Source organism: Schistocerca gregaria, chromosome 1 (assembly GCF_023897955.1).
Source record: "Schistocerca gregaria isolate iqSchGreg1 chromosome 1, iqSchGreg1.2, whole genome shotgun sequence".
In the NCBI taxonomy this organism is placed as follows: Eukaryota; Metazoa; Arthropoda; class Insecta; order Orthoptera; family Acrididae; genus Schistocerca; species Schistocerca gregaria.
The window spans coordinates 518961377-519088714 of NC_064920.1; the positions used below are offsets into that span (position 1 = coordinate 518961377).

The 127338-nt window shown below is 41.0% G+C and overlaps 1 protein-coding gene across 5 annotated transcripts; it reads left to right on the forward strand.

The window, feature by feature from the left end:
• The first annotated feature begins 17794 nt into the window (after positions 1-17794).
• LOC126354656 (inter-alpha-trypsin inhibitor heavy chain H4-like) lies at positions 17795-95888 on the forward strand. Of its 5 annotated transcripts, none has more exons than XM_050004435.1 (18): positions 17827-18058; positions 34689-34855; positions 34972-35082; positions 36952-37090; positions 40636-40747; positions 41286-41446; positions 44956-45159; positions 50970-51120; positions 53953-54308; positions 61045-61317; positions 67055-67148; positions 71796-71834; positions 78990-79025; positions 83091-83144; positions 87083-87160; positions 89220-89338; positions 93990-94126; positions 95678-95888. In XM_050004435.1, exons 1-18 carry the CDS (start codon positions 17939-17941, stop codon positions 95730-95732), a joined length of 2406 nt encoding a protein of 801 aa, XP_049860392.1. In that variant the 5' UTR covers positions 17827-17938; the 3' UTR covers positions 95733-95888. The 5 variants fall into 5 exon arrangements, with proteins under 5 accessions (XP_049860420.1, XP_049860392.1, XP_049860402.1 ...); XM_050004445.1 differs by having other exon boundaries at positions 17959-18058; positions 83094-83144; XM_050004463.1 differs by lacking the exon at positions 83091-83144 and having other exon boundaries at positions 17795-18058.
• The last annotated feature ends 31450 nt before the right edge of the window (positions 95889-127338 follow it).

Sequence of the window (127338 nt, forward strand, 5' to 3'; positions counted from 1 at the left end):
ATTCTCTTCTAGCTTACATATCGCAGGCAGCGCGTGAGCAATCCATCGAAATTACATCTGCTCGACTGCACTAGCAACAAATTCTTTAATCATGGACCTCTTGCAACGTCAAATAATACTTGTACCAGGTGGTCTACCAATCAAAGACCTGTCAATAAAGCCATACAATTATTTTATTTTTGTTTCCTGGATTCGGTGTTATCCTATTTGTGATTTCTTCTGTGTGGGTAAGAAGGAAAAAAAAACTATAGTTGGCAAATCCCTTGCCTATGGGAGGAAAGGATCTGATATCGAATCCTGGTGCCGTATGGAGTTTTAATCCGCTAGGAAGTTTCGCTGAATTCCCTAACACTAAGTGAAATTTACTGCAGGACGCAATCAGCCTTTCTTTTTTCTCATTCCTAGAACCAAATCCACATTCACCCGTAACTCTTTTCTTCTGAACCTTCCCCTACTACAGCGTTCCAGTCTTCCATGCTTATTAGATTTTTCATAATTTTCGTCTCCCATTGCATACAGTGGTAGCTGTTCAGTGTCCTCTGTGTTTCCATCTGCTGCTTGTGATGTCGGCATATATACTTCAAGCACTGTCATTGGCGCTGGTTTTCTAATTCTAATAAGATTGAAATGGCTCTGAGCACTATGGGACTTAACATCTATGGTCATCAGTCCCCTAGAACTTAGAACTACTTAAATCTAACTAACCTAAGGACAGCACACAACAATTCTAATAAGAATAATCCTGTCACTGAACTGTTTTTACTAACAACTCATTCTACGCCCTTTCTTCCCGTTCTTGACGAATCTGATTCCCATTATACCACTTGATGCTGTTGATACGACTCAATACTCGTCTGACCAGAATCGTTTATCCTCTTTTCATTTCACTGCACTTCACTGACAGACCTTATCATCAGTTCTCAGGTCTCTACTACGAGACGTTGTTATAGCTTATTTGAAAATGTTGCATTGTTTTATAGTGGTTACTATTCCTAAAGGCGAGGGGGGTTTAAATAAATCATGTTACGTACTTACTCACTGGTCATATCGGGCTCGAGAATCCATTACCGCAGCAACGTATTTTCGCCATCTGTCCCTGTCTTGGGCTATTTTCTTCCATTCACCTTCAATACCTAGGCTCCTTTAATCAGCCTTCGCATTGTCCTCCCATCTACGCCTCGGTCATGACAGGCTGAGGTATACATCTGTTGCTGCAGAATGGCAAGCTTAACTCTTTCCTCATTTTTGACATGGAAGTGGGGCGTATTCCTTGTATACATTCAACAGTCTATTATTAATTTTTATCTTTACAAGATATAGGGTGGTTGTGAAGTATTAAAATAAAGGTGTTAATGAAACTGAAAGGAAGATCTATTACGCAATATACCGAGTTCCAACGGACAACTAACCTCCTTGTGAGGACGGAAAAGCTTTGGAAAACCTGTATTATATGTGAATGCTAAAATTCGGATTTAGTCAAAACTAAATTAAAAGTTATTAAAATCATCACTAACTAAAATTTTGAATACAGAGATAAATGTTTCATATAAACGCTGCTTGGTATTAACTTGGCTTTTAATTCCCATTTGGCGACGTTAAAGGCAACTACATTTAGAATTCTCCATAACTAACATGCCTTAAGGATAATTAAGTCCTTGCACTGAATATAGTATTTGTGCCTAACATACAAGAGTCGCAGATTCGCTTCCCGCTGGAGACATGAATTTCGGTTGCGGGTGATGGTAAATCATTTCCTTCTTTACGCTCTAGCCAGTAGGGAAGTATAAGTTGGAAAATCCACATATTCTGGTATGCAGTGTTTAGTGGACGTTATACTTTACAGATTCGGCTTCAGAATATTTATATGAACACGTACTTCTAAACGGACTCGAAACCTTAGCAGAAGTTTTAGCCGCGCGGAGCGGCCGCGCAGTTTGAGGCGCCATGTCACGGACTGCGGGGCCCCTCCCGCAGGAGGTTCGAGTCCTCCCTCGGGCATCGGTGTCTAAGTGTTGTTCTTAGCATAAGTCAGTTTAATTTAGTTCAAGTAGTGTGTAAGTCTAGGGACCGATGAGCTCAGCAGTTTGGTCCCTTAGGAATTCAACACACCGAAGTTTTAAGCGTTTCCTACATGACCACCACCGATAGCGACACTTTCCTACCAGTGATTCAAGAACATACGACGGTACACCTTAAAATACCTAAGACCAACCATTTCGTAACGATGTTTTTCAGATATTACGCAGCTGTCATCTTGCTGCGTTTACCGTGCAAATATGTATACGGATCTCTCTATAGCAAAAACCAATAGTGTCAGTATTTGATGAACGTGGAGAACGACAACAAATACTGAAGCTCCACACATGTGAATATACGAAGTAAGGATGCAAATTTTGCACAGGGCAGTTTTTGTATTCTACGAGTTGGAGAGTGCGATTTTAAATCTCTTAATCGAGAATGTAGGCTAGATAATTTAAAAGGGGAAATGGAAAAGTTGAAGTTAAATATAGTGGGAATTAGGGAAGTGCGATGGCAGGAGGAACAGAGCTTTCGGTCAGTATAAATACAAAATCAAATAGGGGTAATACATGAGTAGGTCTTATAATGAATAATCAAATAGGAACGTGGGTAATCCTCTATAAACGGTATAGTGAACACATTATCATAGTCAAGATAGACACAATGCCAACACCGACCACACAAGGACAAGTTTATATGTCAACTAACTCCGCAGACAAAGAAGAAACTGAAAGAACTCGTGATGAGATAAATGAATTTAACTGTGGTGGACTGAAATTCAGCAGCTGGAACGGAAGGGAATGGAAAAGAGTAGGAGAACATGGCCTGGGGGATATGAATGACAGAGAAAGATACTTGATAGAATTTTGCACAGTTCATAATGTAGTCATCGCTAAAACTAGGTTTAAAACTCATGAAAGAAAGTTACTTAACTGGAAGAGAGCTGGAGACAAAAGAAAGTTTAACATAGATTACATAATGATAAGACAGAGATTTCGATACCAGATTTTAAACAGTAAAACTTTTCAAGGGGCACGTGCATAGTCTGATAATAAACTATTGGTTATGAACTGCAGATTAAAACTGAATAAGTTACGAAGAGGTAGGAAACTTAGGAGATGGGACCTGGACAAATTTGAAGAACCAGAGTAGTTGAGATTTTCAGAAGGAGCGTTAGACAACAATTGCCTGAAACGAGGTAAGGGAAATCAATAGAAAACGAATGCCTAGCCTTAAAAAAATGAAATACTGAAGGCAACAGAGGATCCAACAACCAGAAACATCATGCGCAATAGAAATCCTTGGATAACCCCCACCCTCGAGATGCTGAATCTAGCCAAACAAAGGAGAAATTATAAAAATTCAGCAGATGGAGCAGACAAAAGAAAATACATATGTCTACAGAATGAGATTGTAGAAAAGTGCAAAATGACAAAGCAGGCAGGGGTACACGCGATATGTAAGGATGTAGAAGCATGCATAACTAGGAGAAAGACAGACGCCATGTACAAGAAAGCTAAACAAACCTTTGGGGAACAGAGAAGTAGCTGTACGTCAGATCGCAAACCAGAAAGAACTGAAAACTGAAAGGCAGAAGGAATGTATGGAAGGAATTGAAATTTATTACAATACATTAGAAAGAGAGGGCGTAGTATATGATGAAGAATTTAGAGAGCGAAGAAAGACCTATTTCGAAACAAGACACCTGGAGTAGCAGGCTTTCCCTCATTATTATTGAGCTCCTTGAGAGAGCCAGCCATGACAAAACGATTCCACATGGTGTGCAACGTAAATGAGAGAGGCGAAATAACCTCGAACTTCAAGAAGACTGTAATATTACAGAAATATCAATTTAATAAGACCTGCTTGCAGACTAATGACACGAATTATTTACAGAAGAATGTAAAAGTTGCGAGACGCCGACCTTGGGGAAAATCAGTTCGGGTTCCGGGTAAATTCACGAGTCGTTACTTACCCTACGACTTATTTTTGGAAGATAATGGCAAAAAGAATAATGGCAAAGTTACGTTTACATCTTTTGTACACTTGCAAGGCCAATGATCTCCACAGTATACGACACCCCACGTATTTTCTATCATACAAGCACATTACTGTCTTTTAATGGCAGTAGATGGCGGGACTGAACGTATCCAATGATGAGCACAACGAGTAACTGAAATGCGTAGGCGACGAGTAACAACAGTTCTATAGTGCTAGTGGTTTTGATACAAAACAGAGCAATAGCGAAGATAATCAGAGAAAATATTGCATTATATCTACAACAACAGTTAATATAGTTGATATTTCATCATAAAAGAACCCAAGGAATTTCGCAGAGTGAGAAAGAAATGGTAGATGAAATATTAGCGTTTCTGCAAGATGAGTCAGTGGAATAAGTAGTGTCGTATGCACTCAACTGTACAGACACTGTACTTGAGGTGTACAGTGATGACGATACGTGATTGAATGTGAAAGTGTCATGAAAACAGGTGATGGGTTTTCCAGTTCATCATCCTTGTCGGACAGCGAGCTACAACTCCTGTCTCCAGTGAAATGTGGTGAATGAAAATTGACGTTCGTGAAACGGGCTCTAAACATAATTACGTAAATTGAAGATAATCGGCAGCATAGTAAAAAAACCGTTATGAACAGATTTCGAATAAGTCCGCAGCAATATGACCATGTTGTGCATAATAAGAACTATGGATGTTCAAGGAGGACAAGGCACACTTGTTACAAAGCCGGCTACGGTGGCCGAGCGGTTCTAGGCGCTTCAGTCTGGAACCGCGCGACCGCTACCGTCGCAGGTTCGAATCCTGCCTCGGGCATGGATGTGTGTGACGTCCTCAGGATAGTTAAGTTTAAGTAGTTCTAAGTTCTAGGGGACTGATGACCTCAGATGTTAAGTCCAATAGCGCTCAGAGCCATTTGAACCATTTGTTACAAAAACTAGTGTTCGTACGTTTCAACGATGCTTCATACAACTTACAGGATGTGCATGACAGTGAGCTAGTACTTCATGCACGTCAAACTGCGCGCGACGTAGTTTACAGTGATTTCAAGGAAAGAATTGGATGCTTGCATAACTTCAAAGAGTGCTACGGAACTCGAAGACATAAAATAGCGAAATTTCAAACAAAGCGTGAGCTACATGCTGCACAGCAAAATGCGGAATCGGGCCGAAAATTTGTAGATGAGATAAACAAACTTAGCCCATCATTCAGTAAGGAATTGGTTTTCAACTCTGACCAAGCGGAATTTGGAGAGGAAACGTATGATTAGAGCTACTAAGAGAGTTCTATCGAGATCAACTGACATCAATGCCTTAACTCATTCGCATACAATTACGCCAACTGTTAACGACGACGGTAAATTGGCTGTAAAATTACCTATTACACTGCGAAAAGTTGAAGGTGCTCCGCACCCTACGACTGTTTCTCGTTTGCGTGATCTAGCAAGGGCAGTAGGAAATCCTTACGTCATAGCAGGCAAGAGCGGGAAACTGGGCGTAAGACAACTATAGATATTGTATGAGCACTGCTTCTGGCCAAAAGCTGTTCGAAACAACTTGCCTTTGACTGATTTCTGAACTGTGTATACAAAATAACTCCCTTAGAGCAAACTATCCCTCTTGAAAAGTGTATGACATAGCATTAATATCACCTGAAGTCATCAGTCAAATTAAACCTCTGGCTATTTGTTTTTTTCCGTGCCTGTAAAAAATATTATCGCACTATCCACAGCTACACCTTAAAGGATAGCCAGTTTCCGATAAGCTCCACGATGGACCATTTCGCATTCGGTTGCATGACATCATGTTCCATCAGTTTTTATCACGTCGTTAAGATTCACTGTTTGTAATTCCCAAGGAGCTCACCTTCGATCTTGATGGTGTGAACCTTTATCAAGTGCTTTTTACCCTATCACAATTGTTAACACTTTCAAATTGGCCTTACTAAAGATTGAACCTGGATCCTCGTACTCAAGGGATTTCTTGTTACAGAAAGCTTTAAACAACGTTGACTCGAATACACTCCATGAAATTCCAAAGATATCAAGTGTAAAACAGAGGAAGCGAAAGGCTGTGCAGAAACCAGACGGCAGTTACAACAGCAGAAGAGCCTGTATGGGAAGCAGTGGTTGAGGAGGGACTGAGACAGATTCGTAGCCTCTCCCCGATCTTATTTAATCTTTACCCTGAGCAAGCAGTAAAAGAAACTATGGAAACGTTAGAAGAGGGAGTTGATGGAGAAGAAATAAAAGTGTAAGTCTAATAATGACATTTTGGTTTTGTCACAGACAGCAGAGGACTTCCAAAAGTGGTTGAACCTATAGATAACGCATTGAAAAGAAGTGATGAACATCGACAAAAGTAAAACTAGGGAAATGTTATGTAGCCGAATTAAAACAGACGATGCTGAATAAATTAGATGAGGAAATGAGACACCAAAAATAGTAAACGAGTTTCGTTATTTGCGCAGAATAATAGCTGACGATGGCTGAAGTGGAGGGAATATAAAATGCACACTTACAATAGCGCAAAGCGAATAATTGAAAAGGAGGAATTCGTTAGCTCCTAATACAAATTTAAGTTTTAGGAACAATTTTATGGAGGTATTTTTATGAAATGTAATATCCTACAGAAGTCTAATTGAACTATAAGCACTTCAGAGAGCGTGAGAACAGAAGCTTTTGAAATGTGCTGCTGTAGAAGGATACTGGAGAGATCTAGTAAGTAATGTAGATGTATTGAATCAAATTGGAGAAAATATATTTACGCCACAACTTAACAAAAACCTTGGGTTGATTGGTAAGGCACATCCTGAAGCACGAAGAATTCGTCACTTCGGAACTCGACGGAGGTGAGGGGGACAAAAATTGTAGAGCAGGGGACTAAGTGTTGAATATAGTAAGCACATTCAAATGGATGTAGGCTGCAGTAGTTATTCGTAGATGAACAAGCTCGCATAGGATAGTATAGAGTGCAAGGCTGCATGGAACCAGTCTTCGGACTTCAGACTACAATAACAATAACTCTGTATCAAGCGCTAGGGCTAGCTTTCCATATACTTGTACGGAAAACGTTGACTGATATTTCGATTTCTATTCTTTTGCCAGTATTGTTAAAGAAATTCTGGATTGAATTTATGGAAGCAGACATAACGACAGTGTCATTGTCCACTGGTGGAGTTTTGCCTATTTTAAATAGACTATTCAGATTGACTATAGTTAGCTGGTCTGACAGCTTGAAGGTCTGATTGTGTATGTTGTTGTTGGTGGTGGTCTTCAGTCCTGGGACTGGTTTCATGCAGCTCTCCATGCTACTCAATCCTGTGCAAGCTTCATCTCCCAGTACCTACTGCAACCTACATCCTTCTGAATCTGCTTAGTCTATTCATCTCTTGGTCTCCCTCTACGATTTTTATCCTCCACGTTACCCTCCAGTACTAAATTGGGTGATACCATGATGCCTCAGAACATATCCTACCAACCAATCCCTTTTTCTAGTCAAGTTGTTCCACAAATTTCTCTTCTCCCCAATTCTATACAATACCTCCTCACTAGTTATGTGATCTACCCATCTACTCTTCAGCATTCTTCTGTAGCATCACATTTCGAAAGCTTCTATTCTCATCTAGTCCATACTATTTATCGTCCATGTTTCACTTCCATACATGTTACACTCTATACAAATACTTTCAGAAACGACTTCCTGACACTTAAATCTGTACTCGATGTTAACAAATTTCTCTTCTTCAGAAACACTTTCCTTGCCATTGCCAGTCTACATTTTATATCCCCTCTACTTCCACCATCATCAGTTATTTTGCTCCCCAAATAGCAAAACTCTTTTACTACTTCAAGTGTCTCATTTCCTAATCTAATTCCCTTAGCATCACCCGACTTAATTCGACTACATTCCATTATCCTCGTTTTGCTTTTTTTGATGTTCATCTCATGTCCTCCTTTCAAGACACTGTCCATTCCGTTCAACTGCTCTTCCAAGTCCTTTGTTGTCTCTAACATAATTACAATGTAATCGGCGAACCTCAATGTTTTTATTTCTTCTCCATAGATTTTAATACCTACTCCGAATTTGTCTTGTGCTTCCTTTACTGCTTGCTCAATATACAGATTGAATAACGTCGGGGATAGGCTACAACCCTGTCTCACTCCCTTCCCAACCAATGCTTCCCTTCATTCCCCTCGACTCTTATAACTGCCTTCTGGTTTCTGTACAAATTGTAAATAGCCTTTCGCTCCCTGTATTTTACCCCTGACACCTTCAGAATTTGAAAGAGAGTGTTCCAGTCAACATTGTAAAAAGCTTTCTCTAATTCAACAAGTGCTACTAACGTAGGTTTGCCTTTCCTTAATCTATTTTCTAAAATAAGTCGTAGGGACAGTATTGCCTCACGTGTTCCAACATTTCAACGGAATCCAAGCTGATCTTCCCCGGGGTCGGCTTCTACCAGTTTTTCCATTCGTCTGTAAAGAATTCGTGTTATTATTTTGAAGCCGTGACTTATTAAACTGATAGTTCGGTATTTTTCACATCTGTCAACACCCGCTTTCTTTGGGATTGGAAGTATTATATTCTTCTTCAAGTCTGAGGGTATTTCGCCTGTCTCATATATCTTGCTCAGCAGATGGTAGAGTTTTGTAAGGGCTGGCTCTCCCAATGCTGTCAGTAGTTCTAATGGAATGTTGTCTAATCCCGGGGCCTTGTTTCGATTCAGGTCTTTCAGTGCTCTGTCAAACTCTTCACGCAGTATCATATCTCCCATTTCATCTTTATCTACCTCCTCTTCCATTTCGATAATATTGTCCGCAAGAACATCGTCCCTGTATAGACCAGTTATATACTCCTTCCACATTTCTGCTTTCCGTTCTTTGCTTAGAACTGGGTTTCCATCTGAGCTCTTGATATTCATAAAAGTCGTTCACTTTTCTCCAAATGTCTCCTTAATTTTCCTGTAGGCAGTATCTGTCTTACCCCTAGTGAGATACGCCTCTGCATTCTTACATTTGTCCTCTAGCCATCCCTGCTTAGCCATTTTACACTTCCCGTCGATCTCATTTTTGAGATGTTTGCATTCCTTTTTGCCTGCTTCATTTACTGCATTTTTATGTTTTCTTATTTCATCAGATAAATTCAATATTTCCTCTGTTACACAAAGGATTTCTACTAGCCTTCGTCTTTTTACCTACTTGATCCTCTGTTGCCTTCACTACTTCATCCCTCAAAGCTACCCATTCTCCTTCTACTGTATTTATTTCCCCCATTCCTGTCAATTGTTCGCTTATGCTCTCTTTGAAACTCTGTACAACCTCTGGTTTAGTCAGTTTGTCCAGGCCTCATCTACTTAAATTCCCACCTTTTTGCAGGTTCTTCCGTTTTAATCTACAGTTCATAATCAATAGTGTGGTCAGAGTGCACATCTGCCCCTGGAAATGTCTTACAATTTAAAACCTGGTTCCTGAACCTCTGTCTTACCGTTATATAATCAATCTGATACCTTTTAGCATCTCCAGGCTTCTTTCATGTATACAACCTTCTTTCATGATTCTTGAAGCAAGTGTTAGTTATTATTCATTTACGCTCTGTGCAAAATTCTACCAGGCGGCTTCCTCTTTCATTTCTTCCCCCCAATCCATATTCACCTACTACATTTCCTTCTCTTCCTTTTCCTACTATCGAATTAGAGCCACCAATGACTATTAAATTTTCGTCTCCCTTCACTATCTCAATAATTTCTTTTATCTCATCATACATTTCATCAATTTCTTCGTCATCTGCAGAGCTAGTTGGCATATAAACTTGTACTGCTGTAGTAGGCGTGGGATTCGTGTGTATCTTGGCCACAATAAGGCGTTCACCATGCTGTTTGTAGTAGCTTACACGCACTCTTATTTTTTTATTCATTATTAAAACTACTCCTGCATTACCCCTATTTGATTTTGTGTTTATAACCCTGTAGCCACTTGACCAAAAGTCTTGTTCCTCCTGCCACCGAACTTCACTAATTCCCAATAATTAACTTTAACCTATCCATTCCGCGTTTTAAATTTTCTAACCTACCTGCCCGATTAAGGGATCTGACATTCCAAGCTCCGATCCGTAGAACGCCATTTTTCTTTCTCCTGATAACGACGTCCTCTTGAGTAGTCCCCACCCGCAGATCCGAATGGGGGAATATTTTACTTCCGGAGGATTTTACCCAAGAGAACGCCTTCATCATTTAACCATACAGTAAAGCTAGACACCCTCGGGAAAAATTACGGCTGTAGTTTTCCCTTGCTTTCATCCGTTCGCAGTACCAGCACAGCAATGCCCTTCTGGTTAGTGTTACAAGGCTAGATCAGTCAATCATCCAGACTCTTGCCCCTGCAACTACAGAAAAGGATGCTGCCCCTCTTCAGGAACCACACGTTTGTCTGACCTCTCAACAGATACTCCTCCGTTGTGGTTGCACCTACGGTACGGCTATTTGTATCGCTGAGGCAAGCAAGCCTCCCCACCGATGTCAAGGTCCATGGTTCATGGAGGGGGGATTGTATATATGCTGTCAATATTATTGTATCGTAGACGAGGAAGGAAGGAAGGAAATAAAGTACGTACCGTCAACATCGAGGTCACTAGAGACGGATCACAAGCTCGGATTGGGTCACGGGTGGCAAGAACATCGGTCGTGCCCTTTCAAAGGAACCATGGCATTTTCCTGGAGCGATCGTTCTCCCGGATGCGAGTACAGTATGCTAACCACTACGCTACCCCGCTCTGCTGCCACTTAACAACTGACTGGCAGTACTCACCTTAGTCTGCGAGGCAGTTACTTCTGCATAAACACCTGGAAGTACAAATCCTAATTATTGTGTGACATTAGATTAAGAGGTTCACGCTTTGTAGATATATATGATCCTATAACGGAAGTTTCAGGTGACAATGCTTGAAAGTACAGGAACCGACTTTGAGCCACATTACGTACGTGATCCTAATCCAGCGAATGTGCTATAAAATGGTCTTGACTTCTGACACATTTACGAGCGTATTTTATGTCTGTAAGTAGGGTATCTCGGAAACGGATAAAAATATTAAGAAAATTATCAAGATTCTTCGTGATCGCGATCTTAAAAATACGTCGTAAATATTTCAGCCATTTTCAGTGCATACCTGTCTTGCAATCTACAGTGTTGTTGTGATACAATGGAACCATATTTTTGAGGTGTTTCTTGAAAAGCGGATGCAGATAAATGAACACTGGCAGATATCTCTTCTGGATGAATGTCAAGATTCTATACTGTTAAAATTCGAGCAGTTTATGCTGAAGAGCCACAGAAACTGATACTCCTGCCTAATATCGTGTAAAGTCCCCACGAGCAAGCAGAAGTGCCTCAACACGATGTGCATGGACTAATGTCTTTAGAAGTACTGGAGGGAACAGAGACCACGAATCCATAAATCAGTAAGAGTGCGAGAGGGTGGAGATTTCTTCTGGACAACACCTTGCAAGGCATCCCAGATGTATTCAATAATTTTCATGTCTGGGGAGTCTGGTGGCCAGCGGAAGTGTTTAAACTCGGAATAGTGTTCCTGGAACCATTCTGTACCAATTCTGGGCGTGTGGGGTGTCACATTGTCCTCTTAGAATTGCCCAGTCCGTCGGGATGCACAATGGACACATCAGGGTCCCATATCACTCCAACTGCAAGCGCCTCACACCATTACGGAGCCTCCACCAGCTTCAACAGTCCCCTGCTTACATGGAGGGTCTAAGGATTTATGACCTTGTCTCCATATCCACACATGGCCATCCGTTCGATACAACTTGAAACGAGACTCGTCCGGTCTGGCAACATGTTTCCAGTCATCAACTGTCCAAAGTTGGTTTGACGCACCCAGGCAAGACGTAAAGCTTTGTGTCGTGCGGCCGTCGATGGTACACGAGTGTGCCTTTGGCTGCGAAAGCCCATATCGATTATGTCTCCTTGAATTATTCGCACGTTGGCACTTGTTGATGGCGCATTATTGATATCTGGAGCAATTTGCGGAAGGGTTGTACTTCTGTCACGTTCAACGATTCTCTCCAGTCGTCTTTGGTCCCGTTATTGCAGCATCTTTCATCGGCAGCAGCGATGTCGGAGAGTTGATGTTTTATGTTTTACCGGATTCCTGATGGTCACCGTACACTCGTGGAATGGTCTTACGGGAAAATTCCCTCTTTATTGCTATGTCGAAGATGCTGCGTCCCAGGCGGGGTCAGAGATTTTTTTTATTTTTTTTTATTTTTTATTTATTTATTTTTTTTTTTTTTGCGTCCCATCGCTCGTGCGCCGACTATAACTAAGCCTTAATAACTTGCCATTGTAGCAGCAGTAGCTGCGCCAGACACTTGTTGTCTTATATAGGCGTTGTCGGCCATAGCACCGTATTCCGCCTGTTTACATATTTCCTTATTTGAATACACGTGCCTATACTAGTTTCTTTGACACTTCAGTGTAGATTTCCGCTGCTGAAGGCGAAAAAAGGTGAAAAACGCTTTTTTCGGGTTTTCTCAAAAACCGCCTGTGAGTCAAATAGTCTCCATAAGTCCCTTCAGGCGCACCGTGAATCACATCTAACCTAAAAATGGCGAATGGATTTGTTCTATTTCCTTAAGCTGGAGGAAGGAGACTTACAGCTTGTGCTGTAGGATAGTTACAGTAACACGGTCGTCCTGCTGGTTATACAAATGGTCCTTAGTCCAAGGTCTACCCGAAACACTGGACCCTATCTTTCTATCCCCAATAGACCACGAGATATGAGTCCCGCAGAGATCCCGTTTTTAGGCGCAGAGTTTTGGAACGTAGTGAGAGCGCCTGCCGTCACGGGCGTAGCGATACCTTTTGAAAGTTCTTCGCACATTTTTACTCTTTGGTTAACACCTTTACATTTCCTTCTCCAAATTTACGAATAATCTTTCAGTATATTCTGTCGACTTTCTTTGCAGTCATATCTTTCCTGATATCTCTGTCCCTCTGATGTAACCTTTTTGCACTAAATATTAATTATCTTAATAGTCATATCTTTTCATTTTTCTTATAAGCTCGAGTATTTATTGCTAAAACCTGTACTCCTTGTATATTCTCAAATTTCAACCTGCTGTTCATCTTTACCTGGTTACGGTCCGTGTGCGACCTAAAGTACATAAAATACCACGCTGTTAAATAGTGTTTCCGCATTGCTGTAGTTAGAAGAGGGAAATCTGTCGTCGCTTCTATTTAGACGTGTTACCCCGTGACTTGCGAAGATGATGAGTACTTGGTAGCTACAAACTGACTCCTCACTGACGCAACAAATAGAGAGGTCACAGAGAAATTCAAGGAAGAGTTGATTGATGTGCAGAAATAGGCGGCCTTGTGGCCGTGCCGTACCAACCTACCACCGGCGCCCGCGCCTCTGTCAGAATACCAGTTACCGCGCACACTCGAGCTGCACCAGGAAGATCCTGTTTCTCTGCTGCGCGTATGCCTTCAAGCAAATTGTCGCTGCTATTAGGGACAATCTCTTTCTTCTCAATAACGTCAGAGCGGTTCAATCGTGCACGTCATTTCTTGCGATTTCGATGTTACGAATAGAAATTCTAAGCGTACACTTGACGCAGGTGTATAAGATGAGTGAACTTTTCATAGAGACACTATATCGGGTTCTTTGATATGGATATGCTGTCAGAGATGTTGGATATAGCCAGTACTGAGAACTTGAGAAATCGTCCAGCACTATATATATATTTGAAACTCATTCTGGAAACTATATATATTTATTTGTTAATTACTTACAGTTTTCACTACTACAGTTCGTACAATACAAAAGTATGAAACATTAATAACTTGAAATAACATTAGTCGTGATGTAAAGGTTAAAATTACTCTGAAGTAATAAGAAAGGTACAATCTCGGCACCTAGCTACAGATTTTATTTAATTTACTTTTTAGTTTAAGTAAAGTTCATATACCTATTTAATTAATAGTATTTAGCATTAAATATGACTTAAGCGATGCCGAAATTACGGTGAACCAAAAAACATTTATTATCTGGTTTAAGAATTGCATAAAAAGTTATTAGACAAAGATATAAGAATAAGTATTTTACCTTGACATAATTAATTACCAACTGCACCACGTGCTTCGAAACGATAACTAAATGTGGTTACAGTCTGAAACTCAAACAATAAATGGACAAATAAAAGATAAATACTTTTCCGGATTTCTCCTTTACTTCTTGGTATATCAGTTGAATAACAAGTATACTGTTTTTGTTCTACTAATTTTTCATTTCGAACTAGTTTGCAGCTCACTGTGCCATCTTCAGGAAACAACTGACTAGCGTCTGGAAAGAACACTACTTTTTACGTAACTAAACATTTTGTCTGTAATATTGCATAGTTCAATTATTTATTGTGCTTAATTTTGTCCATTGGCTAAAGCGTAATTTTAATTTTAAGAAACAACTTCGATGCGAGTGGTTTGTAAATTTGCTTATAGTGTTTGGTTACCCAAGAGCTAGTGTTACTTCCAGAGGCTAGTCAGTTGTTTTCTGAAAATCGCTACATAAGCCGAAAAATCGTTTGATGTATACAAAAATCAGTAAATCAAAGACAGACTACTTGTTATTCAACCTTAAGAAGGTAAATAATCAGTATACACCTAGAACGCTGCTTTCTGCCGAATGCTGTGTGGTTTTAGCTCGTTAAAGACATGCATGTTTCAAGGTTGTCAAGTAAAGCGTACACAGTCATCAGTTTCATCCAATGAAAAGCATTTGCACTCCCGGTTACGCTTAGGATTCCCCCTTCTACATGTCTTCCGTATGTAGATAAATGTAGAAAGAGATTATAGATCCAAGTACCAAAACAGCAAAAAAAAAAAAAAAAAAAAAAAAGCCGCCTTGAGTAAAAGGAAACTATTCCGATTCTCAGTGCACATGAATAGTTTCAATGACAGACGCTATACCAGTTAAAAGTAATAGTTGTTTATTTTACCATGAAGGAGGGAACTGGTTTAAAAAGTTAGTCCAACATTTCAGTTAAGTATTTCAAGTAAATTATTAACACCTCAAGGCTGGCAGGAAAATTATTCTTAATGGTGATTCCGTCGTAACGAATCTATATTAAAACAATGTTGCTTGTGAAGGAACAACACCCAGCAAGAATTTATGGAACACCAGACACTTAAAACAAACCGAGTTCTCTTTATTGAACTCATTAATCACACCTACGAAGCTACAAAAAGAAATTATTTTGGTAGAGGACATAGAAAAGCCCTACAACGGATAAGATTGCATTCAGTGCACTGCATGAAGAAATAAAAGAGACTGGAAACACTTCTTTTAAGAAATAGTTGAAACATATGCGAATATAAATAGATCTTCGAGAACTAAAATGATCTATGCACAACCTAAACAGACAAACACAGTTACAAGACGATGTAAGAGACCTGGTTCGGAAACACTAGAGTCGGAAGTAAGCGAAATGCGTTCTGATATCTCTGACAGTGGAACAGATCTAACGCTGCTGTTGTTACTAAGACTGTAGGGTACGCAACTTTTCAGAGGTGGTATTATGGACCAAAACAAGAACAAATGCCTCCTACCCTGGGCTCTAAAATGTTTCCCTTAAGAGCTAAGAGCGCTTGTTTCTTTCGATACTGTGAAAGAAATATATTCTACTGAATAAGTTCCCTTAGCACTTAAGGTGTGCATTTTAGACTTTATATTTACTGACATTTTTTTCTTGTTTTGGTCCATAGTATATTTCCAAAAATATTAAAACCAAAGAGCTTACAGTAGAAGAGTTGTGTTTCACCGTATCGAAGATGAACAATTTCTCATAGCTTTTATGGTATGCATTTTAGAGTCCATGTTAGAAGACCTTTTTTTCTTGTTTTGTTCCATTCTACTACCTGTCAATGTTGCGTAACCTACAGTGTTAGCTGCATCACTGTCAGAAGTATCAGAAAGCTTTTCGCTTATAACTTTCAACTCGGCCGTTTCCAGACCAGCGGCCCTTACCTCAGTTTGATACAGTTACAGTCTACATCATCCCAGAAAATTTGTAGCACCATCACGGAATCACCCTGTATAATTGTTCCTGTAGTGAGTACTGTTTGCCCACGATAAGTTGACGATTCGCGCTGTGGCTGCTGGAAGCAGTAGGTGGCGAGTCTTACCTCCGCATTAGGACTGCCGGTGGGAGAGGAGTACTGAGAGGAAGATAGCACAGGCTCCTTGCCGCAGTGCTGGCACCATTAACAAATACTGCGCTTATACAAAACCAGGTGTGATACACGCCGATACATTGGCAGCGCTCGTATTGAAGTGGATGTCTTGCAATTAACGTCGATTGTCTCCATTTCTGGCGACACCAGTAAAAATGGTCAACTAATCGTAGCCAAACTGTACCATTTAGTTTAATTACTTGCAATGTGACTCGTAACACACTACGGTTAAAAGTTCTTCTTCTTCTCCTCAGAGATCACAGGCCCTGTAGACCACGCGCGGCATCAACCGCCTTCTACATCTCGCAGTCTCTCTCCACCCTGTGGAAATTCCTAATGCTGGGATGTCCTTCTCTACGTCATCTTTCCACCTTGTACGAGGTCGGCCCAATGGTCTTGTTGCCTGGAGAGATCCTTGAAATGGTTTTTTGGTGAGTCTGTTGTTTTCCATTCTAGCCACATGTCCAGCCCATTGCATTCTCCTACTTTTTAATTTCTGGATGATAGTGGGTTGCTTCATTAGCTGATAAATTTCATTGTTCTTTCGAATTCCCCATACTCCATTCTCTAACACAGGTCCCCAGATTTTTCTCATTACTTTTCTTTCGAAAACATTCAGTTTTTCTCTTTCATTGTTTGTAAAAGTCCAGATTTCTGAACCGTACAGTACTATGGGGCAGATGATAGTGTCATCTTTGTGGTGACTGACAAAGCTTTACTTTTGAGTGGGTTGCCTAGAGTACAGACATCTTGACCCTGAGGCTATTCTTTCGTTTATATCCATTCTTATGATGTTTTTACTGTTGAAACGTGATCCAAGGTATTTAAACTAAAGAACGTTTCTGAATTTAGAATGTTGGTCAATTTCAAAATAAGGATATGGGTTTATGACTCGACCTATTTCCATATGTTCTGTTTACTCTTGGTTAATTAAAAGCCCCAGTTTGCTGGCACTGTGCCTGAGAGATCTGTACATGTCTTTCAGTTCTTCTTCAGTTTCATTCAGCAACACTATATCATCTGCATAAGCCAGGAGTTTTACTTCACTATGTTCGAATCGGAGACCATTGTATAGATGTAAATATCCCTCCCGAAACACTTTCTCTAATGCAAGATTGAAGAGGTGACTTGAAAGAGCGTCTCCCTGTCGTAAAACTGTTTTAATTGGAAAGGTGGGGGATAAATAACAATAATCATTAGTAACATCATCTACTTCATACAAATGATGCCCATTTCCGAAGCATACTTTTATGACGTCTCATTTCTTGTCGAATGAGTCAGTCTGAACTTAAATCTCGTTTCCTCGTACGTGTCAAACTTGTTGATAAAACGTGGATGTGATGTAAAACAGACCCAGTACAGTAACAGCAACATATCTAATTAGCTCACTGTGGAGGTATTTTGAAATCATATTTTTTTGGCAGTTGCCGCAATGACGTTTCGTCTTCTCCGAGAACTATAGACACGATGCATCTTCCAGCACAGGAAAGCACGTTGCTGAGAGGTGACATTTCGCTAGGTGGTCGAGCGAGGTGTGTACAACTTGCGCCCATTGAGGATGGAGGAAGCTGCAACGGCGCTCAGGTGCTTCCAGGGATCGGCGTCTTGAGACGTCATTTTCTGCGAAAGCAGATGCAGAAATTGGCCGCTGCTGTTGTTTTATATGGAGGCGGCGGCGCGTCTTCGGCCAGTCGCAAACAGCATGCGCACCTGGGAGGCAGTTGTTGCCGCGGCGCTCGTGACGGTGTTCGCAATGACCTTGGCCGCTGCTGAGGACTCGCCGGTGAGTAGACGACTCATTCTGTTGTAAGAATGGATTCCCTGCCTCCACGTACACTGACTTCTTTACTCCTGCTGTATGACACTTGTGTCGCAAACGTATCTGTTGAATGTAGGTGGCTGTAATGGATGTGTATGACGTCTTGTTTACTCGTACACTGTAAGAAATGTTCACCAATACCTCTATCCTCATTGCTAGCCAACCACTAGTGGTGAAATTTTCTTCCAACAACAAGATTCGAATGAAAACCTATGTCTCCGAGTAGGAAACCACAGCGCACTCATAACTTCTCAACGATTTTGCCCTCTAGGTTTCTGTAATGTAACTGTCTATCGCCCTACACAGCAAGATAAATTCATTTAATTCTTTCGTATTTACTTGTTACGTTATACATATTTTTTTTGGCAAAGGGCGTTTCAAAACTCAACATAACCCGAGGCGGTTTTTAAAACAACAGCCTCCACTTTGTGTGCCATCGATACATTGTCCTATATCGATACTCTCTTAACGAACTGGACCGATACCCGTAAGAAGGAGTCAGATCCCCATACGGCCATTACCATCCTTCCAAAATACGACCTTGTCTTCCTCCCTTCCTTCTTTTGGTCTTCGAAGTCAGGGCCCCCAGCTTAAGACGAAGCAGCCATGCTACTCATCATTTTCGGCAGAGGGACGGTCAATGTGTTAGCGTCATGTGATCACTCTCCTTGAGACTGTAAGGTTTGATGTGGCAACAATCTTACGGCAATGACGCAGTGTGCCGACGAGTAACTTTAGGGTAACCGTTGTTCTTTCTCTGCTGACCAAATAACAAATACTGGAGACGTAAATTACTTCAGCTATCGAGGTTCTAACTGGTTACTTCAGAATTCAACACCAACGCAGTAGCGGCATCATTAACCTCACACAGATACTTTAACTTTTACTACAAATAATTCAAGATATCGAAACTTGATTTGCGCCAGCAGAATCCGTCGAGGGATGTGCTGATTCAATCATTTATTTGTTTATCAAGTTCCGTGGGACCATGCGAGCCAGAGCTACATGCCCATAGAACGAGTCACTGCACTGATTAAAGCATGCTGACTGGAAGGTTTATAAATAAATAATTAAATAATTAGTAAAACGTGCAAAGAGAGAGTAATGGAATAATAGCACACAACAAAGAAAAGTTCTCAACTACTGCGAAGAACTCATGTGCAGAATAGAAAGTTTATGCCTCAAGGAAACCTTTAAACTTCGATTTGAATACTTCGGTTTTATCATTTTCATTTCTACTGAGGTTTATTCAGAGTTAAATTTTCTGAATATTACATGCTGCTTTTGTACAGTGCTTAAGGAAATATTATCCAGGGGGTTGCAATTTCTTCTGAAAGAATCATAATTGTCAACAACATACATCATGATGATGGAATTCATGTATGAGACTGGCAGAGTTACAATCCTGAGATACGTGAACAACGGCCTATACGAAGTCAGCGAAATGACGCTGCAGATATGAGTGACCAATCGTTTCTGGACGAAGGATATTTTTGTTGAGAGTACAGAACTCTCTCAAAATGTAACATCATAGGAGGTACAGAGTCAAAGAAAGCAGACTAGACAGGCTTTCACGTTTCAGTGTCAGAGACAGTGAAGATCATACTTACAGTGAAGATAGCAGCATTTACTTCCTGCACAAGATCTACAACGTTGTACTTGCAAGAAAGCCTTCCATCTTCCCTCCGCACTAACAATTTAAAATGATCGATTTCACTGACTGTTGTGTGAGCTTAGGACAATAAAATGTTCCTTTTACAAAAGACCTACCTACTGCGTTTTGTTACATTTAAGAGTTAATCTCTTCTCTGAAAGCCACCTGCTGATGTTACTGGTTACCTTGTAAGCTATATAATTTATATACGTTCCATGTCTCTTAAATAATACTCGTGTCATTTGAAAAGCGAGTAATTTTTGTGTTACATGTCATGTTTAGTGGCGGTCAGTGATGTATATAAAGAAAAGCGATGGACTCAAACCACATCCTTTTAGCAGTTCCCACATTACAAGACTCCTGTAACATCTAAACCTTTCCCATCATTGCACACAGTGGAGGACAACATTGTGCTTCCTACTTTGCAGACATGAACTAAATCACTGACAAACATTTCCCCCAAACTTACACTGTTACAATTTATGAAAAATTATTGTGTGGTCCACACAATCAAATGACTTTTTCGGAATCAAAGAAAAGTCTTGCTGTACTCAACCTATCATATGGCCCTACCACTGCCTCATAAATAAGTAAAAAAATGGCAATTTCTGCGGATAACCCGTTCCTAAAACTGAACTGAGACTCTGATAGGAAATTGTGTCTACTGAATCGTGCCAATACTCTCCTATAAACGGCTTTTCCAAAAACGTTTGAAAGCACTGGTAGGAATTAAATTGACGGTGATTATTTACGTTATCTGTTTCACACATTTCATGTTGTAGTTTCACTTTTTATAAAGTGATTTCACCAACGAGTATTTCAAACCGTCAGGAAACTGACCACTGCTGAAAGATTGATTGTACAGGTGACTAAGAACAAAACCAATGTATGGTGCGCTGGTCTTCTTAGACCTACTTGAAATTTCATTATACCCGCAGGCAATTTTACTCTTTAGTAATGGAATAACTGATTTCAGTTTCGTCTTTCCTTGATTTCTGTAGCTACATATGATATTATTGTCTCGGAATGTCAGCTTTCAGGAGTTCTTCATGTTTATCTGCACCAATAAAATACTGATTTAGCTTGTCGACTATTCCTAAGAAGTGATATTAAATATTTTACGTAACTCTGGGGGATAACAAACAGTTTCATTCTCACGAAACAGAGATGTAATACGTCGAGCACACGTATATTCTGCCGTGATACTTCTTTCACAATTAACCATAAAGTTTTAATTCTGTTCCAAGAGGTTTCTATTCCGTTGGAGCAATAAATTGTTCAAGAGTGCCTGGTAACAAATCCCTTGCTCCCTTGCTCTTTGCAGTATTCCCTACAGCAAATTTTTGTTACTGGGCTCTGAGTGTCCTTTACATGATGATACAGCTCCATTTTCCTCTTACATGATATCACTTATTAAAATCAGTCACTTATTAATGGTTCACATGTGCCTGCACCCTCGTAATCGGAAAGATTGTAGGCTTCTTTCCACTTCAGCCATTAGACACCGATTTGAAACGTGTGCATTGCAAGAGGAGTCGTATCTCAAAATCTTTGTTTACTACTTCAGGATATGATTCTGCTTCGATTATTTTCTGTATTACAGCTGACTTTGCGAGCGGTGGTTGACTGACTTCTACCCTCTCATTTGCCGAGACGATAGTTAGCATAGCCTTCAGCTAAGTTATTTGCTACGACCTAGCAAGGCGCTAGTATTCGTACTATTGATATTGTGAATCATGTGTCGGTTGGTCAGTCAGTCAGTGTGCTCCCTGCCGCCGTTGGATAAGCAGCTGCTGCAGCAAGTCGTATAACCCTAGCTTACTTATTTGTTAGATAGTTTAATTAATTTCTTTGCGTGTTTTTGGGTACTTGCATTGTTTAATTCATATATTTCGGGCGTATTATAGTATTTGAGGGTTGTAGCATCGCGCCTTAGTACCTGAATAGTGTAAATTCGCGTAGTCGTCTGTCTTCTGTTTTTGTTTTGAACGGCCAGTGTCGGTTGGTCAGTCAGTCAGTGTGCTCCCTGCCGCCGTTGGATAAGCAGCTGCTGCAGCAAGTCGTATAACCCTAGCTTACTTATTTGTTAGATAGTTTAATTAATTTCTTTGCGTGTTTTTGGGTACATGCATTGTTTAATTCATATATTTCGGGCGTATTATAGTATTTGACAGTTGTAGCATCGCGCTTTAGTGTTTACTTCGTAGATTCTTATTTAAATTGCGTGTGAGTTTCGTATAGGAGGTGCAATTTCGAGTTTTAGTTACTGTAATCGTAAATAAAGCAGATTGTAGCGCAGTCGTTAGGCATTTGTACAGGTTAGTTGATACATTCTTTGTGTATTCCGCTTGCGTTATCTAGGCACGGACTCGTGTTTCAATAACTGTTGTTAAACATCAATTAGAATGGACAGGGACTGCGATTGCTGTGTTCGGATGAGGGCTGACTTGGCATCCCTTCGCTCACAGCTGCAATCGGCGCTGACTTCGGTCGCGCAGCTTGAGGCTGTTGCCAATGGGCACCACTGTGGGGAACCGGACTCGGGTATCACGGGGATGTCAACCTCATCCCGTCTGTCCCCAGATCGGTCTGCCGCTGTGGTTGCCCCGCTTGCTGCCCGCAGTGGGGCTGAGCCCTCGCCTGTGGTTGATTGGGAGGTCGTTCCAAGGCGTGGCAGACAGCGAAAGGCGTCCCCGGAGGCTGATCAGAAAGCCTCCCCGGTGCGTCTGACAAACCGGTTTCAGGCACTGTCTCTGGCTGAGCCAGATGCAGCTGCCTGCCCTGTTTCAGAGGATCATTCTCAGCCTTCAAGGTCTGGGCAATCGCAGAGGGTGGGCTTATTGGTAGTTGGGAGCTCCAATGTTAGGCGCGTAATGGGGCCCCTTAGGGATATGGCGGCTAAGGAGGGGAAGAAATCCAGTGTGCACTCCGTGTGCATTCCGGGAGGAGTCATTCCTGATGTGGAAAGGGTCCTTCCGGATGCCATGAAGAGCACAGGGTGCAGCCAGCTGCAGGTGGTGGCACATGTCGGCACTAATGACGTGTGTCTCTTTGGATCTGAGGAAATTCTCTCTGGATTCCAGCGGCTATCTGATTTGGTGAAGGCTGCCGGTCTTGCTTACGAGATGAAGGCAGAGCTCACCAACTGCAGCATCGTTGACAGAACCGACTGCGGACCTTTGGTGCAGAGCCGGGTGGAGGGTCTGAATCAGAGGCTCAGACGGTTTTGCGACCGTATTGGCTGCAGATTCCTTGACTTGCACCATAGGGTGGTGGGGTTTCGGGTTCCGCTGAATAGGTCAGGAGTTCACTACACTCAGCTGGCGGCTACACGGGTAGCGGAGGCTGTGTGGCATGGACTGGGCGGTTTTTTAGGTTAGAAGGCCTCGGGAAAGTGCGGGATGGGCTGCAATGTCAAAGGGTGCTTGGCAATTACAGGACCTGCTTGGATCAAGGAACAGTCGGAATTATAGTTGTAAACTGTTGTGGTTGCGCTGGAAAAGTCCCTGAGCTTCAAGCGCTAATAGAAAGCACAGAAGCTGATATCGTTATAGGTACAGAAAGCTGGCTAAAGCCTGAAATAAGTTCTGCAGAAATTTTTACGAAGTCTCAGACGGTGTTCAGGAAAGATAGATTAGGCAGAATTGGTGGTGGAGTGTTGGTGTCTGTCAGTAGTGGTTTATCTTGTAGTGAAGTCGAAGTAGATACTCCGTGCGAATTGGTGTGGGTGGAGGTTATACTTAACAGCCGAATTAAGTTAATAATTGGCTCCTTCTACCGACCCCCAGACTCCGATGATACAGTTGCGGAACAGTTCAGAGAAAGTTTGAGTCTCGTAACAAATAAATACCCCACTCATACGGTTATAGTTGGTGGGGACTTCAACCTACCCTCGGTATGTTGGCATAAATACTTGTTCAAAACCGGTGGTAGGCAGAAAACGTCTTTCGAGATTGTCCTAAATGCATTCTCCGAAAATTATTTCGAGCAGTTAGTCCACGAACCCACGCGAATTGTAAATGGTTGCGAAAACACACTTGACCTCTTGGCCACAAACAATCCAGAGCTGATAGAGAGCATCATGACTGATACCGGGATTAGTGATCACAAGGTCATTGTAGCTAGGCTCAATACCATTTCTTCCAAATCCATCAGAAACAAACGCAAAATAATTTTATTTAAAAAAGCGGATAAAGTGCCACTAGAAGGCTTCCTAAAAGACAATTTCCATTCCTTCCGAACTGACTATGCGAATGTAGACGAGATGTGGCTCAAATTCAAAGATATAGTAGCAACAGCAATTGAGATATTCATACCTCATAAATTGGTAAGAGATGGAACGGATCCCCCGTGGTACACAAAAAAGGTCCGAACGCTGTTGCAGAGGCAACGGAAAAAGCATGCGAAGTTCAGAAGAACGCGAAATCCTGAAGATGGGCTAAAATTTACAGACGCGCGAAATTTGGCACGTACTTCGATGCGAGATGCCTTTAATAGGTTCCACAACGAAACATTGTCTCGAAATTTGGTAGAAAATCCGAAGAAATTCTGGCCGTATGTAAAGTACACAAGCGGCAAGACGCAGTCAATACCTTCGCTGCGCAGTGCCGATGGTACTGTTATCGACGACTGTGCCGCTAAAGCGGAGTTATTGAACGCAGTTTTCCGAAATTCCTTCACCAGTGAAGACGAATGGAATATTCCAGAATTTGAAACACGAACATCTGCTAGCATGAGTTTCTTAGAAGTAGATACCTTAGGGGTTGCGAAGCAACTCAAATCGCTTGATACGGGCAAGTCTTCAGGTCCAGATTGTATACCGATTAGGTTCCTTTCAGATTACGCTGATACTATAGCTCCCTACTTAGCACTCATATTCAACCGCTCGCTCACCGATAGATCTGTACCTACAGATTGGAAAATTGCGCAGGTCGCACCAGTGTTCAAGAAGGGTAGTAGGAGTAATCCATTTAACTACAGACCTATATCATTGACGTCGGTTTGCAGTAGGGTTTTGGAGCATATACTGTATTCAAACATTATGAATCACCTCGAAGGGAACGATCTATTGAAAGCATCGCTCTTGTGCAACGCAGCTAGCTCTTTATTCGCACGAAGTAATGGCCGCTATCGACAGGGGATCTCAAGTTGATTCCGTATTTCTAGATTTCCGGAAAGCTTTTGACACCGTTCCTCACAAGCGACTTCTAATCAAGCTGCGGAGCTATGGGGCATCGTCTCAGTTGTGCGACTGGATTCGTGATTTCCTGTTAGGAAGGTCGCAGTTCGTAGTAATAGACGGCAAATCATCGAGTAAAACTGAAGTGATATGTGTTCCCCAGGGAAGCGTCCTGGGACCTCTACTGTTCCTGATCTATATAAATGACCTGGGTGACAATCTGAGCAGTTCTCTTAGGTTGTTCGCAGATGATGCTGTAATTTACCGTCTAGTAAGGTCATCCGAAGACCAGTATCAGCTGCAAAGCGATTTAGAAAAGATTGCTGTATGGTGTGTCAGGTGGCAGTTGACGCTAAATAACGAAAAGTGTGAGATGATCCACATGAGTTCGAAAAGAAATCCGTTGGAATTCGATTACTCGATAAATAGTACAATTCTCAAGGCTGTCAATTCAACTAAGTACCTGGGTGTTAAAATTACGAACAACTTCAGTTGGAAGGACCACATAGATAATATTGTCGGGAAGGCGAGCCAAAGGTTGCGTTTCATTGGCAGGACACTTAGAAGATGCAACAAGTCCACTAAAGAGACAGCTTACACTACACTCGTTCGTCCTCTGTTAGAATATTGCTGCGCGGTGTGGGATCCTTACCAGGTGGGATTGACGGAGGACATCGAGAGGGTGCAAAGAAGGGCAGCTCGTTTTGTATTATCGCGTAATAGGGGAGAGAGTGTGGCAGATATGATACACGAGTTGGGATGGAAGTCATTACAGCATAGACGTTTTTCGTCGCGGCGAGAGCTTTTTACGAAATTTCAGTCACCAACTTTCTCTTCCGAATGCGAAAATATTTTGTTGAGCCCAACCTACATAGGTAGGAATGATCATCAAAATAAAATAAGAGAAATCAGAGCTCGAACAGAAAGGTTTAGGTGTTCGTTTTTCCCGCTCGCTGTTCGGGAGTGGAATAGTAGAGAGATAGTATGATTGTGGTTCGATGAACCCTCTGCCAAGCACTTAAATGTGAATTGCAGAGTAGTCATGTAGATGTAGATGTAGATGTAGACATGTACCATAAAGAGCAACGTTCTCCATGAATGGATTAAAGTTAAGTATTCCACCGGCTACGTCCGTTTTTCTCACTTCTAATTCCCTTGTCATGTTCCAGACGTCACGCCAGCCTGCGTGAGCTAAAACGCGTGCATATTGGCCTCCTTTAACCATACGGTTGGCTCTCCTGCCAACCACAACAGTTATAATTAGACATTATGAAAGAGACAGATTTTAGATAGAAGTGCTAAGAGCAGGGAGTATGAGGGAGACTGATGGTGAAGGGAGGAGAAGAATAGAGTCATGATGTAACATAATTAAGGAAAAATAAAGGGAACGAAGATTGTATGGTTAATAGAGATACATGAAGAGGAAGAAGAAAAAGGAGCAAGACAGGAGACGCTGGCTTTGCTATTTGACAGATTAGAGGATTGGCCTTGTACATTAATTTTGTGGAAAACACTATGAGGATGATAGTAGTAAATGCTTCAACTTCTTCTTAAAAACCGCAGGGGATTGATTTTGCGCAAGGTAAAGGGCAGTTTGTTCCAGAGGCGGACAGCGGCAACTTAGATGGAGCTTGCAAAAGTTTTTGTTTTGTGAGTGGGCACAGTTAGGATACCAAATAAGAGTGACCTCGTGTTTCGATTATAATGGCATGAAAGGTGTTTAAAGCAAGATACTGGGGTCGGTGAAGTAGACATAGAGTGTGGTAGTCACGCAATTTGTCCGGTCGCAGCCACCCTAGCTGGGAGTATGAAGCACTAACATGATCAGATCCGCGAATGTTGCAGGTTTAACGCACACAGGCATTCATAGTTAGTTCTAGCCGTCGGTTGTTTTCACTACTCATGCCGTGTTCAATTACATCACAATAGTGGAGGTTCAGTAGAACGAGTGCTTGCACGAGCTGGCGTTTCAGGTCCTGTGGAAACACGTTCCGAAACTTTATGAGAGCATAGAGACAAGCGGACGTCTTCTGGCACACTGCGACTGTTTCTCCGCCCATTTGAGATGCTCATCCAAAGTTAAACTCAAGTTCTTAACTGTTTTCTGATATGGTATTGGAATACCGTCAAGCAGAATAGGAGGCAGCCGTTGCAGAAATCTGAAATTATTAATTTCTGATGCCCTATTAAGATTACTTGTGTCTTTTTTGCATTTAGTTTAAGCCCCAGGTTTTTCGCCCATGTCACTACTGAAGACAGGTCATCATTCATCTGAGCGATTGCAATGTTTATGTCTTCGGGTCTGATGCTTAGGTAGAGCTGGAGGTCGTCGGCATAGAAATCATATTTACAGGAGGACAGAACCCCCGAAATATCGTTGACATATAAAGAAAACAGATGTGGCCCTAACACTGATGTAAATGCAAGTTGCGATAAAAGAAAATATTAATGACGTGGCGAAAAGTGTTCTATTCTCCTGGATTATTGATGCAGCCACCACCAAAAGGTTTATATTGCGAATAACTGATGATTCTTAGATTAGTTAATGCCCACGTCGCTGGAGACCTCCAATAAAGAGTAGTACGCTAATATAACACAGTTTTGATGTTAACAAAGATACACTCCTGGAAATGGAAAAAAGAACACATTGGCACCGGTGTGTCAGACCCACCATACTTGCTCCGGACACTGCGAGAGGGATGTACAAGCAATGATCACACGCACGGCACAGCGGACACACTAGGAACCGCGGTGTTGGCCATCGAATGGCGCTAGCTGCGCAGCATTTGTTAACCGCCGCCGTCAGTGTCAGCCAGTTTGCCGTGGCATACGGAGCTCCATCGCAGTCTTTAACACTGGTAGGATGCCGCGACAGCGTGGACGTGAACCGTATGTGCAGTTGACGGACTTTGAGCGAGGGCGTATAGTGGGCATGCGGGAGGCCGGGTGGACGTACCGCCGAATTGCGTGAGGTCTCCACAGTACATCGATGTTGTCGCCAGTGGTCGGCGGAAGGTGCACGTGCCCGTCGACCTGGGACCGGACCGCAGCGACGCACGGATGCACACCAAGTCCGTAGGATCCTACGCAGTGCCGTAGGGGACCGCACCGCCACTTCCCAGCAAATTAGGGACACTGTTGCTCCTGGGGTATCGGCGAGGACCATTCGCAACCGTCTCCATGAAGCTGGGCTACGGTCCCGTACACCGTTAGGCCGTCTTCCGCTCACGCCCCAACATCGTGCAGCCCGGCTCCAGTGGTGTCGCGACAGGCGTGAATGGAGGGACGAATGGAGACGTGTCGTCTTCAGCGATGAGAGTCGCTTCTGCCTTGGTGCCAATGATGGTCGTATGCGTGTTTGGCGCCGTGCAGGTGAGCGCCACAATCAGGACTGCATACGACCGAGGCACACAGGACCAACACCCGGCATCATGGTGTGGGGAGCGATCTCCTACACTGGCCGTACACATCTGGTGATCGTCGAGGGGACACTGAATAGTGCACGGTACATCCAAACCGTCATCGAACCCATCGTTCTACCATTCCTAGACCGGCACGGGAACTTGCTGTTCAAACAGGACAATGCACGTCCACATGTATCCCGTGCCACCCAACGTGCTCTAGAAGGTGTAAGTCAACTACCCTGGCCAGCAAGATCTCCGGATCTGTCCCCCATTGAGCATGTTTGGGACTGGATGAAGAGTCGTCTCACGCGGTCTGCACGTCCAGCACGAACGCTGGTCCAACTGAGGCGCCAGGTGGAAATGGCATGGCAAGCCGTTCCACAGGACTACATCCAGCATCTCTACGATCGTCTCCATGGGAGAATAGCAGCCTGCATTGCTGCGAAAGGTGGATATACACTGTACTAGTGCCGACATTGTGCATGCTCTGTTGCCTGTGTCTATGTGCCTGTGGTTCTGTCAGTGTGATCATGTGATGTATCTGACCCCAGGAATGTGTCAATAAAGTTTTCCCTTCCTGGGACAATGAATTCACGGTGTTCTTATTTCAATTTCCAGGAGTGTAGTTTTCCCTAAAATGCGAGACCGGGGAAAAACTTAAAAATGATATCGAGGTCTTACGTGTCAATAAAATCGAGACTGCGCTATTCTGGCATTCTCATCCTTTATGAAAATGGTGTCTGTGGTGTCACTGCCAGACACCACACTTGCTAGGTCGTAGCCCTTAAATCGGCCGCGGTCCGGTAGTATACGTCGGACCCGCGTGTCGCCACTATCAGTGATTGCAGACCGAGCGCCGCCACACGGCAGGTCTAGAGAGAGTTCCTAGCACTCGCTTCAGTTGTACAGCCGACTTTGCTAGCGATGGTTCACTGCATACTTATGTTCTCAATTGCCGAGAAGATAGTTTAGCGTAGCCTTCAGCTACGTCATTTGCTACGACCTAGCAAGGCGCCATTATCAGTTACTATTGATATTGTGAATCATGTACCGTCAAGAGCGACGTTCGTCATTAATGGATTAAAGTTAAGTATTCCACCAGCTACGTCCGTTTTCCTAAATTCTAATTTCCTTGTCCTGTTACAGACCTCACGCCAGCCTGGGTGAGCTAAAACGCGTACATTTCGGCCTCCTCTAGTAACACGGTGTTGACTCTCTTGCCAACCACAACAGTGTCACCTCGTTATTTCTACAAAAACTGTCATTGTTAATGTTACGGATGTTATGCCATTGCACCAGACAGAAACTCTCGAATGCCAATAGGAGGCATTAAAAATAACGCAGTATCTCATTGGTTACAAAAATACGAGTATTACCTGTAAGGCGAATTACTCACCCCTGTGCACTTGTCAAAGATTGTTACGCTACCAAGTACCGTTTATGAAATGAAATAGATCAACATGTCATAAAATTATAATCCTATTTCCTCATTACTTGCATTATCGTGCACAGAATGGACAAAAAGTTTTCTTTCGCAACTGTCACATTTAAGAGGCTGAACTTTCGTGTTGTTGTTGTTGTTGTCTTCAGTTCTGAGACTGGTTTGATGCAGCTCTCCATGCTACTCTATCCTGTGCAAGCTTCTTCATCTCCCAGTACGTACTGCAACCTACATCCTTCTGAATCTGCTTAGTCTATTCATCTCTTGGTCTCCCTCTACGATTTTTACCCACCACGCTGCCCTCCAATGCTAAATTTGTGATCCCTTGATGCCTCAAAACATGTCCTACCAACCGATCCCTTCTTCTAGTCAAGTTGGGCCACAAACTTCTCTTCTTCCCAATCCTATTCAATACCTCCTCATTGGTTACGTGATCTACCCACCTTATCTTCAGCATTCTTCTGTAGTACCACATTTCGAAAGCTTCTATTCTCTTCTTGTCCAAATTAGTTATCGTCCATGTTTCACGTCCATACATGGCTACACTCCAAACAAATACTTTCAGAAACGACTTCCTGATACATAAATCTGTACTTGATGTTCACAAATTTCTCTTCTTCAGAAACGCTTTCCTTGCCATTGCCAGTCTACATCTTATGTCCTCTCTACTTCGACCATCATCAGTTATTTTACTTCCTAAATAGCAAAACTCCTTTGCTACTTTAAGTGTCTCATTTCCTAATCTAATTCCCTCAGCATCACTCGATTTAATTTGACTACATTCCATTATCCTCGTTTTGCTTTTGTTGATGTTCATCTTATATCCTCCTTTTAGGACACTGTCCATTCCGTTCAACTGCTCTTCCAGGTCCTTTGCTGTCTCTGACAGAATTACAATGTCATCGGCGAACCTCAAAGTTTTTACTTCTTCTCCATGAATTTTAATACCTACTCCGAATTTTTCTTTTGTTTCCTTTACTGCTTGCTCAATATACAGATTGAATAACATCGGGGAGAGGCTACAACCCTGTCTCACTCCTTTCCCAACCACTGCTTCCCTTTCATCCCCCTCGACTCTTGTAACTGCCATCTGGTTTCTGTACAAATTGTTAATAGCCTTTCGCTCCCTGTATTTTACCCCTGCCACCTTTAGAATTTGAAAGACAGTATTTCAGTCAACATTGTCAAAAGCTTTATCTAAGTCTACAAATGCTAGAAACGTAGGCTTGCCTTTTCTTAATCTTTCTTCTAAGATAAGTCGTAAGTTCAGTTTTGCCTCACGTGTTCCAACATTTCTACGGAATCCAAACTCATCTTGAAACTTCCTGGCAGATTAAAACTGTGTGCCCGACCGAGACTCGAGCTCGGGACCTTTGCCTTTCGCGGGCAAGTGCTCTACCAACTGTGCTACCGAAGCACGACTCAGGTCCGGTACTCACAGCTTTACTTCTGCCAGTATCCGTCTCCTACCTTCCAAACTTTACAGAAGCTCTTCTGTGAACCTTGCAGAACTAGCACTCCTCAAAGAAAGGATACTGCGGAGACATGGCTTAGCCACAGCCTGGGGGATGTATCCAGAATATTTTCACTGTGCAGCGGAGTGTGCGCAGATATGAAACTTGCTGGCAGATTAAAACTGTGTGCCCAACCGAGACTCGAACTCGGGACCTTTGCCTTTCGCAGGCAAGTGCTCTACCAACTGAGCTACCTAAGCACGACTTACGTCCGGTACTCACAGCTTTCGCAGAAGAGCTTCTGTAAAGTTTGGAAGGTAGGAGACAGATACTGGCAGAAGTAAAGCTGTGAGTACCGTACGTGAGTCGTGCTTCGGTAGCTCAGTTGGTAGAGCACTTGCCCGCAAAAGGCAAAGGTACCGAGTTCCAGACTCGCTCGGGCACACTGTTTTAATCTGCCAGGAAGTTTCATATCAGCAGCGCACACTCCGCTGCAGAGTGAAAATCTCGTTCTGCAAGCTCATCCTCACCGAGGTCCGTATCTACCAGTTTTTCCATTCGTCTGTAAAGAACTCGCGTTAGTATATTGCAGCTGTGACCTATTAAACTGATAGTTCGGTAATTTTCACATGTATCAGCACCTGATTTCTTTGGGATTGGAATTATTATATTTTTCTTGAAGTCTGAGGGTATTTCGCCTGTCTCATACATCTTGCTCACCAGCTGGTAGAGTTTTGTAATGACTGGCTCTCCCAAGGCCGTCAGTAGCTCTAATGGAATGTTGTCTACTCCGGGGGCCTTGTTTCGACTCAGGTCTTTCAGTGCTCTGTCAAACTCTTCACGCAGTATCTTACCTCCCATTTCGTCTTCATCTATATCTTCTTTCATTTCCATAATATTGTCCTCAAGTACATCGCCCTTGTATAAACTTTCTATATACTCCTTCCACCTTTCTGCCTTCCCTTCTTTGCTTAGAACTGGGTTGCCATCTGAGCTCTTGATATTCATACACGTGGTTCTCTTCTCTCCAAAGGTCTCTTTAATTTTCCTGTAGGCAGTATCTATCTTACCCCTAGTGAGATAAGCTTCTACATCCTTACATTTGTCCTCTAGCCATCCCTGCTTAGCCATTTTGCACTTCCCGTCGATCTCTTTTTGGAGACGATTGTATTCCTTTTTGTCTGCTTCATTTACTGCATTTTTATATTTTCTCCTTTCATCAATTAAATTCAATATTTCTTCTGTTACCCAAGGATTTCTAGCAGCTCTCGTATTTTTACCTACTTGATCCTCTGCTGCCTTCACTACTTCATCCCTCAGAGCTACCCATTCTTCTTCTGCTGTGTTTCTTTCCCCCATTCCTGTCAATTGTTCCCTTATGCTCTCCTTGAAACTCTGTACAACCTTTGTTTCTCTCAGGTTATCCAGATCCCATGTCCTTAAATTCCCACCTTTTTGCAGTTCCTTCAGTTTTAACCTACAGGCCATAACCAATAGATTGTGGTCAGAGTCCACATCTGCCCCTGGAAATGTTTTCCAATTTAAAACTTTCGTATGTGCAGCTAATTTCACAAAATATATACGCAGTCAGTTTTCAGGATAGCAGCAAGGCCTCAGTACGGCAGGTATGAGCTGTGATATCTTCTTCTTTCTCTGATTCCCTGGGCAGCATAAACTTGATACCACAAATAGTCTACCATTACGCAACACAGACACCAACATTAAATCCTGGAGCCCAATATACGTTCACTTTTGAGGAAAGGTGATAATGAGAATGAAGATGGGAAACATTAGTACTAGTAGTTCCTTAGTTGAACCAACCCCTTGGTATCCATCAGCATCGGATTAAATTGCTGAAACCTACGCTATGTGGTGACCGACACGTTATTATTACAAAATAAATGTGAAGTTGAGAAATTCATCTACCGGACATATTAAATTTCATTTAATATGTAAAACAGAATTCAATAGATATATTAACAGGCAAAAATCAAAACCATAATTTAAATATTACTTCGTGATACTCTCACGAGGACGAAGTACACCAGAGCGTCCTACGATTTATTCGTTGATTTCTTACCGTTAGTGACGAGATTAATAAAGGAAAAGGATAATTTTAGTTAGAATGGAAATACGATATTTAATTCTTACTGACGATCGCAAACTTACCTGCAACTCTGTCAGCCTTTCCTGCAGTTTTACAGACAAATTATGGTTTATCTGCAAATACTACCAGTGCCCTTGACCGTTAGAATCAGAGTTTGCTGCCTGCAGCAGATGTTTCAATAGTGGATTGTTTGAGCCTCGTAAGCACAGGTAGAAGCGTTACGGAGGAATTTCAGAGCTGTTGTAATTGAATATAAAATCCGTATTTTAGCTTCAGACGCAAAGGGGATGGTGAGGCAGCCTTCGCAATCTAGGAACGGCCATGATACACATTTATGGATTATTATCGACACAAATAAGTTATCCGCAAAGAAAAGAATACTTAAAACACAAGGAAAAAAAAAACAAAAGCTCGTTTCAGTCCTTAGGGAAAATTACTAGATGTACCGAGAGAATGAACTAATCGGAAGGAAATACACAGGCAGTTACTGAGCCACGTGGCTGGTAGTGGCGAGAACGAGGGGCTCGGACGCATGAGCGCCTTGCCAACCACAGAAGCACCTCTCAGCTGGCGGTGGGCTTGTTGCAGAACTCGACGCGAGCACGTGTTGTTACTGCAAAATAGCACGTCTTCTGGAGGTGCAACCGAATTCGTGCCATGAGTTTCCCATGCACGCGTAACGTCAAAGTAATTAAGTTAAACATATGGACGACAAATGTGGCAGCAAATTCACAGGCTAACCTTCACTATGTACCGAAACCAACAAATGTCTAGGAAACAGTGTTTCCGAGTGGACTTGGGAGCGTATGATCCTTGGTGACTCCACCAATAAAAAGTCCTAATTTTTGGCAACACATCGATAGGTTTGGAATAGCAGGAAAAATACTTTTGTGGGGGAAATACTACTACCAAATTTACGCCTCATTAATTATCTACACTGTGAACCCCTTGTTGGCGACTGTTTGATTCGTAATCTCTTCTATAGCTCGAACCTCTTCCTGTACTTAACATCAATGAAAGGTGTCTTAATTCTTTATAGGAAGTTCTAGGTGCTAGAAAAGTCACTTGTTGACATCTGAGATGGCAATATGGTCAAGTGGCCAACTGCCAACAAAGAATCAATCAGTGCATTAATTAATTAAGTATCGCAGTCAATAAGATTACAGATCCACTAGAGATGTATAGCGCGCAATTTTTTTTCGTTTCTATAAAAAGTGAGTGAGTGCGGAGTAATTGAAGGTGAAAGTGGGGGAAATGAGGGAGAAGAATGGGACAAAAAATGAAAAAAAAATAAAGAGGACAGGAGGAAGGAATGAGAAAGCTTGCTACAGTACTGAAGCTGAGCCTTGTTTCAGGGGTATCCACCGCCGAACGTGTACAGCCTCCACGTGGTGAGCCACGTGCGGAACCGGTACGCCAAGACTGTGGTCACCAGCAGGGTGGCCAACACCGCCAACGTGTCCAGAGAAATCAGCTTCGACGCCGTCCTGCCGGAGACAGCCTTCATATCGGGATTCGTCATGTGAGTTGCAGACCCGCTAGCAGCCTGCTGTCAGTGACACTTCTCTTACGTGTGGTGTCACGAGTAACGCCAGTGACAGGGTGTGCACTGTGAGGTGTCGTGTTGTGCTGTTGCAGAGAGATGGACGGCAAGGCGTACGAGGCGTACGTGAAGGGGAAGGAGGAGGCGCGCCAGGAGTACCGGCAGGCCGTGGAGGGCGGGCAGGGCGCCGCGCACGTGCAGCTCAGGTAGCGGCGGCTGCTCTCTCTCTCTCTTTTATTTTTTATTTTTTAGATCTTATGGGACGTAACTGATAAAGTTATCAGTCCCTAACCTCACACACTACTTAACCTAAATTATCCTAAGGACAAACACACACACCCATGCCCGAGGGAGCACTCGAATCTCCGCCGGGACCAGACGCGCAGCCCATGACTGCAGCGGCCGAGACCGCTCGGCTTATCTCGCGCGGCTCGGGTTCTCTCACAGCGCTTAGTGTACTGCGTGGGCTCGCTCGCGCGTGTGGAAAGCTGAAATCTTGCCCTAAGGTAGATCAGCCTTAGCGCATGGTTTGAGACTTCCAAAAATTCGCCGGCACAAAGGTAAAAAATGGAAATGGCAACTAGAAAATATAGTAATAAACACCATTTTAGCAACAACGATGGTCTACGTGGCAGGTGTAAGGGGTTATTTGTTTTTCAAACCGTTTGTGGCCATTTTCCCAAAGCACACCATGATAACGAATTATTCAGATATCAACAATCTGGAGATATAAAACAACATGTTAAGAATTGCCCATTTCACTTAAAGTGAAACCATAATTGATGTTAGCTTAGCGAACTACATTGTGAAGACAATAACACACATATGAACCACATCGACCATATGCAGTCTTCGCAGTTCTTATTACAGGGTTCTAGGGGCTGTAGGCCACATTTTGCGCGAGCGCTTGTGTGTGTGTGTGTGTGTGTGTGTGTGTGTGTGTGTGTGTGTGTGTGTGCGCGCGCGCATAAAAGGGAGAGACACAGACAGAGAAATGATTGGAAACAAAAACCGGATTAGAATAAAATCTCGAGTTTTCAACGATTATCTTGATCGTCCTCATCAGGAGCACCGGATTGTCGTTAACTGCCTGTGAGAGGGGCTTCTCTACATACTCTCATAATAACGTGAGCCCCATCTAGTGCATCAGTTACATTTTAGCTGCTGTTCCAATTCTGATCTGTATGGATTCTTTCGTGGCAGACACGGTAGGTTGCTGGGAAGACATCTTTGTCTCACCAAACACAATTTGGTATTAATTTATGGGGCTGTATTGAGCAACTGTGTATTCAGTGAACTGAAATTTTTAATGTATCATTCGTGTTCTGGAAAACATTCAGTATCTGATATTGCTGCCACGTTGCCAAAGGATGTTCAGAATTCTACAGACCCTGCAACCAAATTAACTTTTGAAGCTGTATTGGAACTTCAGCGATCTTAGACAGCATAGCAAAACCATTCCGTATCCATAGCCACTAATATTTATATATTATGGAGCAGTTGTTACCGAATAACTTTTGGTATCTACAGCAGTGTTATGTACCAGCTCCACATGTCACCACGGAGGTAGTGGCCTGAAGATAATTATTTTATTGAATCCGGTTACCAGAATAAATAAATATTAGGTGCTATATAGACTAACTGTTCTCGTTATATCTGAGACCAAGACTGCCCTCAACACGGTACACGGTAAAGGACTTCACCAAAGGACTCTACTCTTTACAACTGAGACATTATAGGCGATATGCAGTGATTTTAGTTACATTTGAATCTCGAGTCTCTTCGAACCAGAGAGTACTCTTCAACATGATTTTCAATCTGTCGCAATGCCTTGCAGTTATTTACAATGATTGCTCCACTTGTTCTATCCATGTGCCTATTTATTTCGTTATGCGCAGTTTTAACTTTATGTTGCTACTGTGATTTGCCAAAAAATCATATGCAGTTTGGGCACCGGCAGTGTTATAACCTTGGTGGATGCACTCAAACCATCTAAAATTTGGTATTAAAGACTCTGCTTCAAGGTTCCTATTTTGATCGAGAACATATAAAAATTTGACTCATTTTTATTTTAGTGCAAGAGATTCGAACGTGGTGTCCGTGTCGGTGAACGTGGAGGCTCAGAAGAAGGTGACCTTCAACCTGACGTACGAGGAGCTGCTGCAGAGGGAGCTGGGCGCCTACCACCTGCGCATCAACCTCAATCCCGGACAGGTACGTCTGCTCTCAGTAGGTACACGCGAACTAAGGACCGAGAATACTCAGAGTTACTATCTAGATGCGACTGCAAAACAGCGTGTGGAAACATGGGTGTTGAGCCGTGATTTTTGGGTTCTTCTCCAGTACCTAGCATTAGTTCTGATAGTGCTAAAAATCCTCTAGTTTCTTCTAAGCTGTCTACGAACGCTTCCATATACAATGGGAACTTGAAGAAAGTAACTTTCAATAAAATTGTTGAAGTTCTGTGAAGAGAAAGAAATCTATAAGGAGTCTTCAAAAAAGAAAATAAATGCAAAGACAAAATCGAAAGAGCTACGAACGTCTGTAACTAGAGTTGTATGAAGGCTGTTCAACCCAGTTGATGCCTCATGATAAATGGTATAACATAGACGTGTCGTTCATTACAACTACTGCTTAACTTATAAAATCAGGATGTGGTTGCAGAAATGAAAGTTCGGAACAAGAGCAAGAATAACTGGGAAATGTGCTAACTCGTATTTTCTCCGAATAAGTTACCTTTGTGCATGAAAATAGAGTCTATTCAGAAAAAAATCACAAGAACGAAAGGAGTACGAAATGAGGAGTCAGGCTGCTTGTACGACAATCTGACTGGAAAGTCTGTTAGACTATAGATTAGGGAAGTGACTACACCCGTGCAGGGACTATCAATTTGGCAGCCTGGGCCTTATCTGCAGTATTTGCACGATAGGGACAGATTAATGACACCATTGGTTGTAATGGTTATCGAGAGATAAATAAATAATAGATAAAATTAAAATAAAAGCGGTATCAAGATTGTAGATACAAACGTCTTGAACCTCAAGACTCCAAATTTGTTACGGAGATTAGCATCGCTCTGATTCTTTTTGTGTGGTCTTCAGACCTCAGACAGGTTGGTCTGACGCAGATCTGCATGCTGTTCCGTCCTCTGCAAGCCCCTTCTTCTCTGCCAACCAGTCTAATCTGCATCGACGTGAACCTTCTTACTGTCGTCTAGCCACAGTCTCCCTCTCCACTTTTATTCCCCCACTGCCCTCAGTTAACGAACTGAATATTCCCGGACGTCTATCGTGCCTTACCATCCAACTTTTTCTTGATGAAGCTGTCATATTTTCCTTCTTTTTACGATCCGATTCAGCAGCTGCTCAGAAGTATCCAATCCACCCATCCAACCTTCAGCATTTTCATATGGTACAAGGTTTCGAATACTTCTGATCTCTTCTTTATGTGAGCTATTTATCGTCCACAATTGAGTTCCGGACAAGACTACCTACTAATATCTTCAAAAAAGCCTAAATGTTAAATTTATATTCGATGCTCGCAAATTTATGAGTATCGCATTGCGTTATGTGAAAAGCAATACCAAAAAAAGCAAGGTTCCGGGGTCTAGGCAAAGAACACCACCTCTGTAACCGTAGCCGAAACGTTACTTTGTCTAATATTGTTTTTTACACTGTGGCGCGGTACGATATTCAGAAAAATTCTGTGTTAACAGACTGACTCCAAAGCCTACGCAGTTATTAAGTTGGTGCTTATGTTTGAAGCGTTTCTGTTTGGCACGTTGAAATTCCGGTTGTTATGGGTTTATTTATCGATTGTCATTTTTCATTTATAGTTCATTGTTCCTATTTGGGTTTCTATTTTGTTATTTTGTCATATGGAGATAGTGTGTGGGGCTGTGAGAGCTATAAAACGGAATGCCAAATGGAGTAATTGGAACATTTCCGACGTATTCTTCTGTTTGAGTTCGATAGAGGGATGTCGCTAGCTGTGCCAGCAGGAAACTTTTTCACCATGTGTGGGGATAGCGACAATGGGCAGAGCACTGTAAGAAAACGGTTTTCTTCTTCTAAGCAGTATCTATTTGGCATTGATGATCTCTACGTTCAGGTAGACCCTCGGGATTTGAGGAAGACCTTTTAACACGCATTAATTCACAATCACGGTTTACTCAAGAACTGGAAAATTTGACGAACTGTTATCATTCGTCCATTGTAAGACATTGCGGAAGGTTCAAACGTCGGATGTATGGGTACCACGAGCTCTAATTCAAAACAAAAAATTAAAAAAAAAATCTGCGGGTGGCCGTATGTGCGTCTTTGTTTGCTTGTCAGCTGCTCGCTCATGAACAGCACCGTCCCCTGTTTTAGTGTTACTGGTGACAAGAAATGGTGTCTTTATTCTAACATAAGGAAATGAAGGAAGTGGTTGAGCCCAAACAAAGCAGGAACATTCTGTACAAAGATGTACGCATACCCATAAAAGACGGTGTGGTGTACTACGAATTGCTTCCTCGAGGTGTAACCATAACAACTGACATTTATCGTCAACCACTGAGACGTCTTGCAGACGCACTTCAAGAAGAACGACAACGAGGAGTGTGTGAAGTGATGTGATCCAAGCATTCTACTAGATTCCCAGAAACATTATACAGGAATTGGATCGGGAAGTCATTCCACACCGACCTGATTCAACTGATATTTCGCTCTCGGGTTTTCTTCTCTCCCTCTCTTTACCGAACAACCTTCAAAGAACCTCCTTGCTCGTTGTAAATGCACTTCGAACATGGCTCGATGCGTTCTCCGCCTAAAAACCACGTTATTTCTACAGCTGGGGAATCGAAAAGTTACCTCAGCGTTGGCAGACTTGTAAATAGTGAAAAAACGTATATTATTGATGACTGAAGTCTCTGGTATGTGTATTTGTTGTTTTTATTAAACTTACGGGAAAACGCTACGATCTATGCACTAAGCCAACAATAACGAATTCGTCTTCTTCAGAAAATTTGTTTTTGCTGTTGTCAGTCTACAGCTTTTCACTTTGCTGTCCAGGTATCAAATCTCATCTACAGCTTTCAGTGTCTCATTTCATAACGTAATTCCCTCAGCATCATCTGGCTCAATTCGACTACATTCCATTACCCTTGCTTAGTTCCTGATAACATTCATCTTACAGTGTTTCGACGTCTTCCTACTCGTCGTCTTCGTCTCTTCGACTGAAGATAACTAGTGGGAAACTTGTCGAAACGTTGCCACAACACGACACGACTCATATGATACCCCGAGAAGATTTCTTCAATGAAATCCGTGGAGAAAGCTTGTAATCCTGTAGCTATCTTATTACCGTTTCTTAAGGACCTATACATTCCGCTCAAATGGCCTTTAAGTACTGTGTCGCCCCTAAGAAAATTACAGTATCGTCGGCAAAACTGAAAGTTATTGTTTATTCTCCGTAATCTTTAAAGGCGTTTCCTTCACTCATTTGTCAATGTTCGAGTACTGACTAATTAACATCAAAGAAGGCAACAACACCGTCATCTCCGTTATCAACTTCAGTGACCCTTTCATGCCCTTCGACTCTGGTTTTTGTACAAGTTGAATGTCAACTTTCCTTTCACCTATGTTAACCCTGCTACCTACAGACTTTCAAATAGTGCTTTCCAGTAAACGTTGTGAAAAGATACCTGTAAACATATAAATGATATAAATGTAAGTTTGCCTTTATTCAGTTTACTTTATAATTTTCTTTCTTCACCACAGATCGTTAACGATTTATCGGTGGAGGTTTACATCAACGAGACGAGTGACATCACCCTTCTTGAAGTCCCCAGTCTGCAGCAGAGCAACGAAATCTCAGACGAAGAGAACTCTAGTGAGTACACTGCTGGTCTCAGGTTGAACACGCCACTAACGTACTTGCTACAATTATGGAAGTTTTATCCATAAACACAGGATCTGCTCTTCCTTTGCTCTGAATATAGAGTATCTTCATCTTACTATTTGTCTTAGCATTTCAAATGTACCATCGTTTTGAGAACAAGGACTGATCAGTTGCTTCTCTACACATCCAGGCAAATTGAGAGTACAGAATCTTAAAATTTTATCAGTGGAATGAGCATTTCGTGAGGTCTGGGGATTACAGCTGTGTGGCATCGACATCTCGCCATTTCGGCTGGCAGACAGTCTTCCATTTTCAGTTCAGTTTTACAGTGGTAAGTTCACCTGAAGATAATTGCCTGTTTGCCAGCCGAAATATCGTGGTCAGATGTTGAAGACGTCCAACCTAAATTCCGAAATCTCGTGAGAATTCAGGCATTTTAAATTCTTGTACTCGAAAAAATTAAGTTCTTAAGTCTAATGAGACACTGGCATACGTGTAAATCACTAAAAGTAGTAATGTCTACATACAGCTAACCCTCTGGCGCACACCGAGAGGCCTTCGCCCACGACAGCCGTGGTGCGGTGGTCCCCCAGCAGGGAGGAGCAGGCGGCGCTGAGGGCGGAGGGCGTGCAGGGGCAGCTGCTGGTGCGATACGACGTCGATCACGCCGACAACAACAACCAGATACTCGTGAGTCACCCCTCTGCTCACTTCCTCCGCAGTGTAGTGGCTAATCTTGTTCTAAGTGATATACTATGGTTTCAGGCACTTCTAAATGCACTAACTCACAAATGAGTACTAAATGATATGATAACCTTATATTCTCATTTCGACAGACTGATGCCTTTCCACAACTATTTTTTCCCTTCTTCAGTCTACTAATTACGACTGCATTCCACAAATAAATAACCAAAACCCTTGTATTATATCCTGTATCTTCAGTATTAAATGAAATAATCGCCAATGCTTTAGGAATTAACAGCGCTAGAGAGATCTTTCTTGCTGTAAGGGCTTTATGTACACTCTGATTAATACCTCTTTTATTTCATATTTTGCCCATATAACCGATATGCACTGTTCTCTTGTACACATCAGCCTCCGTATTCTTCACAGTACCCATATAAATAAACTGTCTTGTTCATATTTGATTCGCACTGACGCAATTGGTTTCAAGGATGCATCTAAGAATGTTATATTTAATCCCTGTTGAATGTTAATATCAGCTGGTGTCTTCCTCTGAATAAGGTTTTTTGCCTCTAATCGTCTTTTGTGTTTCTTAATATCGCTTAATATCAAGCAATTTTGGTTACTTCATCTTGTATTTACAACTTCTTTTTACTTCAACTATCTCCTCCTGACTGCTTGTTCGTATTTTTTTTTTCTTTTGCGTTTCTTCCTCGTGTTTCTTCGTTATAGAATGTCAACTACGTCCGTAAAGCATAGCGGGAAATGCTTGTAATGTTACACTTGTACTACATATTTTCTGTTCCCTCATGGTTTCTGCAGAATATTAATGAGAGAAGAAGAGCAAAAGATTGGAATCACGTTATTCCCCTCTAAAAGACGGGACAATCATTGTTGCCTGAACTACAATTATGTTGTTACCACTGTACTTTCTTCAGGTAGCAGAAGTTATTTGGCTGTGTTTGTTGTTCACTTCTGATTTCGTCGAGGTTTCAGTTTTTATATCCAATTTCTCACTGTGAAGTCTTTCACAACTTTCATTAATACCATTCACATATCTGCTTTTTTTTTTTACAAAATGTATTCTTGTTAATTTATTACTTTCGTAGTCTCCATTTTTTAAAGCTCTTCCAATGCTTCTGTGGCGGCTTTTAACTTTTTCTCTCGTTTCTGTTAATTTTCTTTTCTTTTTAGAGTTTCCATATTTGTTTGCTAGTGCTCGATACAAAGAGTAGATATACATTTTTTCTAGAAATATAAAAGTAAATGTGTATTCTGCTGGAAAGAATCGCACAGCACTAAGAAGGGTTCGTCACAATAGGTACCAATTCATGCTACAAATTACAATTACTGATACAAATTCTCGATCATTGTTTGGTACAAATGCAACAACATTACTCTCACAAAAACAGGTTGTTATTAGGCCATCCCATATTGAAATAATCCCTCCACTCAGTGGACAAGTCCCACAAATTAGCCATATACGCAAGGTAGGATGGAAACTATATGGACTACGTGTAGCTAAAATCAAAATGTAAAAGAGCGTGGTTATGTTGAAATGTACGTGCTGAACAATGAATATGCTACTATATCATATAATTTCTCACATGTGGATATTGTTGACGAGATCACTTGCGACTCATAGTGGGCAAAATTATCTGTGATATCCGAAACAAGTGAAGGTTCTCGATCAATCTAACTACTGTTGATCTTAACGCCAGTGAATTTACCCACACATTCTTTATGACGTATGTTGTCAGTGACTGGAAACCCGGAACTGGTGACAAAGCATATGTTCTGGAGCGTACTTTTGAAATTGCAGAGGGTTTGAGGCAAGGAACTACCAGAGAAGTTTGATGGTGATCATTACAACCTAGCGCTTTGTGTACCTATTGTCTCAAAATTAGATAAAAAGCCAACGCTATAGTGTTAATATGACATTCCAACATAACAATGCTCCAGCGATCAGGACCAGAATATGCATATCTTCCCTGCGTCACTGAAATGCTTCTTTCTTTCACTGCCCAATACAATGCAGGTTCTTGTGTGCCCATGATGGACCTATGATGTTTAGGAATCTCACACTTCCTCATCACATGCTGCTGTCACTTCATCTCGGAGCAGTAATATAAGATAATGATACTTAAATTATTTATTTATGCTGATAGTCTATCAAGTCTTGTAATACATTAAGTTCAAACAAGTACTGAACAAGTTTCACCCTGATTTTTGTATCACATATTCAAATATGAAACCTTGAAAACGCAAACTGACCTGTAAAATTTAGATAATGGAGTGGTAGTGCGTTTTCAAGCTCAGTCGGGCTGTTTTCTATAAAGCATTTCTAACTAGCGCAGACGGAATTCATTATGGGTGCTCGTTGTCTAAACAAATACCAAACGTGTTATGTATCTTGTCTTGTAGACTACATGCTCAACATCAATTTTACATATCAGTTCAGCAATTACCAAAGTGTACGGTGTTGTGGCTATGCATATTATCAAACAACTACCTCAGTCTGCTTATCAGGAAAGAACATAATAGTGTGGGGATATGGGTCGACAAAGGAAAGTTCTTTACTGGTATAAACATGTGTGTGAAAAAGCAGACAAACTGACTATTGCAATTTGCTAAAGCAAATAGTACAGAAATGATAGTCTCACATGGACAGTATAGATCATCAGTATAATTCACACACAAGTTCGTAGATCACGTAATCGCTACATAACAGTCACAACGAAACCTTGGTTTGTCTTTTATGAGAGAGAGGGAGATATTGTAAGCTCTTTGTTGTCACAAATGAAAACGTGATGGATGTATATCGTCAACCATGCATGCATCTGGATTGTAATAGGCTACGAAGGAACAGTAAAGTCCCCTAGCAAACTGCTAAATGCGTAGTACAAGGAGTTACTTTGAATGATAATTATTTGAAAGTACATTTGAAACACGGAAACTGTGAATGGATCATGAATGAATAGCATGGCTAGCATTCGCAACAAGCAGCAGTCATACTCCGTTGCACAATGTGACATGTTTAAACACCAAAATACCACTATCTTCCTCCAAAACTTCTAAACTACACAGAAACAGGACACAGATGCAATAGTGTGGCTTCCTCATTCCAGAGCGAGTCATTAAAACTGAATTTTGGCATAGTCATTGGTCCGCTCTGGCTGAAGTTCTTTAGCTGAAGTAGATACGATACGCGTTTTGGGCAGAGATATTTTGCTGCTGGCCTGCGACTCACAAGGCATGCGATCCTTGGCAGTCAAGTCACTCACACAGGGTCACTTACGTGGAGTATACAAAGTTATGGAACAGACCACAATGCATGATTCCCTCATCCTTCAATACCAACACGAATGATTTTCTGTGTCTTTGCAGCTAATGATTTCTTCTTAACCTGAAACATTTTGTAATCCACCATTGTAACACTGTTGAACGGTGCTATGTTGATTAGTCTGTTTTCATGATGACTTCACTGACAATGATGAAGCATTTCTTCTGGTCAGGTGACTGATGATGGATACTTCGTGCATTTCTACTCGCCACCAGACCTGCCACCGCTGGAAAAGTACATCGTGTTCGTGCTGGACGTTAGTGGCTCCATGAGCGGTCACAAGATAGAGCAGCTCAGGCAGGCCATGGTCTCCATCCTTGATGAGCTGGGTCCACGTGACAACTTTACGCTCATCACATTCTCATATGGATCACAGGTAAGGAGCAGGTGCTCTCTTTTGTTTACATCATGGTATTATGGACCATTTCGATTAACAGTCACAAGTAACTGAAGACTCGGAAATAGAAAAGAGAGTTTCTTTTATGAAAAGGAAAGAGGTAGCACAGAGAAGGTTGAGTATGGTTCAAAATCCCACATATTGTGCTGTGCAGACACTGTCAATAAGCTTGTAACGTAAGTAGGTGTTGCTGTGTTTAAGTCCTTTGACATCAGAAAAGCTGCAGTCTCCACCAAAGAGTCAATATGAAATTCCTAGTAGATTGTAACCCAAACAAATTGATAAAATTTATAAAGAACGCTATCAGAGTGAGTGGAAAACCATTGAGAGCTACAGCATATCCACTACAGAGCATGGGAACATTATAAAAAGAAAGACTACATCAGATATTTTTACTTAATAGTTACCTGTTCAGAAATACCCGTCACCCGCCTCCAGGACTTGTAGAGAGGAGTGCGTACATAATGTTTTGAACAGCAACTCATGTCTGGAAACGTCATCCAACGACGGTACAGAGCGTCAAAGGTAGAGACTCTGACACACACACACACACACACACACACACACACATTTCTGCGATGATGTTAAAAACTTACAAGGTCAATGGAATGGGTAAATGTATCAATTTTGGGTAAAGGTCCCTGGTTTGGAAACGATCGAGTTGCAGGTTACAACCAAAAATCATTCTGATACCTCTGACATGGGAGTATATGTATCAGCATGTTTCCAGAATGAGATTTTCACTCTGCAGCGGAGTGTGCGCTGATATGAAACTTCCTGGCAGATTAAAACTGTATGCCGGACCGAGACTCGAACTCGGGACCTTTGCCTTTCGCGGGCATGTGCTCTACCAACTGAGCTACCCAAGCACGATTCACGCCCCGTCCTCACGGCTTTTCTTCTGCCAGTATCTCGTCTCCTACCTTCCAAGGCACACAGTTTTAATCTGCCAGGAAGTTTCAAATCAGCATGTTGTTGATAAGAATGTAGGATATGTAAGTTTTAGTGGTGGTAATATTGATCAAAACAGGAAAAAATGTACCGTAAGAGTGGGCTCTAAAATGCATACCAGAAGATCTATAAGCAATTGTTCATGTTCGCTTATGTGAAACGCATCTCTATTGAATAAGTGCTCATAGCTCTTAACTTATGCAGTTTAGAGCTCATGGTTACTCGATTTTTTCTTTTTCTTGTTTTGCTCCTTACTACCACCTCTGAAAGTTGCGTCTTCTGCAATCTTAGTAACAACAGTACCGGTACATGTATTCTACTGTGAGAGCCATCAGAATGACTTTCCCTGTAATTTTCTGCTCATTTGTTTCCAAACAAGAGACCCTTACCTCAAATAGATACATCATCCTCAAAAGTTTGTGACGTCATTATGGAGTCATCCTAAATAAACATGCATCTACAGGCGCCATCGCGTATACGTTTGACGCTCGCTAGCATCCTTTGATGACGTTTCCAGACATAGTACCCTATTCAAAATATTATACAGGGTGGTCCATTGATCGTGACCGGGCCAAATATCTCACGAAATAAGCGTCAAACGAAAAAACTACAAAGAACGAAGCTTGTCTAGCTTGAAGGGGGAAACCAGATGACGCTATGGTTGGCCCGCTAGAAGGCACTGCCATCGAGCAAACGGATATCAACTGCGTTTCTTTAAAAAGGAAACCCCCATTTTTTATTACATATTCGTGTCGTACGTAAAGAAATATGAATGTTTTAGTTGGATCACTTCTTTCTCTTTGTGGTAGATGGCGCTGTAATAGTCTCAAACATATGGCTCACAATTTTAGACGAACACTTGGTAAACATGTAGGTTTTTTAATAGGTACGTTTGAATATTTTATTTCGGTAGTTCCAATGTGATACATGTACCTTTGTGAACTTATCATTTCTGAGAACGCATGCTGTTACATCGTGATTACCTGTAAATACCACATAAATGCAATAAATGCTCAAAATGATGTCCGTCAACCTCAATGCATTTGGCAATACGTGTAACGACATTCCTCTCAACAGCGAGTAGTTCGCCGTCCGTAATGTTTGCACATGCATTGACAATGCGCTAGCGCATGTTGTCAGGCGTTGTCGCAGGGACCACGATAGCAAATATCCTTCAACTTTTCCCACAGAAAGAAATCTGGGGACGTCAGATCCGGTGAACGTGCGGGCCATGGTATGGTGCTTCGACGACCAATGCACCTGTCATGAAATATACTATTCCATACCGCTTCAACCGCACGCGAGCTATGTGCCGAACATCCATCATGTTGGAAGTACATCGGCATTCTGTCATGCAGTGAAACATCTTGTAGTAACATCGGTAGAACATTACATACGAAATCAGCATATATTGCACCATTTAGATTGCCATCGGTAAAATGGGGGCCAATTATCCTACCTCCTACAATGCCGCACCATACATTAACCCGCCAAGGTCGCTGATGTTCCACTTGTCGTAGCCATCGTGGATTTTCCGTTGCCCAATAGTATGTATTATGCCGGTTTACTTTACCGCTGTAGGTGAATGACGCTTCGTCGCTAAATAGAACGCGTGCAAAAAGTGTCATCGTCCCGTAATTTCTCTTGTGCCCAGTGGCAGAACTGTACCCGACGTTCAAAGTCGTCGCCATGCAATTCTCGGTGCATAGAAATGTGGTACGGGTGTAATCGATGTTGATGTAGTATTCTCAACACCGACGTTTTTGAGATTCCCGATTCTCGCGCAATTTATCTGCTACTGATGTGCTGATTAGCCGCGACAGCAGGTAAAACACCCACTTGGGCATCATCATTTGTTGCAGGTCGTGGTTGACGTTCCACTTACTGTTTCCTTATATCCGGCGAACGGTTCGGACACTTTGATGATGTCGTCCAGGATACCGTGCAGCATACGTAGCACACGCCCGTTGGGCATTTTGATCACAATAGCCATAAATCAACATGATATCAACCTTTTCCGCAATTGGTAAAGGGTCCATTTTAACATGGGTAATGTATCACGGAGCAAATACCGTGCGCACTGGCCGAATGTTACGTGATAGCACGTAATTATAAGTTTGTGACTATTACAGCGCCATCTATCACAAAGCGGAAAAAGTGGTCCAACTAAAACATTCATATTTCTTTACGTATTACACGAATATGTAATAATTAATGGGGGTTCCTATTTAAAAAAACGCAGTTGATATCTGTTTGACCTATGGCAGCGCCATCTAGCGGGCCAACCATAGCGCAATCTGGTTTCCCCCATCAAGCTAGACGAGTTTCGTTCTTTGTAGTTTTTTCGTTTGATGGTTATTTCGTGAGATATTTGGCCCGGTCACTATCAATGGACCACCCTGTATACTCACTCCACTCTACAAGTCGTACAAGTTTTTATCGGGAATTTCCAAACACTTTGTATATTCAAATAAAATAAAAGTATGCCCATTATTAGAAAAGAAAAGTGTCATGAGTGGTTACCAGACTTTTAATCGCGTTGGCTAAGAGGCTAACGGAATCGGCTGACGGGCTTTCTTGGTACTGCTGTGGAGAATGCCATTTACTGGGCGGTGGTCGATGTACTGGCGGCGTGGCTGAAAACGTACTGGAGGCGTGTTGCAACATATTCCGGTAACAGCATGGATACAGCAAGTGGTGTGTGCATTTTGATAGCAGCCAGAGATGGATGCCCAGTGTTAGCGGCAGCCATGACCAGAAAAAAAACTCAACCATAATCGACGTCGCTTCTTTCACCTCTCCAAGCGAAGTCTCTCCAGCCAAGTCTCATTGGGAGTGTCTCCTTTGCAAGTCTCCCACAACATATGGTCTCTGCCCTAGCGTTCTACAAGGAGCCCTTCGTGGGCGAGGCCATTCACCTGACTGGCCGTGTCGATGTTCCTTTCTGGACAATCATATTATTTTGAAACGTCTTCATTGGTTATTGACCACTGCCCACGATTCTCATAGTAGGAGCAACGCACATTCACAAGAACGTTGTTCCTGGAAGGCATTTCTTTGATTGGAAAACTGTTTTTCGACCATTAAGTGTTGACGACCCGTGACCTCTGGAACTGTCCATTTGTCATATCTGCCTACGTACAGCACCTTTACACTACAAATGCTAACACCAGTGAGACAGTACAGGTATGGATCGACCAGTGGTCCGATGTATGTTCAGCCATACAACAGACACTATGTGAATATCCTGTGACGTCCCTCGGCTTATGACTCCAAACTTCACTGGTGTTTGTGACTGCGTTGCCAAGTGGCTGTAGCAAATGAGAGGCTAATCGCCTCATCTGACCGTAATATTACAATGTGCAAGAAAAAAGAAAAAGTACTGCAGCTCAATAAATAAGTTATTGCTAGACACCTTTGTAAGATGGTCAAGAGCAAAATGTCAGTGACGCTTAATGAACCTTTCTACTAGTATATTTTAGAATACAAATTAGATTTATACCACACTACAATGTTTGTCCAATCACAATTGCGCCTCAGAAGATCAATTATATTCACGAAGTTATTTATACATTTACTGTTCTCAAACAAAATATTTTGAAACACCAATTATCCATAGCTTGGATCAGGAATAGGTAGTTTTATTATAGTGAGTGATGGTGAGTAACTAAGCTTCTGTAAGAGCAGTAACTTCAGTTGCCTTCACGTGCATGGTAATTATATGTACCTGCTTTACAAATGAGAAATATTACATCAAAACACTTGTTCTGAAAATAATCTATAGAAAATGTCAGTGTGGGAAAGACTGGCTGGTAGTCACAGTGGGGGTTATGGAACGGGGGAATTGGCCTTGGGAGAATAACAGGTGGAATTAGTAGCCGTGGAGAGCTGGCCAGTCACGCAGTGTGGGATACTGTAAAGGCATATTACAAGACTTCGGGTAATTTTGTTGAAACTCAATGCTCCTTCCGTTGGGAGTTTAACTTACCTCCACAGGCTCGTGGAGCATCTCCCTATGCCATCAAGTCTGGAGAGAGCCGGGTTGGCCGAGCGGTTCTAGGCGCTACAGTCTGGAACCGAGCGACCGCTACGGTCGCAGGTTCGAATCCTCCTCGGGCATGGATGTGTATGGTGTCCTATAGGGGACTTATGACCTCAGAAGTTAAGTCCCATAGTGTTCAGAACAATTTGAACCATTTTTTGAAACCACTGGCAGCACTAGAGAGGAAAGAGGGGGTAGTGTAAAAACAAACTATATCTAAGAGAATAGTGATCGGCAGCAGTTCCTCTGTCTGAACTCGATCCCTATGATCCAGATGAGGAAACACGCTTTCAGCAGGATGGTGCACACAAGCAATACTCCTAAAATGCCACTGAGATTGTAATATTCTGTAGCACCCCCATCCTGCATATTTCTATTGTCTTTGTGGTTACCTCGAGTCTGAAGTTTTAATGGAAAACCGTTCATGGATCGGACATGGTTTGAGACAGCGGATTCGCCAAGGAACGAATATTGCGTTGGATCTACTACACAATGTTATGGGCAAAATCACTCTCTGCCTCCAACAATGTGTACTAAACCAAGGACGTCATCTGAATTATAATATAATCAGAAAACTGTAACTTTGAAGGTACACTATTAATTTCTTCTCTTGTACACTCATTTCATGTCAAAAAATAGAACTTTATAAATCTTCTGTTCGTTTCAGTCTTCCCATTTGTCTGCTTCACCCGGTATTATGTTGGACACATCTTGATTGTCTTTGTAGAGGCATAATGAACTTCATATGAACGCATTTTCTATCTGGAGATAAATATAATATATCATTTAACCGTAGGTGTGGTGGCCAGGTGGCGAGAACAAGACCTATACATCCCGGTACGATTGGCCCAAAGGACCAGAAAATGATGCTGATGCTGTCGTGCCTGCAACTCCAGAAAATGTTGCTAGCGCCAAAAATTTCGTGAGAGATCTCCATGCAGGAGGAGGTGAGTTCAACATCCTAGGTAGTGGTGACGCTCACCACAAAATTAGCAGCAGAAGATAAACGTATTATTGGAATTGTAGAGATTTGACAGAACAGACGATAACAGTGCAGCAAACTGCTCATATCCTGTGCCAGATACTTTATCTAAAAGGTAAGAAGCTACAAATTGTCCAAGAAACTTTTGAAGCACTGTGAATATCACGGTATAGTTTAGTAACAGTAGCGTCAATAGGGAAAGTAAATGATTTTATATTTTCACGTTTTGGCTGAGTGTCATTAAGATATTCTTTTCTTTGATCTGGTGGTCGTGCAATTCAACACTGGTTTCAATATTAGCGACAGCACATGAAACTGAGTACATCAATCTAATTCCATGTAAATGCTCTTTTATAAATTTTCACAAACTTTCATTGTTAATTATAACAGTGAACACCAAAGAAGATATAAAAATAGGTTTGAAATAATGTAATATCTTCAAACGTTCTTGTGAAGATTCCACATTCCCCCATTATTACATGACCAGTATTTTTAAAAGGAACTACATAGTTAAACGTTAACTTCTAGATGTAATATTAGACTAGTGTGGTTTCATACTTTCTCATGGCTTGCCTGGCAAACTGCGCACATCAAAATTGGTACTTACTGCTGGAGAAGAAAAATCGTAGGAACTCTCGAATTTAAATATACGAGTTATGAGACAAATAAACAGACCAAATATAAAATAATCCATATTGCTCTTTCACTAAGCTGCAGACATTTTCAGCTCCAAGTTGTTGTAGAGCGTCATAATAAAATGTTACGCTACATGTTTGTTGAATGAATGTTAAGAGAATGCTCTTTACAGCTTCCATGCAGAAGCAGTTAATACTGAGAATATCGGTTGTGAGTATCTGCTGACAACAGTCCACGGAACCCATGGTCATAATAATTGTTTCTCTAGCACCATACAAGAAAGCATGCGCTGAAACATTATTCTCAACCGTACACAAGAGTGTGTAGGTGATTAGGTACTTAACTTTGGGTCAGTCTACAGTCGCTCAAACTGATGTGTGTTTTTTAGTACAGTTGCCACACATGATCCTTCCTGTACAAAATGTATCCTGTAAGGACCGCTTAGGGTAAATTTATGCATAAATATGTCACATACGTAACGCCCGATTATATTAGAAAGGAGATTTTATCACATACTGTGGAAAGTATACTACACAACTGGCCATTACAACTGCTACATCAGAAAGATGAAGTGCTACAGACGCGAAATTTAACCGACAGGAAGAAGATGCTGTGATATGCAAATGATAAACTTTTCAGAGCATTCACACAAGGTTGGCGGCGTTGGCGATACCTACAACGTGCTGACATGAGGAAAGTTTCCAACCGATTTCTCATAAACAAACAGCAGTTCACCGGCGTTGCCTGGTGAAAAGTGTTGTCATGTCTCGTGTAAGGAGGAGAAATGCGTACCATCACGTTTCCGACTTTGATAAAGGTCGGGTTGTAGCCTATCGCGATTGCGGTTTATCGTATCGCGACACTGCTGCTGGTGTTGGTCGAGATCCAATGACTGTTAGCAGAATATGGAATTGGGTTCAGGAGGTTAATACCGTACGCAGTCCTGGATCCCAACGGCCTCGTATCACTAGCAGTCGAGATGACAGGCATCTTTTCCTCATGGCTGTAACGTATCGTGCAGCCACGTCTCGATCCCTTGAGCAACAAATGGGGACGTTTGCAAGACAACAACCATCTGCACGAACAGTTCGACGTTTGCCGCAGCATGGACTATCAGCTCGGAGACCATGGCTGCGATTACCCTTGACGCTGCATCACAGACAGGAGCACCTGCGATGGTGTACTCAACAACGCATCTGGGTCCACGAATGGCAAAACGTCGCTTTTTCGGATGAATCCAAGTTCTGTTTACAGCATCATGATGGTCGCATCCGTGTTTGGCGACATCGCGGTGAACGCACAATGGAAGCGTGTATTCGTCATCGCCCTACTGGCGTATCACCCGGCGTAATGGTATGGGGTGCATTGGTGACACGTCTCGGTCACCTCTTGTTCGCATTGACGGCACTTTGAACAGTGGACATTACATTTAAGATGTGTTACGACCCGTCGCTCTACTCTTCATTCGATCCCTGCAAAACTCCACATTTCAGCAGGTTAATGCATGAACGCATTTGCAGTTCCTGTACGGCCTTTCTGGATACAGAAAATGATCGACTGCTGCCCTGGCCAGCACGTTCTCCAGATTTCTCCCCAATTGAAAACGTCTGGTCAATGGTGGCCGAGCAACTGACTCGTCACAATACGCCAGCCACTACTCTTGATGAACTGTGGTATCGTGTTGAAGCTGCATGAGCAGCTGTACCTGCCCTTACACGCCATCCAAGCTCTGTTTGACTTAATGCTCAATGCCGTTATTACGGCCAGAGGTGGTGGTTCTGGGTACTGATTTCTCAGGATCTATGCACTCAAATTGCGTGAAAATGTAATTACATGCCAGTTCTAGTGTAATATATTTGTCCAATGAATACCCATTTATCATCTGCGTTTCTTCTTGGTACAGCAATTTTAATGGCCAGTAGTGTAGCTGACATTGTCAACAAGTACTCAGGGCTACAGGTAGGGACTTTCTTGAGGCATGTAGTTAAATCTGCTGTGGGAGTCGTTGGTATGTCTCAGCTCATTTGAGTAAAGCGATCGTTACAGGGTAAACACTAAAGAAAATAATATGGCGCGGTCAATGTTTTCATGTAAATGAAGACGTGAGACCTCACAGAGTGCATAAATAAGTCTCATGACAAGTCGGACCTGCTTGCTACAGGGACGGCAATGCACGACGCTCTGGACACAGCACTGCGAGTATCCAAGGCAGGTTTTCCACGTCCGGATGCGCCACTTGTGATGGTTCTGCTGACGGATGGACTGCCCAATGGAGACCCAGAAACCATCTTGCAGGACTACACCGCCGCCAACTTGGAGCGGGGAGCAGCACTGTTTACGCTGGCGTTCGGTGAAGATGCAGACTTCGGATTTCTGAGGAAGCTGGCCCTGCGCAACGGCGGCTTCGGCAGGCGCATCTACGAGGCGGCGGATGCGCACCTGCAGCTGCGCAACTTCTACCGGCAGGTCGCGTCGCCGCTCCTCTCCAGCGTCAACTTCACGTACGGGGATGGACAGGTGAGCTCGAGAGCCCGGCACTACAAGTACAAGAGATGAAGAGGTCACCCTTTACAAGTGACATATGTTACTTTGAAATGGGCAACAGTCACTTTTTCTATTCCCCTACTCAGTCGCAGACAACAGCTAAGACTCTATATAATTGGATACCAAATTATTATTATTATTATTTTGTTGAGTCGTGAGTCTTATAACTACTATGATGCAGCCTATACAAATTCCTCAGAGAAGCAATTCCAACCTATGTCCTCAGGTCTTTGTTCGATGCTTTCAAATCTCTATCTTCCTCAATAGTTTTTATCTATACAGCGCCCTCTAATAGCACGGTAATTGCACCCTAATTTTCTAAAATATGTCCTACCGTCATGTCCCTTCTTCTTGTCAGTGTTTTCTATTTATTCCTTTCCACGCCGATTCTGTGGGAAACCTCCTCATTGTTTACCTTACTGGTCCACCTAATTTTCAACATTCCTCTATAGTACCACATCTCAAATGCCTCGATCATCCGCTGTTCTGGTTTTCCCATTGTCCATCTTTCACTACCACACAATGCTATTCTCGAAAGGTACATTCTCCGGAATTTCTTCCTCAAATTAAGGCATAAGTTTGATACTAGTAGATTTCACTTGGCAAGAGATGCCATTTTTGCCAGTGATAGTCTTTATGTTATCCTTGCTTTGTCCATCATGGGTTACTGAGCTGCCTAGATAGCAGAATTTCTTATCATATACTTCGTGATGGTCGATCTTGATGTTAAGCTGCTCGCTGTTCTCGTTTCGGATAGATCTCATTACTTTCATGTGTCTTTGATTTACTCTCAATCCGTATTCTGTACTCATTAAAATGTACTCATTAGACAGTTCATTCCGTTCGGCACATCCTGTAATTCTTCTTCACTTTCAGCAATATCTTCGGCGACTCTTTTGATATCCTTCTTGCTAGAAATTTGGTTTCACTCTTTAACATTTTCTTTAGTACTGTCATTGCGTCTTTGGAGTATGGACTGAACACTAGCGGCGAAATATTACATCTGTCTTACATAATTTTTAGTATGAGCTCTTCGTTTTTAGTCTTCCACTCTTATTGTTGCCTCTTGGATCTTGTATATATTCTGTATAGCCCCTCTTTCCCTATATCTTACCTAGATTTTTCTCAGAATTTCGAACACCTTTTACAATTTTATAGCATTGAACACTTTTTTCCAGGTCGACAGATCCTTTTGAACATGTCCTGACTTTACTCCACTCTTGCTACCATTATCAACATCAGAAATACGTTTACCTCTCCTAAGGTTAAGTGATCGTCATGTAATAGCTTCTCAATTTTATTTTACACTCTTCTGTATATTATTATTGTCAGCAACTTGGGCCGCGCAGGGTAGCCGCTCGGTATCGAGTGCCTTGCCACTGTTCGCGTGGCTCCCACTTTCGGAAGTTCGAGTTCTTCCTCGGGAATGGGTGTGTGTCTTGTCCTTAGCGTAAGTTAGTTTAAGTTGGATTAAGTAGTGTGTAAATCTAGGAATCAAGGTCCTCAGCAGTTTAGTCCAATGGGAACTTACGGCAATTATAAAAAATTTCAGCAACTGGGATGCTTGAGCTGATAAGCTGATTTTGCGATAGTTCTCGCATTTGTCAACTCCTTTAATCTTCAGAATTGTGTCGATGACATTTTTCAGAAAGTCAGATGGTGTAATCCCAGACTCATACATTCTAAGTACTAACATGAATAGTCGTTTGGTTGCCACATTCATCAATGATTTTGGAAATTCTGATGGAATGTTATCTATCCCTTTTGCCTTATTTGATCTTAAGCCTTCCAAAATGGTTTTAAATTCTGATCCTAATATTGGATATATTATCTCTTCTATATCGACTCCTGCTTCTTCTATCACGTCATGCGGCAAGTCTTCTCCTCATAGACCCCATCAGCGTATTCTCACCTCTTAGCCGCTCTCTCCTCAGCATTTAACAGTGGAATTCCCATTGCACTCTTAATGTCACCACCCTTTGTTTTTAATTTCAGCGAAGATTATTTTGATGCTTCCACTTGCTGGGTCAGTCCTTCCGATAATCATTTCCTTTTCGATTACTCACAGGTTTCATTCAAGCGTTTTGGATTAACTCCCTGCGCTTCCTGTTTCTTTCATTCCTGAGTGACTCGTGTACCTATATTCCTGAATTTCCCTGAATGTTTTTGTGCTATCTTCTTCTTCTGCTTCCTGATACTGAAGTATTTCTTTTGTTACCCATGGTTTCTTCGCAGGTACCTTCTTGGTACTCAAGTTTTTCTTACGAGCTTCTGTGACTGCCCTTTTTAGAGATGTCCATTCCAATTCAACTGAACTGCATACTGAGATATTCCTTATGGCAGTAGTTATAGATTCAGAGAACTTCAGTTGTATGTGTTCAGTGCTTAGTACTTCCATATTCTACTTCTTTGTGCATTGATTCTTCCTGACTAGCCCCTTAAACTTCAGCCTACCATTCATCACTACTAAATTGGGGTCTGAATCTAATCTTTACGTATCTCCAGGCATTTTTTCATGTATGCCTCTTCCTCTTGTCAATCTTGAACAGAATATTCGCTGTTACTAGCTGGACTTTATTAGGGAACTCAATTAGTCTTTCTCCTCTCTCTTTTCTACCACCAAGCCTGTCTTCTCTCATAACCCCTTGTTCTACTCCTTCCCCTGCAGCTTCATTCTATGACTATTAAATTTTCATCTCCCTTAACTTTCTGAATTATCCGTTCAGTATTCTTATATAATTTCTCTATTTCTTCATCTTCAGCTTGCGACGTCAGCCTGTATCTCTGACAGATAGTTGTCGCTGTTTGTTTGCTGTCAGTTCTGATGAGAACACCTCTATCACTGAACTGTTCACAGTAACTCACTCTCTGTTCTTCCTTCCTATTCATAAGGAATCCTAGTTCCATGCTCCTGTTCTTGCTTTTACCCTATAGTCATCTGACAAAAAATCCATGTCTTCTTTCCATTGCAATTTACTGATAATCTTGCGTTTCCCTTTCCCATGTTCAAACGTCTGACATTCCATACCTAACTAGTGGAACGTTATCCTTTCTTTGGTTTTTCAATCTTTTTCTCATAATAATCTCATACTTGGCAGTCCCCTCCCAGAGAGCCGAATAGGGGAGTAGTCAGGAATCTTTTTCCAATGGAAAGATCATCATAACACTTTTTCAATTACAGGCCACATGTCCTGTGGATACATATTGTGTGTCTTTAATGTGATGGTTTCCACTGCCTTCTGCATGCTCGCCCGTTGATTATTGCCAATTCTTCCACCTTTAGGGACAGTTTCTCACTCCAAGGGCCAGAGAATGGCCGCGCTGGGCAGCCGCGCTGTCTAGGGCGTATTTCCTCGGTCTGGGCGGCTCCCCCCGTCGGAGGTTCGAGTCCTCCCTCGGCCCTGGATGTGTGTGTTGTCCTTACCGTAAGTTTGTTTAATTAAGGAGTAGGGACCGATGACCTCAGCTGTTTTGTCCCATAGGAACCGACCACAAATTTCCAAAAATATTGCCAGAGAATGCACTGAAGCTCTGTATTCTCCTTGTCAAGGCCATTTGCTGATGATGGTGGTGACTTATTAAAACCGGAAATCTCCAGCCGGCAATGTGAATGATTTTCGTTGAAAATTTAAGAGGTGGGAAGTTTGAACCTGGGGGCAAGGACGTTTTACTTATTCCTCTTAAAACTGTTAAATATCTACAACTTGTAACAAGGAACCCCAAATATCTACATCCCAATCGCCAAAACCAGATTTATGTGATAAAGACTGTAATACCTGAATTTTAGGTCATGGGATATGAAACAACTGGTTCTTTGAGGGTCTGGTAGAAAAATATCAATGAGGAATGGAAACAAAATGAAAAAAGAAATATATTTCTTGCAGGAAACTGTTGTAAGAATATCCATAGAAGCTCTCAGAGCTGCTGGGGAAGAATATTTAACGACATTCAAGACATATTAGTGTACCATCTACGTTAGCACATGGAGATATAAAACAATAACATGTGGCTAGGATAAGACACTGTATCATGTGAAACTTCTCAAAAATAATCTCCGTGCGAACAGAACTCAGGTGGTCTAATGGTACCGACCGACGGTCGTGAATATGGAGGGGCATGTGGTCAGCGCACTGCTGTCCAGGCCACTGTTAGTTTTCGTGACCGAGGCCGTTACCTTTCAATCAAGCAGCTCCTCCATTCACTTCACAAGGGCTGGGTGCGCCCTGCTTACGAACAGTGGTCACTGCCTGAATTCCAAGGTCAGGTGCACCTAAATAAGAGGATGGGCAGGGCGTGTGGCTGGAAATACTACACAGAAAATAAACATGTACACCAATTCCAGAAAATTATTATTAACGATTATGAAGCAGCCAACCATGTGGTATTATGGGGGCGAGTGGGTGATCATTGTTCAGGGACAGAGAAAAAAATACTGGGAGAGGAATGTCTTCGGCAGGAAAGGAACAGCTGATGAATATGTGTTTGTGTGTGTGTGTGTTTGTGTGTGTGTGTGTGTGTGTGTGTGTGTGTGTGCGTGTATGGCAAGAGAATGGAGACTTTGGAGAAATGAGGAACGAGGCTGGGGGAGAGCAGCCATCTCATCACTAAAGACAAAGGTAAAATACTAAAGAATATCATCTTTATTAGACAAGTGTGGTTGGGTATCAAATACTGATGAACTCTAGAATAATGAGGATTTAGTAACAGAGAGCAGCCTTTCCCGTCACTGACTGATAAATATGCGGTACAGCATAAGTATCTTAGCAGTACTGGGAATGTATCCATAAATGTGACTTTAAGTTAACATTTTGTTAAGGAGACACACAATCAGATGGCGTTGAGTCAAATATTTTATGCCTTGTTTTAGGTACCTCTCTGTCGTTTCAGTTGCCTAAAGTAATTATATGTTTCACTGTCGCTAAGCTTGTCCAATTGATAATATTCCTGTATTTACCGATTTAACAAAGGAGTCGCTCATCGTTGAGGCTGAAGTGATTGAAGAACGTAGGAAAAGAAACTACATTGACAAGGTTTGTCTTTTTGGATGGAAAGCGAGGCAGGTCACAATAATACACAATCTATCACCAAAGGAGCAAGTGAAAGAACTATAGAACCGTTTGCTTGTTTCGTGAGGTTCGTAAGTGGTGTTTCAAGAAAAAGTGGAATGTATTCTTCGCAAAAAAAGAAAAAAACACGTAAAGTACAGTCAAGTTGCAAGACCTATAGGCATTGTGAAGTGGGTGGATCATTGTACTTAATGTCTTGTTCTTATTTTACCCCTTTCCCCACTCGGTTATGTCAAAACAGCTGGGTTTTCATTCTTATGAAATTGGAAAAAGCTTTTCAGATTCTATAGTGTCAACAACTAATTTCTTCCTCAAACTATATACTGAAACTGGACAGCAGCTTACCCAGCTGTAGTTCTTCTAAGAATCTTTGTCTCCACCATCTCCCCCTCCCAACACCGCTCCCACAAGGCACAATCAAGTAATCATTTCAACCAACACTCTTTATCGAAAATAAGCACTTAGCTGTTATGAAGCCCGTGCTGCTTAGCAGTTGCTTTAATTTGATGATGATATAATCACAACTGAGTCACCTCTTTGGTTATAAGATTTCTGCTACCACAGTCATTGTCCAGATTTATTAAGAGTCCTTAACGAACCACATTCTTAAAATTTTTACTACTTTTATATCACTCTCCAAAATCTCAATGATAAACTTGTAAAAACACTCAAAAATGAATCTGAAGGTTTCTTAATGTTATTGATCATAAAAAGTTTTAACACACTTGTCTCTAGCTGGGTATGTAGCTTTCCAGTTTTGTAATCAAAAGCCTGCTGGTTTGTTTCTCAGTACGTTTTTTTGTTTTTATTGGAATTTTATATTTATTGTGAAGCTGAAGTGCTAATTAACTAGTACTTCACATAATTTTCTAATGTTGTTGTTGTTACAGCAACAACAACAACATCATTATGTATAAATTATGTATAAAGGTGACATTTGATTTTTAATTATTAATTGCATTAAAGTGTGATATTATATTTCAATGTGGTACAAGATTGTGAAACATCAGAACAGAAAAAATTTTCTTTGTTTCTTAATATTGTGATTAAATTTAAAGATAAGATAGTAGTAATAGCATATATAATTTTTAATTAATAAGACACTTTGATTTTTGACAAATTTCAATTTGTTAAAGGTTCCCATACTTTCGTATGATTGGTAATTAAGAATGCAAATTATTATCAGAATTCTCAAATAACCATTAAAATCTTTGTGTCTAATGAGAATTTATCCACCAACCACTTGACTACAAGGCTTGATTGCTGTGCATAATCCTTTGTAAAGCTTTTTTAAAAACACCAATAATTTTTTATGGATTAGACCTCTTAGAATTACTAAAGTAATTTTTTCCACGTGTTTTAAGAGGTGTATCGATTTTCTTTAGGAAATTAATGCCATGGCACTGGCTTTAATATACTAAAGGCATGAAGAAAATCAAAGAAGATAATCTTCATCTCCTTGAAAGATTCAACACACTAGACCTCTGTTCAGGTATATCTGCTCACTTCCATCATTCTCTAACAACATGTGTGTCTCCAATAGAAGTTGAAGAAAGAGGCTACTGCAGAATCCTAAGTTTGTCATTTTTCAACTGTCTGACTTCAAATGAAATTTCCGTTTAGTAAAGAATTTGTGCCTGCAGGTGGAGGAGGAAACACTGACACAGACCAAGTTCCCAACGTTTTTCCGCGGCAGCGAGCTGGTGGTGTCTGGCAGGCTGCGGCCTGCGGCGCTCCTGCTGGAGCCCGTGGTGGTGGGGGAGGGCCGCCAGCGCTACAGGTCACCTGCCAGGCTGGAGAAGGCCGCCTCTGGGGAGCGCCTCTGGGCCTTCCTCACTGTGCGACAGCTGCTGGACATGGACGCCGCCACACCCAACCAGACGCTCAAGGACAGGGCCAAGGACATCGCTCTCAAGGTGAGAGTGCTGCAGAAGGTCTGCAAATGATCGTCACATATTAAAGTGGAGCTGTGATCAACACGAAATTTGAAACTTCCTGGAAGATTAAAACAGTGTGCCGGACCGAGACTCGAACTCGGAACCTATGCGTTTCGCGGGCAAGATACCTTCCAAACTTTACAGAAGCTCTCCTGCGAACCTTGCAGAACTAGTACTCCTGAAAGAAAGGATACTGCAGAGACATGGCTTAGCCACAGCCTGGGGGGTGTTTCCAGAATGAGATTTTCATTCTGCAGCGGAATGTGCTCTGATATGAAACTTCCTGGCAGATTAAAACTGTGTGCCTGACCGTGACTCGAACTTGGGACTTTTGGTTGTCCGGGCAAGTCCCGAGTTCGAGTCTCGGTCCGGCACACAGTTTTAATCTTCCAGGAAGTTTCATATCAGCGCACACTCCGCTTCAGAGTGAAAATTTCATTCTGGAAACACGAAATTTGCTTTGAACATCACAGTGTATTCCAGCACATTGTCCTCCTGCTCAGCCACTCAGTTTAACGTGGATTCCAAACGATGGTACAACTAGGCATTTTTCATATTAATCAACATGGCCAGAAGGAAACAACAGCCCAGTATTCTCCAACTTCCGCCGGCCGGTATGGCCAAGCGGTTCTAGGCGCAATAGTCTGGAACCGCGAGACCGCTACGGTCGCAGGTTCGAATCCTGCCTCGGGCATGAATGTGTGTGATGTCCTTAGGTTAGTTAGGTTTAAGTAGCTCTAAGTTCTAGGGGACTGATGACCTCAGAAGTTAAGTCCCATAGTGCTCCAACTTCCTGGGATGGAATCACGTAAGTTGATAGAATTGTCTAAGGATAGAATTGCAGAGGCAGATCAACATTTGATTATAAAATGCAGCTTTTTTAAGCTGAAGTGTGTAGCAATTACTGTGAAATGGGTGACTGCCAGGCAACAGGACTGGAGAAACTGTTTGAATCAAATTGCTTTTCTTTTACAAAGTTTAAAAATATTTCATTAAAGCTGTCGGTAGGTAAGTCTGCATCTTTTATTTAAACGAGAATTTCAACAAAACTCACTGGAAAAGCATCATATACACAGCCTGACAAAAGAATGTGAAGCTTCCAGAAGATATGCTCATATGTCAATATAACTTCACATACGTACACACTACCAGTGGGTGAGTAAATTATCACAGTTGCAGTTCTCTGTGACAGGCAGAATGGGCACCTGAGCGCTTTAGTGTTGTTCATGTTTAATGTTGTTACGAGGACTGGGAGGGTATATAACGCTATGAACAGAAGTTGAGTGTCCACTATGAAGGACATAGAGATGCAATGTACTACTGTGATAAAGCATAATCGGCACCTGACAGAGCTTCAATGGGCCTCACTGTGGCACTATATTTCTTTGGCCGGTCGAATCGTGCCACATCCACATTTGTAGAGCATTTGGATGTGACAGTGGTGAACGTTGAACTGGGAATGTGAGGGCAGACATTCGCAGCATCAAGGTTCCAGTCAATCCCGTCTTTTCATCACATGGGAGGATTGCATTATTGTGCTCCAAGCACTTATAACCACCTAATATTGCCGAGCGAGGTGGCGAAGTGACTAGCATACTGGACTCGCATTCGGAAGGACGATGGTTCAAACCAGCGTCCGGCCATCCTGATTTAGGTTTTCCGTGGTTTCCCTAAATCACTTCAGGCAAATGCCGGGATGGTTCCTTTGACAGGGCACAGCCGACTTCCTTCCCCATCCTTTCCTAATTCGATGGTACCGATGACCTCGCTCGCTGTTTGGTCCCCTTCCCCAAATCAACTAACCAACCAACTAATATCCTGACATACATAAACCAATAACAAACTCCCTGCAACATCCTCTGTAGCAAGATACCTTTGGCTGGAGATGAGCAATAATCGGACTAGGGAAGTACCATCCTATGCACAGGCTACCACTAGTATCATAATAAAAACTGCTGTAATAGGGATGATGTCGTGGCTGAGAAGCATGGACTGCAGATGAATAGCATCACATTGTGTTAAGTGATGAATCGCGATTATGCACCAATCCTGTCAACCATTTTCAGCGGATATGATTTGGAGAGGCACAGCAGTGTTACTCCTGGCGTCGTGATGTAGGCTGCCATTGTTTATGACTTCGTCAGGTCTTGCAGTGACTGCGGGAACTTTGTGGCACAAAGGTATGTCAGGGGCATACTGAATCCTCATATGTTATTTCCTGTGTGATTGTGCTGTTGTGCCATTTCTCATAGGAAAATGGTCGTACACACGTGGAATGTGTCTCTATGAGCTGTCTGTGTGATGTTGACGTACTTCTATAGCCAACAAAGTCCACAGATGAATCCTCAGTAGAATGCATGTGAGACGAGCTCAGAAGTCAACTCCGTCTCGATGGCAATGTCTGGGATATCAAGGACTAATTACAGCACCTGCAGCACAGCGTATCTCGTGGGAGGATACAATGTTTTTATGATAGCCTTCCCATGGCATCTGTCTGTGCATCCAGGCCACAGAGAGCGAAATATCATACTGATAAATGTGCATCTACTGCCAAGTTCTTTGTAAATTTGACTCGATTTTGTAATCACAGAAATATCACGCACCCTTGCACTTTGTTTCCCTAACCCCTTCCAGCTCACTGTTCTTGTCAGACAGCATAATTAACAGGTATCGGTTTTGCTCTACAAATAATTCGCTTCAACCTTCTGCATATTTTGACGTTCCACGAATCAGCATCACATCCCGGAAGCTTGTACTCATTTCGTCGTGAGTGTGTCCGACGTCTTCGTGTTGCAGATGGTACTGTGTGATTAGCATGCAGTAGTAAGAGATACAACAAAACCTTTTACATTGATAAATAACTAAAAGTTGATCTTCAGTGTCTCAGTATTGACATGATCGACTTCAGATCAAAATATCTTGATTTCGAATACGGTTAATCCTATGATTTTTATCCGTCGCTGGTCACTTCCTTCACTTCTGGCTACGTTTCTTAATGTGAGAAATACTGAATAGCACCAGGTTTCGGAATCCATGATAAACTGCGGGTTCCCCAATAAATGACTGGGTGAGGCAGTTCTGTACAAACAATCATAATATACAATTCCTTGTCACCTTTTATAGTTTTCATCTTGCATTCTATAACTGCCTGTATAAGCAACAAGTACCTCAAAAAGAAGGGAAAATGTAATATTAATTCAAAAGTAAAAGTGTACACAGTGAGGAGATAGCTATATCAGTAGATCATAGATTGGTACTTCGACATAAGGGATATTGCACTTTACGGGCGAGTTTATTCCGCTGATGGTTCGAGAACAGGACGTGCAAGGACAAGATATTACATAATCGTACAGCCCAGGCACCACTGTTTTCTTGTAGTCCATGACATTGTCCTTACATCAAACATTACTTCTCTTTTGTTTAGGGCGTCTTGCAGAAATTTCTTTGATGTGTTTGAGATCATTCTGCTTATTAATACGAGTCTCACTACTCTTCTTTTGCACCTGCTGCCATCTGTTGCCCTTACGGCGTCCTCCGAAAAACATATCTGCCCCATCGTAACCAGTGGATTTTAGTTGTAATCCTACAACAAGCAACATACAGATGTAACCAGCACGTTATATTCACTCTTGTCTCACACCACTGCAGATGAACTCCTCAATTCTCCTTTTATTTTCCTTGTCGACAATTCCGTAGACTTTTCCATCTGTAGAAAACCAACGTAATACTGCAGAAGAAAGACGTGACATGTTATTGTTAGGTACTTGGTATAATCCGTCGAGCAGACAGGTTGCTCTGTGTCATTTAAAACGTAATTCACAACACTTTGCCGCTGTCGCATACTAAATAAATAAAAGGAAACAGTCTTGTTTGTGCCAGAGTAAGCAAAACGTTTTATACTTTCTCATCAAATTCATTTATCAAGATAAGCAGTTGTTAATCGTAATAACTTCCTGATCGTGAAAGCTTTACGTAACATTTCAACGTTTTCGTACAATCTCGTTATTTGCTGTGGACATATATTTCCTCCTAATATACGTGACATTATGGTAGCCCAGAAATGAGCTCAACGTAACCTAATGCGTTTTAACCGTGTTTCTTGACGCTAAGCGTAAAACTCATGCATCACTTCCCTGAATCAGTTTCACAGAATAAGACAGAAAAATTAATCTTCCATTGCATAAGTTTTCGCAACCTGGTATCAGATACTCTGCCAGTGATTCATTTCGCTTCTCCTGTCTGTTAATCCCTCGCTTAACCATGCGATACATCTGTGTCTTAGGGCACCTTTCAGGAAGAAAGGTTGACACAGTTTCTTCAGAACAGCATGCAACCAATTAACTTCCATGATCTGTCATTATAATTTATTCGAAGATTGCTTGTCTTGCTCGAGGCATGTGTCGAATAATTTTTCCAAAACTGATACTTTCAGGAGAAGGGCCGTCGATAGTCCACACGAAACGAAATTTCTTAAGAGCTTCAGTGACATTGGTTGCAGATGCGCAAAATCTGAGAACAAATAATTACGCGAGTTGTCTTAAATAATTAATGGTATATTTTGCGGTTCAGGTTATTACATTTGTGTGTTTACTTGTGTTTATAGCCGTGGCAGACGCAGTATAAAGCGACGCACATCGCTAGTCTTTACGTTACGAGAAATGCCTTACAACAGTGTGCTCTCATGAATCGAATGACAAGTATCCTTTGCCTATGTTCTGGCTCGTACTTCTCATATTTTTTCTTGTAGGTGGGGAAAATATTTAAATATTTTGGTCGTACCAGATTTCTTGATCTGATGAGTGGATTACTTATTTGAGAATCAGTTCAAAAAATGTTCAAATGTGTGTGAAATCTTATGGGACTTGACTGCTAAGGTCATCAGTCCCGAAGCTGACACACTACTTAACCTAAATTATCCTAAGGACAAACACACACCCATGCCCGAGGGAGGACTCGAACCTCCATCCGGGACCAGCCGCACACTCAATGACTGCAGCGCTTGAGACCGCTCGGCTAATCCCGCGCGGCTGAGTATTTTATCCATACCTTTCACTTCTCGGTTTTCGAGTTCTAATGGCATCGTTAATGGTGTCAGAAGAGAATGGGCAGTTCCTCTGATAAGCTAAGCGCAGTGAAAGGGCAGTGCCTTCCCATGATAAACCGATACTACAGTTTCAAGCCAAGCTTCAGGAAAACTACAAAAGTCGTAGGCAGGCGATCCACACGACATAGGCCAACAACAGCCCTCCGAGCTGCTGTATTATTTTCTCAGATCCTCACCCTCGAAGTTCTCTTTTCGACTTTCTATAACTACAGCTAAAAAGTGAACCGATGTTTAATAGGGCTGGAGTGGATATGCAGACAAGCAACAACTTTAGATAAATAATGCCAATACCGTTTCTCGATCACGCACGTACTTCTGAAAAGTCTATTACTTTTGCTGACCACCAAACGGTACTGTATTGTTGTGTTGCTAATTATTTTACAGAGATTCCATTGTGTTGCGCTTGAATGAAATGGACATTTGTAACTTCCTTCCACATCCAAATGGTCCTCCTCGCGGAGCCTATGGAATAAGACCGATGTAACATAATGTAGTGTAGTTATAGCAAGATCGTACTCACTATTGTCTTTCACGAGGTAAACATGTTGATAAACAACCATATGAGTTACCATCTATCAAGACCTGAAGCGGTTACGCTATAATGTGTTTCAGTACTCCTTCGTGACTCCCGTGACGTCATTGGTGGTAGTGAAACCTAACGACACATCTGCCGTGGACCTCCAACGCGCTGGTGGAAACAGAAGAGGTAAAAATTGTCAATGAATAACATTTATTCAGTTAAAACAAGCTAATTCAAGCTTTCAAGTACAGTAATAACTACTATTCCTTTTATTTCAACTACGATGTAGCTCTATATACCTGGGAAAAGTTTTGTTTCTATGTCAAAGGCTTTCGTATTATTTCCCTTATTAGCGCATTCTGTTTAGATAACTTCTTAAATTGAAATACGGTTTTATCCTGCCTTTACTGTGTTCCTTTTACGTCACAGTTTTGTATGATCCCTCGCGCCATTTTACAAACTTCAAATCCCCAATGCTGAACACGAGGATGCATCTTGCGGGGTATAGGTTCGTAGCCTTGCTTGTTAATGATGACATTTCAATAAGTTCGTAGCCTTGCTTGTTAATGATGACATTTCAGACTGCGACTAGGGCATTCGTTCTCGGTATGTGTGCTCTTAAGGGCGCCACACTCGAGCGATAAACTGCTGTCGGTATTTCCTGCAGTCGATCGTTCACTTCGACCCAGACACACACGACAGATTTTACAAGCGATTTCCACCAGTATTTGTAACGCCGCTATGTCGTGACGTTCTACTGTGGAGTATGAACTGCTACATCACAGTATCTACTGACGTCTGTATCCCGACGAATGCTGCAAGAAAATAACTGAACAGGAATTGCAATTTATTAAATTTGTTTTGGAACTCATTTCTTGGGAGCAGAAATTACTTTACAGAATACTTATGATTGGTCGTTCAGGTCAAGTGGGTTATGTGCATCTTTCCAGTTTTTATAATGCAAATAAATCTTAAGGTCCTCGATTTTTTTTCGTTTATTAAGCTTTTGGTTTAACTTAGAGTGTGTACACAACGCCTTTGAAATTGCGATGTGTCTATTTAGAGCGAATGACAAAAAAGGTAATGTACCCAGAAGACATGCTTGGATGTCAGAGGAACTTCGTGCACGTCGGGTATGTAAATGATCTGAGTTGCAATTCCCTGTAATTCTTAGAACGGCCAAGAGACTGCTTTGTGTTATACGTGTGTAGCGTTGTTACTAAGACTTGTATGGTATATAATGGAGGTGATCTGCGTCAGATGTTGAGGATCGCTGCAAAGAACATGGAGGTAACTGCATCTGGATTGGTACTCTGAACGGAGAGCATGGACTGCTATTCCATGGAATTGCATTGTGTGCAGCGATGTATCAAGTTTCTTCACCATGACGAATCACCCTGGCAGCGATCAGCCGAGATGTCACAGTCTTCTAATGTTTTAGGGAGGCACTGGTGATGCTCCTAACGTCATGGTGTGGTCAGCCACCGGGTATGACTATGGGTCAAGGTTGGTCGTGACTGAGGGAACACTGACGACAGATCACTACGTCACAGATATCCTGCGTTCCTGTGTTACCTCTCATGTGCAGTATCGTGGTGCCATTTTCCAATAGGGCAATGTTGATTCTTACATGGCACGTTTCTGTCTACGTGATACTGGAGAACTTCCACGGCCAGTAGGATCTATAGATGTTTCTCCGAGAGAACGTGTGTGGGACCAACTAGGATGTTATATCCATCAGAGTGCTAGCATGCACGATGTGAAGGGTTAGCTAATTGTGGTCCTGCTTGCCTCAGGGTAGTATACAACGGCTTTATGACACTATTCCCAACGAAATCAGTGCATGCGTCCAGACCAAAGGGGGCGCAATGCTCACTCTGCCGAATTATTTAGAAATGTGACTCGATCTACTCACTGACATAGCACCATGTACACACTCGACCCGTGAAGGTTCATTTAGTTTCTTTATCTCCTTGTAGGTGCTCCCTTTTTTTTCAGCAAGTTTAAATGTTATCGGTTGCATGCCTTCTGCTTTCTATGGCTCTTGCTGTACATGAAATGGAAACGACATTAGATGAGAGGGTAATTACGTATGGCTGTAGAATGGGTATGCCAATAATTTTAATTATCTCTTTCTATTTAAAAATTAAAGTGTCCAGTTATTTCAAAATCACCAGCAGGTTCCCAGTAAATTTTGACTATTACTATGAACTTCTCTTGAAGTTCTGTAATATATTCTTCCAAATGCTCACTTCAAGCTCTAAGGTTATTAACGTTTTTAGATTTGTATTCGTTCATGACACAAATGGCAACTTTCCTTTTCAGAGAGGTTCGTGCTCTCTGATTAACCGTAAATCTTGATGTAAAGTCCTTACTCTACGTGAGCACAGCAAAAATAAAGAACACATAAATCTCAGCCTGCTAGCCGTGGTGCTAAAAATGTCCGATTCTTTGTTTCGTAATTATCAGATCGCTTGGGAATTACGAACGATCAACGACTGATCTCTGCGATCTGCGGTTTTCCTGCAGACATGCTACCTACGGACAGGTCGCACGACCTGGCGATGGGTTGTTGCGCTGTGTCGATCGTATGTGGGGCACCTGGGAGACTGTCGGTTACATGGCTGATGGGAGTGGGTGAATCGACACAAATCGAAATACGTTCACAGGTACTGACATGCAGTTGCTGCCGTTGTTAACCTGCAGGCAATGCTGTCCACAGCGTGCATGCCATCAACCAAAGCAGAAGCGACATGTGGAGATACTGATCAGTGAAATATGTATAAATTCGAAGTCACCTCATTTATTACATGTCGGAAACAGTACACTAGATAAGGTTGACAGTGACGGGAAAGCATCCAGAGAACTGACCCTGCTCTATCACGAATAAATTGGATGGTACTCATTTTCAACGCTTTGGTATAAATTTATGGAATACACATTTTTCTCCACTGCATTTGCGACTTTGGAGTTTCGCCGCCGCACTGAGTAACGCAATTTGAGGAAATAATTCCCAAGAATAATGTCGAAATGCTATCCTCCTACGTAAGTTGTGTTTTCCTTCTCTGCTCTCTGCTCTCCGCCTCGACGCGGCAAGTCCTCAATAGATTAACAGTTTTTGTATCCAGTCCACGGATGAGACCCTTTGCAGGCTTTATTGTCTACTTATCGCCATGAGCTAAAAGTAATCGCTCATCTGAGCATCCATGCCTACGAAATTTCTTACTGATTTTCTCTTTACATTGCCTTTTACAGTCACGATTACCACCACAGTTAACCCTCGAAAACTGACAGAATTGACAGAATGTAATGGGAGCTTGGGACGGCAGTTACAGCGGCTCCTCACCATTTCCCGATCCATGTCTTGTGTTACAACCTCGATCGTAACATCTCTCACAAACATTTCAGAAAGTGTTGTCTTGCCGGCTCTTACAAGGGCTGCTTCTGCGGTAAGGTCTGAGCACTAGCAAGTATGCTGTTCTTCTGTGGCTTGCAGAGGTGGAAGTTAGAAGCACTAGCTTTCTTTTGGTCGTGGGAAACATCAGGACTGCCTCGAATAACTAACTTATATGTTTACGTCCCATACTGAGTGACTTCATCGAACTTCAAGAAATGTTGGAGCTCAATTATTTATTTTTCATTGCCTTAACTTCCCCAGCGACCCACTACAAACAGCCATGGTAGCGCATTTAGTTAATCGCCACTGAGCAGCCACATGAGTTGGGAAGCTAATGCTGTGATTATCAGCCGATATCAATTCCACATAGTTATCAGTCACTCGAATATCTGCTCTTTCAGTGTGTTCCAGACGGAACATTCCGCAAAGCTGAATCTGTTTTACGACGTGATCCATACCTGTCACCACAATGAACTTACAGAGTTATTTAAGCTTGCCTTGTGGCCCAACTTAGAAATTCATTCAGACAATAACTCTCTCATGATAACCAAATTTAACGAACATTAATGTAATTTTACTGTATTAGATTTCGTATAAATTTACTGCTGTTCCAGGTACTTCTTAAGTTACAGTATATGTACGTTATTCATTGTGTCGTTTAAGGGGCGATTAAAAGGTTTCGATTTGAGAGCGTTGCTGTGGCGTATACGCAATACAGCGCGATTCCGATGCAAGTATATAAGCGCCGACATGTAAGCAAAGGACTAGCTTGGCATTCGTATCTTTCCGACTTGCGCACAGTAAATGTAGTATCGTGAGATACGGCTACGTTATTACCAAATGCCCCTCAAACAGGACCAGAGAGCTGATGATCTTTTTTTTTGGCTGCAGAAGACCAAACATTGGTAGACATTATCGGAGAACGTTGAATGTTTATGGGGCAGCAGGTCTGCGGAAGCCGCCGTTGCAGAATGGTTCTCCTAGTTCTGAGCGTCAAGGGGTGCTGCTGCTGCGTGACAACGAACGTCGCCATATCGCAAACCTCGTAATGCAGAAGTTACGCCAGCTCAAGTGGGAGCCATTCGTGTACCCTCCCTACAGTCCTGATCTTACTCCAGGCTATTATCACGATATTAGTTCCTTACAAAAGCCTTGGACGGTCGACGATTCCAGTCGGAAGAAGACGCGCAGCATGCAGTTACGGATTTCTTCACGCAGCAGGAGACTTGTTTTACCAAACAGGTATCTTCAACATGGTGCATCATTGGAATGATTGTCATCATGCTCACGACGATTATGGATAATTGGCATACCGATTTCGGACTGTACGGCTTTCTAACAGAAACCTTTTGATCGCCCCCTTGTGTGATATTGTATTTGTATGTTACCAACAGAGAAATGACGGGATATGATTTTGTTTCTCGGATGTTTTGCAGGCTACTTCGCGAATGGAGTGCCGGCCTCATTGGGCGGAGGTGAGTGATGGCACCGTTTCATTGTTTTCCACAGCACTCTCCCTCAGAAATTAATGAACTACTACTAGTCTTGTCAACTACGGTGTATGCAGATGAAATTCCTATTGACTGTCAAGGGTTTATCGGCGGAGGAGGAATATACTTAGTCTGACTCGTATCCTCAAGTTGCAACAGGCAAACGCTCATACTGTTCTCTTTAGTAATTTTCCGTGTTTGTCAAAGACTTTTTTATAGTGGTAACAGAGAGGTTCCTTCGACAGGCTACTTTGCTTCCTTCCCCAGTCCTCGTTCAGATGAATATTCGGTCAGTCCCTAATGATCTAGACGTCGACGAGAAGTTAGCTCTAGCCTCCCTTCCTTGTGCTAAAATTCACCGGAAATGATTAAAGGTTGACGTTGGTTCTGTTGTTCTAGACTTCAGGGTCTCTATTGCTCATTTGTAGTAGCTCCAGTGGGAAATTGGCCGTCGCCATTTGAGAGAACGGAAATTTCAAGGATCTGTTAGTTGAAATGACAAGAAGCTTTCTTACTTTATGTATACTTATCCTCACAGTGCTGCAGTATTTTAAAGATGACATTTACTACCTTTACTTAATAAAATGTATTTATGTAAGATCGCGTTTTCGACTGGAGTGCCATTCTGAAGTAACAGCTTTACTAATATAAACTGCGAAAAGCCAATTCAGTCTTAGAGATACATACTGCCTTCGTTTATAGTGAAGTGCCACATCCATTTATACACTTGAGAAGCAACCCTATTCTTTTGTACGTATGAAATACGAAAACATGGTTGACATGACGGCAATGCCGTCTTAAGAGGAATGAATATGAATTGACCCACTTCATGGCGAGGTAGGAAGTTGTACATTAAAAAAAAAATGGCTTTTTAGAAAACGTAATGTACTCAGGAGTAGTCTCACATTTAAGTAGAAATAATTTATTTAGCATATCACAGTTTGCATTTTCGTTGCTCGACTGAGAATGCTATTTACTTATTCACCCACCAAATATTACAAGCCTTAAATAATAAAAAATCGCCAGGTGTTATTTTTGTGAACATTAGAAGGTCTTTGATTATGCAGATCATGTTACATTCTTAGAAAATCTTATGTTTTATGGAGTGGATGGCTTTACAAACAGAATTTAAGAAAGTGTGCTGAATATTTCAAGTACTGTTGCACAGGTTGAAAATTTTAGTGACTGGGGATTCATCGCAAAGGGAGACCCACAGGGTTCAATCTTGAGTCCACTTCTATTGCCTGTATATGTGAATGACCTTCCACTTAACATTCAACAAGCAGAATTGGTACTTTTTGCAGACGATACTAGTACTATAATAATCCCCATTAGAAAGAAACCAGTAGAGGAGATGGTTAATTGTATTTTTGAAAGAATTTTCAAGTAATTTTCTGAAACTGTATTCTCCCTTAATTTTGAGAAAGCACACTGTTGATTTCTGTAGAATAAATGGTGTCATATCAACAATTTATGCAGTGCTTGAACAGAAGCCAACAAATATGGAAGAACGCTCCAAATCTGTAGGTGTACTTACTGGAAGAAGCATGTTAGTGAGCTTTTCAAACAATTAAGTTCAGCTACTTTTGCTCTTAATAGCTATAATTGCTAGTCTCGGAAACAAATGAATCAACCTTCTGACATATTTTGCGTACATCCACTCAATAATGTGTTATGGAATAATTTTCTGGGTAACTCGTCATTTAGATTGAACTGATTGCACAACAGCGAGCACGAAGAGTACTACTTGTAGTTCACTCTCCGGTCGTTATGTATAAATCTCTTCAAAGAGTTAGGAATTTTAGTTGTGCCATCACGATACATATATTCGGCAATGAAATTCGACGTAATTAATCCATCACAATTTGATAATAACTGTGATGTTCACACTTACAACACTGGCGGAAAAAAAATCTTCCTCGCGAATTATTAAAGCTGTTAGTGACAAAGAAATGACTTCGATATGCAACAACAAAATTTATCATTTGCGCTATAACACATAATATCTGACAGATACCAAAGCAAGTTTTAAATCTAATCTGAAGTCATTTCTCTTGGGAAATTGCTTATAATACCTGGAAGAATTTCTACTTAAGAACTAGCAGCAACACAGTTAAAAAAATTTATTTTTAAGTGTAGTTGCATGAGTAGGACTAGAAAACAATGTGTTAGTTAATGTTATCACTAAATATGAATTCAATTCCAGTAAACTGACTTCTTCCACTCCACTTTGGGAAAATAATTGTTGAAATGGTCTATGGAACACGTAACTTACAAGTTTTTGTAGACAGACCGCATCCATAAAACTTAATTTTTGTTTTAGGAGTTTACCTTGTTACAGTTTGTAGTCTTCCAGTTTCGTGTGCTAATGATCTATTGTTTCCGAGGTCACGTCTCCGCTTGGATGTTCAGGTAATCCTTACGGAGATTTGCCTTTACGGCACGAGAGGTCTCTTGGTGACAGACGACGCACGGTGAGCGACAGTGCAGCACAAAACTCTGTATTATTTCAGCAGTCAATTCCTTTCATCAGCGTAGTTCAGTGTTGACGAACAGATTATATATAAAGTCCAAACACGTTCAATAATTCGCTCTGTAGATAGAATATAAATAAATATTCCCATAATTTTACAGTTCTTTGCATAACTCTTTGCATTACTGTTCGTGTAAATTTCATGGACAGCGCGTGCACATCTCGGACCCGCTACAGCCTACCGCTCGCAGTGACTTGTGGCCAGATGTGGGCGGGCCAGGTCATGAAACAGATAAAGACATTTTCTTCTGTAGTAACTTACACAGTACTCAACAGTATCAACACAAATAAACAAGATGGACTGTACATTTAGTCGGCTACGCTGATAAGCTGGTGTCCGCTACTGGGACACTACAAGCTATACGTGACAATGGCACTCCACATCAAATCGTGATTTTAAATTTAGTGACAGTCGGAGCGGCAAAAGTAGTTTCTAAAAAAGTGATTTCCACCTCTATACTAACGCCAATTCGTCTTACTGGTAGGCCAACAAGACAAAATTCTTTACGGAATGAGAAACTCTTGCTAAAAACATGGATTTTGCCAATTACTATTTGACATGATATCGATACATACTTGATAATCGCTGTTTAGAGGATGTTATGCCTATAGAACGCCTCCCATAAGAATACGACTTTAGGTTCTTTGTCACTGTGTCTGTACACTGAAGTACAAATCTTAAACTTTAAAAAAAAATTCCTCGCTGTATCTTCATATTTTTAAGAAATTTATAACTGATTTCTCTCTCCTTTCTGAAAATGTCAGATATAGCTAGGAAAATATTATTTTCCGTTAAGCATCTGTCTCATATTCCATTTGCAATACGACAGTCAAAACATAAAAAGATAATTAATGTTGCTACATGTGACTACGAAGGCTTTCTCGGCGTAATAATTGATAATACTCTTCTCGGGTATGCAGCCGGATCATAACGTCTTCATGACACAATATTTCCGCGGTCCAACTGGCCGCCATCTTCAGGTGAGAGTGCTGGTGCACGATCTCGCCGGAACTAACTTCCCAGCGCAAGCGGCGGCCCCTATATAGGCCGCAGAAGACCCACAACGCGTGCGCGAGAAGGTGCCGTAACTGCCCTCTAGCGCAGTAGACATATCCCGCCGCCAGTGACGGAAACAGGCAAAATCGAGATATCGCTGTCAAAAATTAAAAAAAATAAATAAAAATAAAAAATAAAAATTTATTCCGACGATAGAACCACAGACCGTTGTTTTTTAATGTCAGATAACACTGGGTCCCAAGTCTTACTTAAAAGATAACCCTTGTCTCTATTAATAAGATTGTCAGATAACCGAATCTCTATGGATTCTTTTAAAACACAGTCCCAATAGCGAGATGCATGGGCAACTATTTGTGTCTCGTTATATAGTATTCTGTGTCCCTCGGTGAGACAGTGTTCCACCACTGCAGATTTCTCAGGTTGAAGCAGCCGTGTGTGCCTCTGATGCTCAACACATCGGTCCTGAATGGTCCGGATTGTCTGACCAATATAAGCCTTTCCACAGTGGCAAGGGATCTTGTAAACACCGGGCTTCCTCAAACCCAAGTCATCCTTAACAGAGCCAAGAAGTGCTCTAATCTTGGCTGGTGGACGAAAAATACTCTTGATGTGATATCTTTTCAGAATCTTTCCTATCTTCGAAGAAATGCTCCCAGCAAAAGGCAGAAAAGCTACCGATTGGCAGGTATCTGCGCACTCGAACAAGCCGTCCGGTCCATTAGAGAAGACGAAGATCTGATAGTTCTACCAGCGGACAAAGGCAACGCAACTGTTCTTCTGTCACGTGATGACTATCTGGGAAAGATGGATCTCTTAATTGAAGACTCAGCATACAGAACGTTGCAGGACGACCCAACTGAACGGATAAAACGGAAGACGCTTTCACAGTTGAAGGGTTCTTTACCTGTCGACGTTCTCAAAAAACTTCGTCCTGGTGCTGCCGTGCCACCGAGATTATACGGTCTACCCAAGGTTCGTAAGAAAGGGGTCCCGCTCCGTCCGATCGAGAGTAATCTGTTCTTGGCCCTCACGTCGGTAAATGCGAACATTGCATTTCCAATTCTATGGTGTTTATTCAGAGATTGAAGTCCTTGTCTCTTAGTCCCTGGGATTTGCTTGTGAGCTTTGATGTCGTGTCGCTTTTTATACGGGTTCCTCTGGAAGAATCCTTGCAATTAATTTGTGAGAAACTAGATGAGGAAACAACCAGGCTTTGTCGCCACGTGTTAACGTCGACGTACTTTTTATTCGATGACAAATATTTTGAACAGACTGACTGAGTGGCTATGGGGAGCCCTTTGTCCCCAATAGTCGCCAATCTTTTTATGGAAGATTTTGAGGACATGGCGCTGAAGACGGCGTCCTTAAAACCAACCTGTTTTTGGAGGTACGTTGACGATACGTTTATGGTGTGGCCTCATGGGAGAGACGCTCTGGACCGCCTCCTAGATCATTTCAATTCGCTGCATCCTAGCATCAAATTTACCATGGAGGTGGAAAATGATGGAAAGCTTCCGTTTCTGGATGTTCTGGTGTACAGAAAGGATGATGGGACACTGGGACACAGCGTTTATCGAAAGCCTACGCACACGGACCGTTACTTATATGCTTCTAGCTGTCATGCATCGTTCCAGCGTACGGGGGTCCTGCGGACGTTGGCGAGAAGAGCTTATGCCATTTCAGTTGGAGAAAGCTTGACACAAGAATTGGACTATCTTGTGTTCAAGCAGAATGGCTATACAGATAAACAGATCCGTCGTGCTTTCCAGTTTGGACCTTCGCCTGAACCACCAGAAGATACCTGCAAATCGGTAGCTTTTCTGCCTTTTGCTGGGAGCATTTCTTCGAAGATAGGAAAGATTCTGAAAAGATATCACATCAAGAGTATTTTTCGTCCACCAGCCAAGATTAGAGCACTTCTTGGCTCTGTTAAGGATGACGTGGGTTTGAGGAAGCCCGATGTGTACAAGTTCCCTTGCCACTGTGGAAAGGCTTATATTGGTCAGACAATCCGGACCATCCAGGACCGATGTGTTGAGCATCAGCGGCACACACGACTGCTTCAACCTGAGAAATCTGCAGTGGCGGAATACTATATAACGAGACACAAATGGTTGCCCCTGCATCTCGCTATTGGGACTGTGTTTTAAAAGAATCCATAGAGATTCGGTTATCTGACAATCTTATTAATAGAGACAAGGATTATCTTTTAAGTAAGACTTGGGACCCAGTATTATCTGACATTAAAAAACAACGGTCTGTGGTTCTATCGTCGGAATAAATTTTTATTTTTTATTTTTATTTACTTTTTAAAATTTTTGACAGCGATATCTCGATTTCGCCTGTTTCCATCACTGGCGGCGGGGTATGTCTACTGCGCTAGAGGGCAGTTACGGCACCTTCTCGCGCACGCTTTGTGGGTCTTCTGCGGCCTATATAGGGGCCGCCGCTTGCGCTGGGAAGTCAGTTCCGGCGAGATCGTGCACCAGCACTCACCTGAAGATGGCGGCCAGTTGGACCGCGGAAATATTGTGTCATGAAGACGTTATGATCCGGCTGCATACCCGAGAAGAATATTATCAATGTTGCTACAGTTAATTATTGGTTCTCCTTGTAAGTAAAACGCAGCTTTCTGATGACGAACAAAATGTTCCAAATTTTGTAACGTCAAGGAACAATAAAATGATCCGGAAATAAGTCTTTGGCTTAGTTGTTCCTAGCTGTCTTTAAACGTATCTAAACTGAGACTTTTTTCACATAAAAATACGTTGTTGTAGCGTCTGGTACATTGATGCTTGATACTAATCTCCATAGAAAGTTATTGTGAACTTAATGTGTACATGATTCAGTGACACTACATTGCAGTTGCTTCCAGCGTACTCTTTTGCGGATTTCCCATGGGTCAAATTCAACTTCAGTATACTACTGTGCTTCGTAGTGGTCCTCAACTCTACTTGAACGTTTGATACCCTTAGAACTAGTTGGTTAAATAAAGGATGTAGAGATGGCCAATAGAGATTAAAAATAACTGTTCCGTCTGTAATGACGAAAGAAACAGAAAAAAATCGGAGGATTCTTATATGTAACGTAGAGAAGTTAATAATAAATATTCCGGTATTTGTTGAACATTTTATTGTACTGTTGCGTCCATTGTCTCTCTAATGTACATTTTACGAACACAACTTTCCTTCGGGCAGGGTTGTACTATTAAATTAAAAAAGAATCATTTTATTCCTTTGTCAAGATACACCTTTCACTCAAGGAACAGTACCAAACCAAAACTAATCGTTCGGAGAAAAATTGAGTTATAGCCTACACAGGAGAAAGCGTTTTCCAGAAGAAATTCGTTTCAGCTGTGGACCCACGAGGACAATGTACACACTATGTGGTACTTCATCCGAAATTCTGTCGAAAGCCTCAAATCATGACAAATGGAATATTCATTCAAGTTAAAAATCTGACTTTTTGTACGGTTTCAGTAGTTTAAACGATTTGTTCTGATGTTTTAGTAATGAACTGATGAGAAATTTACCGACACATGCTTTTTGTTATTCACTGTGTATATATAGATTTATGTTTTTCTTTACAGCATTTGCAACTTCTGGCTTCAGCCCTAACATCTTAGGTAAGTACTTCCAGGTACATGTTATCTTTATGTGTTCCTATTCCACATACATAAGCTATAATTTTAAGTTCTGTGCATTGTATCAATTATACGCGAAGCTTATAGTATTAGAGCTGGTATTTGCGTGTTTTCTTTTCTTCTGACTTATATTGCATAGCAGTTTTCCTCTATTATGCATGCATTGAACTTAGTTGTCGTACTAAGGGGTTTATAACCTTCAGCTTCGATTTTGTATATTCATAACTTTAATACTGTATTCGTATACATCACAGCAGCGCTTTTTGCAGCATGGTCCTCTGGGTTAAGATGGAGGACACGTGAGCACAAAGTCTTGTAATTTTGAAGAAATGTGTCTGCAGTTTGTGAATACGAGTGCACATCAGCTGTTCAGGTGGTTAGTGATTCATGAAAATTGGTGCCGGACGATGATTCGAAACCGGATTTCCCACTTATAGCAAACTATCACCTTAATCACTTCGACTATCACTCTACGCCTCGCCGAACGACTCAATCTTCCGTAAGGCAGTTTCCATGTCCTATGTTCGCACACATTTTCATGTGATTCCCTCACAGCGATGGAGATTTTATCCCCGCCGTATTCGCCTTTCGGGGGATATAATACAGGTTTGCACTGTCTGTATTTCTTGGTTTCTGTAAAATACCAAATAATGGTTTGAGTCCCGGTCCGGCACAAATTTCCTTGAATCACTCACTAATCATTTGTACAGCTGATGTATATTGGTATTCGAAAATTGCGTATACGCTTCTTCTGTTTAATATGCGTACGGATCGTCGGCAGTGCCAGTTGCGTTGGGTACGCATGCATGTCCGAAGGGCGTCGTATGGTACTATACAGGCACTGCAAAACACAGACGCTGTAAACTTTTCTTATAATTTTTCCTCTCTTGACTGTTAACATAGTTTACTCTTTACAAGCTCGTGAGCATTTTATAGTTTAGACCATTTCATTACCGTGATGATAATCAATTGACAACTAATCGTTCTATGAATTTTTTCTTCGAAACAAAAAGAACGAAGTAAGAATGTTTTCTTAGTACAGCCCCAACATTCTCTTTCCTCGCTTGATTAGATAGTCTGTCATAAATTCTTGCATTAAATGCTGCCTTCATAGAATATAGAGGGTATAACACGTATTATTCCAGATTTTTTTACTTGCTGTACCTTAATACACATGTACAAACATCAGTGTGTTGGTTGTTTTTTCACTGCGTCACACAGTCTTCCCACACACACGTCACAAACTTTACAACCTGATTTTTTCTGCATGGTCGCGTGTCAGTGTAGATTACGTGTTGTGTGTCCATGCCTCCACACACTGACACCTGACCTGCTGCCCAGCGGAAAATAAGCATTAATGGCTTGTTCTTGTTACTTGTAGTTGGAGGTACTAACCAATTTAAAACATACTTCTCTTGATAGCTATAACTATTAGTACGCAGATGATGTAAATATTGATGGAGTGTTGTTCACTGCACCGTTCTCAGCTACCAGTATCAATATCCCCATTTATACCCATTACATCCTCTATTTTTATGTTATTTTTATGTGGAAACATTATTATCCTTGCCTTAACACATGGAAAATTCTAGACAGAGCCATAATACGTCACTTACCGTAGCACAATTTCCGTTTACATAATGGACATACACGCCTAGCCAGTGCCTGCATTGTAAAAAAGTACAGCAGTCTTGTGGCCCGAGTACATCGATTGTAATTCTCAGATTACTTTGCTGTTTATTAAAGTATTTCAGACATTCTCTGTACTGGTCGTCAACAGATTCGCCATTATTCGTACAAAGGGTTCCCTCTTCTCTCTCCTATCACAATATCGAAAACACACACACACACACATACAAAGAGGCGAGTATGTGAGGTAAATATTACATTGAAACTATGTCTCACACAAAAGTATTTTATTCTGTCAACATATAACCAATGTGAAGTTTTACCTAGGTGGTAAATAAGCACTGATAAGCCGAGCCATTACGATCACTGCCCACCGCGACATTGAATACCAGCTGATGGCGTTGCAGGCATGTGAGGCCGTAAAGGACCTAACTAGTGCAGCAGAGGCGATTGAGGAATCATTCTATCAATGATACGGGCCGCAAATGGAGAAATACCCTGTTATAGACCTGTTTGGCCGTGGGCAGATTGTCTGGAATCAAGCATCTCGTAAATGGCGTAGCTGGTCGGCTGGCCGCATGCTACTGTCGTGAGCATCTGTGGGTAGTTGTTGGTGGACGGCGAAACCGTGAGTACCTGACGAGGTGTTGGACGTCCACACCACGTCACATCTCGGGCAGTTCGGACGCTTGCCCACTCTGTAAATCAGGGTAGACGGCGATCTGTAGCATATTTAACGACAGAGTGCACTGCTGGTGCAGATAAAAGTGTTCGGAGCACACCACTCATCGTACGTTACTGAACAGCAGACGAGCCCCAAATGTTTCCATGTTGACTCTACGGTTCAGGGAATTAGGATTGCAATGGCCGCAGAATCATCTAGACTGAAGCGTAAAACAGTGCAAACGTATTGCCTGGCCGGATGACCAAATTTTATTCTTACACTACATCGGTAGCAGCGTGCGGATGCGCTGTCATCGAAGCGAACAGCAGGTCGAAACATGTTCCGTCACACACCCGCAAGCAGATAGCGGCAGTATCATGCTATGGCAGACGTCCACCTGCTTGAACCATGGGACCTGTTGTAATAGTGGGAGGCACTTCGATAACTGTGGACTACTTCAAGACTATTGCGGACCACCTGCATCCCTTGATGGTTGAGGTCTTCACAAAATGCGATGGCATCTTCCAGAAGGATAATGATCCACATCACAAGGCCAAAATATTGCTATAGTTGTTTGATAAGTATGATAGTGAACTCATTTTAGTGCCAACGGCAACAATTTCGCCTGACCCGGGACCCATTTGTGACGCTCCTAGCCGCTATCTGCAAGTCCACAAACCTCCGGGCAGTAATGTAGCAGTATTTCGAGACCAGAGGCAAGCCAACACGCTGTTAAGCATGTGGTTATAATCTGTGGGCTCAAAAGTGTATGTCCTCACGTTCTGAGGTCATCCAGACGATGATATAGCTGTAGCATGTCGTCTTCACGCAAATGGAAATTTGGAGCGAATTTATCTTGTTGATGTCCTGTGCGATGATACGAGAGGGAAAGGTTGATCGCGCTACTGAATATCTCGGCGGAATCAACTCCGTGTAAAATGATGGCTTAAACAATTTGGGTGATCTCAGACCTGTGGCGAGGAGCGTCGTCCTGCAATTAAATTACGGTGCGAAAGACTTGAATCCGTACCGTTTCAAATAATTTAACATGTCCTGATCTTTGATGCCTATCACTTTTGACTACTGAAAGAAATATAAAATTGTCTGGGAATCCGCACCGTCGGAACCATCTCGTTCCATTGTGTGACCACAGCGGCGTGCAGCCTTACATGTCTTACGACGTGTTAAGAGGCTTGTTCCTCAAACAGGCGAGGTTGTTCCATTAGTCAAAGAGTTCCCCCTGAAAAATGGGTACCCTGCGACCAAGAGTATCTAAAGCCACTGTTGGCAAAATTTTTGCAGGAAACAGCATTTATGCGTTTCTGAAAAATTTATCGTAGCAATGCACGTGCCATGCCGAGCTGTTAGTTGGTAATATCTATAGCTATTTTGAGTCTCATTCCAAACACCTCATCGTCAAATTTTAAATAGGCAGCATACTGCCAAGATGAACTTCACGCAACCGGTACCCCTCACATTACCTTGTATGGACACGACGCATCTCATTTTGCTGTTTACTTGCAGGGACCTGGAGCCGCTTACGTTCTTTTGTGTATACTTCTCCTGTCAATACTTTGGCATATATTCGAGCAGCGTAAATATCTTTGGCACTCAGTCGGAATTTCCTAGTACTGAGGGATTGCATTAATTATGTTACTAACGGCCTTGGAAAAATTCTTAGTTTCTACAGGTATTAACGAGTTTTGAAGCTTGTGTTTACATTCACATGAATGCCGTCTGCTTTTGTTTTACAGCAGGACCGATTCCTATGCGACTAGCAGTACCTTTCTGCTGTTCTCCTGCTCTGGGTAAGTTAAATATTTATTTATTTGAGCCAAATGAAATATAAAAACCAAAGTGGTTTTTTTCTTAATCGTTGTTTTTGCGAGACCAGACACAGAACAACTTAGCCGAGACCGTAATCTTCATCAAATATTTATGTACCAACGAAAGATAAAATAATCATGGTCTTACCTGCATCTGATTCTACATCAGTACTCTGCAAAGCAACGCACGGTGCGGCGATGCACCAGAATCAAGATATGTCTTCCTAGTCCATTCGAAAGCCAGTGGCGGGAAGTATGGTTTTTGAAATACACTACTGGCCATTAAAATTGCTACACCACGAAGATGCGTGCTACAGACGCGAAATTTAATATACAGGAAGAAGATGCTGTGATATGCAAATGATAAGCTTTTCAGAGCATTCACACAAGTTTGGCGCCGGTGGCGACACCTACAACGTGCTGACACGAGGAAAGTTTCCAACCGAGTTCTCGTACACAAACAGCAGTTGACCGACGTTGCCTGGTGAAACGTTGTTGTGATGCCTCGTGTAAGGAGGAGAAATGCGTACCATCATGTTTCCGACTTTGATAAAGGTCGGATTGTAGCCTATCGCGGTTGCGGTTTTTCGTATCACGACATTGCTCCTCGTTTTGGTCGAGATCCAATGACTGTTAGCAGAATATGGAATCAGTGGGTTCAGGAGGGTAATACGGAACGCCGTGCTGGATCCCAACGCCTCGTATCATGAGCAGTCGAGATGACAAGCATCTTATCCGCATGGCTGTAACGGATCGTGCAGCCACGTCTCGATCCCTGAGTCAACAGATGGGGACGTTTGCAAGACAACAACCATCTGCACGAACAGTTCGACGACGTTTGCAGCAGCACGGACTGTCAGATCAGAGACCATGGCTGCGGTTACCATTGACGCTGCATCACAGACAGGAGCGCCTGAGATGGTGTACGCAACGACGAACCTGGGTGCACGAATGGCAAAACTTCTTTTTTCCGGGGTGAATCCAGGATATGTTTACAGCATCATGATGATCATATTCGTGTTTGGCGACATCACGGTGAACGCACATTGGAAGCATGTATTCGTCATCGCCATACTGGCGTATCAACCGGTGTGATGGTACGGGTGCCATTGGTTACACGTTTTGGTCACCTCTTGTTCACATTGACGGCAATTTGGGCAGTGGAAGTTACATTTCAGATGTGTTACGACCCGTGGCTCTATCCTTCATTCGATCCCTGCGAAACCCTACATTTCAGCAGGATAATGCACAACCGTATGTTGCAGGTCCTGTATGGGCCTTTGTGGATACAGAAAATGTTGGACTGTTGCCCTGGCCAGCACATTCTCCAGATCTCTCACCAATTGAAAACGTCTGGTCAATGGTGGCCGAGCAACTGGCTCGTCACAATACACCAGTCACTACTCTTGATGAACTGTGTTATCGTGTTGAAGCTGCATGGGCAGCTGTACACGCCATCCAAGCTCTGTTTGACTCAATGCCCAGGCGTATCAAGGCCGTTATTACGGCCAGAGTTTGTTGTTCTGGGTACTGATTTCTCAGGATGTATGCACCCAAATTGCGTGAAAATGTAATCACATGTCAGTTCTAGTATAACATATTTGTCGGATGAATACCCGTTAATCATCTGCATATCTTCTTGGAATAGCAATTTTAATGGTCAGTAGTGTACTTCCAGATAAATTCCTTTCACCGTCGTTATCATGAGATACCTATGGCAGGAAACAACATATTTTTGATTCATTTCTGAACTTAAGCTCTCGCATTTATGAAAATGAGCTTTCGTGTGGTGCACAACTTCTTTCTTCTAGTATCTTCCACTAAACAAGGTTAAAAGTTATTTAGATCCGCTGTCACTATAAACCCGTTAAAAATACGAGGCTCCACTTTCAGGTTCCTTCATCTCCTTCATTAATTAAAGTTGACACGTTTCCTACACAGATAAAGTCGGCAATAATTATGTCTTGTGTTTTCTGCCCGATCTCCTTCCAACATGGGTTATTCCTCCCTATTATTCCTCCACAAATTCCAAGTCTGGCTTTCTTCGGCTTCACAACTAGATCCAAGGAGTCGTTCGATATCAGATCACTTCCTGTGGATTTCAATGCCTATTTGACTTTTGTGACTGATTCTAATGTTTACTCGATTATTATGTAATAACAGAATACAGAATATCTGGTTTCTTCAGGTGACACGGTACTCAGTGCAAAGGAAAAGTCTCTGGTTGGAACACATTTCTACGATGCTTGGAAAAGTATGAAGCGTTGTTATTGATAATTATTATTAGCTACTGAAAGCCGAAATTAATGGAGAGTTTTGTACGGTATTTAGTTACAACTTTTCTGGTGACTGTGTTCTTAAAATCAGTTTCTCTGCCCTCAGTCTCTCACCCCCCCCCCTCTCTCTCTCTCTCTCTCTCTCTCTCTCTCTCTCTCTCTCTCTCTCTATCCCAGCTGATGTTTCTATGTCTAAGATACACGTCTCCCCTATTAGCCTTGATGAATTGCATAACGAGTTTGATCAACCATGGTAAAAGATTTTAAATATCGTTTGTTTTTAATTCGACAACGGACTCTGGTGAAAGTAACAGCTCAGGTGTCAACATGTAAGTTGTTATTTAGCTCCTCTTGACGATTCATATAGTTTTATGTCTGTGCTATAAGGTGTTAGGCATTGGAAACCGGTTCCCTCAATACTGTTACTATGTTTTCACATACATATCCGTGAGAGAGTGTTACTAATTTGATAACCGTGTTGGGATGGTAATCACCAAAGTAAAGGCTAGATATTGTCAAGAACTTTCAATCAATAACTTTCAATTCCTATTTGATTTGGTAGGAATGACCATCGAGATAAATAAGAGACGTGGTACTGGAACATGCTTTCCATCGCTCTATTTGGGAGTGAAACGGTAGAGATGTGGATTGAAAGTGGCGTCTTGTACCCTGCAATTCTAAAATTTTACTGCAGAGGAATCATATAGATGTAGATTTACTCAAAACTTTTCGTTGAATGTCTGTTAGTGCAGATATTTCAGTACACGTTAGACACTCTCTCTCAAATGCAAGAACTAGTGAATTTCTGTGGAGCACTTCCTTTTGTAGCCTTGATTCCCAAGTTGGATATTTTCTATAATTCGGTCCTGGCAAACCGGCCCAGTTCTCCAGGAAAAGTCAAATAAATCATTTATAAATAGTCCTTTTCATAGTCACGGAGGAGCTCCTTTTTTGTATGAAAGAATTGAAATCTGCTATTTGTATTCACGACTGAAGTAATGAGTTTGTATATGAAGTCCAAAAACTTTTGTTTTTGTGTTACGTTATAGGAACTATATCCCAAGGATTCCAGACACAAATATCTATTATGTGAATAAAGGTCAAATATGAACATTCCATGCAAGTTTAACGTTATAGAATAAAATAGATCCATGTTATCTCGTGGACATGAATTAAATTATGGTGTCTCAAATTCATTTTAAGAGACTTTTGAAACATTTCTTCAATTCAGTCGAAGTGTTGATCAGTGTAATTTAATTCCGGGAGGTTGTTGAATGCGTGGGGAACCATGTATGTGATTCACTCAAATTCCAAAATCTCGGTACATTTTCAAGATTAATCTAATTCCCGGAGGTATCTGTCGCATTAGAACAGAAACGGAGTATGTCCAGTTGCTGTAATATTCCTGGATCATCACAACATGCATTCTTTGCACACACCGCAAACATGACGATTTTACTGTAACTCTTGAGCAGTGTAAATATTAGTGCCTCTCTGTTGAAATTTCTTGTTATAGTGGATACGTAAAGCTTTTGCTGGGAAAAACCCGAAAATATTTCTAGGTTGTAAAGGTACAAACAAATGTTGATGTATGTTATTTATAAGTTGTGATTTCAATGAATGACATATGCTTTTACTTTGCAGTGCTTCCTGAGGCAGCAAAAGTTTCTTCTGGTCCATATGTAACTACAACTTTACACCCTGGTGTTGTGGCTTTTGTTGGTGAGTTGCGTGTTAAAAGTTCTAATTTCACTGAAATAAAAGACACTGCCCAAACTACGTGGACCGAAGATGTTAGAACACATCCCTGCTACTTTCCGCTAGTCTTAACAACACCAGTTCTTGGAGAAATCTGTGAAGTTGACTCTTTATCGGAATATGTATCACTGAACGATGTAACCTGTCTGTTGGCGCAGATTTTTCGATACTTAGCGGAAACTTTCGTCAACCTACAAGTTGTGAAATCCTTACCAGCTCTTCTCTTTAGGCATACTCATTGATTTTATATTGTCGATAATCACTGTTCAGAGCAATGCCCTAAAAGCCGTACAATTATAAATGATATTTTTCGCAGATAAAAAGGATATTTCCAATACATCACCAATCAGTCGAAGTCGTCCACATATTTCCCTCACAGAAAACAAGTGAATAATGAAAAAAAAACTATCCGTTGTCGCAACTTCATTACTAACTAAGGTACAGGCATCACTTCCTTTTTCCTTAATGGAACGGTGCTATTTTTTCCGCCAAAATAGTTGATCTCGATCACAGAAACCCAATGATGCAAAACCTTTTCCTAATCTAACAAGAAATCACGGGATAAAAGTAACTGAATTTATGGGTCTCTTGTGCTGAAAGGTACAAGATATTTTACATCCTAGTTTCCCAGACAAAGAAATCTAACGCCATCATTTAGACTATCGTACTGAATAACTCTGAATAGGACTGTCACTTCCTACCCACCGGTTTGGAAAGAGGTTGTTGAAAGTACCTCTTTCTGCTGAAGAATTATGAACAGGTCATCTATCATGATGGAAAAGCAAGATTTAACGCGATCTCAAACGCATATTTTCTAATAACGAAGGTGCATTATTCATTAAGAAATGTGTGTGATTTCCCCCTTTCAGTGTACTGTAAATGAAACAAGTGCTTAACATAAGCTGTACGGTTACTCCACACCTATTCAGGAAGGAATACAGTCTCCGGAATATTTATTATCTTACTGCCGAACCCAGTTACAGTATTCAAAACGAAGTTAAAAATCACTATCATGTAACGCTTAATGTAGCAAAATAAAGAAATACTGATATTTTTGCCTACGAAGAGTACGCAGAACGCTTCTTTGGCTGATACCAGCTACTCCTTGTATTTGACAAGAAGTGACCTACGGATCTACTGCAGTACCAGAGAAACGGTACTTGCGCAGGTTCGTTGATAGCAGTCTTGGTTTGAATAAATTTTCTTGGGCAAAACTTCCAGCCTCGCGCTATTCATTGTTTCTGCGAAGGTAGGCGTCTACCTGGGAACCGTTCCGCATACAGTACTGCTGCTCTTCATGTCGACCAATCCTTCATAATTAAATGGCGTTGTGAACCTGAAAATATGTTATGTACTATTAAAGATTCGACTATGTGGCTTTTTTATATGCAGCACACTGTAAATGAATTGCGGCATTTCTCATAACTCCTCCGTAGACCAACATACAACTAACGACGTATCTCATATTTCGACGACACAGTTTTCCATCGACAGTGGCGTAAACATCTCACACCTCAATGTAGGCGGCGCAGGTTTCCTTGGAGAGGAGTTAAACTTACAGATGGTGGTCCATACAGTGGCTGCATCAACAGCACAAAACTTACTATGTTCAGTGTATTCTTACGCCGTAATTTCGTCTTAAATCTGCAAAAGAGTTCTATGTGGGAATTTCATCTCATCTAGATCCGCTAATCAGTCATAAAAAAAACCAATAATAATAATAATAATAATTTGATTCTTGTATCGCGGTTATTAATTGAGCTGGGAGGAGACATTGCTCTTGTTTCATGAATCCCTGGTCTCCGTTCATCTACGTGTGAACAGTTTAGAAGTGTCCGTATCGGTTGACAATCAATTTTAGATCAATGATTTAGCCACCTCACGCTGTATATTAGTGTGACATGGCTAAATTCCGTTGCTACTCATTAATTATCGGTAGAGCTTAAACCAGAAACTGAAAGTAGTTTTATTTTTTCTGTCGCTTGTTATACACAGGAGACCATTGCTGTTGATTGTGTTACAGGACAACCGCAGACCCTGAACATATCGGAGATCACGTGGCTAGGTGACGTCTCGAACTCCTCACACGTTACACTAGAAGTGAATGGCACGGCGGAGACCTACGACCTGGCTTTCAACAAGGTAAGGAAGTAGTTCAAAGTATGTAGAACTAACACGGCCCCATATCGTTTTAGTTATGTGACGGTAGATCTTTTAGATGCGTTTATTAAGGGTAATAATAGCAGTTGGTTTCTGTTCAGATCGTGTTGCCTATAGTTATGCGAAAGTGTCATCTGTAGAAGTCAATTGTCTAACGTTCAAAGTAGTGAAAGTAGCTTTCCAGAGTGAGGATGGAATATGAACTATTATTAAAATTTTGATGGACATATGACGACGGCTCAGCACTGTAAATTCTGGCCATTTTTTGACAATTACTTATTTCGTACCCAAAAAAATCATCTACCTCATAGTTTTACTGTTGGTCCTCAAGACCTGCGCATACAGGTTTCTACCATATGGACCACTATATTGATGAGTCTCCGGTCATCTTGTTGAATATATTTTCTGTAACGTGAAGATAAGCGCAAAATGTGAAAACACAACCTGGAGGTTTTATAATCGGGTTGCCTTTCAGAATGGGTCCACTGTGAAAATTAGCGTGTTAATTCACGGCGTTACTGTAGGTTCCGTAAGTCAGGGGATTCCGTCAAACTGATTTTCTTAGATCTTACAACCACTGTTCTAAAGCGTATTTCACGATCTAGTCAGCAAATTTTTTTGACCTGTTGCAAAGGATTTTCGTTTCAAATTAGTAAGCTGCCCAAAGAAACTTCGCACTATCCTTGTAACATGAATATTTCGTATTGTTTTTTTCTTTTTAACCGAAATTGTGGCCCTGGATACTCTTCTGATCACCAAAAATTTCCAAGTACAGCCAAGTGTGTGATGGAGGTCAAAGTAAATCCGCTTTTTCAGTGCATATGAATAAATCGCGGAATCTCCAAGCGTGCAGTGGAAATTGCGTTTTGTGTCGACTGCCCTCTCGTATTGGTCGCAGGCAGTCGACAGCACCTGCTCATGATCTGAAAATTATGGCTCGTAAGTATCCCGAGGAGGCCTGGCCCGCTAGCCGCGGGGTCCAACTCGCTGCTACCCAAGCGGGCAGGCATGCCGGTCCCCTGCACAAACCCGCCTGGCGTATTAGTGTCGAGGTCTGGTGTGCTGGCCAGCCTGTGGATGGTTTTTAAGGCGGTTTTCCATCTACCTCGGCGAATGCGGGCTGGTTCCCCTTATTTCGCCTCAGTTACACTATGTCGGTGACTGCTGCGCAAACACTGTCTCCACGTACGTGTGCACCATAATTGTTCTGCCACGCTAATATTTGGGATTACACTCCTCTGGTGCGAGACGTTCCCAGGAGGGTCCACTGGGGACCGAGCAGCGGATTAACTGCTGTGGCCTGTTGTGGGGTTCTGAACTACTGAGGGCTACGGCGGGACGAAGCCTTTCAATAGTTTCTAGATCCCCGGTTTGATACACAGTACACACAATACACTCCGCCGAGGCTGCAGCAGAATTGGACGGTGTCTTGTTGGAGAAAACTGGGAGGGCTCTGAAGGCCAAAAGAGTATCTGTCTCCACTCGGCCATTACGATCTCTAGGCATTCAAACAACATTACGAACGCCTTAACGCCTTGATACACGAAAACACAATAAGGGAACATCTGGAAATGAATCTCAGACATGTTGTCGGGTTCTCTTCGCCAACGAATACAGAGTTGTCTGACGTCAGGTCATCGCGGTAGAAAACTTCCGAGGCAACCATGCACCACTGCACTTCTCAGACGTAAAGTCCCAGGTGTGTAGCATAGAGAAGGATTTAAGCTTTACACAGGGATCGTGTATGCATGTCAGACACCTCGGGGAAAAAACCTCCAACATATGGTTCCTTTCTGCATATCAAATTTAGGCGATACTCAAGGTGATAATGCAGGAGAACGAAGTGACGACATCGTGAACACCTTCCTCCAGCAAGCAGAAATCAACTGAATGAACAAGTCTACAGTATCTGCTGACATGTAGTTGACTTACCGTCCTTGCTTTCAGTTGAAAATTGCACTGCGTCATCGCAGAAACGCTCCTCTTACACTGGATGACCTCCAGAAGCTGTACAGCAAATAGTCACACAAATGTTTAGCAACGTTCTGTAGATAGTGGAGAATGCTCGAAATTTTTGTGTCTACATACTGATGAGAACTTGAACTGGAAGAAGTATATTACCGAACATCTCAAACAATTATGTTCAGCTACTTTTGCTCTAGTGCAAGTGGTAATCCTTCAGACAAAAGTATCAAACTCCTCACGTATTTTACATATTTAAACTCAGTTATTTCTTATGGGATATTTTTATGGGGTGACTTATTACCTATTGCACAAAATCGAGCAGTAAGAATAACATGTGGCGTTAACCAACGGCCGTCACCTCTTCAAGGAACTAGGAATTTTAACTACGCCGTCACAACATATATATTCGCTAATGAAATTCGTCATAAGCAGTCCACCACAATTTGAGAAAAACAGTGATGCACATACCTATAACACTATAGGGAAAAATGACCTGTATTACCCATTGTCACAGCTGTCACTGTCTCAGAAATAAGTTCAATATACAGCAACAACTGTTTTTTTTACAATTTACGCAATGATACAAAATGTCTGATAGGTAACTAAGTAAGTTTTAAATCTAGATGAAAATCAATTTTCCTGGTCAGCTCTATTTATTCCAGCGTCAAATTTTATTTAAAACTGTTACTCAGAAGAAAAGAAAATTAACTGTAGTTACATGAGTAGGACTAAAAATGGTAACGTATTAACTAATGTTAACACTAATATGTATACATGTCCTGTAAACTTACTCGTTCCACATCATTTCGATAAAAACATCGTTCAGATAATCAAGGAAAATGTGAGTAACTAACGAACAGGTTTGAGCAGCACCACGACGACGACAAAGATACTGTTAGATCGTCTTACAATGCGCGGATTTGAGGAACACAGTTTTGAATTTTACCCGACAGCAGATTTTGTTTCCACAGATGTACCAATATGAGCACTTTCTAACAGATTCCCACCAATTTGTCGGCATAAGCATTCACAACCCGAGTCTATGTCAGTAAGACGGTTCCTTTTTTTAGTGTGTGTGAATTTTTAAGGGACCGAACTACTGAGGTCATCGGCCCCTAGACTTACACACTACGTAAAATAACTTAAACTAACTTACACTAAGAACAACAAACACACCCATGCCAGGGGGAGGACTCGGATCTCCGGCGGGAGGAACCGCGCAATCGGTGCACGACGCGTCAAACCGTTCGGTCCCTCCTCGCGGCTCAGTAAGACCGTTCATTGTGTGTGACAGTACTATATAAAACGACACAGTACGGCATTTTTGCACGCAGCGTCGTTTATCACCGTAGCGAGGACTGTCTGAGATAATCATTCTCACTCTGCTGGTCTTGGTGATTTTCGCTTGTGAGCTCCAAAAGTACAATAAATCTGATGGTCCATACGTGAGGTACCGCGCATTTAAAATGAAAAATGGTGAATAATCAAAAAGAGAATGTCAAGGAGTATGAGATGGGAGAGGGGGTAAGACCTATGACGGTATCGGAAGCCGCTATCTTGGGTGCAAACAGAAGTCCATATGACATTTCAGATAGACATACAATTACACGAGAAAACAATTGTGCCACAACATTTCGACTCAGTCTCCGGGTATTTGATTTTTCTTTTCTGGATCGACTCTTTGCTTCTGGGTTTCATGGGTTGACGTTTTGTTTGAGCTCAAGTTTCATCTGAAGCTATGATCATGTGGAGAAAAGGTTCACCTTAAGTCTCGTAACGCAACGATATTTCCTGGCAAATGTCAAGCCTGATACCCCTCATTTGAGAAAGGAGCAGATGCCTCTGAGAAGCCGGCCACAGTGGCCGAGCGGTTCTAGGCCCTTCAGTCTGCAACCACGCGACCGCTACGGTCGCAGGTTCGAATCCTGCCTCGGGCATGGATGTGTGTGATGTCCTTAGGTTAGCTAGGTTTAAGCAGTTCTAAGTTCTTGGGGACTGATGACCTCAGATGTTAAGTCCCATAGTGCTCAGAGCCATTTGAACTATTTAAGCCTCTGAGAATACGTCTCCGGCTACTAATACAGTGTGATAATGAGAGAAACACGCTCTTTCGAAATTCAAGTTATGCCAACAATTTCGAATTGAATTATGCTGCAGTGTGCATAAAATAAATTTTTACAATTAAAACGAAAAAACAGATGAGTTTGCAAAAGAGCACTGTAAATATTGACGAATTTTCGTATTAAATGTTGCTGAACGTGAATAGTGTTTTTAGGAAATACATGTGAAATTTTTGAGGTAACAGAGTAAGAAATTGGCACCTCGATGCATTATCTGATCAAAAGCATATAGACGGATATGCAGTTCGGAGCTGACCACTGGATATAACTAGGGGTACTCGTTTGCGTAACGATATAGTTGCGCAAACACATTAATGTGGGCCACAGGAAACCAAACTACGAACACGTTTAGCGACACCGTCTTTTATGGATCACTCGAATTTCTGCGCCCAATAGCTTGGCGGGCAAACTTCAGCGATAATTAGCTCTGAAATAAACAACGTGTCGAGGAGATCATTTCGGGGAGAGTGCTGTCTTAGAGCAGATGTAACTTTTGAAGTAAGCGTACTAGCCAGTTCAAACTGAAAGGCTTTATCTTTCCTCCTCAGACGGAGTCGCAGCTGGGGGAGTGCGCCATCCCTGACGGAGGTCCCGGGCTGTGCCGCCACCTGGCCAACTGCGTGCTGCCCAACTTCACTGACAGCCTCGATGACTTCCTGCCCTACCTCTGTGTGGTCGACGGCAGGTCAGTCGCTGTTTATAATACAGAATTATTCTGAAGAACGTTGAGGTGTCATTTGTGCAGAATGGGAGCCCTCGTGTCTTATCTGTCCATTGTATTTCTACAGGTACCTTAGTCACTGAATCACAATAGGCTGACGCTGTTTTTAAGGAATCTCTGTAAATACAGACTGCGGACAACCTTTCAACCGAAAAGAGGTCTCCGATCTCGATAATTCATGGGAAACACTCATTTCTCGTCGTCGCTCTGAGAGGAACTGATCCTCTTCGCTTCCTGTCCTTCCTTAGCCTGCCATCCATTTTAATAACCAACCATATAATATGTAAGCACTGAGGATTTGCTGACTCGACTTTTCCTACATTTTTATCTTACATGCATAAGTATTTTTCTAAGAATGGTGCTATTTTTCTACGAAACTTGATTACTCCACAGTACATCTCGGTGTGTCATGTGTTTAGAATTTTAGCACAGAAACAGTGACACTCAGTCAGAATTATGTCAACGGCTCGCCTTGAGGGAGGCTGAATTACCAAAATATCGAAAGATAAAAAAAATTTGTTTCTTATGTATGCCGGGAGGACTGTGGAAAGTGTTTCTGATTAAATCTTATGATAATGTCCTGCCAAGAACCAAAAAAAAAAAAAAAATAGTTTTACTTGATCTGACGTAGTCCGATGTCCGAAGAAAATATTTCAGGATAAATTAAAATGCCAATGACAATATGATCCTGAATCATATGCTTAACCGTAAATCCTGATTCGTACTGTACGGTGTCTCAGCTATCACAGGCAGTAAGTGATCAAAAGAATCCGAAAATTGTCCCCTAACTGAACATGTTATTTCACTGAAAACAAACTACAATAAGAGAGAAACCAATTTTTCAGTGTAGAGCAACTCGATTTCAATTACTAACGACAGCTTTAGATACAGCAACAAACTCCTTTCACACACTATGTAAACAGAGAAGTTAGAATGGTAGGAAGAAACCTTGCCGTATATACAACGCTGCTTTCGTAGTTTCCTTAATCTTGCCTGCGTCTTGGGTTTTAAATGCTGAGGCCACAGCCACATGAGTTTCTTATTAACGTCTGTTTTGTGGGTCTTTGTATACCACCAGAAAGATTTTATTGTTACCACCGGAAAGAACAGTGAATTATCGATTCAGAATGACGTTTTCACTTTACATAGAGCTTAGTAGAAAACACTATTTGAGTAGCATACCTGTACAAAAAATCTGCAGCAGTCTGTCAATGACGCCTTCGCTTGTCCGTAGTTGTATTCCTGCTATCTGAGTATGAACTGCCTCAACAACAGAACCGCTCATTTTGAATGGAAAGATCATATATCAGTTTCACAACTGCTTAGTGGTTGTAGTTCTTTTACATATTCCTTAACGTAGAAATGTTGCGTGTTCGTCATAGGTTTCACAATCAGAGAAATTACTGAAGAGGAGAGATGCGGAGAAGTGAGAACAACTCAGACACATTTCCCTGTTCTAGTAAATGAATGGACTACGCGCTCGGTTTTTAAACAACTTTTGTGTTTCTGTTCCAGTTACGTCGGAGCTTGTTGTCCGGACAACACAGTTCCCTCCACGATCATTGGATGAGCCGTATGCCGACTTCCGAGACCTCTAATCTAAGCAGAGGTTTGTTCCAGATATTGCCTTACAGAGCTGTGAAGAACAATACAGGAATTGTTGAATCATTTGTATTGTTACCTCTCGGTTATTATTCAAAGAAATTAAATATTGTCACAACAGAAACGTAGTTTCACTTTATTTGCATAATATTGGTTTCCTTCCCTGAATGTTCCCTTTTCGCTTCAGCTCTTTACTATAACAGTACTCATAACGACACAAAGCCGAGTTTTACTTGCTTATGCAATATTACAGACGCGAAACAAAGTCCTAAAACATTCTTCATTACTGTATGGGCAAGCTGTTAGTGAAAGGGTGAATGGCCTTTCAGACCATGATGCACAAATTTTTACACTAAAGGGCTTTTGAATTGAAACAAACGTCACATATAATTACAGACTATGTAGGAAAGTTAATCCAACGGCAACAGAGAGTATTTTAAACCTCGTCAAGGAACCTAAGAGTGGCGTGCCGATAACATAGATGACAAATGTAATGCTTTCTCATGCTCTTTGAGAGTAGCTTTCCATAAACGGGATACTGGCAGTAAAAGGCAGCCTATGTGGATGACGAGTGGGATAGGGATATCATGTACAACAAAGCAGGAATTATATCAAAGTGTTAGAAGTAGTCACAATAAATCTACAGTCGCCCATTACAGACAGTACCGTAAGGTGCTTAAAATTTTATTAAAAAGGCAAAGAGTATGTGGTACGCAAATAGAATAGCTAATTCAAAGAATAAAATTAAAACCATATGGTCAGTTGGTTTAATTTTTATTTTCGTTGAGATATAAAACTTAAAAAACTTCTCTCACACCGGCCTGATTTAGCTTCACTGATTAGGATAGTAAAAACATGAGTATATTAATGGAATTTTCATTCACAAAACAGCCTTATCACATTCGCACAGTTGAATACTGTTCTATCCTGATTAAATTGAGCTTAACTTAAATTCCATAAGGTAGTGAAGCAATTTCGAAGTCTCGGTGCGACGAGAACTGTCAGTAGATCTCCTGAAAACATTTGTAATAATTATTAAGTTTCGGTGATCACACGGGGAAGACCGGAGATCTGCTGGTAGGACCGTGTTAGCCTAATTTTTTGAAGTAATAAACTGCATGTCATGAGCATACAAAACGGCAGGTTCGTCCAGTGTAAATCAGACGTTCCCCACTGATCCCGTGCAACACAGTGTAATTAACAGACACTGTCAATAATAATCAGTTAAATAATACGCGAACACACTTACTTTAGTTTAGTTCCTTCTCATACAGCACCTCATCAAGATGGCGACTCGCTCAACAACACATACATATATATCTTCCTTCTTTCACGGATAATCGGCAAGATCTCCTTCATTATTTTCGTAAGAGAAAACTTAGATAGCAGAGAAGCTATTCCATGGAGTAAATGGACGCTCCAAGGAATAATAGGGCTTGAAACTACTTTGCGTTGATAATCATCTTATATTAAAGTTTAGGTATCCGTAAGATAAGAAGAGATATTTCGAGATATGTACTGAGTTATATAATTTATAAAATTTCTGAAAATATCGCGGAGATACCGCTGCAAGACACATTACATCACCCCTCGCAGCGAGCAAAGTTGATATGTATCAAATTTGGGAGCTAACTACTGGTTTAGCTAACTCGTTAGAATTTGTAGAACATACGTTCCTATAAATTTTAAGAAGTTAGTAAGATTTTTTGATTACAAGAAGTGAAAGAGATTTGGTATAGGTAACACCGATTTTCGTTACCTAGATACCATTGTTGCTTTCACGTGTGCTGGGGCATACCCACATCCCACGTACACAACCAGGGAAGATGGACTTACATAGTTGTTAGTCAGGTATACCTATTCAGGAACTGGCCTTCACATGGAAACCCTGGAAAACCTGGAGGCTTAGACCCCAAGTAGGTATCGTAGATGATAGGAAAGACAGAATAATTTAGAAATTTGGGAGATATTCTAGAATTCATAGGAAAGATAAAATCTGCCTCATAGCCAAAAAACAATCTTTACACATGCAAATTTTTACAATCTTCTGAAAAATTTTCTTCATCGATGTCTTGCTGAACTGCGGTGAAACTGATTGAGCAGGAACATGGGAAACGACACGGAGGCAGGAGTCGCATTGGCGTACTGGACAGGAGACGTAACGGATTTGAGAGACCAGAAGGAACCTCAGGAACAGGTACTCAGGATTGTGGCATGAAACAATCGAAATTCGTCTAAGGAATGGCCAACTCAGATTAATTTTGAACTCAAATATGGACCTGGTCCATCCAGTCTTCCATCTGAGGACTGGGTGTCTTAATCGATACAGTAGCTGCACAATATCACAACTCCAGATCGGAAAACAATTTTTGAAAACGTGGATAATTTCATCCATCTTCTTGAGTAAGCCGAAAAGTTCTAATCCTGGTTTAATTTTTTTTTGTTTCGTTGGCTTTTCCAGGTGGAAGTAGATATGAATCTTTCATAATTTGGTTTCAAGTACAAATGTGGAGAGCATGTCAAAATATTAAAAACTTTATTATTTGAGACACTTTAAAAAAAGTTATATCTCATTCATACATGATTAAAATGAAATTTTGCTGAAAGAGAACGTTTAATTAAGTCTTACTGAATGACCTCTCCAGCTGAAATTAATCTTTCTTAGTAGTGATTGACGATACAATATTTCTCTTTTATACTCTGATTGCCGCATTTTCTCATGAACGTATATGAATGCAATATAACAGTAAACAAATCCAACTGGAAAATGACACATTATTATAAATTCAATGAAGAACTTGCTTATTAACTCTATTTTTATAAACACACACTAAGCTAGATAATTAAATTCTCTTGAGTAGAATTTAGCTCGCTCCAAAAAAAATCAGTGAGTCTTTATGTCAGTGGACAGTTACAATAGATTCTAATTTTCTAACGCAGGTCATTTGTTCTCCTGTGAACTGTTAGTTTACAAACACAAGCGCTGTATTTGATCAAATAGTTTCAGTAAACTTGTTATAACTGGAGATTAACACTCACTGAATGTATATTATTTCACACGCACAAGCTTCTCTGGTGATCATCGCGTGGACAGATAACCCGTAAGTCTTCATATCAGCAATAGCTACAGTTCCACTTACTTTCCTAAATATTTTTATGCTATCACAGAAGCAATCGCTTACTGTTCATTAAACTATCACAGATGCTTGGCATGCTGTCATTTAACCTATCACAGTAGCTAAGGCATACTGTCCTTCGCACTTCAATTTTTTTTAACACCCAAATACTTCACACAAACTTTCCAATTAATTTGAAACACTGTCCTTAAAAGTACCTCTTTAGGTCTACATGGGGAAGTAATACTTTTATTCTTCCAGAATCCGGATATGCTAATAAATACACACCAGGATTCGGTATATCAACTATTGTATATGGACCTGTATAAATTAGATTCCATTTTCTGATGGTCTTCTTCAACCTTGATGACTTTATGTGTCTTCTTAAAAGAATTTTCTGCCTGATACTGAAAGTCTCAATCCGTTTGATGTGTCCATCATGGATTTCCTATCTCTGTTTTGCTTTCTCCGTAATATTAATGAGACAATTTCGAATTTTTTCTTCCCATGACATTATGGTGTCCTCGAGTTTAGGCAAGTTATCTACCCAAAAGTTTCTTTCGTTATCTCTGAACGTCAGTTCATTCGGGGTAAAGTTTGTAGAACTATATGGTAAATAAATCTGCTCAAACTCGATCAAATAGTTTATCCAGGTAGTTTGTTTATCATGACAGTACGTTCTCGTGAATCTGTTTAGTTCTCGAAAAACCGGTTCAATTAAATTCCCTTGTGGATGATAGCAAGATGTAAATAACTGTTTTATTCTAGTTGTGATACTAATTGTTTCAATAAATATCCAGTAAATATCTTCGCATTGTCAGAGATTATAGATTTTGGAATCCCTGCATGAGGAATGTAGTCATTTACAAACTTTACTGCGGCAGCTCTTGCAGTTGCTGATTTTATAGGATATAGTTTAACATATTTTGTAAACACATCACAGGATCAGATAATATACTTAAAACCACATCAGCCCCTAGGAAGTGATTAAAAAAAAAATCACATGATATAAGTGATCTAGGAGCTTCAGGTATTATTGAGTGAAGCGCAATTTTATTTCCCTTGTTGTCCTGTTTAGCCTTTTGACAGAGAACACATTTCTGTATGACTTTGTGCACTTTTCGCCTTATATTTGGGAAGTAAAAATAATATCTAATCTTATTAGCACACTTTACAACACCAACATGACCCCAGGTCAAATGTGTAAACCAAATTTTCGTTCTTCATATTCTTCGAGTACGCAGACACACCACTTTGGATTCTCAGTCTTCCCAGATTTAAAAAATAAAATATTATTCACAAGCCGGTAGTATTCCAAATTGACCATAGGATTTTGTTGATTGAATTGTCGTATTATAGCATTCCATCGCCGATCCTTCTTCTGAAGCTGAGCCATTGTCTTACATAAATGAATATAATTTTCTTGAAGAAGAAGCGCTGGAAATTCTGCCTTATTATTTACATACATTTCAGGTGTTATTCCTTCCGGAGAGCTTGACAACGCGTTAGCTATAATATTTTCTTTTCCGGTCACATGAATAATTTCAAACTGATATTCTTGCAGCGACAGCATCCACCTTGACAAGCGAGGATGCAGCAACTTACAAGTTTGTAAAAAAACTAGTGATTGGTGGTCACAATAAACGGTTATCCTTGAGCCATATACATAATAACTAAACCTTTTCAGAGACCAAATAACTGCTAAAGCTTCCAATTCCGTAGTGGTATATGCTCTTTCACAGGTGGATAAAACTCTGCTGGCAAATGCAATTGCACAAAAGGTTTTTACACCATCGATGTACCTAATTTGAGATAAACAAGATCCTAGTCCTACATCTGATGAATCAGTGGCTAAACAGAATCCGACATTCATATCAGGGTGGTATAATAACGGAGCATTTATCAGTTGATCCTTAATTTCACAGTCTTTTCACAATCATTAGACCATTGCCATGGTACATCTTTCCTCAGGAGCCGGTTTAGTACTTTAGAGTTCATTGCTTGAGTTTTAATAAATCGACGAAAAAATGAAGCCAAGCCTATAAAGCCTTTCAGTTGTCTTCTGTTTCTTGGGGTTGGAAAATTTTTTACCACACAAATCTTCGCATTTTTTTTAAGAATTGTCTTTTGCATTAATCATATGTCCTAAGAATTTAATTCTATGTAGAGAAAATTGGGATTTTTTTGGTTTGCAGTTATACCAGTTTGTCTGAACACATCAAAAATCCTCATAATAAGTTGTACATGTTCCTCCCAAGTTTTAGAGGCAATTAACAGATCGTCCACAAAATAGTTATTCGACTACGCAGTTCTGGTCCGAAGGGCATAGTCCAATGCAGAAATAAAAACTCGAGAGCTGATATTGAGACCAAATGGAACGACCTTGAACTGATAGCTTCTCCTTCCATATACAGAAGCAGTATATTTTCTTGAGTCCTTGTGTAACTTGACTTGCCAGAAGGTACTTCTCAAATCAATACTGCTTAAATAGGATACATCTTGAAATTTCTGTATTAACTCATCGATGTTCTCTGGATGTGTGCGCACAGGTACTATACTTTTGTTAATTTTCCTTGCATCTAATAGCAATCGAACTTTTCCTCCTGGCTTTGGTACAACAAGCAACGGAGAACAATATGGGCTGTTCGACGGTTCAATAACATTCCAGTTTAACATTTTTTGTATCTCCTCCTGAACTGGTTGATTTAATCGCCAGTGAATGGGATAATGTGTGCGGTAAAATGTCTTATGGGGCTTAATCTGTAATGTACAAATATATCCTCTAATAATTCCAGGCTTTTTATCGAAAATTGACTCATATTCTGCTAATTGTTCCCTCTGACTATTTGTTAGGCAATCTGACTCAGCATTTCTGTTCGACTGTTTGTCTGAAATCCTCTACTTGAATTGACTTGATCGGTAGTCGGTACATATTATCATTTTCAGCACAAATCAACTGCACAGCAGCACCACGGAAATATCACTCATACACTGCCTCGTTTCTCAGTAAGATCAGTGTAACAAATTGATCTTCGATTTTAAAATGCACCTTTCCATCTACCAAGTCCGACTTGCAATTGCAGGCTTGCAAAGTTCCAATGCGAAGAATATAATCTACTAACAACTTTCCCACTACAAGGAATGTGCATTGTTTAGCTACATTTGCCAATTTGATCTCTATAATCGTTTGTATCTTGACGTTCCGGGATTTTGCTCCCACTGCACCTATAATTCGGCAATTTTGTACTGGAAGAGCAGGGATTTTCTTAATTTTACTTATTCTGCGAAATAAAGTTCCGGATACTACCTCTGTAGATATAGCTGTGTACAATACAACATGGGTTAAAATTCCTCCCACTTTTTTGATGATCTCAGACACAAGAACGCTTTTATCTTCGACTACACAGACCTCTAAGTCTCTCGACAATTCATCTGTCATTAATTCGCCTTCATTATATCTCAACAGTGCCATGGAATTAATTTCGTTTAAAACATGTTTGCCCCTTTTGTATTTCCCAGACGACTTTACGGAGCATAAAGCAGCCCTCTTCAGTGTAAATGTCGATTATTATTTTCTTTTGGATCATCTACTACTTCTGTTATGATCGGTTGTTGTTGATGACTGGTTGTGTTATTTGCTTCAAACCGAGGGTCAGGATTTCTTTACGCATTATTATTGTTCGAAAACTGCTGCTTCTGCTAATCTCTTGCATTTCCAAACATTGTGTTGTATCTGCGACCGGTTAGATTGTCCCTGAATCTGCCCCTCGCAATACTGTTACTGAAATTTCCATTTCCGTTGCAATTGTTTCCATTGAATCTCCAAGTATAATAATTATTAAATCCGTTTCCGTTCCGGGTTATGTTTGGCGCCTCAATCGCTCTCCTCTGCATAACCGGTGTCTTGGCCGATGTTCATCTTCCTCCATCATGTCTTTAGTGTCAAGCGTAGTCATGAAAGAGTCAAGGTCATGCTCATTAATATACAGCATTCTGTTTTTGATGCTGGCCGGAAGTCGAGTTTTTAATATGCCAATCACGTCTTGTAGAGGCATAGGCTTATGCCAATACCGCGATTTGTTTATATATGTTTCAAAGTATTTCTTTAAAGACCCACGTGAAAAGGAAAAAGGTTCCGGGTATAATACCTCCTGCCTTAAACGTTCTTGTACTCCTTCGGACCAGTATTTGGATAAAAATGCTCGTTCAAAATCTTCAAGTGTCCCAAGGTGATATCATATCAGATGCCCATATAGCTCCTGACCCCGGTCACGAAACTAACCTTTTGCCACTCACTCCAATTTTTTGGCAATACTGCCCTAAAACTTCTTATAAACACTACGAGATGAACATTTTTCTTGTGTGGGCTGTAGATCTGGAATTGACGTTGTTTCAGCATTTTCTCCTCAGCATTGCTTTTACAATTACAATCATTATGACTACCCTCATAGTGTTGTGATTGATGTTGATTGCAAAAACGATCGTGTGCATTAATGTCTCTTTCTGTGCTTGATCGGTTAAATAATGTATCTTCTTTGATACATTTTGTTGTGGGTTCATTTCCTTGCGTGGAACACAAATCGTCTCGAGATAGATTTAAAGATCTTTCAAATTTTCTTTCCATTAGGTAGATTTTAAGATCTTTTAATGTTTTCTTTCCGTTGTTGTTCTCTGGTTTCCCACAAGCCTTCACTAAATAAATTTTCTTTATAATTCTCAGTTATAGATTGAATGACTGTTTGTTCAATATTGTCTGATGAAATGCTTTGACTTCCCACACTTAACTGCGAGAATTTTGTTGCGAGAATGTTTACCTTATGATCAACTTCGTCTTGTCTCTCCTTTATGTTATTTATGGATCAATCCAAATTTTGGGTGTCCGGAATCTTGTCTTGTGATTGTCTCAAATCTTGCATATCTACTGACATCTCATTTACTTGAGGCTTTAATTCATCTTGAACTTCAACTAATACCGGAAGTACCACCATAGAACATTGTATCTGTTCTAGTGCTTGAACTATCCGTGGGATTGACTCGACCTGCTCTTTAATAGTATCAAGCTCCAAGGAATAATAGGGCTTGAAACTACTTTGCATTGATAATCATCGTATATTACAGTTTGGGAATCGGTAAGATAAGAAGAGATATTTCGATATATGTACTGAGTTATATAATTTATAAAATTTCTTAAAATATCGCCGAGAGACCGTTGCAAGAGACATTACATTGCGAAGAAAGTGTCTGGTCAGCAGCACAAGGTCGACCATCTAAAGTCAGTTGGAAGTAAAAATATTTCCGTTACTGATAAGTCAGATATATGTACAGTATTTAACCATCATTTTCTGAGCATTGCTGAACAGTTAAATAAAAATTTATTTTCTACAAGGAATCATTTAACCTTTTCAGTCTCAAAGAAAACTTTTCTATTTTTTCAAATATCTTATTATAAGAACAATGCATATCAGTATCATGAATGAGCATGTTGTTGTTGTGGTCTTCAGTCCTGAGACTAGTTTGAAGCAGCTCTACATGCTACTCTATCCTGTGCAAGCTTCTTCATCTCCCAGTGCCTACTGCAGCCTACATCCATCTGAATCTGCTTACTGTATTCATCTCTTGGTCTTCCTCTACGATTTTTACCCTCCACGCTGCCCTCTAATACTATTTTGGTGATCCCTTGATGCCTCAGAACATGTCCTACCAACCGATCCCTCCTTCTGGACAAGTTGAGCCACAAAGGTCTTTTCTCTACAATCCTGTTCAATACCTCCTCGTTAGTTATATGATCTATCCATCTAACCTTCAGCATTCTTCTGTAGCACCACATTTCGAAAGCTTCTATTCTCTTCTTGTCCAAACTAGTTATTGTCCATGGCTACACTCTATACAAACACTTTCAGCAACGACTTCCTGACACTTAAATCTATACTCGATGGTAGCAAATTTTTCTTCAGAAACGCTTTCCTTGCCATTGCCAGTCTGCATTTGATATCCTCTCTACTTCGACCATCATCAGTTATTTTGCCCCGTAAATAGCAAAACTCCTTTACTACTTTCAGTGTCTCCTTTCCTAATCTAATTTCCTCAGCATCTCCCGACTTAATTCGACTACATTCCATTATCCTTGTTTTGCTTTTGTTGATGTTCATCTTATACCCTCATTTCATGACACTGTCCATTTCGTTCAACTGATGATCCAAGTCCTTTGCTGTCTCTGACAGAATTACAATGTCATCGGCGAACCTCAAAGTTTTTATTTCTTCTCCATGGATTTTAATACCTACTCCGAATTTTACTTTTGTTTCTTTCACTGCTTGCTCATTATACAGATTGAATAACATCGGGACTAGCTACAACCCTGTCTCACTCCCTTCCCAACCACTGCTTCCCTTTCATGCCCCTAGACTCTTATAACTGCCATCTGGTTTCTGTACAAATTGTAAATAGCCTTTCGCTCCCTGTATTTTACCCCTGCCATCTTCAGAATTTCAAAGAGAGTATTCCAGTCAACATTGTCAAAAGCTTTCTCTAAGTCTACAAATGATAGAAACATAAGTTTGCCTTTCCTTAATCTAGCTTTAAGATAAGTTCTAGGGTCAGTATTGCCTCACGGGTCCAATATTTCTACGAAATCCAAACTGATTTCCTCTGAAGTCAGCTTCTACCAGTTTTTACTTTCCTCTGTAAAGAATTCGCGTCAGTATTTTGCATCTGTGACTTATTAAAATGATTGTTCGGTAATTTTCACATCTGTCATCACCTGCTTTCTTTGGGATTGGAATTATTATATTCTTCTTGAAGTTTGAGGGTATTTCGCCTGTCTCATACCTCTTGCTCAGCAGATGGTAGAGTTTTGTCACGACTATCTCTCCCAAGGCCGTCAGTAGTTCTAATGGAATGTTGCCTACTCCTGGAACCTTGTTCCGACTCAGGTCTTTCAGTGCTCTGTCAAACTCTTCACGCAGTATCGTATCTCCTATTTCATCTTCACCTGCATCCTCTTCCATTTCCATAATATTGTCCTCAATACATTGCCGTTGTATAGACCTTCTATATAGTCCTTCCACCTTTCTGCTTTCCCTTCTTTGCTTAGAACTTGGTTTCCATCTAAGCTCTTGATATTCATACAAGTGGTTCTCTTTACTCCAAAAGTCTTTTTAATTGTCCTGAAGGCAGTATCTATCTCAGCCCTAGTGAGATAAGCCTCTACATCCTTACATTTGTCCTCTAGCCATCCCTGCTTAGCCACTTTGCACTTCCAGTCGATCTCATTTTTGAGACGTTTGTGTTCCTTTTTGCCTGCTTCTCTTACTGCATTCTTATGTTTTCCCCTTTCATCAATTAAATTCAATATTTCTTCTGTTACATTTCTACTATCCCTGATCTTTTTACATACTTGATCCTGTGCTGCCTTCACTATTTCATCCCTCAAAGCTACCCATTCTTCTTCTACTGTATTTATTTCCCCCATTCCTGTCAATTGTTCCCTTATGCTCTCCATGAAACTCTGTACAACCTCTGGTTTAGTCAGTTTATCCAGGTCCCATCTCGTTAAATTCCCACCTTTTTGCAGTTTCTTCAGTTTTAATCTAGAATTCATAACCAATAGATTGTGGTCAGAGCACACATCTACCCTTGGAAATGTCTTACAATTTAATACCTGGTTGCTAATCTCTGTCTTACCATTATATAATGTATCTGAAACCTTCGAGTCTCTCCAGGCCTCTTCCATATATACAACCTTCTTTTATGATTCTTGAACCAAGTGTTAGCTATGATTAAGTTGTGCTCTATGCAAAATTCTATCAGGCGACTTCCTCTTTAATTTCTTAGCCCCAATCCATATACACCTTCTACGTTTCCTTCTCTCCTTTTTCCTACTACCGAATTCCAGTCACCCACGAGTATTAAATTTTCGTCACCCTTCACTATCTGAATAATTTCTTTTATCTCATCATACATTTCTTCAATATCTTTGTCATCTGCAGAGCTAGTTGGCATATAAACTGTGGTAGGCGTAGGCTTCTTGTCTATATTATCCACAATAATGCGTTCACTGTGCTGTTTGAAGTAGCTTACCCGCACTCATATTTTTTTATTAATTATTAAACCGACTCCTGCATTACCCCTATTTGATTTTGTATTTATAACCCTGTATTTGCCTGACTAAAAGTCTTGTTCCTCCTGCCAGCGAACTTCATTAATTTCTACTATACCTAACTTTAACCTATCCATTTCCCTTTTTAAATTTTCTAACCTTTCTGCTCGTTTAAGCTATCTGACATTCCACACTCCCATCCGTAGAACGCCAGTTTTCTTTCTCCTGATAACGGTGTCCTCTTGAGTTGTCCCCGTCCGGAGTTCTGAATGGGGGACTTTTTTACCTCCGGAATATTTTACCCAAGAGGACGCTATCATCATTTAACCATACAGTAAAGCTGCATGCCCTTGTGAAATATTACAGCTGTAGTTTCCTCTAGCTTTCAGCCTTTCGCAGTACCAGTAAGGCAAGGCCGTTTTGGTTATTGTTACAAGAAAAGTATAAGTTTTATATTATTTATTTATCATTAAGAAACATTACTTACAGGTTATTACAAAATTATGACAAGAAAAAGAGTTTTGTCACACATACACTCCTGGAAATGGAAAAAAGAAAACATTGACACTGGTGTGTCAGACCCACCATACTTGCTCCGGACACTGCGAGAGGGCTGTACAAGCAATGATCACACGCACGGCACAGCGGACACACCAAGAACCGCGGTGTTGGCCGTCGAATGGCGCTAGCTGCGCAGCATTTGTGCACCGCCGACGTCAGTGTCAGCCAGTTTGCCGTGGTATACGGAGCTCCATCGCAGTCTTTAACACTGGTAGCATGCCGTGACAGCGTGGACGTGAACCGTATGTGCAGTTGACGGACTTTGAGCGAGGGCGTATAGTGGGCATGCTGGAGGCCGGGTGGATGTACCGCTGAATTGCTCAACACTTGGGGCGTGAGGTCTCCACAGTACATCGATGTTGTCGCCAGTGGTCGGCGGAAGGTGCACGTGCCCGTCGACCTGGGACTGGACCGCAGCGACGCACGGATGCACGCCAAGACCGTAGGATCCTACGCAGTGCCGTAGGGGACCACACCGCTACTTCCCAGCAAATTAGGGACACTGTTGCTCCTGGGATATCGGCGAGGACCATTCGCAACCGTCACCATGAAGCTGGGCTACGGTCCCGCACACCGTTAGGCCGTCCTCCACTCACGCCCCAACATCATGCAGCCCTCCTCCAGTGGTGTCGCGACAGACGTGAATGGAGGGACGAATGGAGACGTGTCGTCTTCTGACTTGGTGCCAATGATGGTCGTATGCGTGTTTGGGGCCGTGCAGTTGAGCGCCACAATCAGGACTGCATACGACCGAGGCACACAGGACCAATACCCGGCATCATGTTGTGGGGAGCGATCTCCTACACTGGCCGTACACCTCTGGTGATCGTCGAGGGGACACTGAATAGTGCACGGTACATCCAAACTGTCATCGAACCCATCGTTCTACCATTCCTAGACCGGCAAGGGAACTTGCTGTTCCAACAGGACAATGCACGTCTGCATGTGTCCCATGCCACCCAACGTGCTCTAGAAGGTGTAAGTCAACTACCATGGCCAGCAAGATCTCCGGATCTGTCCCCCATTGAGCATGTTTGGGACTGGATGAAGCGTCGTCTCACGCGGTCTGCACATCCAGCACAAACGCTGGTCCAACTGAGGCGCCAGGTGGAAATGGCATGGCAAGCCGTTCCACAGGACTACATCCAGCACCTCTACGATCGTCTCCATGGGAGAATAGCAGCCTGCATTGCTTCGAAAGGTGGATATACACTGTACTAGTGCCGACATTGTGCATGCTCTGTTGCCTGTGTCTATGTGCCTGTGGTTCTGTCAGTGTGATCATGTGATGTATCTGACCCCAGGTATGTGTCAATAAAGTTTCCCCTTCCTGGGACATTGAATTCACGGTGTTCTTATTTCAATTTCCAGGAGTGTATTTCTGAAATTTTGGTAGTTGTGAAAGTCAAAGAAACATTTTATGTCATGAGATATACACAAATATAATTCGCATTCTGAGCATATGAACTTGGTTTTAGGTTTGCAGCTCTTGTTTTTGCATTTCATCCATTTATTTTTGTCTGCAATTGGGCAGAGAGGTAAATGTTTCCTCCCACTTTTCATAACGTCTGTGTTTAGAATCTGATCTATATTTGCACATTCTGTAGCAGCCACTTTATGAAATTCAGATTCAGAGTCAGAAGAGAAAATGTCCTTTCTCGCAGCAGTTGCAGCCAAACTCAATCAGTCACCAATGTAAATCTTGAAATCTAGTAAATCCATGATTGATTTTTTTCTAGCACCCAGTGCCTGCTGATCCTTTTTGTACTGAATCCACGAGTTCACAATTGCCATGTCAATGAAATGGAAGAAGACTCTTACAAGCCACTTCTTCGTGCATGTGGAGATTAGATAGTAAGAAATCATTCTGTCACAAAGATCCACACCTCCCATTGATTTGTTGTAGTCAGTGATAAATTTGGGTTGAGGTACTTCAATGAATTATTTTGCTTTTCTGTCCCATCTTGTCATTACATTTGTAGGAGAAGCACCAGAAAATGTAGATGCTATTTTTACTTGACTGTTATCGATCCATTTCAAAACAGAATTTTTTCGATCTTCTCTGACGAACTTGTCGAAGAAACTCTCCCTCTCTTCACCAATTCTTTGTCTGGAGTGAGTTTCTAGTTGAGAGAAGATGGAGTACGGCCGACGAAAATCGTTCCTACTAAACATATTTTTCTTTCTATCAGGTATTATAACAGTTTAATTGATGTGAAATATTGGTCAAAAAACACAACATGCTCGTGGGTACCCTACTCTACACCAGCTTCTTCACCACAGAACCTCTCAAACCGAGATCTGGCTCTGGTTGTCCAGAAGTGAAGTGCTTGCTCCTTGGTAAATGAGAAAGTTAAGTAAAAGGTCATCAGAAGCTATCAGCACAAAATTCTTCACACCGACTGGATTCAGCTTGTTCTTGACATACAGTCTATCGAAACGTGACTAGAAAGTGCCAGTGAGAGGCATTCTCTCCTAATACGGCCAAGGACTGGTTGCACTTTCCATAGTTTGTTATTTCTCTTGAGTTCGTCTGAAACACTCGTTATTTGTAAAGTGTAACTAGTTCCTGAATTTTAACATACGATTCCTTGGAATTGTAGTTACTGCAGGGACCCTCAATCTACTTTGATAACACATTCTAAGTCTTGGTAGTTTCTTACAACCTGTTATTATGTGTGCACCCACGAATTTCTTAATTTCTGTTGCATTTAACGGAACCTGGTTATACTGAAGCTCCTTTATGTTTGTCTGCTCATCAAGGAGACGCCACATGTCATTTCCAAAATACAGCTCAGAACATATTACTGGTGTACATAGTTCCCTGTCATCCACTGACCACTCCTTCTCGCTAATATTGGCTGTGGTCAATAATAGATCTTTTTTCCAAAACAATTGTCTAGGTTCTACTTTTGATTTTCCAGTAGACTCTTTTCTCATAGCTGAAGTGCTTGGGCCTAGATTACCAACTTCTGTTTCATTCTGAAAGAAGAAATTATAAGTAAAAAACGGTTTTGAGGCAAACAATTGAAATGCAGTATGTTTTCCAATCTTCAGTATTTTTTGAGTAGGTATCTCAGAAGGAAACTATTATTGTAAATGAAATTGGTAATGGAAGGTTTAGCATATCTGATGAACTGTCACTTTCAGCTTCAGGAACATACAAATCTGTATTTGTAGCAATATCAAGGTCTTCCTCATTGAGAAGTCCCCTACGTTACTCAAATCACTGTCGTCTCCTATTACTCTTAGCAGTTCTCCTTCGATTTCAGCATCTGTGAGTCGTTAATTCACGCCTGAAATGGTGAGAGGAAAGATAGATGTGGATATTTAAAGTTAATTACAATATAATTACTATGAAAGAATTATGCACAGTTAATTTCATACACCTCACTAGGTAATGACAAGCACAGACACGTGATAGAGTAGATACTGCACTCAGAGATATTAGTCAATGATCAACTACAGTAAGACCAAAATTGCAGCCACCTGTCCAGTCAGCTGGTCTTAATTATTTACTCTTTGAAATTATAAGAACTAATGGTTTTAGGCTACTACACAAATTGTAATATAATTCTATGATCTATATACAACTACAACAATGATAAATAATAATAGAAAACTGAGAATAGCATTCGTACTTACGTTTCTTTCTGGAAGACATCACAGAGATATTGCCAGCAGCGGCGGGCATGACACAATGAGCAGAACCTCTCAGTGTAGCCAACAGCTGAAACTAAATGTCACAACTAAAAAAAAAAAAAAAAAAGAATACCAGACGCAAATAAAATGTCCAGCATACTGCACATATGGATACAGTACATAACAGTCCATAACCTCTCTTAAAGAAAAATAGAGAACTAGCGTCCAGCTCACTGGACATAGGGACCGAAGAGGATAACTCTCTTTGTAATTGCCGTTCCGTGATTGATGTCTGAAATACACCTCTGTGATACATACGAGGGGGAGACTGAGTCGATAATTAAATCACTGAAGACTAACGGCTGTCATAGGTATGATAGAGTGCTTAGCAGAATATTAAAGTACTGTGCTGCACTTGTTAGCCCTGTATTTAACCATATTTGTAATTTTTCCTGAACAATCGAAGTATTCAGTAGTAAAGCCGCTTTATAAAAATGGAGAAAGGGATAATGTAGAGAATATTACACCTATTTCTATGCCATCAGTCTTTGCTAAAGTTATTGAAAAGACTGTGTTTTTAAGGATAATTTATCATTTTATATCACATAATTTGCTATCAAATGTACAGTTCAGCCTTAGAAGTCGTTTAACAACTGAAAATGATATATTCTCTTTGCACTGTATGGTACTGAATCCGTTAAACAAAATGTTTCGAACGCTAGACATATTTTTTTTGATTTAACTAGGGTATTTTATTATGATGATCACAAAATATTGTTCCAGAAGTGGGACTATTATGTAATATGGGGAGTAGCTCCCAACTGATTCGATTCTTACTTTAACAACAGACAGCAAAAGGTCATTATTCACAGTATTGAGAGTGGCTGTGATTTGGGGTCTGAGTGGGGTATCATCAAATTGGGGGGGGGGGGGGGGGGTGCCCCAGGGATCAGTGTTGGGGCCACTCCTGTTCCTTATTTATATAAATTATATGCCCTCTAGTATTACAGGCAACTTTAAAATATTTCTGTTCGCCGATGACATTAGCTTGGTAGTAAAGGATGTTGTGTGCAACACTGGCTCTGCTTTGTGACATAAGTTTACAGTTTTTGGAGAATAAACTAACGATATATCACAGTAAGACTCAGTTTTTATAGTTTCTAACACACAATTCAATAAAACCCGACGTTTTAATTTCACAGAATGGGCATATGATGAGTGACAGCGAACAGTTCAAATCTATAGGTGTTCAGGTAGATAGAAAAATGTCGCGGAAAGGCCACACTCAGGATCTTGTTCAGAGACTTAATGCTGCCATTTTTATTGTTTAAAAGGTATCTGAAGTAAGTGATCGTTCGACACGAAAATTAGTCTACTTTGCTTTATTGTTATTCGCTTATATGTTATGCTATTATATTTTAGGGTATCTCTTCCCATTCTAAAATGATATTTTTGGCTCAGAAACAGGCGATTTGGCCAATAAGTGCCGTAGGCTCACGCACCCTTTTGTTGACCCCTGTTCCATGCCGAAGTCAGTGCTGTTAAACACTTTCAGAGAAAACTGTAGTATGTCGATTTTGTGTGCAAATGAACAAAACTGTGCAAGGGAACTAGTCTGTGAGAACAGTGATATAGTGATCTTGCAAAGTGCATAATAACGTTGACACTTATCTTCAGTGAAGTCTTAATCAAGTATTCAGGTGCAACATCCTGTGTAGAAACTCCTGGGTAAAGCCCAAGCAGACTTTTATGGAACTCTCATTGCAACGTAAACTACACCTCAACAATCTTCAGCACGAAGCTCTGGACTGTCTCGGTGGAATGTTAGCCACGTGATCGTCCAGTGTTCGCAGTATTTCAACAAACAGAGACTTGTCACCGCTGTGCTATGAACGCTCTTTTAGTGTAAATAGTGATAGTGTAATATTCCAATAAAGAGACTGTAATGATCATTGAAAACAAATAACAATCGAGATATAATCAGATTGAAACGTCAACTTGGACAACAGTACAGAAAGCAAAACTTCATTGCGATAAATAAAACTCAAAGAAGAGAAAGAAATGGACAGAGAAAACTGTAAACTATCACCACGAACGGAATATACAATCATGACACGCATCTGTAGGACAATATATGTACTATGACACCCTCTTACAGCTAAAATGCGTAATTGTGTGCTTGTATATTAATGCTCAGTCGATTGTATTCCATCTACCCCATACCCAAAATTGTGCAAGGGAACAAGTCTGTGAGAACAGTGAACATATTAGCGTTGTAAAGTGCATAATAAAGTTGTACTGCGGAAGAGCAAGACCCACCCACCTGTATCCAGTATCCAGCTGCAAATCCTGGCATGTCTTCCCATATTCCTGTCCGCATTTGAGGGTAGTGGCATCGACTGTCATCTACCAGCAAGAAACGTCGTTCCTGCAGTCCATCGCAAGATCTGTCATTGCATCTACAAACCATTGTATTCGGCGTTGTAAAACTGTGAAAAATTCTTGATCGAACTCAATTTTGTGAACAATTACGGTTTTGATTTTTGAGAAAGAATATTTATCACAAACTCATATAATGAAATTCATTTAAATTTAAAAAAAAAAAAACTTTCCGATAAAGGACTCTTAAACGAAAGAATCGTTAAATACTGAACGTTTTGTGTAACAATCCTTTTTGACTTGTGCTATCATGAACTTTTTATGGACTTCAGAATTTGATGTGTTTTCAAAATGACATGAGAAAATGCCTACAAAATTCTGCAATTTTGTACTTTCTTGTAACATGAAAAATACTTGTACTTTGCTATCCAAATATTCAAATACTTTTCACTGAAGAAATCAACTGAAGTCAGTTGATTTTTTACCCTGTTTTCCTTGGGACCGTGCCTAAACAGATGGACAAGTAATTACACTCCAGGTACAAGTCAGAATACAAGCCTCAGTCAAATAACAAGGGCAACAGTAAAGTATTAATGTAAATGTGTTCAAATCATCACCCTCTTTCTGAAATGACAGAAAACGTATTCATGTAACATGTAAAACCATGAACTTATGCCAATGAACTATGTAAACAACAAATGATGTAACTATAGTTTGATGTTGATCTCTATCAAAACAGTGTGATCTAAACATTTAGGGGCATTTTACAAAGTCAAAACCTTTAAAATGAAATTTACTCAAAGTAATGTAACTATGCCAGACATCTCTGGATAATATGTCAATTATCATACAAAGATATGTGATTAGTATAAATAGCAGTGAAACAAGGGAAATGCTCTCTTTTGCTTTGCTCTTTTGCTTTTTTGTTTCTGATCTTTACTCTACTGCAGTTGTGTTCATCTCTCATCATTAGCTTGATTCATGTTAAGCAGTTATTTCTGTGGATTTGATTAAATGATCATAGGAGATCTTTCTTAGACTGTTACTTAATTATTGTACATCTACATCTACATGGTTACTCTACAATTCACACTTAAGTGCCTATCAGAATGTTCATTGAAGCATTTTCATACTACTTCTCTGCAATTACACTCTTGAGTGGTGCATTTGAAAAAGGAACACCTAAATCTTCCCTTTCAAACTCTTATTTCTCTTATTTTGTTATGATGATCATTTCTCCCTAGGTAGGTGGATGTCAACAAAATATTTTAGCATTCGGAAGAGAAAGTTGGTGATTAAAATTTTCCAAATAGATTTAGCCACAAAGAAAACCACTTTTGCTTCAGTGACTGCCATTCTCACTTGCGTTTCATATCCGTAACACTCTCACCCTTATTGCGCGATAGCACGAAACAATCTGCCGTTCTTTGCACTTTTTCGATGTCCTCCGTCAATCCTACCTGGTAAGGATCCCACACAGCTCAAAAATATTCCATTAGAGGACGGACAAGTATAATGTAGGCTGTCTCTTTAGTGGGTTTGTCGCATCTTCTAAGTGTTCTGCCAAAAAAACGCAGTCTTTGTTTCGCCTTCCCCACAATATTATCTACTTGGCCTTTCCAATTTAAGTTACTCGTAATCGTAATTCCTAGGTATTTAGTCGAACTGCCAGCCCTTAGATTAGTGCGATTTACCATATACCCAAAATTTATCGGATTTCTTTTAGTACTCATGCGGATGATCCCGCACTTTTCTTTGTTTGGTGCCAATTGCCACTTTTCATACCATTCAGAAACTCTCTAGATTGGAATTAATCATCTGATGATTTTACTAGACGGTAAATGACAGCATCATCTGCAAACAATCTAAGGTGACTGCTCAGATTATCACCTAGATACTTTATATACACTCCCGGAAATGGAAAAAAGAAAACATTGACACCTGTGTGTCAGACCCACCATACTTGCTCCAGACACTGCGAGAGGGCTGTACAAGCAATGATCACACGCACGGCACAGCGGACACACCAGGAACCGCGGTGTTGGCCGTCGAATGGCGCTAGCTGCGCAGCATTTGTGCACCGCCGCCGTCAGTGTCAGTCAGTTTGCCGTGGCATACGGAGCTCCATCGCAGTCTTTAACACTGGTAGCATGCCGCGACAGCGTGGACGTGAACCGTATGTGCAGTTGACGGACTTTGAGCGAGGGCATATAGTGAGCATGCTGGAGGCCGGGTGGACGTACCGCCGAACTGCTCAACACTTGGGGCGTGAGGTCTTCACAGTACATCGATGTTGTCGCCAGTGGTCGGCGGAAGGTGCACGTGCCCGTCGACCTGGGACCGGACCGCGGCGACGCACAGATGCACGCCAAGACCGCAGGATCCTACACAGTGCCGTAGGGGACCGCACCGCCACTTCCCAGCAAATTAGGGACACTGTTGCTCCTGGGGTATCGGCGAGGACCATTCGCAACCGTCTCCATGAAGCTGGGCTACGGTCCCGCACACCGTTAGGCCGTCTTCCGCTCACGCCCCAACATCATGCAGCCCGCCTCCAGTGGTGTCGCGACAGGCGTGAATGGAGGGACGAATGGAGACGTGTCGTCTTCAGCGATGAGAGTCGCTTCTGCCTTGGTGCCAATGATGGTCGTATGCGTGTTTGGCGCCGTGCAGGTGAGTGCCACAATCAGGACTGCATACGACTGAGGCACAAAGGGCCAACACCCGGCATCATGGTGTGGGGAGCGATCTCCTACACTGGCCGTACACCTCTGGTGATCGTCGAGGGGACACTGAATAGTGCACGGTACATCCAAACCGTCATCGAACCCATCGTTCTACCATTCCTAGACCGGCAAGGGAACTTGCTGTTCCAACAGGACAATGCACGTCCGCATGTATCCCATGCCACCCAACGTGCTCTAGAAGGTGTAAGTCAACTACCCTGGCCAGCAAGATCTCCGGGTCTGTCCCCCATTGAGCATGTTTGGGACTGGATGAAGCGTTGTCTCACGCTGTCTGCACGTCCAGCACGAACGCTGCTCCAACTGAGGCGCCAGGTGGAAATGGCATGGCAAGCTGTTCCACAGGACTACATCCAGCATCTCTACGATCGTCTCCATGGGAGAATAGCAGCCTGCATTGCTGCGAAAGGTGGATATACACTGTACTAGTGCCGACATTGTGCATGCTCTGTTGCCTGTGTCTATGTGCCTGTGGTTCTGTCAGTGTGATCATGTGATGTATCTGACCCCAGGTATGTGTCAATAAAGTTTCCCCTTCCTGGGACAATGAATTCAGGGTGTTCTTATTTCAATTTCCAGGAGTGTAGATCAGGAACAGCAGAGGGCCAGATATCACTTCTGTTCTACTCGATGCTCGGTGATTTACCGTCGACGTTTACGGACTGTGACCTCTCTGACAGGAAATCACGAATCCAGTCACACAACTGAGACGATACTCCATATGCACACAATTTGATTAACAGTAGCTTGTGAAGAACGGTATCAAAAGCCTTCTCGAAATCTAGGAATAGGGAAGCGATCTGAGATCCCTTGTCGACAGCACTTATTACTTCATGGGAATAAAGAGCTAGGTGTGGTGCACAAGACGATATTTTCTGAATCCGTATTAGTACATATCAATTAGTCATTTTCTTCAAAGTGATTAACAGTGTTCTAGTACAGTATATGCTCCAAAATTCTACTGCAAATCGGGGTCAGTGATATGGCTCTGCAATTCAGTGGGTTACTCCTATTTCCTTTCTTGAATATTGGTGTGACCTGTGCTACTTTCCAGTCTTTATGAACAGACGTTTCGTCAAGTGAGCGGAGGTACATGATTGCTACGAAAGGCGCTATTGTGTCTGCATACTATGAAAGAAACCTGACTGGTATACCATCTGGACCGGAAGACTTATATTTCTTAAGTGATATGAGTTGTTTCGCAACACGTAAGATATCTACTCTGTACAACCTCTGGTTTAGTCAGTCCCATCTCCTTAAATTCCCACCTTTTTGCAGTTTCTTCAGTTTTAATCTACAGTTCATAACCAATAGATTGTGGTCAGAGTACACATCTGCCCTGGAAATGTCTTAGAATTTAAAACCTGGTTCCTAAATCTCTGTCTTACCATTATAAAATCTATCTGAAACCTGTCAGTATCTCCAAGCTTCTTCCATGTATACAACCTTCTTTTATGATTCTTGAACCAAGTCTTAGCTATGATTAAGTTGTGCTCTGTGCAAAATTCTACCAGGTGGCTTCCTCTTTCATTTCTTAGTCCCAATCCATATTCACCTACTACGTTTCCTTCTCTCCCATTTCCTACTACCGAATTCCAGTCACCCATGACTATGAAATTTTCGTCTCCCTTCACTATCTGAATAATTTCTTTCATTTCATCATACATTTCTTCAATTTCTTCGTCATCTGCAGAGCTAGTTGGCATATACCCTTGTACTACTGTAGTAGGCGTGGGCTTCGTCTCTGTCTTGGCCACGATAATGCATTCACTATGCTGTTTGTAGTAGCTCACCCGCATTCCTATTTATTTTGTTCATTATTAAACATACTCCTACATTACCCCTATTTGATTTTGTATTTATAACCCTGTATTTGCCTGACCAAAAGGCTTGTTCCGCCAGCCACTGAACTTCACTAAATCCCACTATATCTAACTTTAACCTATCCATTTCCTTTTTTAAATTTTCTAACCTACCTGCCTGATTAAGGGATCTGACATTCCACGCTCCAGTCCTATCAATGCGTTTTCTTTCTCCTGATAACAACATCCTCTTGTGTAGTCCCCACCCGGAGATCCGAATGGGGGACTATTTTACCTCCGGAGTATTTTCCCAAGAGAATGCCTTCATCATTTAACCATACATTAAAGCTACATACCCTCGGGAAAAATACGGCTGTAGTTTCCCCTTGCTTACAACCGTTCACTGTACCAGTAAGGCAAGGCCGTTTTGGTTAGTGTTACAAGGCCAGATCAGTCAATCATCCAGACTGTTGCCCCTGCAACTACTGAAAAGGCTGCTGCCCCTCTTCAGGAAACACACGTTTGTCGTGCCTCTCAACAGATACCTCTCTGTTGTGGTTGTACCTATGGTACGGCTGTCTGTATCGCTGAGGGACGCAAGCCTCCCCACCAACGGCAAGGTCAGTGGTTCATGGGGGGGGGGGGGGGGAGGGAATGTCTCCTTATCTCTGCGTTTTTTGTGCATCAGTTAAAAAAAAGTTAATACTGTTTAAATGTTCTTTATTCAGTTTGGTTTAGTTTTGCCAGTAGGTAGATAAAAATTTTGTGGGAATTAATATTTTTACAACTGCCAAACATTTTCATCAGGGCCCATGCCCATTTTTCTGCTTCCACACATTAGTCCTCTAACAGAAGTTGCAGCTAATTTTTTAACAAGTAGTGCATCTTCAGCATACACTTTATCCATTTCTGCTACCTGAAGTTCTATATTGGGTTGATGTCTAGATCACAAAACTTTATTATCTCTATGTGCAATATCATGATTCTAACAAGCTTCAGCTGATGGACTTATTCCTTGATCTCCTCTGGCTAATCTTTCATCTAGTTTGGATCTAGTTTGGTAAAAGGTCTGCGTTCTAGATACATATCTGGAATTGGTAACTACTTAAACCCAGTTTCCTAATCCTTTCCCATGCTTTTCACTTTTCCAAAATGTATGTGGTTAATTATTCAAAATTCTGATCAAATTTGGAATTCGTTTTGATTACTGATAATGAAATAGTTAAATTTCTTTGTTAACATTTCTTTTATTCCAACTTTTTTGTTATTATAGTTTTTATTTCCAATTAATTTTTCACCTTGAATTATAGCTTGTCTATCTATTAATTCTCACACCTCATTCATCCAGATACATTCAACTGTTTTCTCTGTAGATTTTTTTATTAGGCTTTCACTTGCTTTCTTCTCGAAACTTGATTCTAAATGTTATTTTAATTTGGGAAACAGACATTAACAATTTATTTGACCATTTACTTATATTTAATACCTCTACTTGAGTTCTTTTTATTTGTATTCTTGTGAGAACACAATGCTACTATATGGAAAATATATGTGCATTGATAGATCAACATTACCAAAATTTGTATCCATACCATCCATACTAACCTGTTTATTATTTAAAAGATTCATCAGTCCATTCATACCTTCATCTGCCCTACCACCAACTGTTAATTCATCTACATAAAATTTTACTGGTACTAACCAACATATTTAAATGTGCCAACAGGTCTTAAGCTAAAAACTTATTCTTCACTATGTTTGATAAATTATAGCATTCTTTCACTTATATTTTTTTAACTGCTCCACATTTCAGTTTGTTTCTGCATTTAAATTCTTCTTTGTACTTTTTCAATAAATCTAGTATTTCTTATTCACTTAGGGTATAGTTATACCGGTGGATTTTCGTGGTGATGGAGTTCATAAGGAATCGTCTGGTACTCTGTTTTCTTCAATGGTTTATAAAACTTTGACCCCTACTCCTTCGTTTGTGTTAGTAATGGGTTGATCTTCTTTCTTATATTTTTCATATTATGTTATATATTGTTTTTTCTGCATTTTGTAAACTCCTCCCTGAACTGTTAGTTTGTGTTGCTGTTTTGTTTAGCTTTTTAACAACGTCTGGGTCATATTTTGAGAACATTTATTAAATTTAAGAAATATTACTAAATTGAGAAATTTAATGTCTTATGTCCATATCTTCCTTTTGTATGATTGCTATACATATCTGTTTTAAAAAAAAGATTTGGTCCTCTTTCCAAGATGTACTAAATTTATCTTTAAAATCATCTAATTTTAAATCGTCACCAAAATATTTATGATATATGCGACATAAATTTATTCTCAAAAAGTATTTTGAAAAATTAGATTAACCCTAAATAATTACTTTGATATTTTCTAATGTGTCTAAACTAGGTACAAAAAGTCTATTCCTTTTTGTCTACCTCTAGTAAAATAATCTCTAACTAGGTCATGATTGTCAAGAATGAAATCGTCAGACATAACAACTGAGTTACCTTCAAATTCCTCTCGTGGTATAGTTTCATCATTATTTTTAATAAAAGTAGCTATTTTTCTTCATGTTTATATCTAGTTTGTCGCATCTTTCTATAAATTCCGAATTTTTCAGTTGATCTAAACTCTTTGAATACTCAGACAAGTGATTGCTTTCAACTACCCTATACTAAAATATAATTGTTATTGTTATTGTTGTTGTTGTTCTTCGAAACCACTTGCTCCTATTATTGGACATCGAATAGAATTAAGTAAAAGCTTACCCTGTTTATCCATTGATTTCTTCTCTGAAATTCTTATCTCAGGATCCCAATCAGTTTTCATTTAATTAAATCAAATTTTATTGATATTAAATGAGCCAACTCTTTCAGCTGAGTGGTAAGTTAAGTAATCGCAAAAAAATTGATTGTACCTTCACAAGAATATTTTAAGAATGTTGCACTAGTTGTATTTTATACAATTTTTCTAATTCCAAATGTTACACAGAAAATGATAAACTATATTGTGATAGAGAAACTGTAATGACTCTTTTTAAATTTTTTGAATACCACAATAAAAATTTTAAATTTGGCTTCATTGTGACAGGACACACTTTTGAGCATTACTTAAACATTGTGTGAATTTTATGTTGCATGTGCATGAGAGAAAAGAAGACGAGGCCTGTTCCAGAAGTCACAATTTCGCCACAACCTATGAGGACGTCGTTCAGGCCAGACAATATACAATTAAAGCTTGGTAGATAGAAATTTAGAATAACTATTTAAATGTCTTTCAGTTTGAATCAGATTGATTGAGTGACTGTTGGGTTGAACTTTAGATAGGATGAGTTTATTATAAGTGAGTAATATGCAAAGTTTAGGTCAGTGACATTATTAACTCAGATGAGAGTGACTTTATATACTTGTTCTGTGCATTAATGGTTCTTACTAGGGCGGCTTATAAAAGGCAATGTAACAGCGGAGCGAATCACAAGAGCCCTCAGCTGTTTCTGAGGTTAGTGAAACATTAGACGCTAGCTTAACTGAAGTAGTGCCTAGCAGCAGCATTAATGAGGCCCCATGACAAAGCTTAAGTGTTTCGGGGTCATCTGAGTAGAACGAAATAATCCCATTGACTGTAATCATGCAGCAGGTAACACTGTTAGCAAAAAATTTAACTGACTTAACTAAAGCGCAAATGGAGACTAAAAGGGAATTAACTAAAGCGTAAATAGAGACTAAAAGAGGAATGAATGAACAATTAGGAGCCAATCAAGTGAAAGTGGAACTATTACCAGCCAATCAAGTCAAAGTCCTGGAGCAATTACTAGCTAATCAAACAAAGTTGAATGAGCAATTAGAAGTTAATCAAGCGGAATTAAATAATAAATTAGTAGAGAGTTTTCAGAAACTTGATGAAAAATTAAATAAAACTGCAGAAGAATTGAAAATTCAGAATGAAAAGACAGAATTAAAATTATCTGCTCAATTTGAGCAAGTCACTCAGCAGTGTAATGAAAATGCAAAGAAGTTACGCATAGAGCTAACCGAGATGTTGCTACTAAGCTTGATACCATTAAAGAGCAGGTCGCGCCAATGCCACAGATATTTAGAGCACAAGAACAGATACAAAGTTCGATGGCGGTATTTCCGGTATTAGTTGAAGTTCAAGATGAATTAAAGCAACAAGTAAATGAGATGTCAGTAGATACGCAAGATTTGAGACAAGATTCCGAAGGACATCAAAAATTTGGATAAATCCATAAATAACGTAAAGGTTGATCATAAGGTAAACATTCTCTCGGGGAAATTCTCGCAGTTAAGTTTGGTAAGTCAAAGTATTTCTTCAGACAAATTGAACAAACGGACAGAGCCACTATTCAATCCATGACCGAGGATTCTGAAGAAAATGTATGTAATAAAGGTTTGTGAGAAGCCAGAGAACAACTAGGTGAAGAACTTAAACAATGGAAAGGAAACATTGAGAGATCTTGAAATCTATCTCGATAAGATTTGTGCTCCACGCAAGGAAATGAACCAATAACAAGATCTATCAATGAAGCTGCATTATTTACCCGATCAAGTACAGAAAGGGACATTAGTGCACACGTTCGTTTTTGCAATCGACACCAATCACAACACTATGAGGGTAGTCATAATGACTGTAATTGTAAAAGCAATACTGAGGAGAAAATGCTGAAACAACGTCAATACCAGATCTACAGCCCACACAAGAAAAATGTTCATCCTGTAGTGTTTATAAGAAGTTTTAGGGGAGTATTGCCAAAAAATTGGAGTGAGTGGCAAAAGGTTAGTTTCGTGACCGGGGTCAGGAGCTATATAGGCATCTGATATGATATCAACTTGGGACACATATGAAGATTTTATCCAAATACTGGTCCGAAGGAGTACAAGAACGTTTAAGGCAGGAGGTATTATACCCAGAACCTTTTTCCTTTTCACACGGGTCTTTAAAGAAATACTTTGAAACATATATAAACAAATCGCGGTATTGGCATAAGCCTATGCCTCTACAAGACGTGATTGGCATATTCAAATCTCGACTTCTGGCCAGCATCAGAAATAGAATGCTGTATATCAATGAGCATGACCTTGACTCTTTCATGACTACGCTTCATACTATGGATATGATGGAGGAAGAGGAACATCGGCCAAGACAACCGGTTATGCAGAGGAGAGCGATTGAGGCGCCAAACATAACACGGAACGGAAACGGATTTAATAATTATTATACTAGGAATAGGCAGAGATTCAATGGAAACAATTGCAACTGAAATGGAAATTTCAATAACAGTGCTGCGAGGGGAAGATTCAGAGAGAATCGAACAGGTCGCTGATACAACCCAATGCTTGGAAATGCAAGAGATTATCAGAAGCAGCAGTTTTCAAACAATAATGATGCGTAGAGAAATTCTGACTCTCGATTTGAAGGAAATAACACAACCAGTCATCTACAACAACCAATCATAACAGAAGTAGTAAATGATTCAAGAGGAAATAGTAATCGACATTTAAACTGAAGGGGGCTGCTTTATGCTCCGTAAAGTCGGCTGGGGAATACAAAAGGGGCAAACCTGTTGTGGTGTCACCGCTAGACACCACACTTGCTAGGTGGTAGCCTTTAAATCGGCCGCGGTCCATTAGTATACGTCGGACCCGCTTGTCGCCACTATCAGGATTGCAGACCGAGCGCCACCACACGGCAGGTCTAGAGAGACTTCCTAACACTGGCCCCAGTTATACAGCTGACTTTGCGAGCGATGGTTCACTGACTTCTACGCTCTCATTTGCCGAGACGATAGTTAGCATAGCCTTCAGCCTTCAGCCTAGGAAGGCGCCATGATCAGTTTCTATTGATATTGTAAGTCATGTACCGTCAAGAGCGACGTTCGTCATTAATGGATAAAAGTTCAGTATTCCACAAGCTACGTCCGTTTTTCTCAATTCTAATTCCCTTGTCATGTTCCAGACCTCACACCAGCCTGCGTGAGTTGAGACGCGTGTATTTCGGCCTCCTGTAGCAATATGGTGTTGGCTCTCCTGCCAACCACAACACCTGTTTTAAACGAAATTAATTCCATGGTAATGTTGAGATATAATGAAGGCGAATTAATGACAGATGAATTGACGAGAGACTTAGAGGCCTGTGTAGTCGAAGATAAAAGCGTTCTTGTGTCTGAGATCATCACAGAAGTGGGAGGAATTTTAACCCATGTTGTGTTGGACACAGCTATATCTACAGATGTAGTATCCCGAACTTTGTTTCGCAGAATTAGTAAAATTAAGAAAATCCCTGCTCTACCAGTACAAATTTGCCGAATTATAGCAGCAGTGGGAGCAAAATCCGGGAACGTCAAGATACAAACTATTATAGAGATAAAATTGGGAAATGTAGCTAAATAATGCACATTCCTTGTAGTGGGAAAGTTGTTAGTAGATTATATTCTTCGCATTGGAACTTTGCAAGCCTGCAATTGCAAGTCGGACTTGGTAGATGGAAAGGTGCATTTTAAAATCGAAGATCAATTTGTTACACTGATCTTACTGAGAAACGAGGCAGTGTATGAGTGATATTTCCGTGGTGCTGCTGTGCAGTTGATTTGTGCTGAAAATGATAATATGTACCGACTACCGATCAAGTCAATTCAAGTAGAGGATTTCAGACAAACAGTCGAACAGAAATGCGGAGTCAGATTGCCTAACAAATAGTCAGAGGGAACAATTATTCAATATATTAGCAGAATATGAGTGACTTTTCGATGAAAAGCCCGGAATTATTAGAGGATATGTTTGTACATTACAGATTAAGCCCCATAAGACATTTTGCCGCACACACTATTCCATTCCCTTGCAATTAAAACAACCAGTTCAGGAGGAAATACAAAAAATGTTAAACTGGAATCTTATTGAACCGTCGAACAGCCCATATTGTTCTCCGTTGCTTGTTGTACCAAAGCCAGGAGGAAAAGTTCGATTGCTATTAGATGCAAGGGAAATTAACAAAATTATAGTGCCTGTGCACACACATCCAGAGAACATCGAAGTGTTAATACAGAAATTTCAAGATGTATCCTATTTAAGCAGTACTGATTTGAGAAGTACGTTCTGGCAAGTCCAGTTACACAAGGACTCAAGAAAATATACTGCTTTTATATATGGAGGGGGAAGCTATCAGTTCAAGGTCGTTCCGTTTGGTCTCAATATCAGCTCTCGAGTTTTTATTTCTGCGTTGGACTATGCCCTTGGTCCAGAAGTACGTAGTCGAATAACAATTTTGTGGACGATCTGTTAATTGCCTCTAAAACTTGGGAGGAACATGTACAACTTATTATGAGGATTTTTGATGTGTTCAAACAAACCGGTATGACTGCAAATCTAAAAAAATCCCAATTTTCTCTACAGAGAATTAAATTCTTAGGACATATGATTAATGCAAAAGGCATTCTTAAAACAGATGTGAAGATTAGTGTGGTAAAAAATTTTCCAACTCCAAGAAACAGAAGACAACTGAAAGGCTTTATAGGCTTGGCTTCATTTTTTCGTCGATTTATTAAAACTCAAGCAATGAACTCTAAAGTACTAAACCGGCTCCTGAGGAAAGATGTACCATGGCAATGGTCTAATGATTGTGAAAAGACTGTGAAATTAAGGATCAACTGATAAATGCTCCGTTATTATACCACCCTGATATGAATGTCGGATTCTGTTTAGCCACTGATTCATCAGATGTAGGACTAGGATCTTGTTTATCTCAAATTAGGTACATCGATGGTGTAAAAACCTTTTGTGCAATTGCATTTGCCAGCAGAGTTTTATCCACCTGTGAAAGAGCATATACCACTACGGAATTGGAAGCTTTAGCAGTTATTTGGTCTCTGAAAAGGTTTAGTTATTATGTATATGGCTCAAGGATAACCGTTTATTGTGACCACCAATCACTAGTTTTTTTACAAACTTGTAAGTTGCTGCATCCTCGCTTGTCAAGGTGGATGCTGTCGCTGCAAGAATATCAGTTTGAAATTATTCATGTGACCGGAAAAGAAAATATTATAGCTAACGCGTTGTCAAGCTCTCCAGAAGGAATAACACCTGAAATGTATGTAAATAATAAGGCAGAATTTCCAGTGCTTCTTCTTCAAGAAAATAATTACAAGTTACATTATATTCATTTATGTAAGACAATGGCTCAGCTTCAGAAGAAGGATCGGCGATGGAATGCTATATTATGACAATTCAATCAACAAAATCCTATGGTCAATTTGGAATACTACCGGCTTGTGAATAATATTTTATTTTTTAAATCTGGGAAGACTGAGAATCCAAAGTGGTGTGTCTGCATACCCGAAGAATATGAAGAACGAAAATTTGGTTTACACATTTGACCTGGGGTCATGTTGGTGTTGTAAAGTGTGCTAATAAGATTAGATATTATTGTTGCTTCCCAAATATAAGGCGAAAAGTGCACAAAGTCATACAGAAATGTGTTCTCTGTTAAAAGACTAAACCGGACAACTAGGGAAATATAATTGCGCTTCACTCAATAATACCTGAAGCTCCTAGATCACTGACATCATGTGATTTTTTTTGAATCACTTCCTAGGGCCTGAGGTGGTTTTAAGTATATTATTTGATTCTGTGATATGTTTACAAAATATGTTAAACTATATCCTATAAAATCAGCAACTGCAAGTTTGTAAATGACTACATTCCTCATGCAGGGATTCCAAAATCTATAATCTCTGACAATGCAAAGATTTTTACTGGATATTTATGGAAACAATTAGTATCACAACTAGAATAAAACAGTTATTTACATCTTGCTACCATACACAAGGGAATTTAATTGAACGTGTTTCCCGAGAACTAAACAGATTCATGGGAACGTACTGTCATGGTAATCAAACTACCTGGATAAGCTATTTGACCGAGTTTGAGGAGATTTATAATAATTTACCACATAGTTCTACAAACTTTACCCCAAATGAATGATGTTCAGAGATAACGAAAGAAACTTTTTGGTAGATAACTTGCCTAAACTTGAGGACACCAAAATATCATGGGAAGAAGAAAATTCGAAATTGTCTCATTAATATTACGGGGAAAGCAAGACAGCGAAAGGAAATCCATGATAGAAACATCAAACGGATTCAGACTTTCAATATCGGGCAGAAATTTCTTTTAAGAAGACACATCTAGTCATCAAGGTTGAAGAAGACCATCAG

What these genes read in the sequence shown, in the direction of transcription:
- LOC126354656 (XM_050004435.1), top strand. Translation starts at nt 17,939, where the DNA reads ATGGAGGCGGCGGCGCGTCTTCGGCCAGTCGCAAACAGCATGCGCACC. An exon ending in TCACGTACGGGGATGGACAG is followed by an intron (nt 54,309 to 61,044) that starts GTGAGCTCGAGA and finishes TTGTGCCTGCAG; the next exon opens with GTGGAGGAGGAAACACTGAC. An exon ending in GCCGGCCTCATTGGGCGGAG is followed by an intron (nt 71,835 to 78,989) that starts GTGAGTGATGGC and finishes TTTTCTTTACAG; the next exon opens with CATTTGCAACTTCTGGCTTC.